This window comes from Sphaeramia orbicularis, chromosome 10 (genome assembly GCF_902148855.1).
Source record: "Sphaeramia orbicularis chromosome 10, fSphaOr1.1, whole genome shotgun sequence".
NCBI classification, from domain to species: Eukaryota; Metazoa; Chordata; class Actinopteri; order Kurtiformes; family Apogonidae; genus Sphaeramia; species Sphaeramia orbicularis.
Genome location: NC_043966.1, coordinates 36,939,956 through 37,084,134, shown reverse-complemented (window position 1 = coordinate 37,084,134; position 144,179 = coordinate 36,939,956). Strand labels below are relative to the sequence as shown.

The following is a 144,179-nucleotide window of genomic DNA, read 5'->3' as shown; positions in this document are numbered from 1 at the left end:
AGTGCACACGATGGTCCACACTCAACCTGTGGGTGATCTGTTGAAGTGAGGGAGAGTTAAATGAAGCTCTGCCAAAAAACAGGTTGGTATTATGTCAGTGGTTTAGATTTTGGATTCCTTGTTTACGAAGTGTAATGTAGGCTCCATGTTTTGAGGTGCCACTTAACCCATAAAGACCCAAACATCCGCTGGCGACCAAAATCATTCACTGATTTAAAATGTTTAATACCTGTTGATCCACTAATCCTATCAATACATGTAAATAATCGGTGTAAAATACAGTTTGTCTTCTTTTCATGCTCATCAGATATGACCTATTTGAATTTTCAGCGGCTCTGTAGTGAATGTGGAAACACCGTCATCTTCTACAACATTGATTCACCAGTAAAACCCATAGAGTTGGATCAATGACATTGGATGGAAACACTTATTTTATGTTCAGTTAACAATATATTTTGCAGAATAAACAATCTTTTGCTTCAGTTTTCTCTGTTTTGGATGAAACAATCCTCAACTTTAATCTGATCTTAAATGAACATCTACATGATCAGTACATTAAATATAGAACAATACCTGATTTTTCTTAAAAATGCAGAACACAGAGCATAATATTAGAGTAAATGGCGATAAATCACTCAAAAAAAAAGTTAAAAATTCAGAAAACTTCATTTGGGAACTGCCACAAAAGCAGCAGTGGGTCTTTATGGGTTAAGCTTCATAGTTTTCTTTTCTTTTTTTTTTCTTCTTCTTTTAAATTCTGACTTTTTAAAACCAGCAGTATCCTACTTCTGTTCAGGTTTTTGAAGCCTTGTTTTTGAAGTGTGTGATGTCGGCATCATTTTCAATGTTTGGACAGCTTGTCTTTTACTTTACCATGTTTTAAAATCCTGGATAAACTTTATAATATTCCAAATTCTGATGCCTTTGGTTGTTATTAACATTTACCTGTACTTTTGCTTTCATTACTTGAGTACATTTAATAGTAGATTACTCTATATACAATATACAGTAAATACTAGGCACTTAAAGACTTTAACTTGAGTAGTATTTCAGTTGGTGACTTGAACTTCTATCAGTCATTTTTTGGTAGAGTACCTGTACTTCTACTCTAGTGGGACTTTCCGGTCCTTTATACAACACTGACTATAATTACTATATTTGTATGACAATTGTGCCTTCAGTTGTCATCACTTATACCAAATGTACAGTCATTTTATCACTATTTGACAATGAGTATTATCAGTTGAGGTTTTGTTTTTCAGTCATTTCACAACAGTAACATATGGATGGCACATCCATAAGCACATCTGATACTGTTACTATGATCATATAATACTGATATTATTACATATTAGTATTATATAGTAATAATATACTGTGATATTACTGTAAAGTTACTGATGATGAACAAGACTCACAAGCATGAATGTGTTTTCCTTACTCATATTGTCTTGATTAATAATACTAAATCTACACAATGCACATTTGGCTCCTACAGATTTACCCTGAACATATTTCGAAAAAGGCTAACGCTTTATTTTTATTGACAGTATCAGTTCAACAGGCCTTGAATAAGCACAGGTTTTTGTTTTTATTTATTTATTTGTTTTTCCATTTCCGTTAAATGACAGCAGGAACCACCAGGTAACATGAGGTCCTGTCAGATACTATTCCAAGCAAACTAAAGCGGAACTGAATGTGACATGAAAACATACAAATCACAGATTGGTGAATTTAGAATCACTGCTGTGTCAATGACTAGATGCAGGACAGGTTCTGATGTTGTGACTCAGTTGAGCCACTCTATTCATATATCTACCACCACTGTGAAGAACATTTCCAAGTTGGATCCATCCATCCATCCATCCATCTTCCTCCGCCTGATAAATAAACCATGGATTTTAAGTCTCTACTGTAATTGTGAGTCATAAGTTACACTAACAAGACCATGTAATGATTTTGTAATGCAAGTGAAGTAGTGAAGTAAATTCCACTCTTTTGTCCAGATTTGGTCACTTCTATCTCTATGACAACAGCAAACAGCCAAAAAAAAGAAAATCTATGGTTCGAAACTAAAAATCTATGGCTCCATCCATGTAAACAGAATTCCAAACAACACACACACGCTACAAAGAAATTGCATGTAACCTCCTGTTCTGAAAGCTGTGTTCCTTCTACTTCTCCACTTTGTAGCCTCCCATGTTTATATTCAACCATGGTACAAGTCCCCGACGGCAGTCGACAACACCAAATATCCAGGTAATTAATGCTGTTGTAGGAGCAGTCGTATGAAAGTCATATCATTGCTGAAACACGTTTTTATTGACAGGATATACTGTATTAATGATGAAATACAAGCTTACTGTGTGATTTGACTAATATTCTACTCAGAATTAAAATACAATACAATCAATATTCAACATACAACACTTTATTTCTAAATGTAAAGTCTTCCAATCCCAGTTCCATTATTACTTAAGGTTTATTTAGAGTTCACTAAAAATAAATTAAGGAGATCATGACACACTGACCACTAAATGAACCCACTGTGTTTTTTGCATGTGATATCGCTGCCGTCAGACGTCCACTAACTACATTGTCTGCAGATCACCTTGACTTCTTTTCTTTGCTTTATGAGCTTGTTAGTGTTAACTCATCACTGGGGTCAAACACTGTGAAAACACACATTACAACACAGCCAAAAGATCACGTTACACAATTTGAATAAATACAAGGCAATTTGTCACTGTCATGTCAGAGTTGCCCCTCTCTGTCTGCCCTCGCTTACCCCACCCCCTCCTCTTCCTCTTCGTCCTCCTCCTCGTCCTCTTCGTCCTCCTCCGCCCCGACACAGCAGCAGGAAGCGGTAATGGTGATTGTATTAACCCCTCGGAGAAAGCACTGACCTTTGCTTCTGTTCAGCTGTGGGAACTGTTCCCCACGCAATCACAAAATTATGCAAGAGCTGAAGTTTTTGGATAAATACTGTGGTTTATCCCATCAGAGGAAATTAAAACTAATCATGGCGTTTACCATAGCAGGACTTTATCTTTATGTTTCTAGATCTTAACCCTACAGACATGGCCAAAAGTTTTGTCAGTGACACAGATGTTACTTCATAAAATTTTCAGATTTTTAATTTGTTTAACCCATATTTAACCAGGGGAAAAAGCTAATTGACATTAATAATCTTATTTTAAAAAGTGTCCTGGCCAAGACAGCAGCAGCAGAAGTTACATAAAATAGACATCACAGCCATACATCCACACTAAAAATATACATAATACACAATAAATGTCAGTTCTAAAACTATACATTAAACCCTTAGGGGACTGAGCCTTCGCTGCTGCAGCCGCCCCCACCCTATGGAACTTACTCCCACAAAACATCAGGAAATCGGACTCAATACAAAACTTAAAATCATTATTCAAAACTCACCTGTTCAAACTTGCATTTCCTTGAGCCCCTTTGTTCTTTTGCTTGTTTTGTTTGTGAAGCGTCTATGAGTGTCCAAAAAGGTGCTATATAAGTGTGATGAGTTATTATTATGTGTTAACCCTAAACTTAGAACATACATATAAAGCACCATCAATACTTTAAAAGGTACTAAAAGTATAACGACAATATTCCTTAAAGGCATCTAAAACCATTAGAAAAACATCTACATCTGGATTTAGTTCCTTTGGATTTTTTTCCCATGTGTGTCCGCAGTGGTCCAAAGAAAAATTACATAAGCATTGGCAGGAAAATGATGAAATTTCAACCAAACATTCACCGCCTATTCATACTAGAGATTTTCAATAAAAGATTCAGACATATTCACATCAGGCTGTTTGACAGAAACAGTAAATAGTAAATAGTTCTGTTCCTCTGGGTCTATATTCAATCTCCATGAAAAAAAGACACACACGATTTAAACTGTGTTAACTGTTACAGAAACTCTTCTCTACCTTGAATATCTAATTGTTTAGCGATGGTTCTCCACACATTGTCCTTGACTTGATAATTACCTTCATCATTTTTGTCTTTCATACGACACTAAATGTGTCTAGAAAACAACAGGGCTGGGTTCAGCATTGGCATTGTCACATGACATGCATTTCATACAAATCCTTGCTTGACGCCTTTTTTTCCCTGCAAAAGCTCATAAAAACTGACCTAATTGCAATTTTTTTTTTTTTTTAATCACTTAGGCCATGTTCAGACTGCAGGCCAATGTGGCCCAAATCTGACTTTTTCTGCCCATATGTGACCTGTATCCAATCTGTTAAAAACAGTTTGAACAGCACAAATCCAATTTTTTCAAATCCCATCCAGGCCACTTTCATATGTGGTCTTAACTCTGACACATATCCAATATTTTGCAATGTGACTTCAGTCTGAACGGCCAGGTTACATTTATCCGATCTTTACATCATTGAAATGCAACAAACGTTAAAATTCTGCGTCCCAGGAGGAGAAGCGGCAGGAAAAACATATCTACTTCCGTAAACACAGTATGTGCCTGCGTGGTCATGTATTACGTTAGGACCTCTTTTGTGCATGCGGGCCACTTCAGCGTTGCTTTCAGTTCATACGCAAAACTGATATAAGACGAATTTAATGTGTAATATGAACGAGCGCACAAAAAAATCTGATTTCACCGAAAACTCTGAATTGTGCATTAAAGGTCCCATATTATGCAAATCTCACTTTGTGACAGTTTTCTTACAGTAGTGTGTGTTGCAGTAGCCTCATTATGAGGTTCGAATTTGAAAACTGTCTGTTTCCTCCCTGCCTTGCTACACCACATGTTAAAATGCTTGCTCAAACGGCCGAGTTTGAGTTGGGTCCGCTTATGACGACATAAGCGGATTTAACTCCTCCCCCTGACTGTGCCCCCACCCTGGCAAAGTACCTCTTGGACAACAAACATGGCGAAGGCGAGACACGCAAGTTGTGGTGTTGTTGGCTGCACACACCAACACGATAGTTTATTTTTGCTCCCCACTTCCGAGCCTCTCCGTAAAAAGTGGCTGGATTCTATCTGTGATGGTCATGGACCAAACAACATTCCCAAACGCTTGTATGTGTGTGCCGGGCATTTCACGGACGAGTGTTTTTTTTAACATGGGCCCATATAGCTCCGGCTTAGCACAAAGACTCCGAATCAAGAAGGACGCAGTACCAACGCTTCGTGACCCAAGTACAAGTGTGGGAGATGTAAGTTCTTCTCATTTTTTTTGTATCTTTACTGCATAACCCTACATTACGGATAAGCTGGTGGTTGTTGAAGTGTACGTCTAACGTTAGCATGGCAGCTAACATAGCTCGGTTACTGCTGCTAACGTTTGCGTCCCCGTTAACATGCAAGAGCTGATAATATGAAGAGACATTCAACAGAACTACTCTGAACACGGGCCTTTTGTGGTTGGCATCAGTAGAGTTAGCATCAAGCTTGTTAGTAGCTGCCTGCATTAGTGGCAGCAGGCGTCTTTCCGTGTCAGGTCCACGAACCCGACACAACACCGCCGTTTTCCGTCGGGGCTCAGTCACGCCTCAAGGCAAAGAAAGCCAGTGTTTGGAAAGACGTTCTGTCTGAGACATGTGTATGATGGCTTCACCGTCAACATTAGCGCTTAGTACCGCTAGCGTAAGCCGCATCCTCTCCCAGAGAGGGGAGGGGGAGTGGGCGTGGACAGATGCGTTCATTTGCATACACGGAAGCAGGCCCAGAAACAGACTGTTCTGAGGAGGGCTGGTGAGAGGGACTTTTTCGACCGCTGAAACTCTGAAAAAAGGATGATTTTGGGGCGAACAAACTTAAATACTATGTTTTTGGGCTTCTGAGACCTATATGACGTGACTGAAAAATAGCATGATACGGGACCTTTAAGACTTGCTGTCTGAACATAGCCTTAGTGAAATTTTTCAGATCATTCATGACTTAAACAGCTGCATGTGGACTAATAATATGAAAAAAAAAAATGCACCTTAACCCTGGGGATGTAGGACTAAGACACTGGAAGAGTTAAAACTGTGAAAAATAAGACTCTGAATTATAGGGATGCATGAATGACTGCTCATAAGGACAGCAAATTTACATGAAAATATGACTGCGTGCAAAATCAGTCTCTCATTCACTCGTAACCATCTCCATTTATAACACATAAGTAGGTTTTTCACTTTGGAACGTCCTAGATGAAAAATGAAAAAAAAAAAAAAAAAAAAAAAAAAAGGCTCATTTCTTTGACAGTTGATCCAAACCAGTGGCACCATATTGCACTGTGAGAAACTGAAAGCTGCTGTCAGGGTCTTCAGACCAAAGACAGAAATACATTTCACCATCTCAGTGTGCTTTTTGCTAATACAACCTATGTCTACTTACAAACCAAAAGGAAAGCAGCAAAGGAAGACACCATGTTCAGGGTGTCTTATTAAGTGTATCATTCCAGTCCAATCCAGTCCAGTCCAGCTGGTCCTGCAGAAACCAGTAGATAAGTGACAGCAGCGGACAGTGATGTAGTAGTTAGCAAAAGCTTTACCAGTTCCTTCTGTTACCTCCAGGTCCTCCAGTTTCCCCATCATTATAAACAGGCTCATATATCGTTAGCCTTATAGCATAATTACCAAAGCCATATTTTTGGGCAAATTGTGATTTACGCAAAAAAAAAAAAAAAAAAAAAAATTAAAAATAAAATTAAAAAAATGAAGCAGCAGTGTTAGAGTAAAATTATGCTGATTTCACAATTTGGCCAAAAATATGACTTGAGGCAATTATGCCATGAACCTAACAGAGGTGATTTCTCAAGAACTGCAAGGGAAGCTCAGCTTCCCCTAAAATTCCGAAAAGTAAATGGTTAAATATGTATGGTTGTGTTGACATTTAATTGACTACAAATGTGTTAGAACACGTTCATCTCAAAGACGAGTTCGTTCAGAATCAGCTTTATCACAAATCAACGGACTCGATGTTGTTCACTTCTCATACATTCCCGTTGTGCTGTTTTCTCATACGATCTATGGTCAGTGCGTTTGCCCATAGACGCTCAGTGTCCATGCACTTCAATGGGACTGAGTGGAACAGTTTTTTTCATTGCCGCAAAGCTGGACAGTAATTGGATAAATGCCACGATGTTGTCCTGCCCCCGGACGCTCAGCGTCTCTGGGAGTGAATGGAGCTGTGGGCGGAGCTCGGCTGGGCTGGACGCCAGGCTTCCATGTGCTGACTGGAGGATCAGTCGAAAGGCTGAATCCCGTTTGATTGACAGCTGTTTGGAGATACACTCCTTCACTTGACAGAGTTTAGTTTAATACTGTCATGCATTCTGCTGTGAAATCGAGAGAGAAACCACTACGAAATTACTTGTTCATTTCTTGCACTGTACATACACAAATACACAAATCACAAGGAATGGAGGGCCAAATTTATATTTAAATAACTTGACAATTTTTTTGATGTAAGCTGACAATGAGCTTCCCCTCTCTGAAAGACGAGCAGCCGTCACTGGAACCTAACGCTATGGGCCCTCATTACTCCAAATGTGTGCTAATGCTAACTGCTAGGTACTGTATGGATTAGGATGGGTACAGTCCACAGCAGCTGATGGTTCATCTGTTTCCCTTTTTTTGTTCAAATGGCAAATCAGAGGTTCCATATATAAAATACTAAACTTTCCTGGTGTTGCTGCTTTAGAACACAACACTTCTTGTGCTTCCTCTAACACACCTCCAGCCTAGATTCTCCTTTCCTCCATTTGACTTCTGATGTTGACCTCCTGCCCTCGGCTTTCAGTGTGTATATTTGTAGAAGGACAGAGCCATACCACCAAATATAACTTACTGCAGATGAAATAAGTTTTTTTCCTATTATTTTTCTTTGGACAAAAGTGGTCTTGACTGAAGTATGTTTGTCCGTGCTAAAAATATTTCCTTCAAGCTGTCTTTATAAGATTGGAATCCCAAGTTGGCCTCTTTCCCTCACTCAGAACAAGGTCCACAATCTCCTCCTCTTTGGTTTTTTTCATTCACATAAATGCCATTATGGTAACAACACAATTCTTATCTACATTGTTTACCTCAGTAGTGGTGCAGATGACCGATGCACGCTGTTTCTGTGCATTCATTGACCATGGCCTATAATTCTATTGGTGTTATCATACAGTCTCCATCCATCCATCTTGATAATACACAAAACTTTATTAGATCCACTGTAGCAATTTCTGGGTAGATTGCCAGGGTGCAGAGCCAAGTCTGACAAAAAACAAATATGGTAATTTACAATTATCACCCAGCTCTGGCCACAGAGAGTTTGGAGCCCTTCCAACCATAAATTATATGCACAAGATAGTTTCCCATCCTACAAAACACATCCAAGAACACACTACAACATCCACAACAGTGCTAAAAGCAATACACACAGCAAGTCAACCCTACACTGTGTCACTCTCTTCCAAAGGGAATTATCTTGCACTAGTACTGTTCGTTGACAGCTGCACTACAACTTCAGTTTCAATTCTTTTTTGTGGTTTTGTAGGGACCGGCTCTGAGGATGACCTCCGGTGCTCTGGAACGACATGTGACAAGAATGATCTAGAGCAGGGGTGTCCAATCCTGGTCCCTGAGAGCAACTATCCTGCATGTTTTAGATGTATCCCTCTTCCAACACACCTGATTCAAATGATAAGCCTATCATCAAGCTCTGCAGAAGCCTGATAATAATCGTCAGGTGTGCTGGAAGAGGGAAACATCTAAAACATGCAGGATAGCAGCTCTCGAGGACCAGGATTGGGCACCCCTGATCTAGAGGAAGGTGGGCATTGGTACTCCAGGTGAACTGAACAAGTGACAGGAATGGATGGCTGAATAAATAAATGAAATAAAATGAAATAAATGATTTAAGAGTGAATAATGTGGTGCCTTGGATTGACAGACTATAAAAGACTGGGATGGATTGGCCTCTTCCATTAGTGTGAACTAAACCAATTACACCAGTGCAAGGTTTGTCCAATAAATATTTGTTGTTCACAGAGGCTCAGAAAGTCCAGATCCAGGACAGGGAGGTGTCTTGAATACTTCCACACATGAGGACTCGGTTTTATGCTACAGCTGTAGAAACTCATTCATTCATTCATTCATTTTCTAAACCTGCTTTATCCTCACTAGGGCTGTGGGGGTTGCTGGAGCCTATCCCAGCTACTTATGGGGAAAGGTGGGGTTCAGCCTGGACAAGTCACCAGTTCATCGCAGGGCTGACATATAGAGACAAACAATCACTCTCACATTCACGCCTGTGGGCAATTAACCAATTAACCTATTGGTGCATGTCTTTGGATGGTGGGAGGAAGCCAGAGTACCCAGAGAGAACCCATGCAGATCCCGGGAAATCATGCAAACTCCACACAGAAAGGTCCCACCCCCCGTCGACTGGTGTTGGAATCAAACCCAGGAGGCGCGAGTGCTATCCACTGCACCACCGTGTCGCCTGCTGTAGGAACTGATAAATCTTATCCATTGTATATTTGTCATGAGTTAGCGTGTTCCCACCTTCATCCATTCCTACCTGATACTGACACTGACAGTCTGGGTGTTTCCGCTGAGCTCTCCGTATCTAGTCATCTGAGATGGGAGGACCCCCCTCCCCCTTTGACTGACAGCAGGGTGGCACAGGCAGGTGGTCTTATCAAGAGCATCATAGGGTGCTCTTGATAAGACATCAGGAGTGATGTTGTTTCCATTTTCTGTACTCCACAGTGAAGGTCGCACAGTGTGAATGACAATATAGGCGCCTTCACTCACCATCATCATTCTGTATCAAAAATGACAGTAATATGTCACTGTTTTCTGCAAGTCATGCACACTTGCCTTCACAATGCTTTGTGGGAATCTTTGAGCCCACTACAGGTATGATAATTCTCACTGTAGATTCAACAACACTACAAAAATGAGGAAAACTGTTCGGTGAATAGTGAATTTAGAGATAGGTTCCTCCTCTTCTTATTTGATCATAAGGGTCCAGTCACATTTGACCATGATGTTTACTGTGAAATTGAATCACCTGGATTTGAAGATTAAATCTCCAATGTGACAGCAGGGGCAGAAAAAAGCCTAACTGGAAATAATCTTATCTGTATTTCAGGACCATACCTCAAACACTCACCTTCCCGAGCCCAGGAGCTGCAACGGACCCCTGAAAAGGTCTTCCCCAAACTACAGCCTGTCAACCATCTCCTACTACAGATTGAGGCTGTGGTCCTTTGCTTGTGAAATTAGGTATAAGATACATGATAGGGCTACATGATGTACTGAAAAGGTCATAGCACAATTACAATGATAATATGTGGATTGTGATTTGTTGAGAAAAATACATAGATTTTTGATAATTTTGCTCACTTTTTTATTTATTTATTTATTTACTTTTTTTCTGCTAAATGTCACAGAATCCAAAATATCACCATGCATACACTGGACCTTTACATTTCATCTTTTGCAGTTATATAAGGCTGACATTGTGGATGCAGATACTGACAACTTTGCCTCAATAAAGGGCATCCCTGCCTCTGCAGGTCTAGTTGTTGGTTGTTCCTTATTTCCGTGCCTGTTTTTTCTCTGAGCTGTAAAAAAAAAGGTGGTGTAATTAGCTTTCATAATTAGCTAGATAAGGGATGTTGTGGGTCCGTGTAGGCTATTTCATATGCAAAAGATAAGAGGGGTGTATGTAAGTTATGTTTTGATACATGTTCGATACTGATGTGAACATAGACCTTTAAATATTACTTGAATACTGGGTGTTTTGAGGTATTTTTTTGCAGCTGAAAGGCTCAACGTGATACCACATTACTACACCAATAGGCTTGGACACCTTCACGAAGAAATCTGAATGATAGAAGATTAAAAAAAACAGGGAGAAAATGCTCAAACTGATGACCAGAGGAGGCAAAATTTCCAGATTCTTTAAGTGTAAGTGAAGATTCTTCTGCAAAAAATGGCGCTACTGAAACTAAGCATATTTATTCAACCTCTTTACTAAAGTAGAAGTTAAAAAGTAGAGGCAGAAATTGACTTTAAAGTGAACATATTCACTGCCAGGCCAAAAAACGTTCATGCAGATCATTTAGAACCGTCTATTGGATAATTACTGCAGTGATTAATATGATCTTTAATCTTTTAACTGATTCAGTGAGAAGCTTCTCATTTCTTAAACAACCATCAGTTTGATAAAGAGCATAAACATTAGACTGTGTTTCAATGGACTAAGGTCATGTGGTCTGATGAGTTCAGACTGACCCTGGTGCAGAGTGATGGACGCATCAGGATGAGAGGAGAAGCAGATGAAGTGATTACCCATCATGCCTAGTGCCTACAGTACAAGCCTGTGAGGGCAGTGTTATGATCTGGGGTAGGTTCAGTTGGTCAGGTCTAGATTCAGCAACGTACAGTATGTGTCCAATATATGAAGGAAATAAATGTTGTGACACTGTATAAGATTGCAGAAACAACACTATGGCAAATGTGTGTTGTGATTTAAGCTAAAGGTGATCCAACAAAATATTAGAATGTGGGAGTTTTTTATGGTCAGATTGTTAATGTGCACTGATGGATAAACAAAGAGGTTGTGTTTTTGTGTTATTGTCCCATCTATTTTGAAATCATGGATGCAGTAATTGCAAAATTCTTAGCTAACAGGATACATTTAAAGGACATTTTGGCTGATAGATAAAGCTGCGGGTTAAAAACATACAAATATATGAGAAAATTATTATAACAATACAGAAAGATATGTTCTGCTGCTGTGGATGGATGGATGGATGGATGACAGGTTTGTGCATCTATACTTAAAATCTCTTTTGATGTTTGTAAAGTGTAATCATGCAAAATAAAAAAGGTTAATAATTCCCCTTAAACTCATTAAAACTAAAATAAATAGCAATGATGTGTCTTTCATACGACTGCTCCTACAACTGCATTAATTACCTGGATATTTGGCATTGTTGACTACCCCTAGACTTGTACAATGGTTGAATATGAATATGGGAAGCTACGCAGTTAGTTTTGTACTCATGGAGAAAGAATACAGCTTTAAGAATGGTAGGTTACATGCAGTTTCTTTGTAATGTGTGTGTGTTGTCATGAATTCTGTTTATAAGACGTGGATGGAGAAATTTGGTTTTTAGTTTTGATCCATAGATTTGCTTTTTTTTTTTTGGCTGTTTGCTGTTGTAGAGATAGAAGTGACTGAATCTGGACAAAAGAGTGGAATTTACTTCACTACTTCACTTGCATTACAAAATCATTACATGGTCTTGTTAGTGTAACCTATGAATCACAATTACAGTAGAGACTTAAAATCTATGGTTTATTTATCAAGTGGATGGATGGATGGATGGATGGATGGATGGATGGATGAGAGGTTTGTGCATCTATACTTAAAATCTGTTTTGATGTTTTTAAAGTGTAATTATGCAAAATAAAAAAGGTTAATAATTCCCCTCAAACTCATTAAAACTCTGTAAAAATGGAAGTAAAAAGAAGTCAGAAAAATAAATAACAGTCAGTGTGATATTTCAGGTAGAGTAACAAAGGAGTGACTATCAGTGGATGATAACAGAACGTTTTGTGTATGTCACTGATGTAGAATCCACCACATGTACCCTTTTTGTCAGCAAAAGACCATCTTATCTGTTTTGCCAGAAAGGAAAGCCTTTAATAAAAGAATCTGAGAGATGTGTGTGGGGAGGAAGTCACACGGGGCACCTCTGAGTGTACGGGGGTTAGCACAACAGCACAGACCTCCTGCACTCTTTCATCTGGCTGTTTCAACATCCCTCCATCCCCTCCACCCCTTCCACTCTTAAACAAATCCTCATCTTTTTGACAACCTACTAACTCTTAAATAAATCCTGCCCAATGTGAGACCCCGGGCCGTTCCCTCCTGACCCAGACAATACCCCTCCAAACTCACACACACACACACACACACACACACACACACACACATACATGCATGCACACACACACACACGAACACACATACACACTCTGAGGGCCCAGGGCAGAACCGTGACCCATCCAGACTCTGACCTGTGTGGGAGAAACAGCCAAACTCCTCGTGGACCCAGATGTCCTCTTGGCTTTAAAAACCACACAGTCTCTTCTTACTTACTTTCTTCTTCTCCTCTTCCACGCTCGCTCTCCTTTTCCTCCAGCCCCTCTGGAGACTCAGTGATAACCAGGGTAGACGGGGAGGAGGAAGGGAGCGGAGGAAAAGGGGGGGATGGAGGGAGGGGAGGAAGGTGGTGAGAGGGAGTTGTGATGTCCCGACTCAGGGATATTTAATCCTCTCTGTGAGGGGCGAGCGTCTCTCTCCCTCTGTTTGGCTTTAGGAGATCAAAGAAGCAGTTCAGATCCTGGTGAGATCGCTCGCTCTCTCCTTCTGAGTGGGCCGACACACACTCTCTCTCTCTCACACACACACACATCAGTTCTGTGGCGAGGGCATCGGCAGTGGTAATGAGGCAGTGATTGATGGGACTTTACGCTGCTTTAGTGCACTGAGTAAAGCCACCATTATACACAAAATAGAGTCAAATCACACACAGCATCCCTCCTTGAGGCACTGAGAAATATTGTGTTATTGCTTTGGGTTGAGTTATATCAGTTTAAGCTATTTTTCAAAGAAACTATGTAATAAACCATCCTCCCGCTATGAATCAAGTTTTCCATGATAAAACTAATGGACTTGCAGTCACAGTGAATATAGATGTGTGGTATTTGTATGCAGGGCCATGAGCAGACACATATTAATGTTCTTTATTTCCTTCTATTTATTTCTAATGGAGGACATTGTGAAAATGATCAAATCCTCATTTTCTTCAGAGATGCATCACTTTATCATGTGTTAAAGTAGAAGCATGATTCCAACTTTAACCTTTAAAGACCCAGTGTTACTTTTGTGACAGTTCCCACATTCATTTTTCTCTAACTTTAACCTTTCTTCAGTGATTTATCACCATTTATTATTTTAAAAAATCCTCCATATTTTGCATTTTTCCAGTGAAAATCAGGCATTTTCCTATATTTGATTTACTGATCATATAAATGCTCATAAAAGCTCAGATAACAGTTAACAGTTATTATATAAAAACAGAGAAAACTGAAGAAAAAGTGACTTTTTTTAAACTAAAATCTATCATTAACTGAACATAAACCAAGTGTTTTCATCCTCTGTCATTGATCAAACTCCATGGGTTTTACTGGTGAATCAATGTTGTAGAAGATGACGGTGTTTCCATAGTAATCACAGAGCCTCTGAATGTCCAAATGGGTCATGTCTGACGATCATGAAAAGATGGCAAACTGTATTTTACACCATTATTTACATGGATTGATAAGATGAGTGGTTTCGATGTTATTTCACATTTTAGATCTGTAGATGCTTTAGGTTGCTGGTGATTGTTTGAGTCTTGATGAATTAAGTTTGATGCTTTTTCCTGTTTTTGCATAGAAACCTCAGACTTAAGGTCTATACACACCAGGGCACTTTGCTTGATTTGTGATTAATTTGGGGATCATTATATTTCTTCAGACCGTAGTTTATGTAAGATAAGATAAACCTTTATTGATCCACAGTCAGGGGGAATTTGGTTTGTCACAGCAGCTGAATAATATAGAAGGTAGCGCAGAAAATCTCTAAAACATGACAAAGGGCAAAAATAAAACTGTATATACAATATACACAAAACTATGAACACAATAAAACACAATAAAAAAATACACCATTGCTCATAAAGTTGGAATAATTTGGTTTTCAGACACATTCCTCTATTATTCCTGTTTATACACATCAGTAATCACCTGAATAATTAAAAACTGAGTAACAGTTACACTTGATCTAAGATAAGATAAGACAAGATAAGACAAGATAAGACAAGATAAGATAAGATAAGAGAGAATTTGAATTAAACTTGCTTAAAAATCTATTAAGAATAAATCAAATTGTCACATTCATTTCATGAGAAGAGGGAAAAATATTTTATTCCAACTTCATGGGCAACAGTGTGTATACAGTCCAAAGTATGGTACAAGTGAGGATATCTAGATACCAAGTGAGAAATATATATACAGTCAGGTGGAAAAGTGGACCAGAACACAACTTTCACACAAATTTCAATTTGATGCAACAGGGTCAAATCACAGTGTGAGAAGAGCATCACCCATTAGTTTATATGAAACAGACATCAGTGATGATGAACAACTATGATGGACCCACTGCTGTTGATTTCTAGCCTCAGTGTTTAGAATAAAACATACAGCTGGAGAATGTGTGGGGCGGCATCAACAAACATCCAGACTCTAATGACATTAAACAACAACGACCTGTCAATCAAACACAGTTTTACTGTGTGTGTCTTTTTGTCTGGACACTGGACATAGACCCAAGACTGCAGACAGGCTCTTAGTAAGATTAAAACATTTCCTGTAAAAGTGCTGTTACTCTGAGATCATTTACAAGCAGAACTCAAATAAATGTGCCACTTTGGTCCTCTTTCACACAGTAGCACTACCAAAACCCAGTGACTCAGACTTTAAACTATGAGCCTGACAGTGGCGGGAGATCCATTCAACTGGCCCATTAAAGCCCATAATACATCTGAGCAGATATTTGTCTTCAAATCCAGAAGTCACTTTTTACATCACTGTCTTTTGCTTAATTCCCACTAAAATATGAAAAGAACTGGTGATGTGAGCGACCACTTCTGTTTGAAGGCTCCCTTCAGCTAAATTTCAGTCAATGTCAGACTCTGCTAATTATAAAACTGTTTGATATAGTGTACATACTAGTATGCTAGTGGAGTACTCATAGGTCTCACATGATGTTAGATAACAGTGAGACCCACTTGGAGGGCAGAACCAGGCTTTCATCCCCTGGTCACCGATGAATTTACCAGGTTTATTTAGCACAAATACGGAAGCCTGAGGGTGTTTTCACACTGGGTATCTGGATCCGTGCTGTACCTGGATACGCTCACACCTCTCCCGCGGATGTTGCGTTCACAAGCACGTACTGTAGCCCGTGCCCGAATTTGAGTGGATGTTTCAGGGCCAAAACAGTAGGTGGCAGTGCGGGAGGAATTCTGCTGCTATCCAACAAACGTAGAAGTCAGAAGAAGCCAAACCCTTACGTCATCAATCAAGCGACTGTTCTGTTCATTTGTCTACAGTGTCGGCAAGACAGGCAGTACTTTTCTATCTGTTAGCCTATTTGAGGCAAAGGGAAGAAGAGCGACCTTTGTTGTCCCTGATATACACTGAGTGGTTCGGTCTATAAGACGAGCCCGTGCTGTGTGGATCCAAGGCTTTTTCAGAAGACAACAAGGGGCACCCTCTAGGGTCATCCATGGTCTATGGCCGTCTATGGTCGTGGTGATTAGGTCATTTCCATTGTCGGAGTGGTGATTAGGTCATTTCCGGTTTCGAGTATGGATTGCTTTCACACGGCATTGTGGAATCCATACAGTCCATACCCTGGACTACCTTCTCAGCTGGACTTAGGTACGAAACTTGTGCACATTTGCATTCACACTGATAAAATTAAGTGGACTTTGGGGTCCAGTGTACTTGGATACGGATTTGAATACCCAGTGTGAAAATGCCCTGAGTTGTGTTTCTATAGAAGCTAATCTGAAAGAGAAGTCTCCTGTCCCCTCCAAACAAATTCATGTAAGTCACCCCAGCAGAGCCGTCGCGATGACGTAGGCAAGGTAGGCAGCTGCCTAGGGCCCCCTCGCTGAAGAGGGTCCCCGATGGCCGCATGGTCATTTATCTGTACACATAATTAAAAACCATCCATTCTAAACAAACTACCACAGTGAGGCAGCGCTGACCCTCTCCTGTACTGTTTTGTGACTGGGGCCCCCCAAACTAGGGGATTCCCCCTATGCAATGACAAACGCTATGAGGGTCATGTAGAAATGTCTGCCCTCGCGCACCCCCATCACACCCCCCACTTGCTGTCAGTGGAGGAACAAACGGTCTGTCCACACTGAGCACGGCGGCGCGAGCATTTAAAAACAGCAATGATGAAGCGCTCCTACCCTTCAGGGTTTGCAAAAAGACAAAAAAGAAAGAAGAAGAGGAAAAACGCCAACGACACAGCGGTAAGTATTAAGTAAACCATTGTTTTCTCCAAATAGGCTACAACTGTGTGATATGTTTGAAAGTGTGCGAACAAAAGTCCTCACATCAGTGACCAAACACACAGACAGATGTTAGCATGAGAGGAAGAGGACTCAGTTCAACAACTAATCACATACACACAACACAACTGTGTTCTGTTGGAAGAATTTAAGGAGAGAATAAACACAACTTCTCCATCGCCCTTTTCTACTGTTGTACAGCGTTCCAAAACTTCTTTGGAGCTAAATAATTCTGATGTGGAGGACCGAAGTACGACAGCATTAACAGTATTTAGTCCTGAAAAGCCAAAGCTAAGCCTACTGAAGTGTTTTCACTTACTCTGGACGGTTGTCTGCCTCCTGCTGCGGTCACCCACACAACTGTATTCCAAACAAAATCGTCTGGTCCTATGAATCCCATCCAGTTTGGACAAAGGATCCATCCAGTTCCATGGACATTTTCGGTTAGCTAGCAATTTCCATTTGCTTTTCCATTGCGTTTGTCCGTCTCATCCATACGTATGTTTCTTGTGTGTCAGCTGGTTTAGGCACAGAAGAGGACTAGAGTAGGCCTGCAGCAAAAATTTGTATTTTCAAGCCAACATTCGTTAAAGTCCCTCACATCAGCTCTGTGCCCTCACTGCGTTTTTTCTTCACGTTCAAGGAAAGCGCACGTAAACAATACATGAGGCGTTCAGGAACAATTAGAATAATTAGGAAATTACCACACTGTTTAAAATCGTCAAATATTCAGAATATTCAAATACAACATCAAAAAAATGAATGGCGGTGTCTGTGAACCATGTCTGTGAACCATGTAATCACAATCCTACATTTTAAACTCTGTAATTATCTATATTTCCCACACTTGCCCATCAACACATCGCAACACTTTGCACCATGTACTCAGGTAGTTTTCCCGGATGAGGTCTGACGTTACATTTTGGTGCATTATGGGAAGTGAAGTTCTTCTCCTGCAAAGTTACTATCAAATCCTCCGCACTTTAATCATATACTTCTAGAATATGGACAAAAGTAAGCCTACTCACCAAATGCCTTTTTTTTTTTCTTTTTCAGGTGCTTTGCTTAAATTTCTGTCTGCGCCAACTGATAGTAACAATTTGTGTCATTCCCATCAATAATGCCTAATTGAAGACACTGTGTCCTTTACTACACTCTGGTGGATACTCTGTGTTGCGTAATACAGAGTAATTCATGACTCATTAAATGCACCAGAAAACAGGAAATTGCATCTGGATTTTATTTTTCTTCTTCGGTGATTCGACCACCACATCTTCGCGTATTAGGGGCCTCACTTTACTTTCTTGCCTAGGGCCCCCAGATATCTTGAAACGGCCCTGCACCCCAGTCTCTCATCCACAGCAGTGTAGATTACATCCATATCATAAAATAACATGTGCTGTAACTTCCACTGAAGCCACTAGCTGTCATTAACACCAGATCACCAGGTAACTAATATTAACCTATCAGTAGCCAGTTCTACACAGTGATCCCAGAAGAAAGGTGAGATGGTGATCCCACCTTTCTTCCACCATTGACTGATTTCCACAGCCAAACCAAAGGAGTAACAGAAGTGAGACAAGCTGGTCTTTTACACAGCGGACGTGCGATTCGGAATCAAAGGGGCATTGACACAGCGCAGTGTGTAGTGTGACGTATAACTTGCGCCTTGGAAATACCCCGAGCACAGCGGTGTTGCTAACCTCTCCAGAGTCTTTCACTGCTCCACAAATGTTAGCATGGATAGCATCCGAAGTGACAACAGCTTGCAGATCTCCCTAATTTTGACATCTTTCTGGTTGCGTTGATATGTTTGTTTACTGTACATGGCCTACTCTCATTTTTAAGTTCCCCCAGCACAGGGGTTGCACACGCAATATGTCATCAAAACGTCACACCTGGGTTGCGGAACAAGAAGTGTTCCTTTTACATAGTGTTCCAGAATCATGATTCCACCTTCATCACAGTTCTGTTAATACCTCCAGAGGCATTATAGAGCTGTGACAGAGGTGGGACAAAAAGATCCCACCAATGCGTTTACACAGACGTCGTGATGGAAAATAAAGAAGTGCGGTGTAAAAGGGGCTTCTGTCACTATTTATAATAAAGATTTTCTTGTCATTCACATCCATAGAAACGGTAATAATCCCTCCACAACTGTCTGTGTTTCTTCCATGTTCATCCTGCTGTAGTGTCGCAGACATAACATACTCTGTATAAACATAGCATCCATCTCTGCCAGGGACTTCACTGTATTTAGGGTTTAAATAAGATTAGATTAGAGACTTTATTGATCCCACAACAGGGAAATTCAACGGTCAAGGTGGCAACAGAATAAAGTGCAAGAAAAAATGTGAATGCAAAAAGATCACACAAAAGACAAACAATAATAATAATAATAATAATAATAATAATAATAATAATAATAATAATAATGATAAGTGATAAAACTCTTCAGACTATATACATGTAGCCCTTGCTAAAGCAGTTGATTTATTTTGATAAATAGATTCATAATTCATAAAAGTTCATTATGTATTGAAGTATATAAAAATTCATTAATATGGTTAAAATACAGAACAATTTAAAAAAGTAAAAGTAGTGATGTGTTAAAATATTAGTTATCATTGCATTATATACATAGATATGTAAAAAAAAAAAAAAAAAAAGAGAAGAGTTAAGATCATGCTGATTTAGGTAGTGTTTGTGAGATGTGAGTCACTCTGTGTTATTTAGGCTGACTGCATTATTACTTGTTTGGTAAATTGTCAATCACTACTTTCTGCGTGAAGCTCCGGTGACTCCGGCCAATCGCAGGCCAGTCTGAGGTCAAGGGGTGGGAGATAGCGAGATGTTGTGGGTCTTGTGAACAGAGCTAGAAGAAGACAGACATGAGGAATCTTGACCGAGTAAATATTGAAGTGATTTGGTGGCCCAAAGTTATTATTTTTATGGTGAGCAACCAGTTACCTGATGTGAAGAACTTTGTGACCAACCGAGAGGTAATTATAAGCATGTGAATGTTTTGAAAATTTTGACTAAGCTGTATAGTGCAAGAACGGACTGTTGTTGCTAACTGCGATTAGCTTTAGCCTAGCCGTTGTATGTGATTAGCTTGCTCTCTGTTCTGCATAAATGTGTTTGGTTCGTTTGAGTTCATGCTAAAATGGCCTGAAACAGCCTGTGGACCTGGAATTTAGCTTGTGTGTTTAATTGAGGAGAGGAAGGCGGACATTTTGACGGCATTAAGGAGGGAAGCGAAGCTCCTGTGAACTACGTAGGATCTGCGTCCTGCCTGCTGCGTGTGAACTGTGGATTGTTCGGACCGCTTGGATTTGAGTGCTGCTGCTACACCCTGTCGGTGACCATTCTCATTCCCCTTTTACCCCACTACTGCCGGTAGCTGTGAGTACATGATTTGCACGTGCATTTTAGTTTTCTGTTTATTAAAGTGAAAGGGTCAGTTTGTTTTAGGCCCCAATGCACACAAGCTACGACACAGGCCTGCAACAAGGGTTTTATGTGACGTGTAGAGGCAGTTGTGAATCAGGTGTGTGTGTGCGTGCGTGTGTGTGGGTCCATCATATACATTTTGTTCCTGTTTCATTTTATTGGCTGATTTACATATTAGAGACTGAATAATAGAAAACTAAATATAATATATTATTAAATATATATTATAAATATATATTATAAATATAGTAATATAAATAAATTATATAAATATTAATACTCTCACTGTACCCAAGTGATCTATTTAATTTTCTTTTATTTATTTTGAACTTAAACATTTCATTCAACTAAAGAAGAGTCTTTACATTTTAAGTTTTGTTGTGTGGTGTTTTTTTCAAGTATTCATAGTTTAATAATAACGGATTGGATTTATATAGCACTTTTCTAGACACCCAAAGCGCTTTACATTATTAACCCATTATTCATTCGCTCTCACATTCTGGTGGTGGTAAACTACATCTGTAGCCACAGCTGCCCTGGGACAGGCTGACAGAAGCGTGGCTGCCAGTTTGCGCCTACGGCCCCTCTGACCACCACCAAACATTCATACACCAGTGTGGGTGGCACTGGAAGCAAGGAGGGTGAAGTGTCTTGCCCAAGGACACAATGGACTGACTAGGACAGAGCGGGATTCGAGCCGCCAACCCTTCGATTACTGGACGACCCGCTCTAACACCTGAGCCACAGCCGCCCCATATTTTATTTAAAAGCATAACAAAAAAGGGAATATCATAAGAGTAACCCAGGCCCCACCCCATAAGCACATGAGACAGGGTTACATACATACATAGATCAGAGTGGAATTCCAATATGTCAGACAGTACAGATGAGACGAACTGATTAGGCTTTGATAGCCAAAGGTCAAGGTCACACTTAACTCACAAATACAAAAGAAATGTGTAGACATTTGGACTTACAGTTCCTGTTTCAGAGCGTGGATGTATGATTGTTATGTCATTTCACATGTCTGATCTTAACCCTAACCCACATATATTTAAGTAATCTGACTATTATGTTGTTGTTGTTTATTTGTATATAAATGGTTGTGGCCTAGTTAGGGTAGAAGAGAAGGGTCATACTAATGTCTCATTTGGATCTAGGATCTGTTGTAAGGTTTTTTGCAAATCAGGTCATTTCTAAGTCTTGACGCATGAAAAATCAATCAATCAATCAATCAGCCTTTATTTATAAAGCGCTTTTCATGCACAGATGCAACACAAAGTGCTTTACAGAATTAAAAACAATTACACAATAAAAACAGAATAACAATTACAAAGAAAACCCCTCCCTCCCACCCTCCATACTAGACACACACACACACACACACACACACACACACACACGCCCACACACTTACACACTTACACACATGCACACGCACACAACAGGGAGACATGGCATGGCACTGTGGATCAAGGAAACGCCACCTTTGGGGCCGTCCACACTGGGAGGAGCCACAGGCCGTGCCATCGGGGGGACCAGCACCCAGGCCCCCCGACTCCGACAGACAGGTGGACCCCCCCACATCGAAGGGAGGACCCCCAGCCAGTCGGGCCAAAGGGACCCAAGGACAGTACCCCCACTAGCAGACCAGACACAGCTCCCAGTGTGGAGGACCCCCCTGAGGAAACACTGGTGTTAAAAGCTAAAGACTAAAAGCATAACATAGGACTAAGAATAAATAAAATAAAATAAATACAGTACCAAGAGTAAAATACGTAAGATTATAAATAAAATAGAATAGATAAAGTATCAGTGATAAATAAAACAAAATAAGAACAAGAAGAGTTTAAAAAATTAGTTAAAAGCCTGATTAAAAAGGTGTGTCTTTAATCTTCTTTTAAAAATAACAACGGTCTCTGCAGTCCTGAGGCTCTCCGGCAGGCTGTTCCACAGGTGGGGCCATAGTGGCTAAATGCTGCCTCACCGTGGGTTTTTGTTCTGGGTTTTGGTATGGTTAAAAGGCCAGTGCTGGAGGACCTCAGGGTCCGCGAGGGTTGATATGGTAAAAGCAGATCAGATAAATAGGAGGGCGCAAGGCCGTTAAGACATTTAAAAACCAGCAAGAGAATCTTAAAATCGATCCTGAAGCGTACGGGGAGCCAATGCAGCGACTCTAAAACCGGTGTAATGTGCTCCCGCCCTCTGGTCCTTGTCAGCACACGTGCGGCTGAGTTTTGTAATAATTGGAGATTTAAAATACTCTTTTTGGGAAGACCAGAGAGCAGGGCATTACAGTAATCTAAGCGACAAGAAATAAAAGCATGCATTAGCACCTCCGTACTGGCCTGAGAGAGAAGGGTCATACTAATGTCTCATTTGGATCTAGGATCTTTTGTAAGTTTTTTTGCAAATCAGGTCATTTCTAAGTCTTGACGCATGAAAAATAATGATCTACTTGTTAAAAAGATAGTATTCATAAATGTGGTTTCATTAGTGAATAATGCAGTGAAAATAGGAACCTCTGTGTTTTTGTTAATTTAGAATGAGTCCTTTTTTTTTTTTTTTTTTTTTTTTTTTTTTTTTAAATGTGTCACAGTGGGTGGTGCAGTGGTTAGCACTTGTCCCTCACAGCAAGAAGGTCCTGGGTTCAATTCCAACACCAGTCGACGGGGGGTGGGACCTTTCTGTGCGGAGTTTGCGTGTTCTCCCCATGTCTGCATGGGTTCTCTCCGGGTACTCCGGCTTCCTCCCACAATCCAAAGACATGCACTAATAGGTTAATTGGTTAATCTAAATTGTCCATAGGTGTGAATGTGAGAGTGATTGTTTGTCTCTATATGTCAGCCCTGAGATGAACTGGCGAAATGTCCAGGGTGTACCCCGCCTTCGCCTGTAAGTAGCTGGGATAGGCTCCAAGCGACTCCCGTGACCCTAGTGAGGATAAAGCGGGTTCAGAAAATGAATGAATGTGTCACAGTGACATCTAGTATTATGGTGCATGACCATTACCTTCTCTGTCCAAGTTCCTACTTCTGTGTGTTTTGCAGCCAGTTCCATTGGTTGGAATCTGCAACCTAATCACAAACTGAACATTTTGAAGCACAGACTAAAACCTTCAACCTGCTGAAGAATAAGTGTCGTACTGTCACCAGAGTTCCTTGTCGGGGGAGATGAATAAGTGCACACACTGTCAAATCAATCACTAGTTTTTCCACAGATTTCACTGAAAATCAGAAGTTGGATCAGAATAGAACATGTCTGAAGGTGCTCTGTATTGTTTGATGCAATAATGTACTTCTAGTCCCACGTCTAAAGTGTGTTTCACCCTTTTTTTTTTGCAGCCAAACTCTTGCCAAGTGTTTATAATATTACTTAAAGATATTCTCTGACTCATGAAGTGAGCACATTTCAGCGCTTTCTGTTTCATCACCCTGGAGGAGTTTGTTAACAGTGGGAGCTGTAAAGCGTATAGCTGGCGATAACAAAAGTGATGATTCCAATGTTTTCTTTCTATTTGTATTTTAATTTTATACCAATCCACTGCACGCACACACACCCGCACACGCGCACGCCAATGTAAACCCACGGCTCCCCTGCCATTTGGCTTCTGAGGTTTGCAGGTCTCTGATAGGAAGCCTCTGAAATGGAAAAGAGATAAGAGTAAATAAACAAATAAATACAATAAAACCGAATTTGTGCTGGTTCAGTGCACACAGAGGGAGAGAGGGAGTGGGGAAAATGAAGGCAGTGCACTCTGCAAAGGCCTGACGACAAGCCCACAAAGATGCATTCTCAATAAACCACAGCGAGGTAAATACCTAAGTGAATTCATGCTAGTTCCATTTATTCAGTGAAATCTGTTGAGACTGTACGGCGATAGACACACACACACACGTACACACAGAGACACCATTTGGCTCTCTAACAATGGAGCTATCAGTTACTGCCTCTGTGTTCCCTCGATATTATCTCCGTGCATTTTAAACAACTGAATTGCATCACAAAAAAAAGCATTTTATTTCCATCACAATAACATTATTTGGTGTTGTCAGCTAATTCTCAATAGCATAACAAGCTTTCTTTCGATACCTCCGCTGTGGAACCGAAGCTAAACCAAATGTTCTACGCAGCCGATCCCCCTTTAAAGCAGTGCCACGGGCTTTGATGTGCGCCCACACCAACACGCCACTCCAGCAGCCTTTCTTCTCAGATGTTGCTTAATTACACTATCATAGTCTGTTAATTACCTTATCAGTGCTGCATAATCCCATGGTCAGTGTCTGAACGCCATGTATCAAAGCAAAGTGGGTCTCTTTCATGTGTTTTTTCTTTTTTTTTTCTTTTAGGGGTGGGGGGGTCTGATTAATGGATGCAGTGGTTTATGAGATTGCAGATGAACTTAGTTATTTATATGTACAATTAAAAGTGAAAAATAAGCAATAGGTGTTTTCTTTATTCATCTGTAGTGCACTTAAGTTTCTAATTGTTGCCCCAGAGACTTCCTTTTGTTGATATAAAGTTAAAGTTAGTTCAACACATTTGTTTCTGAAAATGCAATGTAATGAGGATATAATGTTTGATGTGATGCACCTTGCATCTTCTGGGGACTTGTACAGTGACTACATACAGGAAGTGCTTAGATAAATAAGTTTGTTTTTTTTTGGGGGGGGGGGTTCTGTGGTGTTGCAGAGGGTGGGTGGATTTTCACTTTTGTACGATGGGCTTAGAATGACTCCTGTCCTGTTCTGTCTCTGTTTTCTTTTCTTTTTTTTCTTTTTTTTTAATGCTTCACTCATAAAGACCTAAACAGTCACCTTTAACCTAAACCATCTACTGATGTAAATGTTTAATACCTGTTGATCCATTAATCCTATCCATTCATGTAAACAATTTGTGTAAAATGCAGTTTGTCATCTTTTCATGGTCATCAGATATGACCCATTTGGACGTTCAGAGGCTCCGTAGTCAAGGTGGAAACACTGTCATCTTCTACAACATTGATTCACCAGTAAAACCCATGGAGTTTAATCAGTGACAGTGGATGGAGACATTTGATTTATGATCAGTTAATGATATATTTTGTTGAGAAAAGTCACTATTTCCTCAGTTTTCTCTGTTGTTGATATAATAACCCTTAACTTTAATCTGAGTTTTTATGAATATTTGCATCATGAGTATATTAAATATAATTAAAAAAAAACAACAACAAAAAACTGATTTTCACTCAAACAAAGGCAAAATATAGAGGACAATATTGTAAAGAATGGTAATGAATGAATTAAGAAAGGTTAAATAGAGAAGTTCATATAGGAACTGCCATAAAATTAGTACTGGGTCTTTATGGGATAAACATAGAAAATATACTGCATAGTGCACCAACTAAAATTTTCTGCATTTTTCAGTTATTGATAGATTTTGCTGAAAAAGTCACTTTTTCTTCAGTTTTGTCTGTTGATATAATCGTCAACTTTAATCTGAGCTTTTATGAAGATCTACATGATCAGTGCATTAAATATAGAAACTTACCTAATTTTCACAGAAAAAATGCAAAATAAAGAACATAATATTCTAATAAGTTGGGATAAATTACCTAAGAAAAGTTGAATAGAGAGACAGTCATTTAGGAACTGACACGAAAGTAATGTCTGTATGGGTTAAAGACTTACAGCTATTTTTTTTTTTTTTTTTTGTGACTTCCATATGCATTTTCCTTTACATTTAACCTTTCATGAGTGATTTATCATTATATAGTGTTTAAATTTTTTTTGCATTTTTCAGTGAAAAACTGTTATTTTCTTACATTTAGAGAGTCAGTTTAAAGGTTATTAAAACAGAAAACTGAGGCAAAAAGGATTTTTTTTTTTTTCAGCAAAAAAAAAAGTGTCCACAATCACTGTCATCTGTCAAATCGGTTTCATTGATGAATCAGTGTTGTTGAAGGTGACAGTGTTACCTACGGAGCCTCTGAACCTCTAAATGAGTCATATCTAATGATGATGAATAGCGGAGAAATTGCATTTTACTTCACTTTTTTCAATATATTGACAGGATTAGTGGATCAAAAGTTATGAAATGCAATTATGAAAAGGACAGAGGTTATTTTTTATCTGTATAGTATTTTTTGTGTTTTGTGCTGGCTTGTTTAGAATTTATTTTGACGTGTAAGATTTGTTAAGGTATTATGAGGAACTGACATGGGACTTAGTAGAAAAAGATGGGGTAAAGGGGCAGGAGTATATAAGTTGTACTTCATCCGGCTCCTTTTAGAATTTTTTTTTTTTTTTAATTACTTTTTTCCTTGTTTGTTTGTTTTTTCTTTATGTTCAAAATAAATGAAATAAAAAAAGAAAAAGTTATTGAACATTTTCCATCAGTAGATGCTTTAGGGCTTTGCTTTTCAAGATTCCTTTTCCTCTGAACTCCCTGTGTTTTTCTGGCATTTCATACTTTGGCAACAGACATGATTTTTGGCCACGTTTCTTACTTATTACTCAGAATTATATATTTGTATGGTTATTTCTGTTCATGCTCCTATTGCTTTTTTCATCTCATCCCAATCACATGATAAATAGTGAACTGGACTTTCATCCTGCAGGAATTAAACAGGAATAACTTCAACCAGGATGAATTTTAGTGAGCCTGGTTGTTTTCCAGAAATTAGTTACAACAAAAATACATCCATTCAGCCATAAATTCTCAATTCTACCATTTTTGTTTTTGTTGGGGTTAAACCAAAGTCGTACTGATTGAGCTTTTGTGTTGAGTTGTTTTTTCTGTGACTGTTTCCAACTCTCTCTGTGTATGTTATTTTGCCCTGTTTTGGATCTGAGTGTGTCTGTCCTCTGTCCTGTTGGTCCAGGTCCTCACTCTGAAGGTGTGGGACTCAGATCCTGTTCATTTACAGATCCTGAAAAGCTCCTCTTCATCTCTTTTTATTATATTGTACATATTTATGGCTGTATATAACACATAGCTTTGGAAACAAATTGGTGCAAATTCAGTATAACAGCCCTTTAATGTGACCACTTGATTATTCATCATTTCATTCGTTAATGATTTATCTATCATTTCTAGGTGGTTTTTTTTAGCATCAGATGTCCTTAAATTATATGTCCTATGTCTATAGGGTTTGTTATCATTAAATTAAATGGAGTTTATTTCTTTATTTTAAAGCAGACATTTTGTATGTCTTTAGCCTGATTTTGCTTCACATACGCTCACAAGAAAACCCTGATGGCTTTGTAAGTCACATTTATGACAATACTTCCTTTCCTGTCCTTTGTCACAATCATCCAATAATTCTTTCCAGAGTTTTTCTTTATATAATATAATGTATGTGCAAATCTCTGTACAAATGACACCTATTTAACTGTCTGAATCATGGAAGGGATCTGCCCTCTGTTATTCTTTCATTTGCATTTTTTTTTTTTTTTACCTTTAAAGCTGTTTTTGTGGGAATTCCTCATTCAAACGGGTTGAAAGACAGATGGTGTTTTACATTGTACATATTATAAAGACCCTCAAGGCAATATTGTGATATTGGACTTCATAAAATAATAAAACTGACTCGACTTCTTTGTAGTTTGGATTTCCTATATATGCCTCCAGTATTAATATTCGATGCACTAATCATGTTCTGACTTTATCACCGCACTTGAAAACGCATTTAAAAAAATGGTAAAAGCATTAAAAAATAAAACATGTCTCACAGTTGGAGTTGCAGCGTCATGAGTTTTGGAAGTGCAGTCCTCCTGGTCTCCATATACTAATGTAATGTGACAGAATCAGATACTTTCTCCAGCAAATTAAATTTATTTTCTAAAATTCTATCATCTTAAAAAAAAAAAAAAAAAAGAACTACCTGGGTTGGTGGTCTGAAAACACTGGGTTCATTCATCATTTCTTGACTTATATTTTGTTGTTTACCTTGAGTGTATCTGATGTGTTGCATATGTGTCATTTTAATCTACACACAATTCCTTTTCAGTGCAGAGATGGTAATTAAGAAATAATTGGAGAGGCACGAGAAACGTTTCTCAAGCGTGGAAGAAGCCTAAATGTTAATTCCACTCATAATATGTTAACGTATGCACAGATGTTAATGTAGGCTCTAGGTTGGCTTCCCGTGTTGTGCACCTCAGTGCTTTCCCAGCATGCATGTGTTCTCCCCCTCAGCTCTGCCAGCTCCGCCAGCAGCCTACCGAATCTGTCAACTTGGGGAAAATTTCCATTTTGCAGCTAACTCTGCAGCCTTTTGATGGATATGTCTTGCCGACTTTTATCTCTCAGTGCGTCTGCAAACTAATTAATATTTTTTTCTCTCCCTCTCTCTCGGTCTCTCTCTCTCTTCCCCTTCAGGCAAATATTTGTTTCCTCAGAAGTGAGCGTGGGCAAACCTTCCTCACAGCTCCATATGCTGCCAGCTGCCAATCAAGTGGGCTGGAACCCTGAAACTAATCACACCCCTCCTCCTCCTCCTCTTCGTCTCCTCTCCTCTGTCTCCTCTTCCTCTCCTTCAGCAGAAATGAAAGGAGTTGGGGAGAGGGATAGTGTGTGTATGTGGGGGGGTTGGTTCAAGGAAAAATAAAGACATACAGTAGAGAAGAAGAAAAAGGATGGTTAAGACACGAGCCCCGAGCAGCGTCTCCGTCTGTCCACACTGAGCTCCTCCTGCTCGTCTTCACGCTGAGCTCCAACAGTTTCTATTTCAGTGTATATTTCATTTATTTGCTGTTGTTCAGGTGGATGCTACTGTATCTGGGCTGGATTTAGTTTGTTTGCCCTTAATAACGTGTACAAAATGATGTGTGTGTAGCTCTTGGGCTGTATATGTGTGGCTGTATATGTGTGTCTGTGTGTTTGTCTGTGTGTGTGCCAGAACTAAAACACAAACTGAGCCAAAACATCTTTACACCCCCCTGTAGATCAGCAGCAGGTGAACGCACTGGGCAGCAGCAGAAAAAATAATAATTAAAAAAGATCATTATGATTATATGAGGTGCACTGCTATATTTATATAGCTGCCTCTTTATAATCTGCTGATTCAGTTACATCGACTGACCTTTGACCCCAGACAAATGAAAAAGGTGACATTCTGCTGAGTGTTGGTGTCTCATGAGTGTTGCAAAAAAGGAATTTCGAGAAAGTTAAAAAAGTCAAAAAATCTTGTTAAGTATGTCTTTCATCTTATTTTAAGAAAGATGTACTCAACTATGTCTTAACATGATATTCCCACTGACATTGTGGTATTTAATGGGTAACAAGCAAAAGCAATGGTTTACATAACGTCCCAGAAGAGGAACAAAACTGTATCCTAGATTTTTAGGGGTGAATCCACTTTCACAACTTAAATAAATGTTTGCTGCTAATAAATAAGCACAACTTAATATTCAAATATGACATTTTTTCTTCAATAGGTTCATTTTGGAAAGATGTCCTAAAAATAAGCTCACACACATTCTTCCTCAATCCATGACCATTTGTTTATGTTGAAGAATACCTGGCTTCCTTCTGTTGGGTTTGTTTTTACAGAGATCAGTTGTCAAATGGCAAAAGGGAGCTTTAGGTACTCCAAACCCTGTTCAGTTTCATACAAATGCATTACTAACAAAGAAGTAACTGAATATATGTAACATGTATTTAGAATATGAAGTTGCAATTTAATGAGAGAATAATTACCGTTTCTGAAAAGCAACATTTTAATATAGAAGTTTGGATTATTTACTAATTTGATATAAACCAATTATTCAAAGCACAAAAGCAGTGTCGCCGATCTGTCCACACATGACTGTATATTTAAGTGCTGGAAATTCATGCATCGTTTAACATACAGAAGGCACAGTTTCTGTGTTATAAAAGCCAAGTGGCCTCTGCGCGTGTATGTGTGTCTGGGGATTCACACAAAATCCGGAAAGAGCTAACTGTTGAAGTTTGGTATATTTATGGATTTTTTGTCAAGGAACAGACTAGTGAAAACGGCAAGTTGATAGGACCAATATTTTGGGAGATATCAGTAATTTTGGAATAGAACAGCTTTACCGTCATGTTGCTATACCCAGAATGCTTTGGCGGTGACCCATGGACGAATGCAGTACAGCATGCACAAAGACACAACAGCATGAAAACTACGACATCTAGAGCCCATGGATCCCCACTAGTTATTACCTCCACCAAGAAAGTTATGTTTTTGTCGGCGTTGGTTTGTCTCTGTTTATCTGTGTGCAAGATAACTCAAAAAGTTATGGACGGATTTAGATGAAATTTTTAGGAAATGATACTGGCACAAGGAACAAATGATTCAGTTTTGGTGGTGATTGGGGGGGGGTCTGCCTTGGCGGAGGTCTGTGCTCTCCGAGGGGTTTTCTAGTTGAATAATGCAACGTCTCCCTACTTTATGTGTTTGAAAGTCTCCACTTGTAACTGGTAAGAAGCACCCTGAACTACATTTCATTTTTTTGTTCAGCCAATTATTACATTATCTATGTCCTTCATTTAACCAGTTGAAATCCTCATTGAGATTAAATGTTTTGTCCCAGACAGACCTGGTCATAAGAGTAGCGTAGACATTTTTAGGAGAATAAAAGCAGCACAAATGACTCATACACTATAAAAATAAAAAATATATATAAATAAATAAAAAATTAAACACCAAAGAGCTATTGTACGTATTTGGACGGTAATTAGCTTTCACTAACTTTATGCTGTTGAAAGTAACATGCAGAGAAAAAACTGTCCTCAGACAAAACATCACTCTGCTCTTTTTTCCACATTTATCTCTACAAGTCCTCATATACATTCAGAAAGATGGCACCTTCAGTCACACTGTTACACACAAAAAATAATGTAAGATAATGCTGAAGTACTTAAACTCTAAGTAACTAACAGAATGCATTATACAAATTCCATGTACAGTAAGTAGTGAAATACTGGAGTTGAATATGTTGATTACTTCCAATGTGGTGACACCCAACTGTCACCATGCTTTGCTGAAAACACACAGACACTCATGTTAGCAAACTGGAGACGTTCCCAATCATTAGACATGATCTTATAGAAGTCATATATGTATTCAGTGAGACAGTGTTTATCTATTCAACAGTATATTCCATATGTTTCCCCATTGTCTCAGAAGTCAGAGCATATGTCATGTATCATACCGTATATGTAGTAGAGCCTTTTATGCGCACGCACACACACACACACACACACACACGTCTTTACGGTCTCCTTCCTGCTATTATCATCAGAGCATGTGAGTGTAAATGATCCTGTCTTTGTGAGGTTAATTGAAGGCAGGAGCCCTGACTGTCTGAGACATAATCTATCTGCATATTGTGTTTGGCTATGTATATGTGTGTGTGTCTGTTGATGTGTGTGTGTGTTTTAGGGGAGGGATGTCTTTTATAAGTCCATTCTTATTATTTATACAAAAATCAAAAAAGAAACATGGATAAAAACTGTTTTGTTTTTTTTTATTCGTCCACCTGCTCTCCATTCCTACCTCGACTACCCCCCCAAGTAAAGATTAGCAGTGTGTGCATATGTCAGTGTGTGTGTGTGTGTGTGTGTTTGTCAGGGGGATTTAGAGTGTACAAAAGAAACAAAAAAAGCAATAGTGATGCCATAAGGCTTGCTTTTCTCTCATATCAGATCTTATCGGGCCAGCCATTTTTGACAGGAGAAAAGCCTTTATCTGGAAGAAACTGTGTCTGTCTGGCCTTGTCCACACACACACACACACACACACAGAGCTTGTTCAGGGCCTAGTGGGCTGCAGCACACACAAACACACACACACACATACAGACACACACACTGGGCAGGTAATCGGCTCACCAGTAGAGTTACAGGGTTAGAGAAAAAAAGGAAAGCGCTCTCACCAAGTGTATCCCTTCTTTGACTGGATTACAGCCCACCAGTATTCAGCCCAGGTGCTCCGCAGAACAGAGGGCCAAGCGGGGTCCTCATAGGTTAATTTTCTTTACCTACTGTGAGACCATGTCCTGCTGTTTGCTGTCTGACACATCACATGTATTGAACCTCTAGCAAATACTGGGAAATTAGCAGCAGATCCCATTTTCTATGCATTTATTTCCAGCACACACACATGAATAATGCACGCTCATTACCCCTGAATCATCGAGATGTATGTTCTTTGGGTTCTTCAGGTCCGGTGGGGTTAATTTGCAAAGCATTTATTATTTTATTATCATGTCATGTCTTTATTCACGTGACACTCACTCTGCCATGTGCATAATATTCTAACACCGTAATTGCTGACACTTCAAGTGCAAGATTATTTCTAGCCTTAAATGAAGTGATAGTGTGTGTCCATTGTTGTGGATGACAGGGGAGGAGACACAAGAGTTAATTAACAATGATTAGGAAGAACTACAGTCACTGAACAAGACTGGGTTCTTGCTTAATATGCTGTTCAGTAATTGTTTCCTTTCCTTTCCTTTCCTTTCCTTTCCTTTCCTTTCCTTTCCTTTCCTTTCCTTTCCTTTCTGTTACCTCATCTCTCCTTAATATATGTCCATGCACTTCTTTCATTGAGGGGTGCTAGAGAGCCCTCTGCTGGTAGATTTATGGTAAGTCGTCCACACTGATGATTCAACATGAACATGTGGATCAATTTCCAACTTGTGGATTATTACGTTTGCCAAAGCAGGTTCTGTTTTCATTTCTGCCTGTCTGCAGGATTATACAAACACTATTCTATTGATTTTCATGAAATTGGTGAAAAGGCAGAGCATAGGCCAAGGACTGACAAAACAATTTTCAGGTTTGAGATCCATGAGAAGATGCAAATGCAGGAACATTTTATCGCATGCCAGCTGTCACATCACGAGATATACTGAAGTCATGGACAGGGCCAGAGTTTAATCACTCACTCCACTTTGGAAATGTGGTAAAGAATGGAGTCAGTTGTAAAACTCTGCAGCCTGTTCAATGCCTGTGATGAAATTCTAATCAGATAATTCACATAATCTTTATCACAGGGTCAAACATCACATACAAAATACATCAGAACAAGATGCACCGTAAGTGTATAAGTAAAAAACAACAAAAAATAATGATTCATTCACTCATTTTTAAGGTGTCTTGAAGTTCTCAAGACACCATTTTGACTGTATAAGATATATAAAAATGCTATAGTGAATAAGGAATGAACCATTACCAGTGAACTATCCAACACATCATGTGTACGTCAACGTTTGTAACATCAAGTAAAAGCAAATAGTCACCTATACAATATCCTTGTTGGAGGCTGTGCTGGAATAAGGAGGCTGATCACATTCATGTTTTGGGAAGTGCTGAAGAGTTAGGATGACGTGTGGGAAGAGTCAGGAACACTTTTAGGCTAAGAGTTATTTAAAGTGATATATTTAGTGAGTTTGATACGGAACCAATATCTGAGTAAGCATTAGATATTTGTTGAAGAATGTGTAACCAGTGTCACAGTTGCTTTTCAAGTTATACGCAGACATTAATTAATGGTGATTATACCTTATATTTTTGCAACAAATGGAATAAGACAAACTCATCTGTATGTATACATCCAGCATGTAAAGTATTTTGTTTAATTATTAATGTGTAAAGGAAATGTCTATTTAAGGTGCAGGATTGTTTTTTCTTTACTTTTGTTCAAACATGAAGTATGCTCTTTTTAATTGATCTTCTTTAATCTTTTTTATTTCCCAAGAAACCACTATTTTTACTACAAGTGCTACTACTTCCACTACTACTATTACTACTAATAATAATAACAAAAATAATATTAATTATATCATATTTCATTCGGTGAGACCATGAAATTGTGATATTTTCTGATAGTCATCATCCAATGAAAATCTCATATTATTGCAACCGTATGTGTAACACTGCTAAGAACAAATATAAAAAAACACAGCAACATTGTACTGTGCCAAAAATAGAGAATATTCTCTGTCATCACATGCAGCTAAACTCAGCTGACCTATGGCATTTGATCTCTCTGGAGCTGTGTTACAGCCTTACGCTCTGACATTATATCTCTCACTTGAGTCAGATCCTGGATCAGCTCTGTATATACAGAGTTCTTTAATTAACGCAGCAAACAGTTTGATCTGTGTGTGTGTGTGTGTGTGTGTGTGTGTTTTGTCAGTTCTTTGAAGTTACAACACACCCCCACCCTCGTCCCACCATGCACCACTCCTTCAGATGAAAGCTGATATGTGTGATGGAGTGTCCACACACTTGTTTCTGCCCATTCAGACCAGTGAATAAAAAGAGGATGATCTAATATTGGAGCAGTTACGATACAATCACTTCCTATTTGGATAAGCACTCAGGCAAAGGAGGGACGCCCATAAGGGTTGACTGCATCAACATGTGTGTTGCATTTTTTTTGCAAAAGTAAAAAATAAGAGACCAGTGATAACAGGTCATTCATAGGAGTTTCTTTTATTATTTTTTGAGCAATAATGATAAACTGCAATGTCACAATAATTTGATGATATCTTCCCATTCCTGATGTGAGATGAATGAAGGATGTACATGTAATTGGGGTGAAGGAGGCAGGTGGCCAGCCTGGTATACGTCAGCCCAACCCGCAAACAGCTGTTCATCTGTCCAAGCCCCCTAGTCTGTCCCCTTGTACTCAACCCACCCTTACCACCCCACCCAAATCTACAATTTCTGTCTCCAGTCCATCTATCCATCCAAAAACCAGCCCTGTCCACCCCCCCCTCCTCAGCTCAGTTCAGCTTTGATCACCTGCCAAAATCAGGACAAGGAACACAGCTGGTTCATCTGAGCATTTCTCACCTTCTGCTCTATGGAATCAACATTTGCAGCATTCATGAAATCAGTAAATAAGATAAAAATAAGATAAGACTTTATTTATCCCACCATGGGGGAAATTTCACAGTTAACAGCAGCAACATACAACAAGCAAGTGCAGAGAAGAAGACAGGTAGAAAAAAAACACAAGTGAAAATTGAAAATATTAACAGAAAATTTTGTATTTATATAAATATTTATGTAAATAAAGAACTAGAGAAATGTAATCTTGTTTACATATTTACATCATCATCACTGCATATGTACATGGTGTGATATGGGGAAGGATTCCTGGGAAGTCTGGTGGCTGTGGGGAGGAATGACCTGTGGAATTGCACCTTCTTGCACTGGGGGTGTAAAAGTCTGGTGCTGAAGGAGCCATTCAGGGTCTCTACAGTGTGATGCAGGGAGTGGGAGGGGTTATCCATGATGGATGTCAGCTTTGCCAACATCCATCTGTCTGCCACCACCACCTCGATGGAGTCCAGCGGGCAGCCTAGGACAAATGACATTAGAAAAGGACAGAGTGAAAGAAATATTTAGAACCAGAAAGCGATAATGCATCTCAAATCTCCGAGGCAACTCACATTTCACTTAATTATTTGGCTCACGCAACAAAAGCATGCTTAGATCTTGTTTTGGCAGAGCCTTCGTCAGAGCATTTGAGGAGTTGAATTCAGTAAATATACACAAGGGTAGAGTTAATATGAAGATAAGCATGGAGCAATTATCTGGAAGGCACTTTTCTACACCATACAAGGACAAATAAAAGCATACTTGTACAGCACTATTTCTTTCACCTTTAAGTAAAACCTCTTCATTTTCATACTAGGATGGTCGTAATTATGCTAGGGATTCTTATTGATAAACAATAGATTTCAAACTGTTCTGATTTGAAAGTATTTCAGGCTATTTTAGAGTCATAGTATTATGTGTGTATATGTACATAGAGTACTTGGCCAAAAAAAGTCGGCGCCTGGATTTAACTCAGCAAATAATGTACGATCTTTTGGACATTGACTGTTCCTCATTTCTTATTCAACCATCAGTTTGATAGAGAGCACAAAGATTGGACTATGTTTCATTGGAAGAAGGTCATGTGATCTGATGAGTCCAGATAGACCCTGTTCCAGGGTCAGAAACAGGGGCTCAGGGTGAGAAGAAGGGCAGATGAAAGCATTGCCCATGATGCCTAGTGCCTACAGTACAAGCCAACGGGGGCAGTGTTATGATCTCTGGTTGATTCTGTTGGTCAGGTCTAGGTTTAACAATTTTATTTGTCCATAAAATGTGGTCAGTTGAACCTGAGTATACTCAATGAGCAGGTCTGAACATCAGTGGATTTTTTTCCTCTCTGATAATGTAGACATATTCCACAATAACAACTCCTAGGATTCTTCAGGATCAAATTGTGAAAGAGTGGTTCAGGAGTCCAGATCTGAACCCTATTGAGCACCTTTGAAATGTGAAGGAAAAGACTTTACACAGCAGTTGGACTCCCCCATCATCAATACAAGATCATGGTGAAAAATTAGTACATTTAATTCTACACAATGTAAACTCCCAACTGAAAAAGTTGAGATACTGTGTTCTGGTTATAGATGAAAAAACACAACTGAAACATGATCTTCTCTCCAAATTCACTTAATTTTTGGTATCCAGTTTAGCTGTGACTGAAGGGATATCATTTTTCATTTCAACATTATTTTCTGTTACTGGTAGGCATGGTGGCCACCTGGTAAGGCATTGGTCTTGTAAACCATAAATCATGGGTTCAACTCCCATCCATTCTTTTAGAGCAGGGTGAGCAACTCTGGTCCTCAGAGACTGGTATCCTGCATTTTTCAGATATAACTCTTCCAACACACCTGATTCAGATGATAAACCTATCATCAAGCTCTGCAGAAACCTGATAACGACTGTCAGGTGTGCTGGAAGAAGGAAACATCTAAAACATGCAGGATACTGGCCCTCGAGGACCAGGATTGGACACCCCAGTGATATACCCTAGTTCAAGCTGCAGTGATGGTAAACTACTCAAAACGTTAGTAAATTCACTCAAACGGCTCACCTCTAATGTGTCATCTGATAGTATTGATGAACTGTGCAATAAGATTCTGTGCTTACTGGTGTAAAGCAATACCTCCACTCATTATTTTAGCCATGACTAACTAGGCTTGTCTTTTTTTTTTTTTTTTTTCTCTTATTGTCTAATGGACGGCATGGTGGCCATGTGGCAAAGTGTTGGTCTTGCAAACCAAAGAACATGGGACACATAACATTCATCAATGCAAAGTTTGGTTTCAGGAGTGGTTGTCATCAAAGGTGCTTCTCTGAAGCTGAACACCAAACTCTTATAAGATATATTTTATTGCCCCGGGGGGGGATTCGTTTTCAGCAATAGTGCAAGGATGCTGCAATGCCCTACAGAAAACACAATACAAACAAGAGGACGTCTCAGAGCAGACACATAACAATAAATAACACCTCAGACATTTTTTTAATGACCAGAGCTGAAACAGGATCTTCTCTCCAAATTCAGTTATTCATTGGTGTTTATTTATGACTGAAGGTATATCATATTTTGCTTTCTATTGCTTTACTTGTATTATAGCCATGACTGAATGCTTGTCTTTTTAGTAATTTAAATTTAACTTTTTACTTTTCATGGTAGGCCTGTTGGCTAAGTGATAAGGCATTGGTCTCATAAACCTAATATCATGGGTTCAACCTCCATCCATGCCTTTAGAGCAGGGGAGGGCAACTCTGGTCCTTGAAGGCTGGTATTCTGCATGTTTTAGATGTATCCCTCTTCCAATACACCTGATGTTTGAGTCTTTATGGATTAATCTGTCAATTTAATCTGCTTTACAGGTGTTTCTGTATCATATTTTGCCTGTAATGTAAAGATTACAGATTTACATCCCTTATGCTAAATATATGGATTTTTTGTTTGTTTTTGTTTATCTGTTTAGCTTCTAAATGAGCTCCAAGTGTCACAAAGTCAGCTTGGAAACTTACCAAAAAAGAAACTTCTCACAGACCTGCACCTCTCCATGAATCCAGACATTCTGGTTAGGACCAGAATATGGTAAAAGTCTCCGTCCATGACACTGGAACTAACCTGAAGAAAGGAGGAAGTTGAACGGTGATGTTTGCTGGCTACTGTGGAGAGCATCTTGGCATACTGCACCTCAGTGTGGTGTGGTGGGAGCTGGCAGGAGGTTCTGCAAAGGGTGGTCAACACTGCCCAGAAATCCCTCCCTCAAATATCCCTCAAATATGAATTATGTGCAGTAAGTCATGCAATAATCTTCTGTCCTGCTATAACAATGCAATGTTTATTCAATATAAAAAAAATTAATTGCTTTATTTTTTATATAGACTTGGTTCATAAGTATACATACTGGTTTTTTTTTATAGGCAATACATACTGTTAATACTGTTAATAGATATAAATACTGTTTCATCTATATACATATATACATACTGTTATTTATGGGTAATACATACTGTTAATATTGTTCATAGATATACATACTGTCACATACTAATACTGTATATTTGTGCCTATTCATATTTTGTCCAGTTTTTATTTTTTAATTCTATTAAATTCTATTCTTATGTTACTTTGTTAAATTGGAAATTTTTTCATTAGCCAGTTTCTTACCTACAGAAGCCCTAAAAGGACATGCTTTCAAACTTTTTTGCTATAGTTTTAATGTGATAACCAGATAATTTTAATGAGATAATGAGAAAACAATTATTGTTTTAATGAGATAACTAGATAATTTTAATGAAATAACTAGATAATTTTAATGAAATAACGACAAAACAATTATTGTTTTAATGAGATAACTAGATAATTTTTATGAGATAACAAGAAAACAGTTATTGTTTCAATGAGGTAATGAGATAATTCCATCAAACACTGAGTGATATTGTGCATGCTCATCACAACGGCATCAGCTAACCTGCAGCAGGAGAAGACTGGTGGATATTAGGGCATTAACTGAAAAGTCTGTTTGTCGACGTGTCGATGTCTGTGGCACAAGTCAACGTTACTTTGGAGGAGTTGACTAGTCGTGTTATTCTCTCTCTCCCTTCCATCACCCGACAGCGCGTGAGCCGTCATTCAGCGCATATTGATACACTCATCTTTATACATGAAAACATGGAGCGCAGTGAGCAGTAGTGATGCACAGATCAGTGGACTGGGGTCGGGTTGATGCGGGTCCCCAAAATGTCACTTTATTTGCAGGGTGGGTCAAAAAATTCCACAAAATGGGTTAAAAAAAAACCACCGGTGCATCAATAGCACAAGGCCAAGACTGAAGGAAGAAAACAACTCAGTAGGATTACTAAACTGACTGTGACCTAGAAAAACTATGATCTAAGTAATGTTCTGTGAATCATGTAAGCACCACCAATATTGAATGATAATTTGGACAGCCAGTGTGTTTGGATTATTCTGATCATTTATTTCATGAAGACAATGCGCTCTTTTCTCTAACATCCTATGTGTCTTTTCTGCTGCTGTCTGAACCTTTTCCCACTTTATGTTCATTTAAATTTAAAAGAAAATTCAAGGTGTTAACCTGTGTTTTGTTTTGGTTAAATGTCTGAGGCAGACTGTTGATGCTGGTGTCTTTCCAGTTTTTTATTCTGCTCTTTACTGTACATTGTTAATGTTCCAGTGATCATTAGTACAAATGCTCATTGTTGAACAGCTGTGTGTCTGTGTTGTTCCTCCGCTGTCAATGTGATGATGTCATCATACGACAAGTTGACTCGACTTTGACTTTACTGACAAATAAGTCGATCTGAAAAAATCTGGAGTCACTGATGCCCTAGTGCATATTCATGCAGGTAAGCCATTTTTGTGGCTTTAGGCTTTCAGGCAGTGTCAACTATACCATATCATTTTGAAAATCTAACTTTGTCATAAAAGTTAATCAGGAATTTTTGAGGACAACCAAAACAGTGGCGCTTTTGTGTTTGCGTTTTCTCCTCTGCATTTGTGTTTTCTCTTTCGCGTTTGTGTTTTCTGTGTTTGTTTGTGTTTTCTCTATGGCGTTCCTGATTTGCACCTCAGGGCCACCGTACTAATCGCTCAGAAGTAAGTTGTCAACTTGACCGTACACTGCTAAATAGTTGACACACAGGCCCGGACTGGCTAATTGGGAGGACCGGGACAATTCCCAGTGGGCCGGTATAATATTTGGGCCATGAGGGCCGGAGTTCACTTTAAATATGTATTTAATATTTTATTTATTTATTTATTTTTTGGGGGCCGGTGTTCAGTCATAACACTGAGTTGATCACGTAATCTGCAGCTGCTGTTCCTGGGCCCCACCCCCTCTACTAGTAAACTGTTTGTTTTCTTCCTGTTTTTTTTGCGGACACACCGTGACCTGGCGTAACATGTCCTTGTATACGGTTAGTAGCTCTGTACTGTAGCTGTGGAGCATATACGATCTGTGCTCTGCAGGCTGTGGATGGTCAGCTGTGTTTGCTGTTTGAAACATGAATAATAGAAAGAGCAAAGGTGGTGTGGAGAAGCAAGAATTAAAAAGAGGAAAGCTCTGGAAGCAAACGCAGCCAAATGTGACAAAATCTGCAACTTTTTCACAAAAACGACCTCCCGGTTGGAAACTAATAAGGACGACGAACCGGGTAAACCACCTTTCAAGTTAGTTAATTATCGAGTCAGTGAATTGTGTGGCATTGTGGCGTGTAACATAACGTTATGCAGTTTAAATAATAGCATGATACGACGCCCCATAACTGGGAAACTTTGTCTTGTAGCTCCTCAGAGTCAGAAAGAACATTCAGCAGCAGACACCAGCCATGAGCCCACAAGTCCAGAGTGGGCAGGTAGGACTGCTCAGAGAGGGAAGAGGATTAGAAGAAATAGGCTCCAATGAAGAGTATGGTGTAGGCCTGTTCAATATGAAAGGTGCTCTGAGATGCTCCAGGATTCAGCACTACATGAATGAAACTGACACCAAGGCTTTGCAAAATAGAAGATTTGTGCTGAGAATTAGGACCATTTTTAAACTGTGCTTTAGTGTCAGAAGCAGAGCCAGGAGCCAGTAGTGATGAGGGGATTGCTCCTGTCAGGATGGAAGGAAAAGGTGAGCTGTTGGAACAGACTGTGTGAACAAGCATTAGTTCCAGTAAAACCACTTTCTAGACCCAAATGATAGTCCTGACCTATTTTATTTTTTATTATTAAAAGTGAGACAGTAAATACACAAAGCCCACAACTGAAAGGCAATAGCATAAAGTAATATCAAATAAGCCTGCATATTTTGCCAATGTAAATATCTTAATTAGTTCAGTAAGTCCAAATGTCTGTAGATATTATGTTTTATTGTGATACAGGTGCAGGCGAGTGTAGGGAAACTGGAGGACGTGTGAAAGGGAGAGCAGAGTCTACTGATGACAGAGGAGCAGCTCAGCAGCACAACCCTGAACCACTAGTCAGAAATGACACAGATGAAGATGAGTCTGTTGTTAGCTTTGATTGCTTTGCTCACCCTCAGTCACAGGATACACATATTTTTTTCTTATCATCCTCATCTAACCCCTAATATCACTATACCAAAAGTTTTCAATAGCATCGATGGAACAAACCGCAAGTAAGTTGTGATGGAAATCTTTTGTTGCAGAGGATACAAAAATAATAGTTATTAGAAAGTGCAGCAAGCTTTATTTATTTTTTTAAATTTTTAATATTTTTATACTTTAATTTCATTTCAAACATTTTAAAGGTTTGAAAAATGTTAACACTTATAAGAACAAAAATATAGATTCTGTTATTGTTGTGTTGTGAGGAATAATAATGTTGGAGATGTCGATGTGCACTCACTTTTGAAATAAATCCACATTGTGAAGCAACCTTTACTTGCGCTGAATTGGAAATATTTTACAAAATACACTGAATTAGAAGGCTTTGCAGAACAGTGTGTAGACCTAACATGTAAGGTTAGAATTGCATGATTTTAATAATAATCGGTCGTGATCGAAAGTGGGCCAGTCTGAGGTATGAAACTCCAGGGCTGAAAATGAGTCTCAGTCCGGCCCTGTTGACACAGTACAACTCATGCTTCATTTCATTACTGTATCTTTACTTACCTCTTTTTTTGCTCCTTTTTCCTCCTCTTCTTTTTTTTCTTCCCTGTGCTCCGGACAGTTTAGGTCATTTTGACATATTTACAAAGTTCTCTGGAGTCACATCAATAAACTCCCCCCTCCCCACACAGAGAGTGAGCAGGTACTGATCAGCCTCGGGGGGGGGGGGCTTATTTGGTATTATCATTTGTTGTAATATTAATTGGGCATTGCTTTAGCTTTTAAGAGCTAATAGTAATAACTAGTTTTACAGTTTTACTGAGTCACTTTGATACATTTCTCAGATCAGAATTCTCAAATCTACTTGTTCAGTCTTGACATCATTGTGTCACTTGCGCACATCAAAAAAGCAGTTTCTCATTTCTTTAAACAAGTTGCAAATGCTTTGGTGCATCCATACAAATGATTATGTACAATTCTCTGCTGTTTCCTACATTATCAATTACTTAGGTCATGTTGATCAAAGTGTATTATAATGGGCCTCTGTTGAATTGTCCCACCCCCCAGAACATTTAGGCATTAGTTCATCACGTAAGTCTTTACATGAAAAATGATTGAACAAGTGTCAAAATATGTCAAGCAATAGAAGATGTTCATTGTGATGTGGATACGAATGGAAAACTCTAGTGTTAAAAGTACTGAAATCACAAAAAACATCTGTTAAAAATATTAATAAGGTGGACTTAGCTAAACAAATACAACATGTTTATATGCTCAACTTGAATTGTCCAAAAATGTGACTTCAGTACTTTTAGCACCAGGGTCTTCAATTTGTGGTCCAACAGACAGAAATGGCAAGAGGACTGTTCTGTAACTCCTACAGCACTGCATGGACAGTTTTCCCCAAGGAGATTGTTTTATGTTCACATTTCTACTTTAGTTTTTTTCTTTTTTTCTTTGTGCTATGCAGTGGTGTCTTTTCTTTTCTGTGTCGTAATGACATGGTCTGTCAACAAATGACAGTACAAACAGTCAGGGCGTAAATGTGAATCTTGTCCAGTCTCTTGCATCAATCTCCCATATACAGGGTGGGGAAGCAAAATTTACAATGAACATTTAGTTGTTTTTTCTCAGCAGGCACTATGCCAATTGTTTTGAAACCAAACATATATTGATGTCATAATCATACCTAACACTATTATCCATACCTTTTCAGAAACTTTTGCCCATATGAGTAATCAGGAAAGCAAACGTCAAAGAGTGTGTGATTTGCTGAATGCACTCGTCACACCAAAGGAGATTTCAAAAATAGTTGGAGTGTCCATAAAGACTGTTTATAATGGAAAGAAGAGAATGACTATGAGCAAAACTATTACGAGAAAGTCTGAAAGATAGTATTAAAGAAGAATGGGAGAAGTTGTCACCCGAATATTTTAGGAACACTTGCGCAAGTTTCAGGAAGCGTGTGAAGGCAGTTATTGAGAAAGAAGGAGGACACATAGAATAAAAACATTTTCTATTATGTAAATTTTCTTGTGGCAAATAAATTCTCATGACTTTCAATAAACTAATTGGTCATACACTGTCTTTCAATCCCTGCCTCAAAATATTGTAAATTTTGCTTCCCCACCCTGTACATAAAGGTGTAACTTACAATTTACAATTATTGTCATCAAAACTTTAGCCATAGTTTATATCAGAACAAAGCAATAGGACTGTTTTATCCGTACACAATGACACAAGGACTTTCTTTCTGATGGCACTGACATGTTCATTCATTCATTTTCTGAACCCACTTTATCCTCACTAGGGTCATGGGGATCGCTGGAGCCTCTCTTAAATGAAAAGGAGATCAGGTGCTTGCACAAGTCCTTCATAGATGGATCTGCTTGGTAAAATTGCAAATGTTTCCTAATTATTTCTACAGTTCACCAGTGAAGCACAATATAGATATTCAGTCGAAAAATTACATCAGCTGGCATTTGTTCTTGTGTGTTTGATAAAAGATGCAGTGAGTGGTAATGTCTGCCTGTGTGGCTGACAGAATAGAGTTGGGGGTTTAAACCCTTTCATTGAAACAAGTAGTAGTCATGTTTTTTGTTTTTTAAACTGAAATCTTAAAGAACGGAATAAGATGTCTTTTAGATACTGCACAGTTTGGTCACTTCTTGCCACTGTATGGATAAAAACAGCAACAGAGAGAAGGCATTGGTAGACATATGATGTTAAATATGGACTATCTTTAGAAGGAGGTGGCTGTGGACATATGGTGGAATAGTAAACTCTATGGACTCTCCCAGGAGACCAGTGTTCATGTCTCATTTCAATCAAACTGATGTTAAATGTGTTTATTTTTGTCAGTAGTCATTCTGTAACTTAATATTTTTATCCCCTTCCTTTTCTGTTTTTCTAACTCTAACCAAGTTGTTACTTTAGCAATGATGTTGGCAAGATGTAAATGCATTTTTATTGTTGTCAATGATATTTTGAGTCAATTTCGTGTAAACTTTTTGGGAGTGATTGGAAGTGAACTGTCATTTATCCGTTGGACTTGTTTAGTGTGATCTGAGCCAAAAAAAAAAAAAAATAAATTGAGAGATGTGAGCTGTACTACCTTTCTTTCATTTTTTATAATACTGGAGGGTGGATCTAACACATTAACCCATAAAGACCCAAATATACACCAATGTCCAAAAGCATCTACGGATCTAAAATGTTTAATAACTTCAAAGCCGCAAATCCTATTAATACATGTCAATAATTGGTGTAAAATACAGTTTTTCATCTTTTCATGGTCATCAGATATGGCTCATTTGGACGTTCAGAGGCTCTGTAGTGAATGTGGAAACACCATTATCTTCAACAACATTAATTCTCCAGTAAAACCCATGGAGTTGAATCAATGACAGTGGATGGAGACACTTGGTTTATGTTCAGTTAATGATAGATTTTACTCATAAAGTCACTTTTTCTCAAGTTTTCTCTGTTTTTGGTATGATAAGCCTCAAATGTAACCTCAGCATGATGATTAAAGTACATGATCAGTAAAATAAATATAGGAAAATACCTGATTTTCACTGAAATAAATGCAAAATGGAAAGGATAACAGTAGGATAAATGGTGATAAATCATATAAATAAAAAGAATATAAATAGAAAGAAAAATTAATAAATGAAGTCTCACAAAAGTAGCACTGGGTCTTTATGGGTTAATTATGATTTTCTGTTGAAGTGTAATCTATACTAATAAAATAAAGGAATCACACAGTATTGTTTAGAAAAACATTCTTAATTGTCCTTACTCCAGAATCAAACCATATTAAACCATTACATTGTAAAACTAACAAACTGTAGACTTAATATTGTTTCTATAGAAATGAGGCATACATGTGAAAGTAACTCATGTCATGAAGTCATTTTGTGTTACTTGGCATTCAAAGGGTGTTCAAAGGGTTGCATAATAATGTTGGTCATATCCCGTAGCCAGTATTTACATCAGAGTCCAGGGCAGGTCTTTTCTCCTGCCAGCTCTCACTTGCTGTTGATCAGCGCCCTGGCTATGAGCATGAAGATCATCCCAGATATGAGCTCCAGAGGCACACCAGCTGCAGCCACCATGAACGAAAGGCCATAGAACACAGAAACCTGGCCGTTGGCACACGTCTCTCCTCTCTCCTGGAGGATGTAGCGCTTCACATCCACCAGCTCTATCCACATGACATAGAGCAGCAGCACCAGCAGGAACAGACAGGCTGTGGAGTGACGGACACAGTGTCAGACAGACAGACGGACACAGATAGAGGCCATCACTGCTCTGAATAGCTCCAGAGGAATGTGGGCGCTCATCTCAGCCGTTAGCACGATAGCAGTGTTTACACCTGCTGTTGTCATAGCATGTGATGGCTGTGTTTGTCATGTGACACATCTGAACAGCTGACTGCCCAGTGTGTGTGTGTGTGTGTGTGTGTGTGTGTGTGTGTACATTCACATTTTCCCCTGACACTAAGTGCAGACACTATAGATATGATCTCCACACATGTAGGTTGATATTTTTACCAGCGGTGATGAGGAAGGCCCCACCCAGCTTGTACAGTTTGTGGCTGTAGAATGGGACTCCACAGACCAAGAGGAAGCCTCCGACCAGAGCCGAGACCAGGCCGAGGATTATTAACACAGTCCAGAAACCCCGAAACACTGCAAGAGGCAAAACCAAGACCAGTCAGAGAAGTGGTCCACTCTCTGGGTGTCAGAGAAACAAACAATTCTGGATCTTTGATGCCAGTACATAATTAACATGATAATGTACAATTATAGTTTTATAATTTTCATTAGTATTATTCATGCACAAGTTTCAGATTACTTTGTATTTATTTTTATGTTAGTGTTAGTCTTGAGCTCCTTTTTCAGAGGCTGACAAAGGTTCCCATATTGTGCAAAGTTTTTTTTTACTCTTGTACAACATGTTTCATCTTCATTCTGGATCCTTTTACCTAAGACACAGTGTTCTACCTGCAGTTCTTTGTTTTACTGCTTGTATTGCTTTACTCATTGGTGTATGAGAGTGTGCGTGAATGGGTGAATGTGAGGCTTTGTAAAGCACTTTGGGCACCATGAAGGTGTGGAAAAGCACTATATAAGTGCAGTCCATTTACCATTTTACTCATAATTGTTCATTTGTGTTTGTGTTTTTGTCATTATAATGACTTTAAAGGTCCAGTATATATGTAAATGAGAATTGCACATCGTCAGATGCTTATGTGTAGTTTGTGTTGAGTCTGTATTGTGCTGGAAGCTGATCACTTGCTAGAGTTATTATTAGAGTATTAGAGTTAGCTAAGTCCATTTCTAAGCTAATAGTAGCTAGTGCGGCATACTACAAAACATATTTAGCAAAAAACAAACTAGCTTACAGTGAAATATATTTAAATGTATTTTTCCAACGATTTAAATGTTCATATGTGATGCTGTCAAATATAAGTTTATAAAACAATTAGCAAGTGTTAGCAAATATTAGCAACACCAAGCTACTCATCACAGTCAGTGTAGCATTAAGGGTGCATTTTGTTCATATAAATTTAACTTTCATGAATAATAGAAAAGGTGTGTTATCTCCTCCTCAGTTGGTAAAATTTGCATGTACATGGATGCCCCTCAGATTTTGTGTTGGATTCTGTTTTGTGCTGGGAAATGGTTATTTGTTGTTAGCTAACTCAACCTCTAAGGTAACAGTACAGTAGGTGGTGTACACTGTTGCCACTATAGAGGAGGAACTCAAAGCAAACAACAGGGGTTTCGTGTTAAATTCCCAGCCCACTGCCACAAAGAACAGGTACATAGAGGTAAATTCTGTCTGTGCTTCTGATTACAGTGCTGATGTAGATCTGGATTTGGTCCCTGAGTACTTTCAATGGAATGTCACTGCTCCTAATGCGCTAATGCTAATGCTAGGAACTGTGTGCATATGAGGATGGGTAAAATGAAGAGACTGAACTTCCCTATGGGCATAGGCTACTAAAGTGAATTAAAGGTAACATTTAATCTTTTATTACCTCTGCCAAGGAGGTTACGTTTTTGCCGGCACTGGTTTGTCTGTCTGTTTGTCCGTGTGCAAGATAACTCAAAAAGTTATGGACAGATTTGGATGAAAATTTCAGGAAATGTTGATACTGGCACAAGGAACAAATGATTAAATTTTGGTGGTGATTGGCGGTGGGGGGGCCACTGATCTGCCTTGGTGGAGGTCTGCGCTCTCCGAGTGCTTCTAGTTATGGATGTTAATAATGGCAACAATCAACCGGCTCCTAAGACAACACAGACACCAACATAAACTTCATGCAAGTGCAAACAAATCTTGCAAATTGAACCTTTAAAAAGGTAAAAGACATGCATTTAGAAGTTGAGATCTCTGTCTTTTTAGTGTAAAGGTGGGCATCTGTGCTTTACCTGCTGTAGCATCATAACTTGGATGAGGCACCTGTCCAAGTGCAACAGGCAGAGGGAATAGGTAGCCATGGATACACACCTTGGCCTGTGGCTGGTTCGCTACAGTTAAGAAGAAAGACAGGAAAATACTGAAAGTCTTTTAATGTAGACCTTTGAAAAAAAAAAAAAGAAGAGAAAAAACAAAACAAACTATGTGGTCCTCCAAAAGCAAAACCTCGTCCTCCATATGTGATTAAGTACAAGGGAAAATAAGAAGCACCACAGGAGTGCAAGATTTATAGAAACGCCAGAAACACCTCATAAATTTAACTAAATGTCTTCATATTTCTGTGATTCAACTCCTGAGGATCTACTGTCACATATCCAAATTATAGGCATTTTTCTTTCCTAAACCACACTGCTGAGCATGAGACTTGCAACCACACTGGACAAGCCCCAAGGAAAACTTTGCACTGCCCTGGAGGAGGGTTTTCTGGTTGTGTGCCTACGTACTGAACAGAGTGGCCAGGACTGCGTGAGCTGTGGGCTCCACCTGAAACCCACAGCGCCAGAAAAAGCCCTCATGGTGGAGTGTCACAGATGGAGAAGTTATCGTTTCCACAAACTGGATCTGAGGAAAAAAGAAGAGAGAACATCAGGGAAGAATAAGAAAGATAACGGCTTATGTATGTGAAGACGGATCAACAATAATTCCTGTCATCTTTGTCAACACTTGGCTGCGTTAGCCGTTCAGTTTGAGCCGTTCTAAAGTTCAGTGGAGCCGCGGCATCGAATGTGGTTCTGATTATGGCCTGTTGGTCTGTGAGGTCTTCAAGGGAAACTTGTGAAACACACATGAATGATACGTTCCACTTACTTGTCAAAAAATATGATTGATGGTGCTGACTAACACACAGCAACTTTAATTATCCTCTTTTATTGAAAATGAATGACTTTGTTGTGCAGTGTTAGGGTGGAGTTCACAGACGGATTAGCTTTTATAAATATATCCCTTACTTTGCTTTTAAAGAAGTTTCTCTCAAATGCGCCATCAAAGTTGAATAAAGATGAAGGTTTAAGAGGCAAGTTTTATATGTGCAAATACTCCAGGAATCCAGGATCTGGAAGGCGGTTTATTCACTGTTGGGACGTAAGCACGTACCTGTACTTAAGTATACATTTAATACCTTATAATTCTACTCCACTACATCTAAAAGCCAAATATTGTTCTTTTTCTGCACTACATTTGTCTACAACAGCTGTAATTATTACTCAGAAACACAAACCTCCAAATGGGTCAATCAACATTTATGATAAACTTCAAGATTAAGTGTGTCTTCAAGAGTTAGCAATATTCTCCTTTGTCTCAAGCCAAATAAACTCTAAAAACACTCTTGGATTTGTTGAAAAATGCATCGTCCCAAAGCATGAAAAGCACTTTTATTGAAAAAAGATTACTTCAACGCAGATGTGGCACAACTAAAACTACTGCTGCAATGAACAGTTATTTTCAGTGTTGAATTGAACTGGAAATAATGGTTTGGTCCATAAAATGACAGAAAAAGGAGGAACAAAGTGTTTCTTCAAACCCAACATGACGACAATTGACGTCCTCAGATGTGTTGTTTGGTCACAACCATGGGATCTGAGTACTGTGGTCCTTGACTCAGCAAAATCTAATAATTTCTCTTTCCTTCCTCAAAACATGCAAACAAGCAATAGATCATCCAAAAGGGATCTTAAAAGTGGATCATTCTTCTACTCCATTACATCTTATATGCAATTATGGTAATTTTTTACAGAGGAAAACGTTTACTTCTGGTCAAATATTTTCTGTCTGAACACTGGTCTTGTTTCTATGGTGTTAATACAGTGCACGAAACAACAATCAAACTGTTTTTTCTGAATCTTTTGTTGAATCCATTTAAATATATATCAATTTTTCCATGTATTGTTGTCCTGGCCACCTCATGTAAAATGTTTTAGACCCTCAGGAGATGAAAGAAACCATAAAATGTTCACATTTAAGAAAAAAGAATATGGAAATTATTTGTTTTTTGTCTTTAAAAGTTAAAAATTATCAGAACTCTATCGATTATCAAACACTTGTCAATTTGTTTAGTAACCGACAAGTAAATCGACTAATCAGTGCAGGTCTAAAAGTAACATATACATTAATAATATGAAGAATTTAAAAACATAGAAACACACTGAAAGAGACTGGTTTACTGCACATTTTTCATATTCGACTAACACTTAACTACTGTAATAAAAATGGTTTTACATAATAATAATAATTATAATAAATATTATTTATATAGTGCTTTTCATCAAAGTGCATTACATCACAGCAACAATAAATAAGTAAGAACACAGTAAAAACAGATTAAATTAAATTAAACTAAATTAAAACAGTTCTAAATAAATACAATTCTAGTAAAAGCAAAATAACAATTTAAGATCAGAGTAACACATTATAGCATATATTATAGTACTAATCTGTATTTTTAAGGCTTTTATTGTTGTTTACATCCAGTAAATATAGGCTTAAAAGTGTTCTGTATTTTTTTTTTTTTTTATCATTATAAAGTATTACATTGTTTGATAACTGGTTAAACTTTTGTTAGTTAACCTGGTCTGAACAGTTAAAAGTTCATATTTCTCCTCCTTGAAAAGCTGTTGGACAAATTAATAGAGCAAGACACAGACTGACATCAGCTATTTTATCCATGTTAACCATGTTTGACAGATACTTGAATCAACCTGGTCATCTTCACAACATCCATAACGTGATGGAAATCCAGTCCATGAGTTGAGTGTCTGTTAGCTTTCTTGGATTATTTTACCATCTAAATGCAGCCATTTTAAAAATATCTAAAAACACAGCTTAAACATGTAGAAGCTAGTGAAAGACAATCCTACTCTTGAGTTGTGTTCATCCTCACAAAAAGCATGAATGATGTAATGTGTTAGATCCATTTAGTACAAACCTGATTGTGTTGGAAATACATTAAAATAACTAAATCAAAATGGAAGTGTCACAAAATCATCAAATGATCATAAATCGGGCAACAATGAACCTCCATAGATTCAATCTTAGAATAGAATAGAATAGAATAGAATAGAATAGAATAGAATAGAATAGAATAGAATAGAATAGAATAGAATAGAATAGAATAGAATGTGAGGTTTAACCTATTTTCTTTTTTTCATTTTAAGCTGGTTTTAAAGGTTTTTTTTTAAACATGTAAATTGCTTGTTCTAAATTTTTTTTTTTAACATTAAACCATGATTTAATCAGTTGAATATTTAATCCCCGTTATCTGCCAGGATAAAAGCAATGATATCTGTTCCTCTGCTGCTATGGTTCTGACCACTATCTACCTCTCCAAAGTCCAATAAATCATTTCAAGTGTGACACAGAACAACCGTAGTGTCTTTAAATACTGTAAAGCATAACATGCACACCTCTGACCACTGAGCAGATGATCAGGTTTCATCAGGACACTCACTGTTTTTTTTGTATTTATAGCATGTGATGTTTCAGAAATGGAAAAACAGTCTTTTTGGACATTTTCACAGACCGGTTTCAACAGTTACCAGTAAAGGTTGTATTTACCTCAGTCCCGTTGGCATCTTTGTCCACTCTCAGCACCGTCTCAGTGTGTCCACAGTTGTCACTGGCCACCAGCCAGTAGTCTGTTCCAAAAGCCAGGAAGAAACACAAGGTCCCCACTGACCCAAATATCCCCCCAGCCAAGGCTGCTGCACCCACCCTCATAACTCCAGCCCAAAATCTGCCTTCACTTCCTTCTCCTCAGACTCGGGTCCTTAGGTATGTCAGTCCTACTGGTCTTCACTGGTGTCCACTCTGTAGTGCTCTGCCCAATCCTGGTCCTAAAGAAAACAGTCTGGCTCCCCCAGACCACTCCCAGGCATGCTGGGAGCTGTGGGCAAATGCAGCTACAGTAACTGAGGAGGTCAGGCAGGGGGACAGGAGTTATTTTAGGAAGCTGTAAGCCGGTCCTCGTCAAATTACCACGGCTGTGTTGCACATTTATGCAGGGCCCAGGGAGGGGCAGGACTCCTGTTAGTGTGTGTGTGTTTATAACTTGGACGACACCTTTTAGCATTTATGACTGCGAGGTATTTGGAAGGTAGGCGCTACTCTTGGAGCGACTCTTTGAAAATGAATTAGACTGAAGATGCAAATGACCCTCAAACCTCCAGTGGAGCTCAGGGAAGTTTTATTGGTGCTGGCAAACATTCAGAAACATAAAAGCAGAAGGTGAGTTATTTGACCCGTTTGAGCAGATTTAATTTATGTTCATGAAATTACCTTTTATCACCCTCACTTTGTCCTCACAACTGCACAACTAATAGAAGCACTTTATGGAGTCATTTTATCACCGTGGCGACTTCACTTTACATTTCCCTCTGTCTGCATTCACTTCTTCTCGCTCTCCAAATCAAAGCTGAGCTGTTTCTTTGGACCTCGTCCCCCTGGGGTTTGGTGCTGTGGTGAGACCTGGTCCGCTGTAGCCGATGAGGATCTCGGATCAGCCGGTGCCGTCTGAGCTGTGGACACTGGGGCAGAGGTGTCTTGGAGGACATGTCTTGGACTTATTGAGCACACTGTGCAGAGAAGGAGGATGAAAATGAGTGTGGAAATAACACAGTGGTAGAGGACCAGTAGTCTTGGACTGTACCTGTGTGAGACCTGCTCAGTCCAGCTCTCAGTTTGTGTGATCCATTGAACTCCACATCCTCCACCTGTAGAAACATTAAATACACAGGATGGAGACAATGCATACTCTGTTGTTTTTGTGATAAAACATATGGCGTCTTTACATCCTAAACAATGGCCTCATGAACAGAACTTGTATGCCTTTCTTTTTTAATGCCCATTAAGGACCCCATAAACATCTGTGCTGCTCTGGTTTGATCTGGTGGTAATTATGGAATGAGATATACATCATAAATGTGGGCAACCCATTATAAATTAGAAAAAAGAAAATAAAAATGGTATAAAATCCTGTAATAATAGTCATTTAATACTGTGTGTTTTCTGCCAATAAAGTAGGGCAGGGTGATAAAACAATCATGATAATTATAAATTAATAATTACAGTTATATAATAATTCTATAAATAGAATGCATGGTATGTTGCAAAATAAATTTCAGATCATATTATGATACAAAAATGCAAAAATTTTAAGTAAGTAAGTAAGTAGGTAAATTTTATTTATAGAGCACTTTTCACAGACAGAGTCACAAAGTGCATTACCAATTCAAATCAGAATCAAAAGTTAGGTGGTGCACTATGCAGTATATTTTCTGTCTTCTCCCATAAAGACCAAGTACTAATGTTATGGAAGTTCCTAAATGAACTTCTCTATTTAACCTTTCTTAAGTCATTTATCACCATTCTTTACAATATTGTCCTCTATATTTTGCCTTTGTTTGAGTGAAAATCAGTTTATCTTTTTTTAAAATTATATTTAATATACTGATCATGCAAATATTCATAAACACTCAGATTAAAGTTAAGGGTTATTATATCAACAACAGAAAACTGAGGAAATAGTGACTTTTCTCAACAAAATATATCATTAACTGATCATAAATCAAGTGTCTCCATCCACTGTCATTGATCCAACTCCATGGGTTTTACTGGTGAATCAATATTGTAGAAGATGACGGTGTCTCCACGTTCACTACGGAGCCTCTGAACATCCAAATGGGTTATATCTGATGACCATGAAAAGATGACAAACTGTATTTTACACCAATTATTTACATGAATTGATAGGATTAGTGGATCAACAGGTATTAAACAGTTTCTGTTGATGGTTTTGGTCAACAGTGGATGTTTTGGATGTTTGCTACATAATACACAAGATTTTTCAATATATTCAAAATGCAAAAATACAAGAGAAGTATCACAAAAAGACTTTCACTCTTTGTCTTTTCATTTATTCTGCCCCTATCCTTGATAAGCACCTGGTTTCTTCATAACTATCTACATAATTTGTGTTCGTTTTTGACTGAGTGCACCCATTACTCTTTGTTTCAGTGTTTTTTTTAATGTAATACAAATTATATGTGCATTTTGAAAAGAAAAAAGATTTTTCATTTCACTCAATAATTGTGCCATTATCTCTTCGCATAACTTTTTTTTTTTTTTAACCTGTAAGAATCATTGTAAATCAAACATCCTGTTGAATTTCAAGTGGCCTTTTTTTCCCCTTTAAATACTTAAGTTGTGTGAATAATTAGTGTGGTCAGATGTGCTTGTGAGTGTACATGGCTTTCGTACCTGTGGCCAGTGTGTTATTGTGTTATATGTGTATCTGTCCCCCAGACTCTGGTGTCTGTGAAGGGGTTTCCTGGTCCTGTCCATGGTGGCGTCCTGGTGGAGTGTGTGTCTGCTGTACGCCGGTGTCTGCTGCAGAGAGAAGCTGAAAACTTAACCCTCAGCAAAAAAAATACATTAAAAAAAAAGCATTGTGCATAAAACGAGTGAGTGAATTTACCCTTTTGTTGAAGTTGTGAAGGTTTCTAGAGAGGATCCGCCTGATGCTGTCCATCTCCTCGGGCAGGAGTGGACGACTGTTTGAGCGAGGGTCAACTCTAGAAGAAAAGGTGCAATGTTTACACCGTATGACCTAAAATTAGAATATTTGTCCAGTTTTCTGTGCAACAGGTAGAAAATAAGTGGGAAAAACAGGGGTACTTTGCAAGTTCTAACCATATCTTTGCCAAAAACAAAGCAGGTCATGAGGGTTTTTTAGCTCCTCAAACAAAAGTTAAGTTGTGCTTTAGGAAATACAGACATAAGGTATAAATAAAAATGTTTCCTCACAGCGGTGGCGCCTCCTCGTCTCCTCTCTGCTCTCTCCTTTCCAGCTCCTGGTAGACTCTGAGGATGCTGGACCGGGCCTGGCGCTCCTCTCGGATCAGGAAACGACGCAGGTACTTCTTATTAAACTGTTCAAACCTCACACACAAGCACAGATTGAACACATTACAGCTACAAGTACAAGCCAGACTTTAAGTGTGCAATATACACAGATACCAACCATTTGTAGGTGAAATGTATTTTCAGAAAAAATGCAAGCAGGAAAACGATTTGTAAACATACATGTGGAGGAACAAAGTAGAAAACTATAAGGAAGGAAACTGAAACATCAGATTCAGTGGAGAGTTCAAGTGCTGAGTTTTTCATGTAAATTCCTGCGTTATTCTCACAGGTCTTAACAAAACCACTTATATTTTCTGTGTTTTCAACTATTTATAATACACATCTTTTCTGCATATACAGAAACTCAATATAATCACGCATATTGTGTTGACTTTTTTTTTTTGCTTTTAGCCATTTAGTTTTTTAATACATGTCCACATATATACTGCATCTGTTTCTTTACACTCTGGTACAACATGTAAAACTGTATTATCTGTTTTTGTATATATACTGCTAATAACTACTCTTTTAAAAAATATATATATCACTGTAAATACGATAAATAAATTCTCTTTCAGCACTATTAAGGTGTGTTTTGTGCCTTTGTAGCTTGTAACTTGTCATCTTCCTGCTATGCTGCCTCTCGGCCAGGTCGTCATTGTAAATGCGAACTGCTTCTCAATTGACCTACCTGGTAAAATAAAGGTTAAATAAAATAAACAAGTGGTGCCAGGCACAACAAACCCCTCACACCTATTGTAGCTTATTTTGGCATTGATTCAGCTGATGTCATCATGTCTATGTGTGTGCTGATGCCAGTATATCCCTGGCTTCTACATATGTGGAAAGATTGAAGTAAATGGAAACAAAATTGATGTTTTTATAGACATTTGAAATTTTGGTCATCATAAGTAAATGGGGGGAAAAAAAGATTTAAAAAATGCATACAAATTTGAAACTTTGACCTACTTTTCCAAAAATGTAATGACATCTATTCTGGATCACTGGCAATCTAAAAACCCAATTTGGCATGAATTCACCCAATAGTTTTGCTGCTAGAGTGTTAACAAACACAAAGTATTTTTGAGCTCATATCCTCCTGAGACCCAGTAAATAAAAGGTGTTTTTGCATTAAATAATTGCCTTGATTGGAAACAGAATGATGCAACAGTTTTGTCAGATAGATTTTTTTTTTTTATGTAAAGCTGTGAAACTCTTGTCCACTACAGAGGACAAAATGTTTTGCTGGGTCTCAGGAGGATATGACCAGTCACAGAAGTCAAAGTGGCTCTGAACCTCTACATGTGGTAGTTGCTGCCATCTACTGGTGAATTTGGGTTCTTTTTTTGACGTGCAGATGATATTTTAGAGCAGGGGTGTCAAACTCATGTTAGTTCAGGGGCCACATAAAGCCCAATATGACCTGCAGTGGGCCAGATCATTAAAATAACATAATAATACATAAATAATATCATTTCCAAAATTTGTATGTCTAATTTCTAAGTTTTAGTGTGAAAAAAGTAAGATTATATTATCAAAATGTTTACATCTACAAACTATCCTTTAAAAAAATGTGGAAAAACATGAACAACCATGACCAAAATGAAATTTATTAAGAAAAAAAGTGCAATTTTAACAATTTAAGCCATTATTAAGCCTCAGCTTCTCATTTTCACATGTTCATTACAACATACAGATGACAGTGGATCTACAAATGCACAACACATTTAATAATAGACAGAATATTGGTACAATTACTCTTAAATCTCTTAAGACATTTCAGGTTGTTCATATTTGTTCAGGTTTTTCACATTTTTTGTAAAAGGCTAGTCTGTAAATGTTAACATTTTGGTGTAATTTTACTTTTTTTTACACTAAAACAAAGGAAAAAAATTGTGGTTTTCGTTATTTATAGTTTATTATGATAATATTTTACTGGTCTGACTCACTTTAGATGGAACTGAACTAAATTTATTTTAACATCCTTGATTGTTAATATTAGTGTAATTTTTGTATTTCTCTAATTCATCCCATGGGCCGGATTGGACCCTTTGGCGGGGCGGTTTTGGCCCCTGGGCTGTATGTTTGACACCCTTGTTTTAGAGGGATTTGGTGGGAAACACAGACTCAAAACTAACTTGTCTTTCCAGTAGTGCTGTCCCCAGTAGCCAACCACGTCCTCAATCCCTGCCAGCAGGTGATCTATGAGCTGAGAACAAACACAATGTCAACACATGACTCATACATTGGTTTTATATTCACAATTTCCTCTTATATGACCTCTCACCACATTTAACCCATAAAGACCCAGAACATGTTTTTTGTGGTGATGTCCAAATGATTTTCTCTCTACATATAATCATTGTGAAGTGACTTATCACCATTTATTATAACATTTTCCCCTGCATTAAGCTTTTTTTCAGTGAAAAATGGAGTATTTTCCTATATTTAATTTATTGGCCATGTTGGTGCTAATAAAACCTCAGTAAATTTAAAGACTATTATATCAAAACAGAGAAAACTGAAGAAAACATGACTTTTTCATTTAAATATCTTAATTCTACATAATAACAAGTGTCTACAACCATTTTCATTTGTCAAACTACATGGGTTTTACTGGTGAATAAATGTTGTAGAAGATAATAATTTTACCTGCGTTATCTAAATGTATTGACAGGATTAGTGGTTTAATAGTTATTAAATATTTTACATCAGTAGATACTTCTGGGTCTTTAAGGGTTAATGTATGAACTGTGTGTTGTCTTTACTTGCATATCTATATTCAGCTATAAAATATGTAAACTATTATAATTTTCATTTTTATTTATGAACGTTATAGAGGCAGAAGCTTTCACATTAAAGCAAGGTGAAAGGATAATTAAAAACAAAATCACCTGGAAAATTAAGGGCAGAAATTTGCATCCTCTCAGATACTTAAATGCAATGAACTGTAATAAAGCATCTATATACATTATTCTAAAGCAAATCAGATTAAATATACAGTACAACTTCTGAGTAAACTGGTCTGTTGTGTAACCCCTGACTGGCCACTAAATGTAAAAAAAAAAAAAAAAAAAAAAAAGAACTGCCCCACTAGTCACTACTGAAAAAGACTCCAGTCTGTGTTTCTGCCTAGAATTGATTAACTGGTCTCTAAAAGGTGATGTCTATTTTTGTCTTTCTGCATATTTTGCTTCATGCTCCTGCAGTTTGTCCGTCAGTTGGAGACCATTGTGTTCATACATGTGCCAGGTTGAAATATGTGACAAAAACTGCCTTTGTGATTTTTACACAGAGGCACCCAGGGTGTTTATTCAGACATGAATCTCTTGTTCATTCATTCATATATAATAAACGGTCATGTTTCACTTGTCTATTTGTGGCAGAAGTGAGAGCCGTGATGTCCTGCAATGTTAAAATTCACACCTGTACAATGCAAAAGTGCACGTGCCACAGTTACTACATTTCAAGGTTCATTGGTGGATATACTGAGTAAACTGTATAGAGCCGTGGTTCTTAACCTTTTTTGGCTCATGACCCCATTTTAATATCACAATTTTCTGGTGACCCCAGACATTCAAAATGGAGACTTTTTTTTTTTTTTTTGCTAAAATTAATTTGTTTTTGATCATGTAATAGCTTGCTATACCACTATATTTCTTGAAATAGATTTTCAAGATCTGTTGTCTTAAAATAAGTTGTTAAATCTCACTTACAAGAGTAACTCTTTAGGTGATTATGTCTTATTTTAAGTGTGATGAGATATTTTGACTAGAAATGAGAAAAATACACTTGGTAAGATTTAGATTTTTGCAGTGCATGACTTGATTGATTGATTGTTTGATTGTATGATTGATTAAGCTGACAAATTAATTTACTGATGGATTAATGAAAATAAGCTCATGTCTGACAAACTCAATTTGAACCTCTGCCTTTTTATTTATTTTGGAGCATTAAGTGCATATAAAATGCAGTTATGTAAAACTAAATCTCCACCCTATCAGTAATTTTAGTTTCTACATTCCTGTCAGAGAATAAGCTGAGTAATAGGAAAAAGGATAAACAATAACGTTTACGTCCATAAAGGCCATAAAGGCTGTGATTTCCAGGATTTCTCACCCTACTGTGGATCTCCTCACTGACTGTAGGCAGCGCCCTCTTCTTCCTCTTCACATCCAGCAGCTCCACCAGGGGCTTTATGGTCATCCCCTGGAAACCAGACAAGATGGGTGAGAGCGTTACCCTAAAAACCTCAAACTTATGTGGATAAAGGCCTCTGCTGTACCTGCACAAAGACGGTGAAGAGGATGACCACGATGGTTGTTGTAATGAAGAGTCTTTTTTTGGGGAAGTCATCTATCAGGAACACCAGAGAGAAGCAGATTGCCCCTCTGAGGCCACCATAGGCGATGATGAACTGATCTCTGAAGGTCACGGCGTTCCTCCTGAGTTTGTTCACCACAGCAGTGAGAAGGAGAACACCTGGAGAACCACAGAGCTGTGAACTAACAAGTAGTTTAATGGTGGAAGTAAAGTGCAGGACATGTTTTTGAAGCTACCTGTGGCCCTCCAGACCAGGCAGAGCAGCAGGGTGGAGCAAACGAAGGGCCAACTCCACATATGGACGTCCTGGATGGTGGATACACCCAGGAAGATGAAGATTAAGGTCTCACTGACGCTGCTCCACATCTTCAGGAAGTACTGGATGCTGGTGTTGCTGCGCTCCGACACATTAGCTTCAACATACTGTTTCATGGTTACAGCGCACGTTACAATTCTGCAAGAAGAGAAGTGAATAATGACAATGACAGCAGATGGAGACACTTGGTTAATGTTCAGTTATTCACTAAAAAAGTCACTTTTTCTTCAGTTTTCTCTGTTTTTGATAGGCTATAACAACCTTTGAATTTACTCTGACCTTTAATGACATCTACACAGAGGTGTCAAGTAATGAAGTACAAATACTTCATTACCTTACTTAAGTAGAAATTTTCATTATCAATATTTTACTGGAGTCATTATTTTTCAGCTGACTTTTTACTTCTACTCCTTACATTTTAAAAATAGCCTCATTACTCCTATTTCATTTCGGCTTGTTCTCATTCTGGCTTATCATCGTTCAAATAAAAAATAAAAAAAAAACTATCCAGATAAATCACACCATCCAGATGGAGTGAATTTGATTGTGGTTGGATTAGAAGTATAAACATATACCATTCTGACTCCCTATTGGTTTGTATACAATCCGTCACACCTGACTTTTTGCACCATTCCAATACTCATATTTAACTAGTCATCATATCTTCTGCTCCATGAAACACATGTTAATGCTCAGTGGTACACATATATGGTTCTGTAATACATTTGCATTGGACTAAAATGTGTTCATTTTCAATGATGCATATATGCAGCTGAAACAGGTAGACTAGTGCATCCCAAAGTTTCAACATTAACATTTTAATATAACATTATAGTCATTATGGCCTTTAGATAAATGTTTTTGGGGAGGTGGGATAGTGCACTATAGGCCACTGTGGCACCACCTAAGCTTTTGTTTGTCTAATGGCATTTTTTCCCCTTACATTTACTTTTATACTTTAAGTAGTTTTGAAACCAGTACTTTTACACTTTTACTTGAGTAAACAGCTTGAGTTGATACTTCAACTTCTACAGAAGTCTGTTTAAACCTTAGTATCTATAGTTCTACCTGAGGAATGAATGAGAATACTTTTGACACCTCTGCATCTACATGATCAGTGAATTAAATATAGGAAAATACCAGAGTTTTCACTTAAAAACACAGATAATAAATGGTGGTAAATTACTCAATAAAGGTTAAATAGAGGGAAAAATTCATTTAGGAACTGCCACAAAAATAGCACTGGGACTTTATGGGTTAACTCTGAGGGTGTCAAAATTGTTATTTCAAATGTAGCATAATTAGAGACATTAGTACTTTCTGTTTTTATGTGCTGACCGGGGTTATATGTTCTATATTTATTAGTGAAGGAGGTTTCTAGGTTCATACTCACGCCATGATGCCAGAGAGGTGAAGCATCTCTGAAGTCAGGTAGGACAAGTAGGAGTAAAGGAAGACAAACAGAGGGGCAATAACCTGGGCTCTGGAGGTGAACCGTGAGGTGAGGGCCGCCACCAACCCAAAGAACAGACCCACAAACAAGCCCCCCAAGCCCACTACCACCACCCTGCATCCACCCAACAGCACATCCAGCCCTGACACCGAAGGCAGGCGAAGGAAGGACTCAAACAACTTGTAAAGCACCTGAGAGAAAGACAAATGTTTTAATGTGAAGGGTTTGTCAGTATGGGATCAGATCTGCACACACACACACACACACACACACACACACACACACACACACACACACACACACACACACACACACACACACACTGTCTCCATCCTTACCACAGTCACGGCATCATTGAGCAGTGACTCTCCAAACACTAAGATATGCAGCTGTTCGTTGACGTGCATCTCCTGGAAGACAGAAAGCACAGCCACGGGGTCGACGGCCGCGATCAGAGAGCCGAAGAGCAGGCAGTGGAGCAGAGACACATCCCCCAGGGAGCTGTGGGCCAGAAGACACACCCCGTACAGAGACACACCGATGCCCAGAACATTCCATAAGGTCCCCAGCACCGCGTACCTGGACAGAGGCAGCTGGATCAGCAATGCCCTGAAGGAGCACCATCTTCCCCTGGAAGACCTACAGCTAGGTTTATGATTTTTTCTACATCTGACCTTCCATAACTCAGCCATCAGTATTTATTACCCTGCCCCCCAAAGGGGAGGATAGGGGTATTGTTTTTGGTTTGTTTTTTTTTGTTTCTTTGTTTGTTAACACTCTAGCACAAAACTACTGGTTGAATTCATACCATATTACGTTTACAGATTGCCAGTGACCCAAAACAGATCTGATTACATTTTGGGAAAAGTAGGTCAAAGTTCAAATTTTTTAAATCTTTTTTTCTCCCATTTACTCATAATGAGCAACATTTCATTTATTCATTTTCTGAAACTCGCTTTATCCACAGGGGTCGCTTGGAGCCTATCCCAGCTACATAGGGGCGAAGGCGGGGTACACCCTGGACGAGTCGCCAGTTCATTGCAGGGCTGACATGTAGAGACAAAAAATCACTCTCACCTACACCCCTATGGGCAATTTAGATGAATCAATTAACCGAGTGCGTGTCTTTGGATGGTGGGAGGAAAAACATGCAAACCAGAAAGGTCCCACCCACACCCTGACTGGTGTTGGAATTGAACCCAGGACCTTCTTGTTGTGAGGCATGAGTACTAACCACTGCAACTGCACCACTGCACCACCCGGCAGCATTTCAATTGTCTATAAAAGCATCCATTTTGTTTCAATTTACTTCAAACTTGGCCCATATATAGAGGTAATAGATATTCTGACATCACCACACGCGTAGACATGATGACATCAGCTGGATCGATACCAAAATAAGCTACAATACGTGTGAGGGGCGGGGTTTGTTGGGCCTGGCACCACTTGTTATTTTATTCTCTTCCTTTTTCAGTGAAAAGCAGGTGTTTTCCTATATTTACGTAGATGTTCACAGTAAATTATTATGTTGAAACAGACGAAAGTAAAGCAAAACTGATTTTTTTTTAATGTTGCAGAAGGTGACAGTGTTTCCACATTCACTACAAAGCCTCTGAATGTCCAAATGGGTCGTATCTGATGACCATGAAAAGATGACAAACTGTATTTCAAATGAATTATAGTTTGGTTTGTGTGGTTTAATATCAAGATAGCAACGTAACACAGCAAGTTACAGCCAAAAAAATCTAAAGTTGCAGCTAGGGCTGCACAATATGTTGAATTACCCCTGATTTCTGTAAATTGTGAAAAACATCTTAAGCGCAAAAATAACAGATTTTTCGCCATTAAAAAAAAATCTAAACGCATCTGTTCGCTTCTTGTAATATATTAGTTGTGAATAGGTTGTTGAGTGCATTTGAATGAAGTTTTGTCTTTAGTTTTTATAACCAGAAAACAATTGATTAAAATCAGAAATTACCTGTAACATTGAAAAAAGACTTTTATTTAGTCTACTTCTTTGGTCATATTGCCCAGCTCCAGTTAGAAATGACAAAACAAACTCCTGCTCTGTTACATTCTCATTGGTTTGATATGGTCAGTGTCTTATGTTGGGAGCTAGGGCTGTTTTGTTATAAAATCAGCCTCTCTGTTTTGAATGATCCAATAATTGCTAAGAATTAGCTCATTGACAGACATTTTTGATAGTAGTTGTAAAGATACATGGTCAGTTGGCTTTGAAATAACAAATGAAAATACAGAGGTTAATAAATTATTGTCATGTACAATGTTATGTATTGTTATTCATGAATTTTCCAAAACAAAAGAGAAAAAAAAATCAAAGCACATTATTATTTCCTGATTAAAATGTGAAATTATAATTATTTACTTCCACTTCTAAGCCGAGAAATTAGTTTTAGTGGTTTAATTTTATGCTTTGTTCATTAGCGACTTGTCAGAGAAGCCCAGTGAACTCAAATGTGGAAAAAAAAAAGGTGAATTCAGTGTGAAATTCCTTATTCCTGTTCGAAAGAGTAAAACATCGAGAGCTAATTGAAAATGAAAGAGTCTGCATTAAAACACTGAATGGTCTCTGAGACAAACAGGGAAAGGTGTTTAACAAATTTGTTAAGCACTGTATTTTCCAACTTTTGACTTTGTGACTTCAATCATTATTTGGCACAAGAAAAGTTAGTATTTGAGAAAATGTCACTTCTTGATATTTTTGGAAACTTGTTCTCAGAGTCATAGTGTTTGTTTTTTTCACTTGTGCACACAAAGTATTCATACAAAGTAATCATCTTGTTTGTATTTGCAATTCTCAAGGCTCTTTTCAAACTAAATGAAAATAGTAAATAATACAAAAACCTGTGTCTTAAAACTCTGTGAATAGATGACACCTGGACTGACCAGAGGATGGTACCCAGGTTTTCAAAGAACAGCCTCCCTGGCAGGAAGTACCCGGCGTCCAACACGATGGGAGGGAGCAGGAAGAGGAAAAAGGCCTCAGCGCTGAGTGTTGGGGGGGCAGAGTGGCGGACTCCATAGATGACCCCCCCGACCAGGAGCCCCACCATGATGAGGAGGCAGCTCTCTGGAACCACGGCCGGGACTCGACCTGACCAGTGGAAACCTGAACATGACATTCACACACAACAGACTTAGGACGTTTACAGCCTCCAGAACGTTTAGTGGAGTTTTAAACCAAAAAAAGGGACACATTATGCTGTAAAAGTCAACATCTGCATCAGGTTTTTATTGGGTTTATTTTGTGCAACTGACATCGAACTCCATGGTCTACTACTGATGGTCTCGTTGGTCCACATCCCTAATAACAGCCTTAAGACCACTGAATGATATTCAGAGGACTAGAGACTAAACTAGATTAAAATATCTACTGTGACCCTGTAGTGCAGGGGTGTCAAACATATGGCCCCTGGTCCAAAACTGGCCCACTGAGGGTCCAATCCAGCCCATGAGATGAGTTTGTAAATTAAAGAAATTACACTAAAGACATTAACAGTCAAGGATGTCAAACTCATTTTAGTTCAGGGGTCACCTAAGCCACTATGTGGTACCGGCACGACTCGACTCGGGTACCAGGTACTATTCCTGGAGGCCGTTTCCATTACAGGATACTACTGAGCTGCTGATAAACACATTCCGTTCCATACCATACCATACCATACCATACCATACCATACCATACCATACCATACCATACCATACCATACCATACCATACCAGGTTTATTTATAAAGCACTTTAAGAATTTTACCGCTGGCCAAAGTGCTGTACACGAATCATAAAACAAGGAAATAAATAAGTGAAAACAGTGAGTGAATCGATTCATATAACCTCAAAACAGATAGTAACTGATACAAATACATATTTACAAATATTAAATTATTTAACTCATTGTTGTATGTGACTGCCTCCGGCGCTACCGCCACCTCAATAATACTGGCAAATTAGGCTACTGGTATTATTATTATTATTATTATTGTTATTATATATTTTTGTATTATTACAACAGTTATTATTTTCCCCCTCACTCCCCCCTCTCTCTTTCTCACTTTCATTCACACCCCCTTCTTCCCCTTTTCCCTATCACCCCTAACCAAGCTATATTGTTTCATTGCTATTTACATTTATGATCTTTTTCATTGTAATATGACATTGTCATTGTTGTTTGTCAGTACTCTGTCATTGTTGTTGTTGTTGTTGTTGTTTTTGGTTTGTTTGTTTATTTGTTTGATTTTCCCTTTGTTTATGTGTTGTTGTTTTTCTGTCCACATTGTCTTGTTAACTAGCACTAATAATAATAATAAAAAAAAAGTAAAACCAGTGATAACACAGGGTGCAAAGCGGGCTAAGAACAACAAAATACAACCATCATAAAAACAAAGACATTAAAATGTGGTAAAAACAGCATAAGAAATATAAAAACTATCTCACTCATTGATTAAAAGCCAACGAGAAAAAGTTTGTTGCGTGTTGCCCCGTCAAGCTCACACTGAATCTTTTCATCTGCCACCAAGGACAGAAATGTCTGAACCTCCTTGACTGACCACGGCTGTTATCATGGATGTATTTAACCTGCCTGTAATTAACTGTCAACTTTTGAATTTGGTTTGTTAAAAATGCTGTGTTGCTCATTGATGACGCAATGATGCAGAGACAACTCTCTAACCAATCAGTGGTCTGCAGTATTTACATGTCACATTTTAGTATCTCTTCACTCATTTTGGAACCTCAGCTGAGCAGATACTAAAAGAATAGCACTGGGTACCAGATTCCAGGTACTTTTACATAATGGAAACACAAAAAGGCCAAATTGAGTTAAGTCGAGCCGGTGCCACGTAGTGGAAACGTGGCTATACAGACCAATTCACTTTCAAGTGGGTTGGACCAGGAAAATGCAATCATAATCATCTGTAAAAAAAAAAAATCAGAACTCCAAATTTTTGTCTTTGTTTTAGTGTAAAGCAAGTAAAATTACATGAAAATGTTGACATTTACAAACTATCTTTTCTGCAAAAATGTAAATACAGATATGAACAACCTGAAATGTCTAAGAGAAGTAAGTGTAATTTTAACAATATTCTGCCTGTTACTAAATGTTTTGTGTATTTGTAGATCCACTGTGATCTGTAAGTTGTAATGCACATGTGTAAATGATTAGATGAGGCATAATATTGTTAAAAATTGCCCTTATTTTTCCAAAGAAATTTTAGGTTCATGTTATTCACATTTTTAAGGCTAGCTGTAAACATTTTCATGATGTAATTTTACTTTGTCGCTCTAAAATATAGAGAAAAGTTGGAAATTGTTATTATTTATAAATTATTGTGTTATTCTCTTTCTGGTGTGGACCACTCTTGGCCCCTGAACTAAAATGAGTTTGACATCGCTGTTCTAGTGGAAGAAAATGTATTTGAAAATCACCGCTGAAATACATTACATTACATGAAATAAAAAAAAAATAAAAAAAATAAAAACTGCCAAAATCTAGTCATTTGGAAGGAACTGAACTTGCATAAATGTGAGATACCATCAAGTTATGTTTAGTTTCAGCAGAACCATGAATGAATGTCTGGTGTGTTTCTCTATTCAACTCTACTGACGAATGAATCCACTGAATATTAAAGTAGGGTTTAAACAGCAACTATTCAATGTGAGTAACTACAATTTTTTTAAAAAAAGAGTATGTTTAAAGGTATGTAGCTTCTGCAACTATAGGTCTGAGTCATAATACTAAACATAGTTTGATGGCATGATGAAGAAGCATGGGATCATGGGAGTGGTTGACTGACTCAAACACAAATGTAGACAGACATGATGTTTTATTCACATTTATTTGTCTGTAATCTAATTATATAAATTCATTGTGACAAAATTCAGATAAGTCATGTTAATGTTGGTAATGATGTGATGCTACTGACAGGAGACCAAACACAACAGTGCTGTTTTACTGAGAAACAATGTTGTGGTCATTTGATAGAATGATATACAAAATATAAAGTAGTTTTAGTTGATATTGTGTTGTAGAAATCTACAGTACTGTGCAAAAGTCCTTGACTAACATTAGGTTTGTTGATTTAGTAAAATTCTAATGACCACATATATGCATTTCTCAGTCTCTGGATATTTGTGAAGTATGTGCAGCAGGAAAAACAAAGGTTTGAAGAAAAAAAACAGCTTCTATAAACCCAAGTTGGTAGTATTTAGTGTCACCTTCCGTTGGCTTTAATATGTCTTTAACACTTTCCTTTAGACAATTTGAGATGTAATGAATTATGTGTACAAACAACAAACTTAGAGGTGGCCTAAGACATTTGCACAGTATTGTATATTATAGAGCTTTTAACTAGAAGTCATAGTCAGAGGTTAGGAAATGCAAAAGTTGTGTTTAATTGTGGATGTGAATTGATTTTTCGTCCTGTTTCTGCTTTATTTTGAAACTTGAGGGGCACTACAAAACTGTGTACCTCTGCCAAGGCCTCACTGTGCTGTTCAAATGAACATCAGTTTATATAATTTAGAAGAAAACATATAAAATTTCAAGCTTTTTTTTATGGAACTACTCCTAAATTTACAACCATCATCAACATGTGTCAAAAACTCTGTGCAGAATTATAGTAGATATGGTCAAATAACCTCAAATACAATTGCCATGACTCAATTTATTCCATAGCATCAACTTTTAAACAGCTTTTAAATGTGTTGTCATTTTACCTGAGGCGTTCAGTTCCACCTCTTTTGACCTGTAACACTGAATCCAATGGTTACTTATCTGTGGGGGCTCCAGGACCACCTAGGCTTACCCAGCTTGGCCAGTGAGGCCAGCATGATCCACAGGACGATCTCAAAGGGAGCCTGCACGTGGTGGTAGTCCACACTGAAGACCCTCAGAGCCATGGGCAGATCCACAGACAGGCTGCGGTGGCTGCCGTTGGAGCCCGGCGCGGGGGGCAGGTTGTGGGGCTGAGGGAGCTGGGCCGGGGGGGTCAGGCCGGGGCATCCCAGCGGGTAGGCGGAGAGGAGCAGACAGAGAACCAGAGCGTCCATCCTGCTGCCATACTGGGACAGCAGGACACAGAGAAAGAGAGAATAGGACAGAGGCTGTGGAGATAAAGGGAGGGAGGAGAGAACACACACAAAAACAACCTGACCACAACTCAGCCAGCGCTAATGTGCACAGGAATCCCTGAGCTAGCACTGATACCCACCCAGCAGCACAGGACACACACACACACACACACACACACACACACACACACACACACACACTGAACACACACATACACACACACACACACTGAACACACACATACACACACACACACACACTGAACACACACACCTATATACGCATATACACACACAAACACACACACACACACCTACACACACACTGAACACACACTGAACACACACATACATATACGCATATACACACACACACAAACACACACACACCTACACACATACAGACACACACATACACACATATATATATATACACACACACGTACACACATCACATACACACACACATAGATATATATACACATACACACATACAGACACACACATACACACATACTGTACATATACACACATATATATACACACGTAGATATACATACATTGAATACACACATACATATACGCATATACACACACAAACACATACACACACACACACATACTGTACATATACACACACATATACACGTCACATACATATATACACACATACATATACACACACATATACAGACACATATATACAAACATATACACACATCTATACATATACACAGACACATACATATACACACACACATATACATATATACACACAAAAATATACACACACATATAACCTACACGCACACACCTATACATACACACACACACATACACACACACACATTTACACGTACACATATATACACACACATGCACACTCTCTGTTCCTGTGCCACTGCAAACATTAGTTTGACAACATATAGTCTCCAGTTATTATAAATATGCTACATGTGCAAACTTGTGTGACTCTTTCTTGTTCTTATGAAAAGCAGATGGTGTGTGAACATTTATTCTCTTATTTTACTGTAAAATCTGTTGTTGCTTTTAAAAAGTAGCTGCATACTGTGTGGCTACTCTAAAATGAAATTGGCTTGTGGTATCCCACTCTAGAAAAACTGTGGATGGAGACATGGAGACAGTTACCAAATAAATTTAAATTGTAATCATATGTACCCATGAAAATTCACCCACAGATATTTTACACTGCAGCCTTTTTGGACCATTTAACATTATATTAAATGTATTTATGTAGTTGTGTCTCATCTGAGTGTGGTTGTTATATCCTCCCTCTCTCTCTCTCTCTCTCTCTCTCTCTCTCTCTCTCTCTCTCTCTCTCTCTCTCTCTCTCTCTCTCTCTCTCACTAATCTCATCAGAAAACAGATGGAATAAGTGGAACAAAGTGTTTTTGTCAAAGCTTAGGTCAGAGACAAAGCAGGAACTGGTGTTTTTAATTATATTCAGTTGGCGTGGGACAGTAACAGGATCCAACATGATATGAAAAACCAACAGATAAAAGCCTGGACAACTCAAAATATCTGTCATAAACAGGTCAAGTGCTGAATTTAGATGAACCGTGAACTATTTAATTTAACCCATAAAGACCCAAACAGCCACTGGTGACCAAAATCATCTACTGATCTAAAATGTTTAATATCTGTTGATCCACTAATTCTATTAATACATATAAATAATTGGTGTAAAATGCAGTTTATCATCTTCCCATGGTCATCAGATATGACCCATTTGGATGTTCAGAGGCTCTGTTGTTACCGTGGAAATACCATCATCTTCTACAACATCGATTCACCAGTAAAACCCATGGAGTTTGATAAGTGACAGTGGATGAAGCCACTTAGTTTATGTTCAGTTAATGATATATTTACTGAAAAAGTCACTTTTTCTTCAGTTTTCTCTGTTTCTGATACAATAACCATCAACTTTAATCTGAGCTTTTATGAACATCTACATAATCAGTGAATTAAATGAAAGGAAAATTTCTGATTTTTACTGGAAAAAAAAAAAAAATTAAACTAAATGCAAAATACACAGGATAATATTATAATAAATGGTGATAAATCACCAGAGAAAATGTCATTTTGGAACTGACACGGGTCAGTAATTAAATAGAATACACTGAAAACGGACAGGCACATTTCTAGGTAACAGAGCTTCAACACAGGTCCCACATGCTGCAGTGGGACAAGCGTTGGAAAAAAAAAGAAAATCTGGTAAAGTCTTTTTTTTTTTACCTTTATTTACAGAGTCTCATTTTTAAGAAGAAGCATATGTTTTGCAGTTCAAGCCATGCCCGTGGTGTAAAAACAGAAAAGGCTGTTTCACTGAACTCAGAGCTCAGTAAAACTACTTCTACTATTTACTGTGCATTGTACCCATGGTGCCATTGTATGATAGCATGAGAGGCTAAAATCACCCAGCATACCTCACAACATTTGAATAAGGACATAAAATTGTGCCTAGTAGATAGTCAGGTAATGTTTCTGTTCATGTGGCGAGTTTGGTGGCGATCAGGCCTGTGAAGGCTGAGGAAAATCCATACAAACACCCCCCTGTGCGGCAACATCAATTGGACGGACACAGAATGTGCATTATATAGTAGGAGGATGCACAACTGGGCCTGGAATGAACAGCAAAATACAATCTGTTATGAATAAAAAGTGTTACTGCTCTACATAACCTCCACAGGGAATTTGGCCTGTTTTATCTATATGCTTTACTTTTTTTTTTTTTTTTTTTTTTTTAACTTCTTTTTTATTATTCTTTTATTGTCTTTTTTCTGTTTCTGTTGTGTATTAACTCTTTAAACCCTGAGCCTAAAATGGTCCGCCTGCACTTTTTTTCTTATTTTGACTTTAAAAAGGTTAGAAAATATGCTGAGTGAGTCCATTTGCCCATTTTTCCAGAGCATTTTTTTTTTCCAGATCTTTCAAAATCTAGCATTTACAATTTACTGTATGTTATAATACTGCTTAAACGGCTTCTTCTTCAGCTTCTAGTACCGGTGTGAGTAAAATTACTGCATTGACCCAGTAAAACCTATAAAGTGCAACATCTCAGGTTTCAGAACCTGTTAGAATGTTTCCAATGGCACAAATAGTGAAAGAGTTACAGCCATCCAAACTGCATATGCACAGGATGTGTCAGCGATGACACATCAGGTTTTAAAGAGTTAAATGTGTCTTTAAATGAGCTATTGTTTTATGTTAAACTGTTGATTGCTGCTACTTTAATCAGAACTCCCCGTAAAAACGGAAGTTACATCTCAATGGCTTTGTAACTAAAATTTAGAGTTTTTTTTTACCATTCAGGTCTGACAGTTTGACAGTCTGCTTGTCATACGTTGGTTTTGAATGTTCTGTTTTGTCCAAAGCTACAGATGAATACATTGACACTGAATTTATCATCTGTGTTGCTATCTTGTTTACTTCATGTTTTAAAAGAGTGTGGGCTGGTACAGACTTTATAAACTCCAGATTGTATTCTTACTACCTGCACCAACGGTCTTTCCTTCATTGGAGAAAAGTTATTTTAATTTTCTGCTGATTGAAACTAACTGTAAAAGTCCTCAGACACACAGCGCTGGTCCTGTGAGATGCTTTCTGAGTCATTTTAACACAACTGGAAGCAGAAACATCTGGCTGCGCATGTTTCATGTGATTAATTTCATGATGGACATGGTTTATTATTTCGTGTCTTTTTTACTTATTTTATTATGGTTTGTGTGTTTGTATGGATGTGTGGCTGCAGTATGAAACACTGTTAACTGCTGCTGCCTGTCTTGGATATTAAGGATATGAAGTGAGTGTTCTCTGGTTATTTTACAGTTCTGTTTTCATACATTACAATTTTTATCCAGATTCTACCCAGATCTTTTTATATTCATTCATTTATTCATTATCTGAACCTGCTTTATCCTCAGTAGAGTCACAGGAGTCACTGGAGCCTATCCCAGCTGTTTATGGGCGAGTAAGTAGCTGGGATAGTATCTGTGGATACTTCTAATCTATTATGTATAGTGTATAGCGTTTGCTCTTGTATTGTATTTCATTTTTACTCCTGTTTGCCGTGGTACTATTTTTATTGTATGTGTCATCCTTCTGCTACAACGTAATGAAGTGCAAACTCAAAATCCACGTTTCTCCAAGTGTTCTAACTTTAGTAGATTAAGGGTTGTTATATGACCATCATGTTTATTTCAGTTTATACATTTTTGTGATCGTATTTGTATCTGTGTTATCCATTTGTATTTTAATGTTCTTTTGTGAAGCACTTTGTGACTATGAAAGGAGCTATATAAATAAACTTATAAATATAAATAAATATATAAATAATCTATCTATCTATCTATCTATCTATCTATCTATCTATCTATCTATCTATCTATCTATCTATCTATCTATCTATCTATCTATCTATCTATCTATCTATCTATCTATCTATCTATCTATCTATCTATCTATCTATCTATCTATCTATCTATCTATCTATCTATCTATCTATCTATCTATCTTCTTTATTTGTCATATTAGTGAGTCTTATTAGTACATGGGCTGTGGTGACCTCACTGACTAAACCTTTTTGTTTTGTTTTTTTTTACTACAGGTTTGTCAGATCAGGTATTGGACAGGTGTTACTAACAGTATTAATATAATAATGACTCTGTTCTGTTGGAAAATCACAGCAACATGACAGTCACAACACTGAACCAGTAGAATAAAATGTCCCAACCCTCGATGAGAAAATATTCAAGTGTAGTTGTCCAGTAGCTCATAAGAAATTTAACAGAATTCTGTGTTTAGATATGATGAAAGAAAAACTGATTAGTCATCAGTTAATATGCAAAAAATATTCTAACCTCCCTTGTCCATTTTTAATAAAGATGAGCGCATCACATCAGGTTTCCAACAGGCCAGATATGTGAGTAGGCATTAATGGACCACCATTTGCCTCTCTGTGGGGGCTTCAGGAAACCCAGCTGTGAGGATCTTTGTTCAATAATTTACAAATCAACCTTAAATATGCAAATGCACCATTAATCTTCCAGTTATTGCTCCGCAAGTTCATGCCGGACCTCACTGTGATTTGCAAAAGGCTCCAAAAAGAACTGCTGACTCTGTTAACAGGAGTCAGTACGGTAAAAAAAAAAAAAAAAAAAAAAAGACAAAAAAGTGGAACTGTTTAATTTTTTAGTACTTTCACAAAACTTCATTGAATTAGACTTTTCTTTTTTTATTGTTTGTCTTGTGTTGATATGCCAAATATACGAAATGAAGTTCAGCTTCTGTCGACGTCATTGAAGTTGCTTAACAAAGCATTTCGTATTTCAACACAAAACAAAAAATCACATTCATTCTGTGAACTCCAGTATTGGCTAAATCCACCTCAGATCATCATTACAAAATATCATCATCTCAGATTAGGTTTGTATTTATGGAAAATAATGCTATTAGTCATAGTAACAAAACTAACAACACCCAATTTAAAAAAAAAAAAAAATCTGCATTGGAAAATTAGGTATGATGTTGATTTTACTGTAAAAATGAATCAGTTTTATAAGTCAATACTTTTGATATTTTGAATGTTTGTAATAGAACATCCATAGTTACATATTTGCTAAATTATGGCTCAGTGAAAAATGCTAAAACAATCTGTTGTTTGCACACTGAGGCACATCAGATCGTTCAGATTCTGGTATTTGTATCTCATGTAATACTACTACTGTAATGATGAAGTCATTTTACACTGTTTTCCAATCCATACTGCTCATGTATGAGAAGATCTACTATAAAAACAATATCACTAGAGAGAGCATCTGATCATTGTGATTAAGTAACATGTTCCCTAAAGATTATTGATGTCCCACTTAACCCATAAAGACCCATGCTACTTTTGTGTCACACCCCAAATGAATTTTATTCTATATTTAACCTTTCTTAAGTGATTTATCATCACTGATTGCAATATTATCCTGCTTGTTTTGCATTTTTTCCAGCATAAATCATGTATTTTCTTATATTTAATTCACTGATCATATAGATGTTCATAAAAGCTCAGATTAAAGTTGAGGGTTGTTATATCAGAAACAGAGAAAACTGAAGAAAAAGTGACTTTTTCAGCAAAGATATCAATAACTGAACGTAAAAACAACTGTGCCCATCCTCTGTCATTGATCCAACTCCATGGGTTTTACTGGTGAATCAGTGTTGTACAAGATGACGGCGTTTCCATGTTCACTACGCAGCCCCTGAATGTCCAAATGGGTCATATCTGATGACCATGAAAAGATGACAAACTGCATTTTACACCAATTGTTTACATGTATTGATAGGATTAGTGGATCAATAGGTGTTAAATATTTTAGATCAGTAGATGATTTTAGTTGCCAGTGGCTGTTTGGGTCTTTATTGGTTAAATCAACTAACAGGCAGTATGTAAAAAGTATTAAAACTCCCAATATTCCAAAAACTAAGGAAGATATCAGGCTGAAATTTTGTATGGTGTTTACTTTGATTAATACCATTTTTTTCTGAAACTATGAAGCAAATGAGAGACGGTCAGTCACCTGGACTGACCCTGTAGTTAGTTTTTTTACAGTGTTTAATACTTTTTGCATTACACAGTTGGAATATTTTAGTGTAATACTTCTGACATAATCTAAAGTATAAAAATTAAGCTTTGAACTTGTATTTTTTTAAGTAATGTGTGTTTACCCATGGCCACTATAGATTTATTTCTTTGTATGACGTCAGTACGTTGCCTATATAAGACAAAGAAACGGTTTATTTCAATGGTTGAAGATGGCCACTGAAAAGTTAGTTAAATCTACATGTCACATCAAATTAATAATTTTATCAAGTATAAATACCTAAGCTTCAACCACAAATTCTGAAAATTCTGACCTCAGAAGCAGATGGAGAATGAATTTACTGAGTTTGACCTTATATCAGTGAACAACAGAAGGAAAAAAATATATAACTGATCCTCATTAAATCAGGTCTGCTGATGTCAAATCTGAAAACAAAATCCCATCATCACCACAACCTTTCTTTAGGGATTTATTGCCATTTATCATATTATCATCCTCTCCTTTTGCATTTTTTATTAGTAGAAATAAGGCATTTACCTATATTTATTTTACTGATCATGTACTTTAATCATCATGCTGAGGTTACATTTGAGGCTTATCAAACCAAAAACAGGGAAAACTTGAGAAAAAGTGACTTTTTCAGGAAAATATATAATTAACTGAACATAAACCAACTGTCTCCATCCACTGTCATTGATCCAACTCCATGGGTTTTACTGGTGAATCAATGTTGTAGAAGATGATGGTGTTTCCATGGTAACTACGGAGCCTCTGAACATCCAAATGGGTCATATCTGATGACCATGAAAAGTTAACAAACTGTATTTTACACCAATTATTTGCATGTATTGATAGAATTAGTGGTTCTAAAGTTATTAAACATTTTTGATCAGTAGACGCTTTTGGTCACTGGTGTATATTTGGGTCTTTATGAGCTAATAATGAAGTGAAGTCCATCAACTTGGAGCAAAAATGTTCAAAAATAATGCTTTTCAGACCACTTGCACAAATTAATCTGAAGCTTTAAGGGAAATACAAGAACACCAATGAGGTCTCCAGTCTGGGGTCCAAGGAAAACACCAGCTTTTAGCTTTGCATCACTTTGGGCTGCACTTAATCTTTCCTTCATGTATTGAAAACATCTGAATTTCAATCACTTAGAATTAACATGACTGAAACAGTGGCATGATATTCAGGTAAAAATTACATCTTGACTTGTTAATTACTCAAAGCACTGCCATGCTGGATAAATGCTGAATCCACATTTGGATCATCTCACCTGATTCCAGTAATATCAAGTATTTTTCTTCATGCTGCCAATAATTTTTGTCCAGTGTTTTGGTTTTTCACCACTTAATGTTAATATTGTGCATTTGTTTCCAGTAGAGGAAATAAAAAAAAGTATAGATTAGTGAGAACAACAGGTTTAACTTATTAAATATAGGTGCAGGGAACTGTAATGTTGTGTCCTCATATATGTAACCATAAGGTCTCAGAAACTTAAGGGAATGAAATAAAACAACTATAATAATAATGATAATCCAATGCTTCCAAATTAAGGGAACAACAATCCATAAATCAAAGTGTCAATAGATATAAAGTTATCACAAAATTATACAACTTTATTGAACCATTCACTCTATCATATCACATATATACTTGTATATATCCACTTAGATTTTTTTTTAACTGCATCTTCTCGACATGGATTAATTCACAGTATGTCACATCTTTGTATATAAATGTACTTTGCTTCATAACATAAACAGTAGCTGTAGTATTTTAACTACATACCTGATGTATCATTATGATGTAGTACTTCATTCTAACAGCAGGTGGCATGTGAGAGCATCATTTCATCAAGCAGGTAAACAAAGACTGTGTAAATATGGGTGATCAGAGGTAAAAGCCTGCTTTAACTGTGTGATTTGTGTTCATGTTCAGATGATAATTAGACTCTGTTTCACATGATGCTTTCAGTCATTGCTTTTGGGCGTCCTCAGTTCCTGAGATGCGTAACATGGGGGAGCTGAAGTGAGTGGAGCAGCGAGCAGAACTGTGCGTGTTCAGGTAGCTGATGGTTTTGGCTGGTCCCTCTTCCAGACTGGCCTCCAGGGAGTCTGGACCCTGGGGCTGTCTGCTGGGCTTGGGGGGCGGCACCAGACCATGCAAGAGGCTGTTCCCAAAGTGAGAGTTACAGCGGGCCAAGTTGTCCGTCAGATGCTGCAGGTACACCTCCTCCAGCTGCTTCTCCAGCATCCCGTTCAGCACCGAGTTAGACATGGGCTCCAACCCTGACCCCGGCAGATCCAGGCTGATGTTCACACTGGGCCCCATCACTAAATAACCCTGATCAGGGACCGGTGACTGCAGTTGACCTGTACTGTCTTGGTGATGGAAATCGTCAGAGATAAGGGGTTGAGCAGAAAAACTGTTGTCCTGGGTGATAATGGGCCTTAGTGGGTTGTGTGTGATCCGGCCTGAGTCCGCCACCTGCAGGTCTGGATAATGCTCCAGGAGACTACAGTTATCTAAGCAACCTGACAGACCCGGGTCTAAGGTCAGGGCAGGTGGACATCCAGGGATCAGGAGACCAGCAGTGTCCTGGTTGGAGTGAAGCACGTCCTGGTTTGAACCTGATTTAACAAAATAAACCATTTGATGAAACAGTTTAATTAAGCTGGGATTGTGAACCAGGGCAGAACCTTTATTCCACATCGGTGCTGCACATTATTACAAACTCTGAGCCTTGAACACTCTACTCCTCTATTCACGCCACGGCATCTACATGTTACTGAATCTCCCTCTTCCCTGGAGTCTCTGTGTTTTATGTCCTCTCAGGTTTTCCTTGGATCATCTCTGGACCTGCTGCTGTGGTCCTGCTTCTCTCATGCCTCCATCGTCATTATTCATTTATTCATATAGTTATAGAAGTGATTATCATATAGTTATATGGATGGCAGAGGTTTCTATTATTGGTACTAGCAGTTACAGTAGTAGTATATCCACTGTTAGTACTTGTATTTGGAGTAGTAGTGATAGCAGTTATGGGTATTTGTACTAGTTATTGGTAGTTATACTAGTAACAGCAGGTCTAGTTTTTAACAGTTATAGTTCAGTTTGCTGTGCATCCATGCGTCTAGACCAGCTCGAAATGTAAAGTGTCATGAGATAACTTTTGTTATAATGTGATGCTATATAAACAAAATTTGATTGATTGATTGATTAATTCAGTTGATGGTGGAGATGTCATTATTTATGAGATGGAAAACCCCAAACACAGGTGCCAGATGACTGTTGGGAATAGAATATGAGACATAGAAGCAATACAAGGTTAAAGACACTCACTATTGCTTTTACAGAGCTTCAGGAGGGACAAATGTACACATTCCATAAACTGATCAGCTGACATCTACCCAACATCTGCCTTGAAATCTACAGCACTATGCAAAAGTCCAAGGCCAACAGTAGGTTTGTTGGTTTAATAAAGCTCTAATGACTACACATATGCATTTCTGAGTCTCTGTATTAAGATCCAGTTGGGATTTATGTGAAGTATGTAGAGCAGTGAAAGCCAAAGTTTCAGGGAACACAAGGAACATCCAGTGTTATATAAAAGACTGAAAAGTCCTACTTGAGTAAAAGAAAAATGACTTTGGTAGACGTTGAAGTCACCAACTGAAATGCTCTTCAAGTTAAAGTACGCAGTATTTACTGTACTTAAGTATAACAAGTAATCTACAATTAAATGTACTCAAGTAATGAAAGCAAAAGTACAAGTAAATGTTAATAACAACCAAAGGCAGTCAGAATTTGGAATATATTACGCTGTGTGGACCATCGTTTGCCCATGCAATTAGGCCTAATTAAAAATTAGCCTCCTGACTTTGTTGCAGTCACTCTAAATCTCAGTAGTGAAAACACCAAATTTTCTTTATTTTCTGCAACAAGTAATGATACTGTGCATTCAAATGTATCAGAGTAGAAGTATGCAATTGAATTAGGAAATGTAGTGAAGTGAAAGGGAAAGTAAACACAATAAAAAATACTCAGTGACGTATAAATTCTCCCAAAACATACTTGAGTACAGTAGTGAAGTATTATTACTTCATTACTATACATCATTGGGAACAGCTTCCATAAACCACAGTACTAGTGTGTATTGTGATCTCCCTTTGAATTTAACATGCCTTTAACTCTTTTGTTCAGAAAATATGATATTTATTGCATTACCTTTCTGATGTTTTATGCCAGGTTTCATTCAACACATGTCAGATGTTTCCAACTGTTTGTGCTGCTTCTTGTCATGGGGTCAGAGGTCACATTAAATAGTGACTTTAACCTTTACAACACATTTAGTTCAGGGTTTTTTGTGTCTTTTAAGGCTTTGCACATATTCCCTGTATTTTCTTGTTGTATGTGAAGAAAAGAGAATGAATAATAAATATATATGCTCTTTTCAAACCTTGAAAAACTACAAACCTAGAGGTGGCCTAAGAATTTTACATACTACCATACATACATGATTGAGGGAAATCACTGGTAGGGTCCAACCTAGAGATGTGAATCTTCATTGGACTCATGATACAATTCACTTACTAACAATTTTTCATGCACTTCAAAGTAGAGCATAGTCATTTTTTTTGTATTCTTGCACATGGAAAGTTTTCCATCTGTTACAGTCAGTCAAGTTGAGTCTGAACTCCCCTTTAGCTTGAGTCAGATGACTGCAGTCTGTATCAGGATCTGCATGACCACATCATGTTGCAAAATGGAGAAATTCCAACACGTCGAGTCATGGCTGATAGAAGAACATTTCACTAAGAAGGAACCAAGTGGTTAGACGCTGTGAATTAATGAATATTGATAGATAAAACTCACTGAGCACCAAACTGTGCACCACTGCAGAATAGATGTCAACTGAGCGTGGACTTCTATAACATTATTTAATCACATTAGTTTGGAAAAAGCAGAATAACTGGCCAATATCACCACACATAAAAGAAAAATAAAACAACACTGTTGGTAATGAATTAAGTTTAACTTTGGTAGAAATTTTTTTAACTGAAAAATTAGGTCCAAGTAATAAAAATCTAAATAAATACATAAATCTGGTTCACTGAACACCAAACTGAGTATAATGCATCAATAAATCTGGAACATAAAATTAAATTAACTGTAATTATTGGCCACTATTGGAGGCAAATTCCTATTTCAATATTTGGATATATACTGTGCAAATGTCATAGGCCTTTTTGCACTGTTGTAATAAGCAGAAATATTTGTTTCTCCTTCTTTTTCTTCAGATAAAGCCTAAAGCCAGATAAAAGCCTTAAAAGACACAAAAAACTGAACTAAATGGGTAAAAAAAAAACCAAAAAAACAGTTGAAGTGATTATTTAATCCATAAAGACCCAGTGCTACTTTTGTGGCAGCTCCCAATGAATTTTTCTCTATTTCTACCTTTCTTAACCTCCTAAGACCCAGGACATGTCAGCAGAGTACAAGCTTTTTTGTTTTTTATTAAATAAGTGCCAAAATTAGAAACATCATAATGCAACAATTTTTTCAGATGCAGTTTTTCAAATTTTTATGGAATGTCCTTTGTGGCGGACAGTTTTCTTTTCTTTTTTTTTTGTACAAAGTTGTGAAACTCCTGTCCACAAATGTAGACAGTGGGTCCTAGGAGGTTAACTAATTTATGCCAATTTTTTAAAATAATATTATCCTCTGTTTGTTTATTGTTTTGTTTTTTTGCATTTTTTTGGTGTAAATCATGTATTTTCCTATATTTAATTCACAGATCTTGTAGATGTTCATAAAAACTCCAAGTAAATTCAAAGTTAATTATATTAAAATTAAAAAAAAATTTAGAAAAATATTACTCTTTCATCAAAGATGTTGCTAACTGAATGTAAAAACAAATGTGTCCATCAACTGTCATTTATCAAACTCCATGGGTTTTACTGGTGAATCAGTGTTGTAGATGATGACAGTGTTTCCACGTTCACTACAAAGCCTCTGAACGTCCAAATGGGTCAAATCTGATGACCATGAAAAGATGATGAACTGTATTTTACACCAATTATTTACATTTCTTGATAGGATTAATGGTTCAGAAGTTATGAAATATGTTAGAACAGTGGATGGTTTGTGTCACTGGTGGCTGTTTGAGTCTTCATGGGTTAATGTGATCCTGATTCCATAACAAGACGCGACAGGAACAAGAATTAAAACTTAGAATCATCTGATGTGTTGAATGCAGTGTCAGGGCCTGAACATCATCAGAAACACTGACCTACATTTACAACCTAAATTCTAATATTTGTTCCATGAAATTGTGTTAGTTTATTCCCAACAGACTGTTCTCTTCATTTCTTAGTGTTTCTCTCAGCTGCACTGCTTTGGTCTCAGACATACTTAAAAATACTTTTTCAAGTCAAACTTTTCCAGAAAAGCCAGACATCGTGAGGAGAGGTCAGCCAACCCCGACGCTAGCTTAGCTGGTCAAGTCCACGTTCTCTGCCCTCAATGAATAGAAACTTATGTCAGGAACATGACTGGACACAGGAAACTCTCAGCCTTGTCCTCCATGGACATAAAAAAGGACTTATTGATGGAACTGAAACACACAGATGAACTCTATGACAGAGACACTGAAGTTTTACTCAAAGAAAGGGAGTTAGATTTTATATATAAATAATGAACATCTCTAGTGAGTAGGACATGATGTTTTTAATTTAGATGTTGTATGTTCTTGTCATGTTATTAGATGAATATTGATTGTGAACTGCTCCAGATGATGTTCATGGTACAGTTGTGATTGTAGTGTAAAGGTTTGGACAGTGGTGGAATGTAACAAAGTAAAAGTACTTTGTTACTGTACTTAAGTAAAATTTTTTATGTATCTGTACTTTACTTAAGTAAATGAATGGAGATGTACTTTTTACTTTTACTTCACTAAATTTTAGAGCAAGCATCTGTACTTTTTACTCCACTAGTCTTCAGATTGTGTTTGTGTTACATGCTACTTTTGTTGTCTTCTTCTTTTTGTAAATTAATTGTTTTACCATGTGCACTAAGCGCTGTGCAGCTGTATGCATCACCAGCTGTAGAAGTACAGCTAGATTGACCTTCTCTTCCAAGAGAGCATGACTCAATCAAAAAAACTGTGAAAATCAACTCCTTTGGAAGTTGAATCATAAGTACCGGTAATATTCAGATTTGGAAATGTCTGGCCTGCTGGGTTGATTACTGTGCCAGAAGATTCTGTTTACTGTGGGTCCTCTTCACAGTTTCAGACCAGAGCTTGTTGAGCAGTCAGTTATAAGGCTGATTCTTTATATTTACCAACTGTCCAATTCCGTCACTTTTAATCAATGTTTACTTTATTAAGTATAATGGTTCAATCTGGAACAAATACTTTTACTTTTCAAGTACATTTTAAAATGAGTACTTTTGTACTTTTACTTAAGTAGATTTTTTTTCCCTGGATACCTTTAGTTTTACTTGAGTCAATTTTTTGCCCCTCTATCTGTACTTTTACTAAAGTAAAAAAGTTGTCTTAACTGGGTTTCTCTCTTTAGTAATAATATTCACCCTCAATAAGGGAAATCTCTCTCTCTCTCTCTGTAATGCCACAACTTGTTATTTTGCGTTTCTTTGTATAATATTGATGGTTTCCATAATTGTGATGTCATAGTGGTGATATTTAGAGGTGAATTAAGTTGAGTAAGTCCCCACTGAAGGCCCAGGTACCAAATGCACAGCCCACCACTGGTTGAATGAAACCTGGTTTAAAACATCAGAAAATTTATGCAAAAAAATCTCAGTTATTATTATTATTTTTTAACAAAAGGCTTAAAGACATGTTAACTGCAAATGGAGGTCACACTAAATAGAACCTATTTGGTTTATAGAAGTATTTTTTTTCCCCTGAAACTTTTGTTTTCAAAGCTGCACATACTTCCCATATATCCAGACTGAAACAGAAACTGAAAAATACTTATTGTTAGCCTTAGGCATAACTGCCTAAGTCATACACAGTATGGGCAGAAGTATTGGAATACATTGAATTCAAGTGTTTCTTTGCTAACAGGGGTCAAAACAATAATGACAAATGTCATAATATAGTTTTATATTGAGATAAATATCATATTGATTATCAGTGTTGATGTTTATATCTCAAATCAGTATGAACATGATGTCTTATGACTTGTAGCCATGATGTGTCCCAATATTTTTGTCCATATAGTATATAAACCTCAATCATTTCCTTTTTAAGTTTGATGGAAGGGTTTTTTTTCCCTAAGTGAGATGTGCAGGAAGTAGATGGTTAATTGTGGTAGATTATTATTTACAGTCACACCATGAAAAATATTTTAGAAATTTAGATGCAGAACATTTAAAATCATAGTCATGGATGAAAAAAACAAAACAAAGTCAGTGTTGAGAGAAATTACGTAAAAACCATCTCTGAGGCATTTTGGAAGCAAAGATAACAATTTAAACCAAACAAACCAATACAATGCAATAATATTTATCACAATATAAAACTATATTATGACATTTGTCATTATTGGTTTGTATCCCAGACCTCTGTTAGAAAAGAAACACCTGAATTCAACGTCCCAATACTTTTGTCCATTTATGTATGAGGCTAACGATATGTGTGGTCATTAGAACTTTACTAAACCATGAAACCTAATGTCAGCCTTGGACTTTTACACAGTTCTTTAGATTCTACATCTACTTCTACCTCTTACCACTGTAGTGAGATAGGAAACAGATTTACCTTCTTCAAACAAATCTGTCTGAACATCTGCAGAGTTTGAGATGGAGTGGTTGCACTGATCCGCACAGTGAGTGTTTATCTGTGATCTGTCCAGTCTGGAGGCAGATGCAAACCTCTTCTCCTCCCTGTAAGGCAGCACTTGGAGAAACCCTTCAGCCAGCATGGCAGTGAGGTCCAGTCTCTTTTAAAGGTGTTTCAGTGTCTACTTGTGGCTTGTCGTTGTCAGCTGTGAGTGCTACTGGGACTGTTGAGTCTACACTTGTAAATATAGAGACGCACAGTTCTGTTTCACTTCTGCATCAGTGAGCAGGCCCCTCCACCCTCACCACACACTTCCTTAATTCAACTATAACTGAAAATCACTGAGTACAGTCCAGTTACAGTCAGTGTCTTCATATACCACAGCATCACAGGAAATATCTGTGGATTTTTCTTAAGTAGAAGCAGTCGCACGGCATATTTCATCATGTGTATTAAAAGATTATACATCCTCCTCTGTCTTTCACAGTGTTTCTATTTTAATACTAAGTCACAAGTCACACAAGCCAAATAAGCGTGTCAATCACAGAGCACACAGAAAGACAAGACATATTCAGTGGAAGAACAGCCATTCTCTGTAAAGTTACAATCATTTATTGAACATGAACATCAGCACAAGACACAACGGACTTGTTTTGGAGAACTAAGTCGGTTTTACAGTTCTATTTGCAGTCTTACTGTCATATTTTTTAAAAAGGGAAATTATCAATTTGTGTAAAACAGGAATTACCAACACAATATGAAACAGAGCACAACAGTTATCCAATTTAAAAAAAAAAAAAAACAACTCCTTTTCACATGCCTCTATGTTTATCAGGTGAGTAAATTTTGGCATTATTATCAATTCATAATATATATCAGCTGTTATAAAAGTTCTGCCGTTCAAGCAGAATTAAGACCATATATAAAGTAAATAAAACATTCAAATAGGAGGATAATAAAACATCTACAGAAGGTGCTACACTTTTGGTGGTGACGTGACTGGGAGGGTTGGAGTACATAACAATAACAGAATAAATATTTGTGAAATGTTTCCAGAGCTCAACAGATTAATTTAACAATGCTTTTATTGAACCGTACAATTTATAGAAATGGTAATGTGATCTGATGTTAACATGGATGTTTTGTTTTTTATGAGTGCGTGTGTTGTTGGGTGACAATGCACTTTCAAACAGGAAGCTGCACGGAACATCTTGTAGTTCATTCACATTGGTGCGTATGTTGATTTGACATATTAGGCCAAAAGGTTTAGCAGGCTGAGGTTAATGGGAAGAGGCAGAGCGGATTCTTTGTTACCCATGATGCTCTGCTTTACTACCTCCCTTCACTACAGCTGACAAGGCACAGCTGAACACAGAATAATAAAAAAAACACATAGACATACTGAGAAGCTAAGTGAAATTTTGCTTTTTTTTGTTTGTTTGTTTTTTTCTGGATCAACTCTAGGTCTGAGTCTGGGTCCAGGACTAGGTCCGGGTGTCAGGTAGAAACTGTAGTAAAGCTGCTGCTACTGCTGGGCTTTTTTCGCTAGAGCCTCGGCCTCCTGGAGAGAAGAAGAAGAAGAGACAGAAGGGGAGGAGAAGAGGAGGAGGAGGAGGATGAAGAAGAGGGACAGTGTGTTATATTAAAATGGAGGATATTGGTTTATATATCCCCTGCCACAGCACATAGGAAACCCCCCTCTGTTTCTATGGTAACTGGCACACCTCCTAGCACTTCCTGTTATGGCAGAGAGGAGGCGCCAGTGTGCAGGTGTGGGAAGGGAAAGGAGACGCTTTGGCCTGCTTTGGAGTCAGAATATCATGAAAAGATGTGTTATGTAATTCTGTATGTGTGTGTCCTGTGTGAATTAACAAACACTGGGAAACTTCATTTGTAGAAGTGGAGTGGGTGTGTGTTGTGTTCATAAGCCAACCTTTGAGCCTGGGGGAGCAGTCAGACCCAGAAATGCATACACAGCGTTGTCCTCTCTGGCATCGAAGAAGGCCTCATAGTTCTGAAAAAGAGGAGGACACAGAAGGAACTTTTTTATCTGCTTTTAAGCTCAGATGAACCGGAGCATCAGCCTAAGTAAATCTGAACTACAACCTGAGGAATGATAATGTGAAACACATTTCAGATCAGTGCCCGAGGGCCCCAAATCTGAGACAAGAACGTCACACGGAGAAGTCTTTGTGAGACGTTGTGTTATTTGTCCAAGGATAGGCCTCAGTCGTCAATCTGATATGGGGGGGAGGGGCACTGTTAAAAAAAACAAACAAAAAAAACCCCAGAGAGTAAACAAGGTTATGCATTCACCTATTTCCTGTCTAACTGTCTATAGTCCGTTGTTCTCACATTCCTTGTCATTCCTTTGTTTTCCCACCTCACTCCCCCTCACACATACCAGGGGACGCACAAACAGATAAAAACGCTACAGCTGCTCGTATCTGGGGGATTGCAGTTCTCTTTGTCTGTGACATTCAATACAGCCAATCCTAGATGTGCAGCTTTTCCTTCCAGCCGTCCATTAGCAGCTCTGCAGGATGCTTCAGTGCACTCAGGCTAAAGGCCGTGGCTCTAATAGCTGTACATTTGCATGGCCTCACCCCAGACAGATGGACAGGGTACACAGTGGGAGAGTATTTAGAATGGGAGGTAGCCAAGATGGCAGGAATATATCCAAATTTCAACACAGCCCTATTCCTATGGGGCTGTATCCTGAAGTACTTGCATTCTCTACTCAACTGCAGATATTTGTGTGTGCAAAATACTCAGCTAAAAGTACTGATTCAACTTCTACACATAAATAACAGTACATAAATACAAGCTCTGAAGGCAGTAAAAGTATCTACTTGCTATTTTAGTGCTTTGCTAACTGAACTTCTAATGTCAGAATTAACTCTCCCAGTTCTGGACATCTCATTAAAACACACGCCTCCTTCTCTCCACTGTCAAGTCTGCCTGTCTGGTCTGTTTCGTCTTGTTATGTCTGTTACATTGCTACATCTGTCATGTGTGAAATGAGGTGCTCTGTTCGCTGAGGGATCATCTTTTCTATGTGATACTGTTCTGCCCAAGTAGGGTGAGATCAGTCTTCGTTGTTGTGATGGTGATGATGCAAATGCAATGGTTTAGAAAGTATGTGTTTTTGTGTTAAAATATCATATATCATTTTATATAGTAGAATAATATATTATTTTGGGAATGTGCTGTTACATGTTTTGTTCTGGGAGCCAGTCTTTGCTAATAACTCAGTTGCCTGCATCCATGATGACAGCCCATACATTTTTTTTTCTAAGTAAAGGACTCTCCTATTTTCCTGTGTTAATCCTAACACTCACTTGAGTTCTTTATTTCCACTCCTCTGCTCCTCTACAACAGCTACATTATACAAGACTAGCTTCTGTTATCTTAGAAACAGAGATAACTAAGGTCAACAACAGTACAACAGATTACAATAAGAACTCATGTAAGCAAACATATGTATGTTGCCTATTTTTAGTGGTAAAAACTGCAAAAAGAAGAAATGTAAATATTCAAGACGCAGATGTACACAAGAGGAAAATTCTCCACTACGCTGACCACCTAAATGCCAACTTTGCAATCTGGTGCTAGTAATGGGAACTGAGACCTGGTTCCATTTGATGAATAATTCCCATTTCTCTGAGTGTATCACTTCCCTCTATTGAAATTGGCATTTTTTTCCCAGACATTTAGATCAGGGGTTCCCAAAGGGGAGTTTGTGTACCCCCAGGGGTACTTGGAAGAATTCCACGGGGAACTTGAAATTTTTTGGGGGAAAAATACATAAAATAAGTCATCATGTACCAAACACAAAATAAATCATGAGAATGAATGCTGAAATACAAAACACAATAAATACATTCATATAATAGCTCTTTTTTTTTTGTGTGTGTCAATCATCTTGTTTAAGCTTTGGTAACATTTTAAGAACATTTCTATTTTATATTATTAAAAAGTACTTATTTTTTGTTGATGAAAGATTAATTTATCAATTAATGACCAATTTATTTTTCTATTCAATGAAAGAGGGTACATTTTAGTTTTTTGGACAGACATTTACTTTATATATATATAAAGTAAATGGTAAATGTTTTAGTGTTTTTACTTGCTTCGTGTATCCTGCTGTTGTGCCCTCTGTCAAAGCACTTTGTAAACTTTGTTTTTAAAGGTGCTATACAAATAAAGTTATTATTATTATTATTATTTATTTATTTGTTTTTTTAATACATTACAGTTAAATATATGTTGTTTGTTTACAAAGTTTTGAAAACATAAACATCTTTGGTACAGGAACAAATTTTGCCTAATGTTTTTCAGTCAAAAATGTTGAAGCGAGTGTTAAGGGTACTTGGCTAAAAAAGTATATTTCAGGGGGTACTCCACTGTAAAAAGTTTGAGAACCACTGATTTAGATGGAACAAAGACCTCAAACTCATGTCTCTACACTAAAGGAAAGCTAGAACAAGAAGTCCTGATGTACTGAAGGAAACACAGAGGTCCGGCCCCCTCTGGTTGGGCCCCACGGGACCTTATGTTGCTTTTTCACTGATAGTATCAGCTTGACTCACCTCGACTCTGCTCAGCTTTTTTGGCATTTCCACAGCATTGACCATCAGATACTATTTTTAGTATGACCTCCGCTAAGGTTCCAAGCACGCCCAAGCAACACTAAATGTGGCGTAAAATCATGCAATCACTGATTGGTCATTTCAGAATCATCACTGCATCAGTAAATATATGTGTCATCATGTTCTAAAGTGGACACTGAGCCAAGCTGAAGGAAGATCTCAAAGTCAGCTCCATCTGGATAAATCGACCACAGATCTGAAGAGTAATAAACTATATTCTCAACTGAAATCATGTTTTATTGCAGAAAATATAAATTAAAGCTATTAGTTTCAGCCACCTCTACGGTTTTCTTGCTTGTAGCTTCAGTCACACTAAAGATGTAATAACAATTTATGTTGCACTATAACTGCTGCAAAAATGTTGTTTGGGTAGCCAAACCGTAATTTTTTTTTATCCCATTTTAATTTTGCTGTAATTTACATAATTGATGTTTGTTTTAAGATGGTTTAACAAATCAAGAATTTCACTGTTTGTGGCAAAACTATTGAAGTATGAGACTGAAAAGACATGAATAGATAGATTACATCCCCTAAAGTCATGGAAGGGACACAGTCGAAACTTTCCTCTCTCCAATCAGTTCACAGTTGTTGATGCTTCTGTAACTTGAAAATAATCTGACTTGTGGTGATTTTCATTTTGTTTGGTGCTTTTTCACCTCATTCTCAAACATCATTAAAATGGTTTTGGCATCGGTGACATCACATCATATCACAGATGCAGTCCATTGAACCATTTAACACAAAACTAGACTTTAATATCTTTTCCACAAACTGCAACTTTCTTCACTTGTACAATTCTATTCCAAAAAGACAAACACCATATATGTAGCTGATGGGACTTTGTATGGTTCAGATTGTGGCTTCATTTCACAAATAAAGATGACAGTGTTGGTTGTAACATCTCTAAAATGATACTTTCAAGTAAGGCTGGAACACTGACAATATGCTAAGACATCTGTTTACGCTACATGGGCATAAATTCTGGGAATGGCATGTATTTGACACTCTACGCATTAGTGGCACTGCTATCCAACTGAGCAATATGCCTGTTTCTGAGGATAAATGTGTTAAATTATAATAACATTAGTTCTATGCACACAGGCTCAGGAGATTTATACTGTGGTTTGACAGAGAAAACCTTAATGACAACAAATGCGGTGCAGATTTCATCCAGTGTAAGACCTGTTTAAGAGAAAAATACTCAGAATCACAAACACTGCCAGCCAAAATAAATTATGCGCTGGGGTTAGTTTATCAGAACGTCTCCGTAAAACAGCTGCCTAGTAATCCTAATAACGATGAGTAGTAGTAGGTATGTGTATTGAAAAGAGTATAGGCCCATTTATGCTCACTTATGTAAATAGGTATGTGATTTGAAGCGTCAAGTGTCACTGCTGTTATACTTCCATGCGTCCATTGCATTGGAATGAACATTTGTTGGCCAATCCACCAGAGGGCGCTGCTCTGAACTAACATACTGGCCATACTGGAGTATTTTGAGAGAAGAAGAAGAAAGTCAATAATTACAAACATGGCAAGAGACAGAGGTTTTACTAATGCTGATATTAAGAATATTTGTTGAAAATATGTCGATAGTTTTTCACCAACTCACACAGTTACTTTTTGAAAAGTTCCACCATTTCTGGAAATGATTGTCTTCAAATCTCAACACTGCCCCCACTAGCCTTCCCACTGGTACTGCACTGGTTCTTCCATTTGGGATCGCATCTATAAGCTCCCAGAAGACGGACAGAAATACACATGTAATGAAACGCTCCATTCGTATACATATAGTCAACGTTGAGCATAAATGAGCCTTAAAGTGTTGGCTTAAGATCCAAACTATAAGCTAAAAGAGGCTAAATCACTTCAAAGAGCTCAGAGATGGGAGTTGGACAGTGATTATTTGCAGTTTTGTTATTGTGAAGGGACATTTTTGTGACTGTCTTGACTTTTTCCCCAGAGTCTCTGTGCTTTATGTCCTCTCTGGTTTTCCCTGGATCATCTCTGACCTGCTACTGTGGTCCTGCTTCTCTCCTGCCTTCATCATCATTATTCATTTATCCATATAGTTGTGATAGTGTTTGTTATATAGTTACATGGATGGTAGAAGTTTTTATTGTTGGTTATTAACAACTGCAGTAGTAGAATACCCACTGTTAGTATTTGGAGTAGTAGTATTAACAATTAGCAGTTAACAGCTATGGGCATTTGTACTTCTACTAGTAATACCAGTTGAAGTTTTTACCCTTGGCCACACTGGCCACAGGGTATTGTCATCAGTTGGTCATCCATCTGTCTGTCTGTCCATGTACGTGCAAAAACTTTGGCACGCACCAGTGGTTCTCAGTTACACTTTAGTTTGCTGTGCATCCATGTGTCTCCCCCCCTCCCCCAATCTCTCTCTCTCTTCCTTTACCCTCTCTCTTTAACCCAACTGGTCATGTCAGATTTCCATCCTCCAGAGTTAGGGTCTGCTCCATGTTTCTGCCTGTTAAAAGGAAGTTTTTCCTTCCACTGTCATCATGTGTTTACTCCTGGAGGATTTTGTTGGTGTCTGTGAATTGGTTTAAGAGTCTGGTTCAGACCAGCTCTAAATGTAAAGGGTCATGAGATAACGTTTGTTATGATTTGGCACTATATAAATAAAACTTGATTTGTTTTAATATTTTATTCCTCACATACACTACCAGTCAAAAATTTTGTCTCACCTGGATTTTATTTAGCTTACCAGCTGTGAGGCCGTAAGCTATTGTCGTTATGCGGTGTTAGTCGTCGTCTGTCATCCGTTCCAAAACTTTCAATCGTCTTCTTCTCTGAAACTACAATTCCGATTGACTTCAAATTTGGTATACAGCTTCTTTATGATGATGTCAACAAAAGTTAGTGAAATTATTTGGATCCGGATCTGATTATGAATTTGGTGCGACTTTGAAAAATTTCCCCATTATAAGAGATAGGAAGTGGATCGATGCAATAACTCAGTAAATATAAATGATATCAAGTGGAAATTTCTGCAGTACACCCCTGATGGGGAGATGACCAAAATATAATGGCCACATGCTGATCAGGATCTTCTTCTGGATCCGGGAACTTACGGAAAATTTAACATGGGCTCTTATGGGGAAAAAATTTCAATCGTCTTCTTCTCCGCAACTACGGTTCTGATTGACTTCAAACTTGGTATACAGCTTCTTTGTGATGATGTCAGCACAAGGTATTGAAATTATTTCGATCTGGATCTGATTCTGAATTTGGTGCGACTTTGAAAAATTTTCCCATTGTAAGAGATAGGAAGTGAATTGATCCAATAAATCAGTATCAATGATGTCAAGTTGGAATTTGAATCTTTTACAGATCTGATTGGAATATGACCAAAACATGGGCTATTTCTGTAATATAATAAATACACAGAACTGGGTGATAATAAATGGCATCTGGATACATTTCCCAAAGCTTTTAATTTGGCCGGTAAGCTACAGGGCCATTGGTCCTATTTGTCTTTATTTTCATGACTATTTACATTGTAGTTTCTCACTGAAGGCTTCAAAACTATGAATGAACACATATGGGATTATGTAGTTTAAAAAAGTGATGTAACTCAAAGCATGTTTTATATTTTAGATTCTTCAAAATAGCCACATTTTACTTTTATTACTGCTTTGCACATTCTTGGCATTCTCTTGATGAGCTTCATGAGGTAGTCACCTGAAATGTTTTCCAACAGTCTTGAAGGAGTTCCCAGTGATGCTGAGCACTGGCTGGCCATCTGTGGTCCATCTCATGCCATTTAAATGAGAAGGTGAGTCCAAACTTTTGACTGGTAGTGTAGTAGATCCATAAGTATTAATTTATCTACAAAGTTAAATTAAATTGTGAGTTGTGAAGATGTGACTTTAGTGTTAGCCCAGTCCTGAATGTGGGCTATGAGTGTAGTAAGAGCAGGAACTATCATGAGCCAAATACTCAGAGCATCTGTGTGCATATGTCTCTCACCCCGCAATATTTGCTTTCATTAAATATCTGTGGGGGCAGAGGATTCCCCGTTGTCGGCCTGGACTCCTCCGGAATGTTCTCTCTCATCCATTTCCTGTTGGCCTCATTGGCGGCAATATCACACTCCTCGAACTCGATCTTATTGGCCGTCAGGAAGCCCATCACATCCTGCTGCTGCTTTTTAATCTGTACATGGAGGGAGATGAGAGAAGAGGAGGAGGGTGACAGAGGGGAAGTTATCAGTCAGACATGAGGAAGCATAAGGCCTTGAGCTCACCATACTGTCATCAGTCTGTTGAAAAATAAAAAATAAGTAAGGACACTTCTTCACTGCTGTGAGAATTCACTGGGCGCTCTGTCACTAAGTTACCACAATGCTGACATGTGAATGAAGTGATAAAACAGCATTCAACACAGTCAACTCAGGCAAGGCTGAGCAGGAATAGATGCTTGGAAGTTTTATCTGCATGAAAAACTGCAGATACGGACGAATACACCAGAGACTGGACTCCCGTCATGGTTTCACATCATCATCACTGGCTCAAAATGGAAGCACATCAAAAAAATGCACAATAAAGTAAGACTATTTTTGCCAAAGTAAAATTCTCATGTCCTGCAATTTCTTTTTAAAAGGCACCTTTATCTCACAAACATCTCAGATTTAATGTGTCACAGCCAGATGTTTGGTCTGTAAAATGTCACAAAATGGTGGAAAGTGTTTATCAAAGCCTATGGTGATGCACTCAGATGTCTTTGTTTGACTCCACAAGCCAAAAATAATCACTTTACGGTCATAGAGCTGTAAAAAAAAAAACCAGACAATATTCACATTTAACAAGCAGGAATCGGAAAATTTAGACTTTTTTTTTTTTTTTACTTAAGACATGACTCAAACTAAAGCCCTAGTCACATGGGAGTGGTATACCCTGTGGTGATTTGGAGATGAACCCCCTGCATCTATGTTTAATGCAATTTAATTTAAAGGTACTAAAATCAAGAGTGGGTTCACCACTTTAAGACAGAATATAATCTAGCCTTTTGTTGTCATTGCATAAGGTTTTACAATGAATTGAAAACACAAAAACATAAATCAAGCAAACAATTATGAGTAAATAACAACATTAAAAGACGTTACAGTAATAAATAGTAACAGAAGCAGATTAACATCTAAATCTTTGCACTTCAAGATGTGGATAAAGTTAAAATTGCTGGTTTGTCAACCAATGTCCATCTGATATTCCTCTTCTGAGGGATTTTTGCAAATGTCCAAGCTACATTGTCACATGAGCATCCTGAATTTGCACCTAAGCCAGTTTTAAAATTTTAATTTACAATAATAACCAATGCAACCTCCATAATCCTTGACCGGGTAATAAACTAATAAATGTGTAGAACGAACAAAAAAATGCTGCAAATCCAACCAAATCACAGAGCTGTCAGTTCATACAGGACTAATATTACTGCAGGACCTCTGCGTCTGCTGAAAGAGGGTTGGTCAATTGTGATTGACTTTTACTTTACACATAAAAGACAAGGCAGATTCATATGGGATTAAGATCAGAGACAACCTCTGCAGTTATGAGAAACTACCAGAGGGAAAAAGCTTATATCTGATTAATTCACCCTAAAAAAGAATGATGTACTATTATCGACTACTAGAAATTATGCAACTGTTGAACTGAGCATTTAGGTCAAAGCAATAACACCTGAATCAATAAATCAAATATATCTGGATTATGACATTACCTGTCCAAAATCCAAGCAATTCTAAGTGCAAGATGTATTCTTTTTTATTATATTGTCTCAAAGTCAGCGAGAGCCTGATATTACCCATGAGCTACTGGTGCAGCCAACTTCTACCAGTTCTGATAGTTTGCAAAAAGCCCTATCACTCTTTTATTTAACCCATAAAGACCCAGTGCTACTTTTGTGGCAGTTCCCAAATGATTTTTTTCTCTGTATTGAACCTTTCTTCAGCGATTTATCACCATTTGTCCCTGATCATGTAAATGTTAATTAAAACTCAGGTTAAAGTTGATGGTTATTACATCAGAAACAGACAAAAATGAAGAAAAAGTGAGTTTTTTTGTAAAATATATCATTAACTGAACATAAAACAAATGTGTCCATCCACTGTCATTGATCCAACTCCATGGGTTTTACTGGTGAATTAATGTTGTAGAAGATGCTGGTGTTTCCACATTCACTACGGAGCCCCTGAACGTCCAAATGGGTCATATCTGATGACCATGAAAAGATGACAAACTGTATTTTACACCAATTATTTGCATGTATCGATAGGATAGGTGGATCAACAGGTATTAAACATTTGACATGAATAAATAGTTTTGGTCACCAGTGGATATTTGGGTCTTAATGGGTTAATAGTTGACAGTTGGTTGTTGAATCGTTGTTGCAGCTCTAAAATTCAGCAAAACTACAGTCATGAAGCTCTGTTGAATGTGATGTTGGATTCTGTCAGGTGTGGTATTTTGGCATCACAAAGAAAAAGCCTTTCCCAGTAACACAAGACAAGAAGCTCTGGTATGGACAGATGGATGTGAGCGCTCGTCTGTTCCTGCTTCTGCCTCTGTCTATATGGATATATGTGTGTGTGATCATGAGCATCTGGTCCAATGAGGTCTGGGTGGGCGTATGTGCAGGATTAGGATGGCCCTACAAGGCCAGACGGAAACAAGAGCTCCTCTGGGACTTGAGAGGAGGTAACTGGTCAAACACAAGCCAAATAAGGCCTGCTGTGAGGAGACACACACATTCAGCCTCAGCGACACTCACACATATATTCACACACCTAAAAATCAGACAGAGCCAGCTTCATGGTGAAAAACACAATCTATAATGAGGAGCTGAGAAGGGCTCCTCCCAGTTTTATGGCGTGCAGTCCAGACAGGTAGATTATTTAACAGCCGTCTGCCTGGGTGACATCGAGGTATGGAAATGAGGGATGCTGCTGGCAGAGCGGCCGTTGTACAGTTTGAATCATTTAATGGCGGTCACACTCCCTAGGCCAAAGTCCTCAAAGCAGCTCTGTCCGTCCACCTGCTCTGGAAAGTAGTGTGAGACGAAGAGCAACCGAGTGGAACACCATCGACTTGGACTCACACACTGCGTCTTTCTAAACACATTCACTGGCAGTCGTCTGTGTGAATCTGCACAGCCTTCTGTTCACTCTGTCTTTTTTGTTTTGTCTTTTCACACACTAAAGACAAAAGACTAACTTTACTCCAAATAGCTAAAAAATGTGTTAGACACATGAATCTGAACAGCTCTCTCCCCTTTTCTCCTTCCCTTTGGTACAATCTGACCATTCCCTCAACAAGCCTGCATTGTACTGTTGCCAAGCAAAATTAATTTGTAGGGGAAACTGGCCACGTGCCATCTGTCCCTAACTCTTAATTACACAGTGACAACTCCCAACTCTGCCCCCTCAGCTCTGTGCACCACCCGCTGCTGTTTCGACTGGAGCTGCAGGTCATTTTCATACAGTTGAAACGAGGTCAGACCGCGGTCTGGGTGTGGTACGGATGTATGATTTTAATCCTTAGCCTTATTTGAATGAATGAATGTGATACCAGAAAAGATACCACTGAGGCAGAAGCGCATAAAATCATGTTTCGTCTCATTTTGGTCCCAATTTGGCTGCATTCATGCAAACATTGCTTGAAACAAATGTGCTGTTTGCACAGTGATAGCAATTATCAGCAGTGACCTGGCAATCTGTTTCTGTGTAATCACATTTCCAAGACAGCCCACACACACACACACACACACACACACCCACACCCACACACCCACCCCTACAGAAGAACTTTAATATGAATGTGTTCCAGGTGATATGGATATGGATATATACAGGTACATTTGCTAATTCAATGTGCTCGTTTGCACAAAAACACATTTTATTCAGTCACTATAGTCAACCGTCATAGTCAAATGAACATTATGGCAACAAAACATGGTTAGTTTCAGTATTTACATCACTGCATTGTGCAGGGCTGTGTAATGTGACAATGTTACATTTTATATGATACTCATTTGTCTTTATCAGTGAATTAAATTTGGATGCATTATGTTCTTCTTCATGACAACTACAGGAAGGCCATTTGCATTATGGCAACGCAAATAAACATGGAAAGTGAACGTGACATAGAACAAGGTCATTCTCTACAGGAACTGTTTGAATGGATGAAACAAATACATGAAGAGTATAATCAGATGTACTGAGGTACAATGTGGTTTAATTGCTCTTTTACATTACTGCAATATATACTGTTACCCAGATATGAAATGATAATGGTCATTATTGTGATATACAGTAACTGTGTATTAAATTGTGATAACATTTTTCTATAACATCACTAGCTATGATAATCATGGTGTCAGAAAAAAGGTTTTCTTTGTTTACACTGTCAAATGAATCACAAAATACTTAAGTGTTTTGTTTCTTAATTTTACTCCTGCATATTCTGATGCTGAAAGAATGATTTTCCCATTACCACTGGTGCTTTACCTCAGTTGTTTGTCATTGACCATAAAAAAAGTTTAAAGCCACAAATAAACACCTGGTTTCTTTCATTTTTTTTTACAGGCCATACTGCCATTTAAAGCAATAACACAAGATACAATATAAGGATTACAATTCAATATATTGCAATACTTTGTGATACTGTGAGCACAGAGATACACTGTTTTTGTTAAATCCAATTTTTATGAAAAAGGTAGTATAAAGAATGCCCAATCATATGTAAAATCTTAATAAAAAATGTGTGGAGAAAGATTAAAAGGTGATCAACACTGTCAGTTGTGGACGATTCTGCACGAAATCTTTACATATAAACTTTTAGTGCGATTCCAAATCAACAGCCCTTTTGAGAATTGAACCAGTATCACAAAACAAAAGCTGCTGCAGTAGAACGTTTCTATTGTACACAGTATTATTTTGGCCCTGTATCAAACAGTGGAAAAAGAATCTGCACCATATGCTGTTTGGTTTACATTCCACATCAGCATCATCATGTGAGAGATGGGATGGCAGGGGGATGAGATCCAGACCTGATCAGTGCTTGAAAAGGTCAGACATCAGACATTAACATCTGACAGACAATGGCACACATTGATCTGATGCACTGTATCTACAGCACACTCTGCAATCAATACAGCACATAGTGACTCAATCAGCTGTTGACTCACGCTTTGGGGTCAAATCACTTTTATTCTTACATGAAAAGAAACATGTATAATCTGAAAATAAAATAAAAAAAACAATAGTAGACTCAGGTCTTAGTGTTCTTAGACTTACTGTTTTGTATTTAATGACAGGAAAACACACTCTCTGGACAAACGGAAACATGAATGAATGCCAGCCCTTTGTGTTTATAAGCAATAAAGGTCCAGACTTGATTAGATCCAGTCTGAATTCAGCTGAAAACAGGCACTTACTGGAATTCAGGCAGAAACAGTAGCCTCCACCCAGCCCTGAGCTCAGTCAGCATTACAACAGTGTTACAAAAGAACCTCATGCTGCTGCTCAGGCCAGCTTCAGGCCAGATCTGACCTGTTACACACACCAAACGTCACCACCATCCAACTAAATCCTGACCTATAGACTCTAATGCCAGGGGCAGAGTGGAAGAAGAGCTGTAAATGTGATATTCTGAGGCAGAGAAGCACAAGACTTTGACAAACACAGATAAACCACATGCACACCAACACACTGTTGCAGGTTCTTTGTGCATTTATTGTGGCAATAAGGAAGATATGCACCATTATGGCTGCTGCACAAAAATGAAAATGAAGCAGTAAATGTGTGTTGACCTGCCAGCCATTGTTTCACCTGTTTCAACTGACAGCTTTACATTGGCTTTGAGGTTTTGCTTACACAGGTGCATGTATTTACATATGTCTTATTAAAAGGAAAATCTTTGCTATTCAAATGATTCTTTGGACTGCATGTAACCTAAAAAAAAAGTGGCACTACTCTCTAGAGGATAAAATATGGAGAGAAATATCACAGAATTTATTGTTCCTTTAATGTGTCTGTTTAAGCCTCAGCACAGTTTTACATAAAATGTTCTTGACTTCGTAGTATGAGGTAATCTTTACAAACAGCCATGACTGTAACACTAGACGTCTCTCTGGAGAATTCACAGCCAGTCACCAACACCATTTCTTCAGGTGACTCAAACACTTTGCTTCTCATTACTAGAGCAGTGGAAATATAATGATGTCAGCTGTTATGCACTTTGCAGGAATATCAGGCGCCCTCCACCAGGGGCTGCTCGCTACAGGAGGTCAGGAGGTCAGTGCACAACTAAGCTGCCAATCAGCGCTTTACTCAGGGATACTTCAGCAGGAATCACACACTGACTGTGGCTGGAAGCAGATCCTACACCTTTGTGAGGCTTACACTGTTGATTTCATCTCCGTACAAACTTACACATTTAGTCATTGTTTTCTTCACACTAAGGCCTCCAACCATCATAGATGTAACAATTAGTCAATCATTATTATCTTAGACTGAAACAACTGTCCCAGTGTTCATTTTACCTTGTTCAGTTCCTGCAGGTTTGGTGACAGAGCCAATGAAAACACACTGGTTTTAATCTGCTGCAAAAGGGAAACTGAACCGTGCCTTTCACTATCACTGACTTACAGACCTTTTGAATATCAGTTACACCTGTCATGATATGGAAATGACAGGTTTTATCTCCTATAACTTCAAAATATCCTCATGTTTCTTTTCTTTTTTCTTTCATATGACTTCCTGTTGCCCTCATATCAGTCTCTACCACTGACTCTACATAGAAAGTGAACCTCTGTGACATTGGTTTGCGAACTGTCACTCTGAAGTGGGTGGCTGTGGCTCAGGAGGTAGAGCGGGTCATCCAATAACCAAAGGGTTGGTGCTCTGTCCTAGTCATGTGCTGTTGTGTCCTTGAGCAAGACACTTTGCCTCCAGTGTCACCCCAACTGGTGTATGAATGTGTATGAATGTTCGGTGGCACGGAATGGCAACCACCCTTCCGTCAGCCTGCCCCAGGGCAGCTGTGGTTACAGATGTAGTTTACCACCACCAGAGTGTGAATATGAGAATGATTGAATTATAGATCAATAATGTGAAGTGCTTTGGGTACCTTGAGAAGCGCTATAGAAATCTAACCCATTATTACCTCCGCCAAGGAGGTTATGTTTTTGCCAGGGTTTGTTTGTCTGTCTGTTTGTTTGTCTGTCCGTTAGTGTGCAACATAACTCAAAAAGTTATGGACAGATTTTGATGAAATTTTCAGGGTTTGTTGGAAATGGGATAAGGAAGAAATGATTAAATTTTGGTGGTGATCGGGGGTGGGGGGGCCCATGGGGGGGGGGGGGGGGCACTGATCAGCCTTGGCGGAGGTCTGCGCTCTCCGAGTGCTTCTAGTTAATTTTGGCATTGCCATCTTATTTTTTTTTTTTTGGAAAAGTGAGTGCCCATATTTGGGCAGGTTGGTGGAGTTAGAGAAGAATGAGCAGCTAAACTCACCAAGCTAATGCTAACTTGTTACAACACCAACCACACTCACTAATTGTTATGATAAAGGAGACTGAATTTTTGTTTTGTCGTTCACTTTATTGTCCCTGAAGTTAAATCTGATCGTCTATGTTTGACCCATACTATCACACTCAGAGCAGTAGGTTGCAACTGAAAGCACCTGCAGACTAACTCAAGATCTAAACCAGTCTCATTGTCAATGGGAGAAATATACTAACATAGGTTAACTGTTTCTCATACAGTCAAAAAATTGAGTAAACCTCACACAAGACCTAGAGTTTTCTAGCTGTGAGGTGATGGTGCTTACCCCTGAGGCACTGTGAAGACTGAAGAGTTTCTTGATAGATGTTAACAGATAAAGTTGTGTGTGATAATAATACCATCACCTTTGCATAATATACTAATTAGTGCTGGCCTTATTAGCAATGGACTAATTAGCACGCTAACTGGAAGACCATATAATCCAATAAGAATGAATGCTAGTATCAGTTAAAGAAGGTAAATTAGTAACAGTCCAAGTATCACAATAAAGTAGTGTGTGTAAAGTTGCTGGAATTACTCAGCTGGAATAAGGGTGAGTATTTCAGTTAGAAGAGGAAGTGGTGTCACGATTTTATCATTTGTCTTCCTTCCTCTGTCTGTGTGTGAAAGAACAACCCCCAAGCTCAAACTATACCCTGAAAATGGCAGGTTTTGACTAAGACACACTTCTTTTCATGCATTGTTTTCTTTTGTGCAGATTTTGTCATTTTAATACTATAAGGCACTTCCTCATTTGCACGTTACACCAAAACTTGTCACCTGACATGGTTTTGCAAATGCACTGCTGCAGGAACTGACGCTCACCCTGTTCCAGAATGATGGCTGAGGGTACCAGACCTACGCACAGCACTGACACAGAGCTAATGAAGCATGGAGATAAGTGTGGATATGCAAGACTAGTCATGAAGTAATATTAGACTATGTCCACACCAAACCACATCTTTTCCTATCTGATCTTTTTTTGTTGTTTTCAAAAATGTGCTCTTTAAACACAGTCTCGTTTCAGGAAATATCTGTGTCCACACAAAACTACTGAAAACCACTGAAAACTATGTAGTACAAGTGCCAGGCCTGTATGTGGTGTTGTAATGCTCTCACAAAAAACGGAGAAGAAGACATGGAGCATGCACATAAAGCTTGCTTGGTTCTACCGGGTCTGATCCAATATTTCCTCCTGGTTGCCCCTCTCCATGGTACATCCAAGAGCATGTAGTGAATATTGTTAGCTTTGGTTGTTTGTTGCTCATTGTAATGAAAGAGTAGCTGAAGATTCAGATTCCATATTTCCAATAAGCTCAATAGCTATGGTAGCACGGACACTACTCTGTAGTCCATCATTGTTTTTGTTGTTATGAAATAGCATCTTGGTTCCGGGGTGAAAGGTTAGAGAGGTGGGGCTATGACGTCATCGTTTTAGAAAAGTTGCAGTTTGGTCGTACAGATGAAGATGCGAAACCAGCGTTTTCAAATTTATCCACTCTTGGACCTGTTTCAAAAAGTTGCAGTTTCAGTGACTGAAAACGCTGGTTTTGTGTGGATGAAAGGCCTATCCGATACAAAAGTTTTGCGGATATGACCAAAACCATCTTCATATGGACAGGGCCTTAAACTTCAAGTTAGAATCATCTGAAAGTCCTAATAGTGTAACTTTTCAGCTACTGTTGAGTACCCTGTCAAAAAATGCTTTATTCAATAAAAAAGCTGATTTAGCAACAGCTCTAGCATTACATAACTTTAAGTCTTAGTATTTTAAAATAATTGAAAAGGTTGAGTTGTATGGAAATGAACTTACTTCTGCTATTAAAATGGGCCATTTTTACACTGGAGGTTGAAGAGGATTGACTCATACTTGAATCCAGTCTAAACTTAAGGTTTAGACACTACCGTATTGGCTTCACTTTTCAGCTCCAGATGATACCACTTGACTTCCACATGAAAATCAATGCACACAATAGGCCTATCTGTGACGGCGAAGAACTTTTTGTCTTAAATACTGCTGAGTGCTGCTGCTTGTCAAGTGATGTGAATGTGATACCTGCAGTGTCTCTCTCATGGGCCGGCAGTCATTTCCTCACTGGATCTGTCTTTGAGGTTCTACTAGTGTCCCTGCTTTGGCCAGTGTTCTATTTACATGCTCAGCTAAATTGCAGTGATTAATGTAGCTGCATACACTGCTGGACAGTGCAATGCAGTCACTTGATGCAACCCAACTGAAAGCTTGGTGAAAGCTATGAGTTTTGACCACAGTATCATTCTGTTGTTTATGAACGTCCTGACCTCAAACACATAGTATTTGGCCTGATCACAATCAAGGTGTACAAGTATATTTGCATCAGTTATTAATCACTATTGCAAAAAGATACCCCCAAAACCATTCCCAAAATGTTTCTTTGGCCATCTTATTACTAGATCTTGCAGTCCTCCAAATTTGAAGAAAATCGGATAAAAAAAAGATAAAATGGCGACCCAATGAGCGTGAAAACGTGCACAATTTTATTATTATAAGAGAGCAAAATTATTGTACATAATGTTTTGTAACGCAGTAAATAATTACTACTCAACTCCTGTGTCTTTTTTATTAAAAAAAACACACATCACATTGCTTTTCATTTATTGATCATTTTTGTTGAACAGCTGTTTGATTATCAATTCTTATTTTCAGTAATAAGACAATCAACCATTTTGTTCTGAAAACCCTTCTTTTACAGCCCTTCAATTGTAATAATAGAATGGGAACCTGTTATTTAAGTATTATTATGACTAAATATGCACAACTAGACAGATTTTGGTATGCTCCCTGGCTGCAGAAAATTTGGTAACAATGTGGCAAACGGATGTTTACGTCGAACCGCATGTTTTCAATGGCGCGTTGTTCACCAAAATTCAATATACTTCCATCAATAATATGGCGTATATGCATTATAGACATATTGTTATAGCTTGTTCACAAATGTGTATTTCCTCCTGTACCAGGAAGACCTAGTTAAACATCTAACAGAGATGCGACCATGTGGTAAGCCAGATTTCCATTCAAATCTTGTAGTGTCCGTACACCATATCAAAATATGTGGGTCTAATTTTATTGTTTCTGTCAATATATGGAATTTTTCAGCACGCATGCTTTGGACACGACATCTATGCAATAAACAATGCATGATTATCCTGAGTGCTGAAACATTTGTATATCATTGTAGGCATTAAATATGGAGGCTATCAGGCTGTAGTGTCTGTACATCCAATAATTTCTGATTTGACAGGGGTACAAGCCTGCGAAAGTTTTAGCAGACACCATAATACAGAAATATTTTGGACTTTAGAATAGAAATATCAGACAAATAAAATGGCCTGTCTGATTTTTTGATAGAGCATTACTGTTTTGTATCTATATGTGCACCCTTTCTGTTACCCTTGATTGTGATCAGGCCATATTACATAAAGATGTCTGCATTGCACAGATGCATTACAAAATACATCTTTTGCAAAGTGGCATTCAACATATAAATCAATCCAAATGTACTGTGGTTGAAGATATAAAGTCTTTAGGCCGCTGCTGTGCCGTCTGCCAACACTAAACTAGGATGCAAAATAGACATAGCAATGTGAGTATAAACCATCACACAGTGAGTGAACATAGCCCTTCCCAGGAAGTATGCGTTGATATCACAAACACATGCACTCGCTGTCTCCTGAAGACAAATCAATGAGAGGTAATGCATTTTCCCAGACAGGCTCAGTATGGCCATGGCATCGGTTGACTCTAAACTCTTAACAACTCTTACGTGAAAGGAATATTCCCTTTGTGTGAACTGCCTCTATGAGTATCATTTATGGTAACAGTCTGCTCTGTCAGACTGCAAAGAGCTGCTGTACTCGATCACTTCCTGTTAAAATGTGGAAAAAAACCTTGACACAAGTGATGATAACAAAATAGAAAGCACTGAGGCTGCTTTTCTATCAGTTTCCACGACCACACTGACATTTTACTATGACCCAACACCACGAGGAGCACTAAGTGGATACTACAGCTATTTTATTGGGTAATTTAAGTTCCGTGCTCTTCTATGCAGAATGCTCCATGTTGATCTAAACCTCCAACAAGTTTTTACCAGAGCCCATGTGTTCCGAGGCTGCAGCTGCATTTCTAAAAAGGGGCCCTGGAGAATTGCATCACCTTCATTCCTCTCTACTCTGGAAGAAACTGGCAAAGGACTTCATGGAAGCATAAGCAACAGTCAAGATTAAACTTTCCAGTCCGGATCCTCTCATCCTCTTCTATTAAACTATAACATAAACTATGAGTGAAGTGGTGTGTCCTGGCGTCAGGTGACACAGCAGAGAGAACTTTAAGCTCATGTATTGATCTGAACAGCTCAGTGTTGTTCCTGTTCTTCAGTCTGGTGTCAGTTGCACAAAACTGTCACCCCAGGAAACAGTGACAAACCACAGCTGAGACACAAAGGTGCTCCACACTTCCTCCGTACAAAAGTTTTGTGTTTTAGAAAAAGACAGAGTGATGGAAGCTCTATCTGTGTCCAAAGTCTAGAGGAGGACAGAGTTGCATACTTGGTGATGAGTCAGACCACTCTGCACTGAAAAGATGACAATGATGACAACCATGGCCATCACTTAGTGAGTTCAGTAAAAGTTCAGATGCCCTCGTCCCTCGGCTGCAGAAACACACACACACACACACACACACACACACTGAACCCCGTGCTTACATCAGTCTTACACCTAAAACCTTGCAGAGTGTATAAGCAGTATTACTCCTGTACCCCTTACCGAAGTGGATCCGGAGGACGTTGCTATGTACACTTTGATCACCATGTTAAATCCCTGATGCCTGATGCTGGGTCCGGGTGTGCAGCGGTGGTCGCCCTGCTCCTTTGAAGACACTTTGCAGACGCGCTGGATGGGCGGCGAGACGTGGAAAAACAACAACAACAAACTTCTCCGGCTGGAATGCTGTCTGTCTGTGGTAGGCAGCGCAGGCTATCTGCGCAAATGCTCCTGTTCTCAGCCCTGGATGGAGTTTTGCATTCCTCCTCCGCCTCTAATCCGCCTCCCCGCCCCTTCTAGCCCTCTCTCCCCTGTGTCGAGCACACACTCCGAGACACGTACACGCACGCACCGAGAGGCGGTAGACCCACGGTGATGGCAGCACAACGGGGTTATATTGTCTGAATATTCCACCACCGACCCTTTGTCTGCAGCCACAGACTACTGTTGTTGTTGTTGTTGTTTACCACATGTGCACATATCCCCGTGTGCTGTATTCGAGCCTATATTCTGTTTTTTGTTTTTTTCTCACGGTGGCTCAATAAAAACCTACATTCTACTGTGATTTTCAACACTTGTGCGCGCTTTTGTGTAACAGCACAGCCTGTGGAAGCAACGGCCGGAGCAGCCTCATTCATTCCACGGGCTCTGTGGGCCCCCTGCAGGCGTCTGGGGCAGACGACGCAAGGCTTTTCCCTGAAACGAATTTAGGAAAGCCGACTGACAAACAAAAAAATGTGTCGGAGGGGAGTGGGCGCCATATTGGACTCCAACATGATGTGAATTTGTGGTGAATTCCCCCCTTGCCGGCCGCTGCAGATGTGATCCCTTGTCTTTACTCGAGCCTGCGGGGATGCGTGGCTCCTCTCAGGCGCATGTTGCCTGACACCGGGGCCTGTAAAATGGTGCATTCAGGTGAGCCCCACGGCCCCGCACTGGGACCGAACACACTTGGCATATGGGCAACATGTCCTCGAATGCAATCCTTTAATTGTTGCAGGCTTCCTCCCATCTCGCCCTGCAAGAAGCCATTCGCACAGACCCCAGAACATCACCGGCTCCAAAATTCCAAGTGTTCTGCAGCCCCGAATGGCGTCACCTGATTGGCTGAGGGCCTATCAATCATGCCTTTAGCCGCACCCCTCCCCCCATTCAACCACTCTCCTCTCTGTTCCAGTGTGTTTACTACACTGCCGAGCATAAGGGAGACACTCGTCTTCACATGCACTGAACCCACTAAGAAAACCAGTTTTTAGTTGTATTTGTAAGAAAACCTCCAAGAGATCAACATGCCCAAGAGAAAGGTACGTATTCTCAAAATAATAAAAATTATTTGAGGGGGATATCAGCTATTAATGCAGTGCAAACGATTGTGAAGACATCCCTCTGAGACATTACTTAATTATAACGCAGTGAATGTCCGTTATTTATCGCTGGTAATTTTTGCCTATTTTCTAGATATAATGTCCATTTTTTGTGTGTTAGAATGAATATTTTCCTGCTGGGACACGGCCTTTAAAAGCCGTTTGAGTGTAGGAGCCGCTGTCCTTTGGGGAGTCAGAAGTCTCTTTCGGTCTCCATGCAGTTAAAGCACAAGCAGCAGCCATGCTTTGCAGCTCTTGTCCACCTTCGTCGCCGACCTACCGAGAACAAACGCTTCACTTATCGCCATTCGACCTCCAAACCGGCCGAAAGTGGCACCAGAAAATGCTTTAGTGCTTCTACTTTGCATTTTGACCGCGAAAACAAACATTGGCCGTCACGTTTGGATAAAATTATATATTTTCTCTCTTTGTTCATAGTCCCAAATGGCTGCGATGGCGTGGCTCCGCCGCTTGGTGGAGCCCGTGAGTCCTCGCAGGTCCCTCCCCCCTTCTCAGAGACTCCCGCGCCAGCTTTCAAATCCGAGCCTCATGCATTGAATGAGAGAAAGACATGGGGGAGTGAAAGGGAACAGCAGGGCCCGGGCCCCTAAAATATGGCTCCAGAGGCCCACATGGCTGAGCCCTCATACCTTCAGCCTCCAGTCTGCACATCACCCTGCATTTCTGGGCTGCAGTCCCTTAAAACCACATATATGACAAATAAAAATGAATTTTTGCACAAAACTAAAAAGTGTTCTCAGCAGCTCTGTAATAATTCTCTATGTGCAGTAGAGGCATTTAACATCGGCTTCTTCTTAATATAAACACCTGGTGAACTGATAAACTGGTATTTAGTGTTTTCTTGGTCTCACTCTGCTTTTTTTGTGTTTTGCAGCAGCATGGAGGTGAAGGAGGCGAAAAGGAGGAGGTAAGAGGAGGCGTGCCACTGAACACCTCTCACATACCATCAAAATATACTTTTTAATCATTATTTAGGCCATGTGAGAGCTTTATCGGTGTTTTTATATTGTTCTCAAATGTGTGTTTCTATGATCAAAATAAAAACCTGGCGTTAACTCTGTTTTTTTTGTGTTTTAGCCCCAGAGGAGATCAGCTCGGTTATCAGCGGTAAGAAACAGGATGCACATGCCTATTTAGATTAAGAGATGAAGTTAACGGACATGGACAAGTGCTTTAAAGCAGTCACACTCACATAATTTGTTAAAGAAAGTGACATGTGACTTTAAGAGACACAAAATCAAGAAAAAAATAAAGTTTTTCTACTTTAAAATATATAAATTTGATTTCTAACAGCATAAAATGCAAAACAGGTCATTTCTACCATTTTAGATCAATAATCAGATATGAAAATTATAATAGTACTTTATGTTTTATCAAAAACAACACAAAGTAGACATAAAAACTTATTACATACTTATAACTTAGTTTAGAGATGTATGTGAAACAAATATTAGCCAAATACAGATCAGTGGTTTAAAACAGGCTCTCAGTTTCATCAGGTTAGTATTTCAGAAGTTGAAATTGTATAAATTTCCCTTTTTTTACATGTAAATTCTTCTTGTCCTTTTAAAAGCACATTGTAGGAATATGTCCCCTAGTGCTGTTAGAATTACAAGAGAGGCTGTAAAATGGCGCGTAAAGTCGTGTTGTGTTTAAGTGTCACTGTTTCTTAATCCGATCTCATCTCTGTCCACAGAAACCGGCCCCACCCAAGCCGGAACCAAAGGTCAAGAAGGCAGCAAAGGTAAGAGCTGCACTTCTGAACAGGAACACATAGGAGTTTGTGTTTTTTCTATGTACGTTTTGTCTGATAACAGCATATCCTGTCTCTGTTACAGAAAGAGAAGGCTGTGAACGATAAGAAGGAGGACAAGAAGACCAAGAAGGCAAAGGAGAACGCCGAGGCAGAGGCCAACGAGGAGAACCACTCTGAGAACGGAGAGGCCAAGACCAACGAGGTGAGTCGGAAGAAGTCCGCATTCGCCACGAAAGCAGGTGAAAACAGAAAGTCGCAGTTTGTGACTTTTTCCCGTCTGTTTTGCGCCCACAGGTGGAGGCGGCTCCCGAGGAGGCCAAGGAGGAGGCCAAGTCCGAGTAGCACCACTGCCCAAGCTTTCTCCTCCTCTACAGTCCCTCCCCCCTTCAAATCCCCCAGCCAGCCAGCCAGCCCCCCCAAGTCTCTCACATGGTTTCCCTCCAAGGCGTATTGTTAACAGAGGAATATTTTTATCAATGATTTTATAAGTATCCGTACAGATTTTTAGCACAAAAAGCAAAGCTGATTATGGAGCGCCTTGCAGATTTGCAGTGGTCATATCAAGTGTCTGCAAGCAAGATGAAAACACTAAAATCTTTTTTAAATGGCATTTCATGATCGTTGAAGGCTTGTTTGGTGTAGAAAGTGCGTCCCTGCCGGATTGGCTATGTTGTGAGTTGTGTATTCCTGTGTTTTTCTCCCCTCCCCATCCCCTGATCTAACCCTCCCCTTCATCCTCCACAGATTTAGACCCTCCTCCCCCTACAGTTCAGCCTTTATCCATGTTTTATTAACGGTTCAGCCATGTTAATGTGGGTGATTTCTTCTTTTAGACTCTAAATGTGCAGTGAGTTCCCTTTGCTTCTGTCATGTTTTTTTTTTTTTTTTTTTTTTTTTTTTTTTCATTGAAATTGTGTTTTAAAAAATTTAAAAAGCGTGTTGAAGCGTGTTGTCCATAAGAAAGAGGAAGATGAACATGTGAAACATTCCTGGAACAGCGATGCCTCCGACCTGTCTCCTAGACGACCCTGCGTGTACAAAACAGCTCCTATCCATCCACGCTGTCATGTCGGCTTTTCTAAACACTATGGTTTTTTTAAAATGATTGAATTTGGAAACCTCTGACAAATGCAGGTGTCTGGTCCCTCTCTTATGTTCTGAAATTCTCTTAATAAAAAGAAGTCCTGGGAATTTTCCTCGAAATAATGTCTGTCTGTCTTTTTTTCCAACATCAATGTAATCATTCCATATTAACGCCATAACATTTGGTCATCCAAGTGAAAAATAAAAGAAATGAAGATCTGTAAGCATGCATGAGTTATCCTTATGAATAGATGAGTATGCAGCTTTAAATTGCAGTATTTTGTTGGCAAAGGCATCAACATGTTGTCTTAAAATGAATATTTCAGGTTACAATGTAGTCGATGAACCTGTGCTTAACCAAGTCTCATGTAGTGTCTATTATTAAGCACATGTGAAAGCCTTTTAGTGCTTATCTGAACAGGGACCTGTAAAATCAGACTATTAATGCACTTGGTTGCATTCATTTTGACAGATGTAGGGTATAGAACAATATTAAAGCAATTTCCTGACTAAATGAAACATGCCCATAATAATGTAAATCAGACAAAGCCAAGATTTATTTTAACAATTTATCTCCATCTTCCTTAAACAGGGCTATTCAGTCTATTTAGTTATCTTTGTAGTTACTCAGTGTGTTGTTCACCCTAGCGTAGTCATCTAAGGATTTTAAGGCAGTGTGATTGACTGCAGATTAGTTTTGTGCAGATTCTCAAGGAGGTCGGGTCAACCCAGGGTCAGCCACAGCTGGGATGCTCCTCCACTGTGTGCTGATCACAAAACGGTGTGTCACATGAAGCCTTTGCTCTTTAATTCTTCCTCCTGCTGATTCACCTCTGTTGCAAGTCACTAAAATGTAGAAAATGGAGCAGAAGCAGCTGGACATGTGAGCCGGGGCCCTGGTGAAGCCTGTGTGCTCCTGCTCTGCTCACATCCCAGGACAGATGTGTCGATGGAGGGTCTAGACCCCACTGACAGCACTCACACACTGTTGGTGTTTCCAGCAGACGTCCTCATCCCCCCTTTAGGCTTCTCCTCAAACACAGATTTAACTCTGCATGAACTCAAGCGTGCTCGCCATGACCCACATTTACCTCAGCCGCTCTCCAGTTTGTTAGGTTCCATGGCATAAAAGGAAGCTCCATATTGAGTTTTACATACAAAGCTGTGAGGCTCTTGCCTGGCAGGAACAGTCATGAGAGAATGCATGCACTCTTCTATACAGACACACTATGAATAGGCTACTTTCTCTGGGTTTTCTGTGTGTGAGTTTTGCCTCCAGCTTGGACTTTGTGCATGGTTTATACATTAGTGCATTCATTGTCAGATTACCAGGAAACATTTTTATATCATTATCAGTGAGTGACAGTAAAACGCTCTGCAGTCATCTCTGTAATAAGAGATTTATGTAAAAGGTTGGACCAGCTGCAGCTGCACACATCAGGCCTGTTTTTCACAGACTGCAGCAGCTGCATGCCTTCATTTATCTCTAAATCTCTATCTGCATTTTCAACAGATAATCCAGCTACGCTCGATTTGGACTTCTTCCCCCTGCAGCGGTTGCAGCCCCTCTGACCTGCATTGTCATGGCCGAGCGACGGGCTCCATTTTGTCGATATTTTATTGTATTGAGAGCGTTATGACGTCACGCCGCCACTAGATGGCAGCCTTGCCTTATTTTTATTTCAGCCCACAGCTCGTGGCATATTCTCTAGCTTTGATTAAGCTTACATTTTATTTACTGATATATTAAAAGTGTCATTACTTTTTCCCCCCCTAGAGTATGTCAGTGCATAACAGGAGACAGATCATAAATGTCAGGATGAAATATGACTTCAAAGGCCGTGCTCTGAAAAGCAGATCCCTGCAGGCTTTCACAAAATCTCCCATTTCCTCTTTTATTCACATTTCCATTGATCCCCACCTCGTACTTTCTATTAATCCGCTGTTTGATGCATTTACTTTCCTATTTAACCTGCATACAACCAGATGGTTCAATTAAAAGCAAAATACTTGGCTCAGGATATGAAGGCTGCAGTGATGGTGTGATGGATATGAAAGGAAGTGCATTATTGATTAGACTGAAAAGTTTGTGATCTCAGTATAGGTGGTCCCTTTCCTTTCTTTCTCCCCCCCATCCCCAACCCCCCCCTGGTCTTGTGATAGTCCTCCTCGGCCCCCACACCTTCATTGATCTGTCCTGTCTCCTGTGATCATGGCTTTGATACTGAGATGCAGACACACATAGACACACAGCTCCTCTCCTAAGGCGCTCTGACATCAAACAGCTAATTACTGTGGATATTATTGTATCTTCATCTGTGGTTCCTTTGCACTGCCTCTGCCTGAACCCAATGTTTGTCTGCCTGCTTATAACTGTCTGTCTGACCATCTGCCAGTCTGCCTGCTCGTCTGCTACTGCTCATCCTCTTCTTTTTCATCGTCTAGTCTGAGTAATCACAAGGGAGTTGTGGCCCAGCCTTGTACTCCCCCCCCCCCCCCCCCCCCCCAACTGCACTCTCATTCTGTCCTCTTCAACTCTCTGGTACGTCGACTAAAATAACATTATTTCTGTCTCTTTTTAAACATGTGCATATCCTATTTTGTCATCCCACGCATTTCCAGTCACTGTCTCCTCCCCGCTCTCGACCATTCATATCTTCTGTCCACACAATTCTGGTCAAGGTCCTGCACCCAGGAAGGAGTGTGTGTTTGTGTGAGTGTGTGTAGTACAAATAGAGAGAGTGGGGGAGGGAGGGATATTCTCTGCGTAATGGATAAGGATGACCTTTTCTGAGGAAGTGATTTAAATGATGTCCTTTTGTCACCAGGGATACCAGCGTGTGAATGTGCATGAGCGTTTGTTGTGGATCAAACATCAGACCTTTGCACATGCTTACACACATACACACAGTTATACTGCAGGCACAAACACACACAAATACAAGCTGTTATCAGTTACACATTCACATGTTGTTTGGTGAAAAAAAAGAAAGAAAGCCTGAGCTGGACCTTAGTGATGTTTGAAATGAACAGATGTTTAGTGGCAAGGTTCTCTGAAAAGCTACTCCAAGAGGATGTTACTGTCTAGCTGTCTTAAACTGTTTGTGTTCCACTGTTTTGTTTATCTGCGAGGCTGGATGCACTCTACAAGGGTGGGATGTAAGAGCAAGTGAATGGCAAGAGACAGGGTGAGGAGAAGAAGAAGAAGAAGAAGAAGAAGAAGAAGAAGAAGAAGAAGAAGAAGAAAGCAAAAGAGGGGAGGAAGTGTGCAGGGAGAAGAGCTGGATGCAGATGGGGATCTATTCTCTCTGCACATGCAGACAAGATGGAAATGAGTGGGCGTCTGTGACGTCAATCAGTGCACACACACACACACACACACACACACACACACACACACATACACACACACACTGAGACACTCCCCTCCTCCTCCAGTCCCATGCTAATGCATGCTTCACTGCAAACAGCAGCAGTGCCATGGATCACAGTCATAAACATCAGGACACACAAGCAGCGTCCCACAACACACATACTCAAACGCACACACCCCAGACACAAACATGAGCATACGTACACTGACATGTAAGGTTTATGATGATGTCAGTATTACAGAAAGTGGAAACCCATACCTGGTCATAGCTTGAAATAGTTACTAAAAGGAGTGAGATTATTGATAACACTATAGTATTGTTTATTCCACTCTGTGAACTCTAGAGTACTTTGTGAGGAAGGAATCTCAAGAACATATTATTTTTTCCTGAAGTCGAAAAATAATCTTGTCTGGCATGTTTTTGACCAGAAAAATGATCTGATTTTAAGAAAATATATCTAATGTTCTGACATTCAGTATACAATTATTACGTAAAAAAGTGACAACCTATTGTTTTAAAGTTTGAATTAGTAACCATATTATTTAAGGTTAGTAAAAATTATTTTCAGATCTAAAAGCCCACTGCTAAAACAGCCCAACTAAGAAGAACCCAAATATTCTTAAATATAACCAAATTGTCTTATATTAAACATTTGCTAGAATTCAAGAATAGAAGTCTGGCCCTAAAAGTCCTCTGCCCATCACAGAGGGCCCAGAAAAACACCATCATTTAAGACAGTCATGCTTATTACAAACAACAAAAACACAGAAATTTAAGACATAGAATATTCTTTACCTTAGAAGTGAGTAAGTAGTATCACTCCTAAAGTATTGATAACAGCCTTGGGCCTTTAGTGAGATATTACTGGTTACATTTTTCTTGATGTTGGCTGCAAAATCTTTTGAAGAAAAACTTAAAGTGACTTTACTGTTCTTGTGAAAAATGTGGTTGACAAAATTACGTTGACTTTTAGAAAGACAAATTCCCAGAAACAGGGCTTTTTGCGTTCTTGAAAATCCGATTTTAGCACTGAACAATGAGCACATTAACTACCATTTAATATGAAGTCTTTAAAATGTGTATCACAGCTACAGATGAGTCATGTCTGAGGTAGAATCACTGGTAAACTTGTCTACCAGTCTACAGCTGCATGTACAGCTCATTCACTCCACTGGAAATGTGCCTTTGTGTACGCCTGATTGATCACTTGTTATGTAAGCGCTTTGTCACATGGATAACATTATGAGGCCATTATGTTGCTTTTAGTTGGATTAATTAACTCTTAAGGTCTTGGTGACCCACGGATGAATTCATGAATAAATTAGATTTTTGAGATGAGCAGGCAGATGTGCAATAAATATAACCCTCCCTTTGTTTACTATATTAGCAGACGTATATAGAGTTAAAGACATGATGTGCCATTATAATCAGAAAATATAACAGATGGTTAAAGTTGGAAGCAGTGGTGCAAAGTGACATGATCGACAGGTTTGATTCCTCAAGGTTTTCTGATTCAGGCTCCGCATGTATGACATGTATTTGGCAGGTTCGCCTTTAAGAAATCATTCATCCATGTCACAGAGTCGTGACGACACAGACTTCTATCTAGAGAAATGAAAAACTATTTTTAAAACACCCCTCACTGCCTACCCAATTTTGCTTTTAAGGATGAATTAGCACATAAAGTGCATCAGTTTCAATGTGGGGGTGGTGTGTGCATATGTGTGTCCTTCTGATGAGGGGGAATTGGAGGTGTGTGTCTGAAACTAAAGATGCGGCACCCACTTGTCTTGCCAATTGCTCTATTTCTTTGAGTAAAATGGTTTTCTTGGCTGTTTTTCATGAAAGGTTTTTTTATCCCCTTGTACCCTCAGCTGGGAGAGGACTGAGTCATAGCTGTCAGGGAAGCAGGTGGGTGGGAGGCACACCAGTGGGTTGTGGGGGGTGGTAGTGAGAAGAAAGGTATAGCAGACGTAGGAGGTTCAGTTTAAAGGGAGCCATGGGGAGATTATTGTGAATGAAAGAAAGAATTATGAATGATGAGTACTATGCATCCATTTTATTACAGAACATTCAAGCAGGGAAAGTTATAATGCTCCACACACACACACAAGCATGCACACACGCACGTACACACGCACGCATGCACACACAGGTTTTAAACAACCAGGTTTATTCAGAGACAACTGATATTAAAATCAAAGGCTGCTCTCACATGAGTCTTAAAATCATTTAGGAGACATTAGGATAATAGCATGAATGGAGATCACAAAAGCTGGCTGGCAGCTATAATTACTTTGAGTCATGCATTGGAAAGAGCAACATGCTTCTGTCTTTTTAAACCTCATTGTAAAGCTTTTGTTTAATGCTTTGAGATGCTTTTAAGAAACATTGTCATATACCTTTAGTACCTTTTAAATTATTGATGCCGTTTTATATGTATGTGATTTTTGTATGGTTTTAGAATGGACTTTTCTTGTGTTTTATGTATATTTTTAGTGTGGATGTATGGCTGTCATTTCTATTTTGTGTAACTTCTGCTGCTGCTGTCTTAGCCAGGACACTCTTGAAACAGAGATCTTTAGCCTCAATGAGCTTTTTTCCTGTTTAAATAAAGGTTCAAAAAATAATAATAACAATCCTGCAGAGTTCACAGGCGCCCACAGCCGTTAAATCAAGATTTTTTTCTCCAGACCTTTTCAACTTGACTCAGATGACTAAAAGAGAAATTCAGCATCCTCTACCTCATATAATGTATGTACTAGAGTTTCCAAATAATGCATCAGACCAGGATGAGTCCTGGAAAAACAAAATACTGATTTAGTATATTTACAGAGAAGTTTAGTCTATGGGAATTGGTGCTTTTTGGGGGCTCCCCTAGTGGCTGTCAGTGGTATTACAACAATGCTTCTGCAATGGCTTCATTTTGGAGCTGAGGTCCTTGCCCCTTCTCTACTCAAGACTAAACGTACAACCAAACAGAATAAACTGCCACTTTATCTACAGGGTTTTTTTTTGTTTTTTTTGTTTTTTTTAACTGATTCTTGCACCATAAAGTAGTTGAATACATGTGTTTGTCAGTAACCAGTCACATGTTTTGTAATCTGTGTATGGAATACTTATACTATTGAATACTGTAACTTATTGGGATTTGAAGAAAATTAATTTACAATAAACTTTGCTAAAGCTGTTAAGAAATGTAATGTTTATTTTTAAAAATGAAATACATACATTTTTCACTCAGATATTGTTAGCTAACCGCAGGTAGTGTTGGCTAGTGAGCCAGCAGCTTTCCAGTTCAGTCAATCTGAGGGAAAAGTACAACAAAGTTTGTTGTTAAAAAACATAAAAAATGTGGTACTTTGGAAGACCTTCATGTCTAAAAGTCAGATTTGTGTCATTAATAAAGTAAATGTAACTAATCTTCTGTTTTATTAGTGCCAAAGACACTATTTATTATAGACATTATTTCAGTTCTCTATTTCATCACCACTAAAACCAAATATAACATTAAATTCAAACAAGAATGAATTTTGAAATGAATAGCTTTTTCACATTTGTGTCTGGTACTGATCAGCTACTAACAACGGTAGCATTGTGGTTGTACTACAGTGATGTTAGCTAGACAGCGACACACTACGCACCAACTAACAGACAGAAAAAACAAACAATCAAATCATTATATACACACAAACTCATGACCATCACATTTGTAATTATTATGTATTGTTCGAAACAGAAATAGATCCACAACCCATTCTGGTCCCTGACCTTAGGACTGGGAAAGGCAGCATCAGATGTTTGTGAAACCTTTCAGGTGTGTCTAAACGGGTACACAATTGCACAAAAATGAGTAAAATGTATCTGCTGGGGAGACAGAATGAGAGAAAAGACACCAGTGGGTGATGTTCTCTTTTTGTCTCGGTGAGTTTGAAAATGTTTATTGAGGGTGGACCGGTGGGCAGGCCATTAGGAAAATTGATGTGCATGCAGCTGTGTGTGTGTGTGTGTGTATATATGTGTGTGCTCACGTACATATGTGTGTGTGTTCATGCTCCCGCTCTGACATCACTGCTGCCGTCACTGCAGCCACCTCACAGTGACTCCCTTGTGACTGAAGGCCTGACAACCTCCCACGCTCTCTCTCCCCATCAACTCCCCTGGTCCTGCTCCTCACGCCTCAATTTATCTATAACCCTCTCCCCCCACCTCGCTCTGTCTGTCTGTCCGTCTGTCTGTCCTCTGTTTTCCCTCTGCCTCTCAACTCTTATTTTCTCCTGCATCTATCTCTAGCCACTATCGTTTTTGTTTCATGCCGCCTCCTTTTTTCCTCTTTTTTTGCTTGTTTTTCATCTCTCTCCCCCTCATTTGGTGTGTGTGGGTCTTCCCTGTCTTCCGTCATGCTCTCTGCACCCACCGTGCTGCCTGTCTCTTGTCTCTATGGAAACCCTGAGTGGACAAGAGTGGCTCAGAGGTCTGCGAGACACTGATACAGACCCCATTAGATCACAAGCTCTCTTTCTCTACCAGAAAGCCCCATGTGCACACACAGCCGAAAGCCTATAGTGTGTAAATAGATGGTGTGACCATGCCAATACCTGCCATCACATATAAACCCCCCTGTGGGATAGAAACACCCCTTTCCTCCTGTGTGTCCGTGACCTAATCAGTGGTGTGAAGCTGGAGGAAATGATGGAGGCAGGGAGAGAATAAGGAGGAAGGCCAATTGTTTCATTATACAGTAGCTCTCTCACTTAACAGGTGAAGAGTGTGAAACCACCTGATGCTGCCTCTGCACACACACACACTCACACACACACACACACACACACATATATGTATATATGTATGTATATATATATATATATATATATATATATATATATATATATATATATATATATATATATATATATATATATATTCTCATTTGAAGAACACATTCACAAAAAGACACATCTACACACACACATGCACAAATATATATCTGTGTATATCTCCCCTTTCAAGCTCACACCTCACGAACCATATTCACCTCACATTTACACATTGTTGAGCCTACTGTGTTGCGTAGACTGTGCGTCATTCGGGTCCAAACACATCTGAAGGACAGGTGATTTGCGATAAGAGGCCTCACAGACTGAATTTCTCTCCTGGGCACTGTCGTGATTTGACAGTCATGCTTAAGTGAATCATCGCAGGGGAGCATGCATGTGCTACATGCATAACATTCCATTTATTTTTGTTTAGCGGGGGTAAAAGTGGAGGGAGGCTGAATGTATGAAAACAATGAAAAGAAGGGAAAGGAAGAGGTGAAAATGGAATTCTTTCACACATTCACATCAAGGTGAAAGATGCTGTAATAGTATTGAATTTATCACATTTGGTTTGTTGAGTTTCCCTTTTATTTTATCAAAATGTACATGAATAAAATACAACAAAGGACTACATTAAAGAAGACATCAAAACAAGCAGCAATAACAGGGGTCAACAACTGAACACATACCCAACCCATTTCCCACCCCCACCCCATTAACACCCCCCCAGTGCAGTGAGATAAAGACATGCCAATGATGTCTCACATTTAGGCACTTGATTTCCCTACCGAACCATCTTTGGTCATAAGTTGCTGTTGCACGGCTTTAGATTGATCAGGTTTGAGGTGGATTTTTAGATTATGTGTCATGCTGATTCTGTGAATTAGAGGATGCCAAGAAGAGTTTAATATATGTAAACCATTAGGTGCTTGACAGATCAACATCTGCCACGTTTCGAGATGACCCAAAGATGGTTATAACCTGACCACCTCCAATGAGTAAACTTCAGCATGAAATAAATCAGAACACTAGATCATACAGTACTTCACATGATTACAGAGAGGACTCCACAAGGAAACGGAATCAAGCACTACATCTTAACACAAGTTTACCTGAAAACAATGCAGTGTATTTCCACACAATATACTGTAATCGATACGCTGTACAGTCTATTGCAAAGGCATTGTTGTTGGCATTTTACTGTAGGAACAAACCAGTTTGTTTACCACTGAGTATTATCTTGGAAATTCTTGCAAAAATAGATATTTTTTATTAAGTTAAAAGCCTTTGCGTTTCGGGATGTGATCTATATATCAAGCTACTCATGCATTGTTTAACTTTGTGTGCATACAGTATCCTGTTTGTGTGTTTGGCTGTATGTGCATGTGTGTGTATTCTGATGCAAGTATACTGTACACACTGGTAGACTAATCCCTCAATTATTTTTATTTTCTTTTTTTTAAAATAGACCCCTCAGTAAAGAAATAACAAAGATACATTGAAACTGTTTAAGAAGCATAGTAGTCACACAGTATTTGGCAGTGAGAGAACAGTCCTAATTTATCCATGCACAATATCAACCACAGGCAAAGTCCACATTCTGAACAAACCCATTAAGAACAACACAGTAAGAACATGAAAAAGTTTACAAGAATTCAAGGACCTGGAAGTGGGTGAAATGTGTGTGTCTATGTACATACAGAATGTGTGTGTGTGTGTGTGTGTGTGTGTATGTGTGTGTGTGTGTGTGTGAGTGCGTGTGTGTGTGTGTGTGTGTGTGTGTGAATGTCAACAGCTCCGTTGGTTTCCCAGGGAGACCAAAGAGCTATGACTCATGCAGTGCATACGGCATTTTCTGGAATTTTTCACAATATCGGAAGAATTATTATTTTCCCACAAAGCCCAGATAATTATATATAATCATATTAGAACCTTACAGAGTTCTCAGCGAGTTTACTGTAAAAACCCACTCAATCCCGCCCCCATAGGTCTATTATAGACCAAACAGTTTATCCCTGGATTATGTTTCTGTTCTCCAGCTCTTACTTCATGGCGAGCACCTCCCCTTGCTCGACTGTATTTCTTTTGTGTGTGTGTAATTACATGTGAATCTGCACGTGTGTTAGACTAGTCCGGTCTGTGTGTGCAGGTGTAAAGGGTAAGGTTGGTAAAGCAGAGTCGATCCCCCTTGGGGTATGTAGTAGCTGCAGTAGCTAGGTTCTGTTAGGTAGGGTGCACTGTGCTCAGCGATGTACGGGGCAGGTTGGTAGAAGCAGGTGACGTGGTCTGTGTTGGGGATAATGTTCTGCTCTCCTAGAACCTTCAGGGCCAGCACTGTGATCATGTTCAGTGTCTGACGCCTCTCATGTCCCATCAGACACACTGTGCTGTCGTCCACCACACGACGCAGCGTCATCAGATACTGGTACTTGCTTCTCTCCTCGCCGATGAAGTGGTTCTTCAAGTAGGACAGGATCTTCCTCTGCTGTTCCTGCACATCAGGGAAATCTATGAAAAAACGTGAGCACATGTAGCGCTCCAGTGTTTTTATTTGAGTCTCACTGGCTGGTCGATAGTCCCTGACCAACAGGTTGCTGTATTTCAATAGGCCGCCACCTCGGATTTCCTCAGGATTCCTGGTGGCGATCAAACGATAGCGGAGGTGGTCCATTGCCGCCTCAAAGTCCCCATACATGCTCTCTGCCAGGACCTCAACAGCAGGGACTGAGTCAGATGCCCGAGGAGTGTTGCTCTGTTCAGGCATGTCTGCGATTACCTCAGGGGACTCCTTGTTCTCCTGCACGGAGCCGGATGCCTCATCAGCCTTTGGAGAAGTTGATTCCCCCGGGTCTCCAGACTGAGAGTGAGACAGCACATGTGAGGCGGAGTTCGGAATTGTGATTGGAAAAGAGACGGGCTCAGCAACCTGAGGCAATGATGAGATAAAATCTTGGTCCTTTTTATCCTCCACCTGTAAAACAGGAACTCCTGGCTGAGGAGAGGACTCTGTAATCTGTTCCTCGCTGTCTGTGTTCAGAATCAAAGACTCCATGTCTGCAGATACCTGAGGTACAAGGTCCTCTGACTCTACTGGTGGAGTGAGACAGAGGAGGGGAGGGCTGAGGCAAGGGGAGGGTGGGCTGAGACAAAGTGGAGGAGGGCTGAGGCTAAGCATAGGAGGCGTGAGGTAAGGAGGTGAGCTGAGGCAGGACGAGGTAGGGCTGAAACTCAGAGGTGGGGAGCTGAAGCTGGGGGTGGGGCTGACGGTGCTCAGCATCGGAGATGAGAGGCAGTGAGATGGGGGGGTGAGGCACGGGGGAGGGCTAAGGCTGGGGGGTGACGGGGTGAAGCAGGGAGGGGAGAAACTGAGGACAGGAGGGGTGAGGCAGGAAACAGGAGGGGTGACACATTGGGAGGAGGGAGGTGAACTGAGAGTGGTCTTTTGAGTGCTGCTGTTTGGCTGATCCAGGTCCAACATTTTGGTCTGTACTTTCCTGTTCTCATCCTCATCACTCAGCTCAACTTCTGAGGTATGTCCAGATTCATGGGTGTTTGTGTTGGACCTTTCAGAAACTAATATGTCCACTGAGTCAACAGGTTCTGATTGTTCTGGTGCGGAGACAGTTTCTCCATGGGCGGACTGACTGACTTCATCAAAAGCCACATGAGTAGCTAGTGAATTTTCCAATACCTGAACATCTGCTTCACATGAACCCTCTGCAGCGCAATGAGATGATGATGGCTCTGGCGTTAACTCAGACACAGGATCCACATCGCAACTGGAGATTAAAGGGGCTGAGGTAAGGTCTGAGTTTGAAACTAGGCTGCTGGAAGTGTTGGGATCAAGCTCAGGGTGAGTTTCTGTCGTAATAACGGTGGTTGGGGTCAATATAGAGTCTGAAGTGGGAGATGTAATGGGGTTTGTGTGGACACTTGGATTAAAGGCTATATCAGGTTCAGGGCTTGGGCAAGGGATCGGATCTGAACAGGGAGCAGCGACAGGTTCACTTTCAGAGACTGAACTCGGGGAAGAACTGGGGGTCACTTTCCTACACATCCTCCGTGGGGGTTTTGGAGAGGAGTGTTTGAGCACCACCATATGAGACAGTCTCTCTGAGGCTTTAGAAGAGGGTGAAGAGGAGGTTTTTTTGTCAGAAAGAAGGCTGGGTGGTGCAGGTAAAATATCCTGAGTATCTGGAGTATCGATGGCATCAGGTGTGCTCTGTGTTTCATCTCTGTGTAGTGTGCTGGGACTCTCCAGTGCTTCCTGTAAGCCGGCAGGCTGCGTGTTGTGTACTTGAAGTGTAAGACATGTCGACGAGGTGGAGCAGGAACAATCTAAGCTCTGTGTGTCATTTTTATGTTTTGTTTCTGATGTTAAACTGTCTTCTGTCATTTGATTTATGTCTGTGTCATTTTCCTTCTCTGCTCGTAGCTGCTCCCCTGTCTTGGTTTCTATTTTTCTTTCATCTGCTATCGGTGTGTGTGTGTCTGCTGTTGCATGGTGGGCTGTGTTAGTGTCTGCTGCAGACACTTGTGGCATTTTATCTCTCTCACTGCTTTCCATTTCCTCACCGACATACTTTGAGGAGTCTGTTTTAACAGAGTGTCCTTTACTGTGTGACTCTTCTGCCAGGTTGGTCTGGGTTTTGTTTGAGGTTTCTGGCGGCTCAAATGGTCCCATCTGCTCTGTGAGTTCTTTCTGTTCATCAGGGGGTTTCGAGTGGTTAGATGGTTCTTTCAGAACAGAGAGTTCCTGATTTGACTGTGCTGGTTGCCTACCATCACATGGCCAGGTTTGCACTGAGTGTTCTGCCATTTTCAGGCATTTGGTCTTGTCCAAGAGTTCTGGCTCATGTCTGAATTCGATCTGAGTTGGTGGTTCTGCTTCCTCAGAGGTTTGTTTATTTTCAGAAAGTAAGTTTAGAGATTCCTCGCCAGAGATGTCCATTTCACTGAAGTGTTCTATAGTTTCTTTCAGCTCTGCAGGTGTTTTCTCATAGTTGTTTTCTTCTTCTGAGTTTTTTGCCTGGTCTGAATGTCCAATTTGCAGTGAGAGTTCTGTCTGAGATTCCTTCTCATGCACCTTATCTGTCTGTGCCGTTGGGCTGATCTGAACCCCCAGGTCTCTACTGGTGGACTTCTCTGTTTCTGTAGCAGTGGTCTGTTTAGGTAATGAGGGAGGGTGCTTATTCTGATTATCTGCAGAATGGTTCTTCAGATCAACATTGTTATTTTTGTGCTGTGACTCCTGTTGCATGTAGGACTCCAGGAGACGGTCCAGAATGATCTGGAACGAGTCGACACTGAACTCAAATTGCCTCCTAAGCGCACTTACAAATTTGAGTTCCAGGTTTTTCCCGCTGTTATTCGAGAGTGAGATGAGGCTCCAGCGATCGTGCTCATTGAAGACTTTGACCATCTTCTGGACATAGGCTTCCTTCATCGTGGCGCCACTGATCCTCTCTCTGTTGACCCCAGCTGGTAGGCAGTCCAGCAGGCAGCCCAGCACAGACTCCTTTATCACCTGTGAAGAGAAAACTGTCAACAATAAGACAGGTATGACTGATGCCTGCAACCACACAGCAATAATGATTGTTTTTATTGAATTTGATATCACAACGCTCTTACGTTTCACTGCAGATAAAACAATAAGCAGTACTATTGATTCAGCTGTTTCACAAGGTAATTATTGTTAGGATTAGAATGATCTTATTATTAATGGCACAAAAATCAATATCACAACACTGCAGAGAAAGCATCGATTCGATGCTGTGCTTAAGATAAGGCAGCTGTGTGAGCAGGTTAAGACAGGGCCTTAACCCAGGTGCTTAGGTGTCTTTACACTGAGCTGCTTCCTTTCTTCGTCAAACATCAGAGTAATAGTCAGTGCACAATACCTGGAATTCTTCCTGACTGGGTAACTCCACTCCAAAGATGATATCCAGGTCTTTGTAGCTTGTTCCGTTGTCTCGCACTAGGACGTGGCTGGCTGTCGAGCCATTCAGACGAACATCTCTTACTGTGATGCCCTGTTTCTGCAGCCGGGCTCTTACAGCTATGATGATGTCTCTAGGTCGCAACTCCAGTGTGGGAAAGTTTCCCCGGCCGTGGATTGGAACCACGTCTGATAGAACCTGATGGAGAACCTCCACCTGTTCAGCATTCAGGCTGTGGAATCGCTGACTGGATTTGGTTTCAGACATTCTGCTGCCCTGAAGGGAAGGAGAACAACAACAGTAAGAGTTTATTAAAAACTCCCCACCATAATGTGCAATGTGCTTAACTGTCTGTGTTTGTGTGTTTGTCTCATGCACACACTTAGCGCTCGCTCACACTCATGTGCACACTCCCTGCCAGTCTGCTGTCTGCAAGTCACAGCTTGGCTGACAGCTTTTCCACAATGCTAATGTAACTGCATGTGTTGACAAGCTGACACATGGAACCGTCCACATAGATCTGCTTTGCATAAATATTCCTTCACTGCTCATTGAGATCAAAACAAATTAAGATGAAGCATATTTTTGTTCAATAGCAGTCAGAAATGCATAACCATTTTTAATGTAAGAGAACTGTACCACACCAGTTAGTATTTTTATTTACAGTCATCTCATTGTTTTATAATATGGGGATTGGAATCTACTTCACTGTTTCAGCACACTTTAGATAAAACACGCACATAAAAAATATATAACAGGGTAAACATAAAATTAAGGACAGATTTAATCTTTGTTTATTGATTGTTTCCATCAGGGTAGCAAGGGTTAAGCTGAATGAGTCATCACCAGCAGACTGCATTAATCACACAAACGTCACTAATTAAAGACACACATCTGTTTTTGTGTGCAGCAGCACATGATGTGTACAAACAATAACTCCCACACGCAGTTGTGTTCTGCACACGCAAGCTTTTATACAGCAAATTGTAACAAATAGAAACAAAGGGAAATTAATATTAATATAAGCCAATTATTTTTGTTTTGCTTTCACATGTGTAATCCTACTGGCATTTCTGTACAAAGCCTTTGCCTCTAGACTCTATCAATCTTTCTTTACAAACTAGACAGATTTTTCAATAAGCCACACAGCATTTGCCTAATCAAGTCAGCCAGAGGACTGTTATGTGTTATTAGTGTGTAGTTGCTGGTGCATGTCAAAGTGTTTGAGTGGAGTGAGTGCTTGTATCTGAGAGTGGAACTGTGGTTCATAGCAGTCCATTATTATCTGTTGTTTGCTTTAATCAATAGTTGTCACTCAGTGCTACAGATGAATGCCACTGATTGCTATGATTGTCGATACCAAGAGGGTAAACATCAGGATACTAATGAGCAATAATGGGAGGCTTTCTGGTCGTAGTTTGTCAAACATCAGCGGGCTTTACTCTGCAACAACCACAAACAATTTATTTGAAGTGATGTTCAGAAATATAGTAATCCCTGTAATCCAGACTATTTACTGTATTTCAACACACACAGCTTCTGTAAATCCAAAAAGGTACAAATACTAAGGCTAAATCTTTGCTTGTTTTAAAGAAAAGTGAGTGTGCTTACCAGAAGACAAAGAAGCTCAGTCTGAAAACACCAAACTCCCAAAAAACTGGATAAAACATCTGTCTGCACCTGACTTCAGCAAAACTGAAGAAAACACTCTTCATCCATCCAGAGTTAAAACATCTCCATCCAGATGTTGACAATGATCACACACACACACACACACACACACACACACACACACACACACACACACACACACACACACACACACAGTAAAAACAGGAGACAGAGTGGCACTGCAGGACTGTTTTCCAGCCTGCCCCCCCGTATCTCCCCTCCCCTTTCGCACATTTCTGCAAACTTGCAGCCTGAGTGACTCATCCAGGCGTATCGGCTCAGCTTGCACATAATCTATGGCCACTGAAAACCCAACAAATCTGAGGGCGTCATGCACACACTGGAGGACAACTAAAACAAACAAACAAAAAGGACAAAAATACTGTCTCTGGAATTGGCAGGCTTATGTCAGACAGAAACACAAACACACAAGTCTAATGTGTGACCCTGACTTTTTAGAGTGAAATTTCTCTCCAATAATAAAGGACTTTCATCACTTTCATGCACTTTCATACATGGCAAAGTACTTATGTTCAATTTTAGTTTGATATTACACAGTCTACTCTAGATATTTAACTTTTTTCTTTTCATTAAGATGTGTGGCTGTAGTGCTTGTGCAGTTTCCCAGATCATCATCCATAAATTTCCTGGAAATGACCCAGGGCTCTGCTGAGTTTCCCTCTGCCCTGCTGCTCTTCACTCTAATCGCCTAATCACGCACTTACTTACACCTGAGATACCACATGAACCAAAGTAGCTGACATACTAAAGGGCAGCGGTGGTCTTCTGAGGACAGGGATTAGAAGTACATTAGGCAGATGATCCATTCTGCCTCACCAGAGTGAATGGACAAACTTAGCAGATCTGACGGCTCGTCTTACCTGTTGCTGCGGCTTCTGAAGGAGCGGCTGCCCCCGGATTGGACTGCGGAATGGAGCTTTGGGTGTTCGGCGTGTCGGCGGCGTCTCTTGTCCGTGGGTTTGTTTTCCTCTCCCAGTCCCTACCCACTGTGCTCAGACTCGGTGCAGCTGATGCGGCTCTGTCCCTTATAAGGCAAACGAGGCTGGAATCTGTGAGCGGGTTCATTCGGGCGCTGTCCAGGAGGCGCGTGGTGCTGAAATGAAGACTGGAATCAGTCCTCGCGCTCTTGTTTTCTCTCCTCCGGCCGCCCGGAGCGTAACGCAGTTTCCATAGCGACCTGCCGTCATTCAGTTATGACTAGGGTGTGCGTGCGTGCGGCTGTGTGTGTGCGGCAGTCGACGGTCACAACAATGATGGTAGAGTTGTGTGTGTGTGTGTGTGTGTGTGTGTGTGTGTGTGTGTGTGTGTGTGTGTGTGCGCGCGCATGTGGTAGTGATGGTGGGATGGGGGGGGGCATTAACAGGTGTCAGGGATAATTCCAGTATGTGTGGCAGATCCAGAGCTAAATCCAGCACCTATATGAACTATAATTGTCAACTTTAAGATGTTCAGGTAGCCCATCACCTGATCCCACTGACAGGGCTGGAAGTGACGTGAATGGATGGAGAATGTATGCATTTTGTGGGGTGTGAATTAAAGTTTGATTTCACCTCAGATGGCTGTGCTAAGGTGGAGGCAAGGGATATTAAATCCTTCTGGTCTAGACCTCAAGGAGACCACTTCAGAGAAACCATCAGTTAAACAGCCAAGTTGCAGTGTTAGGGAATATTTTCACTTCTTCACTCTCCCTCACACACCATTATATTTAGGGCTGTGTCCATATCAGAAAATACAGTATGAGTCATCCATGCTGCTCCCTCCCCTTGACCCAGCCGTTAATCCCCCCCACCTCCACTACCGATACCACCACCACAATCTCAGCCCCCATTCGGCCGGCTGCTGCGCGCTCGCGCGCGCGCACACACACACACACACACACACACACACACACACACACACACACACACACACACACACACACACGAACCCCATTCCCCCCAATTTGTCTTTTTTGACCATCGGTGCTCATTTTCTCCCCTCGTTCTGCTATGTGTCGCTTGTTTCATCTCTTCTGCACCAATGAGCCCAAATCTCTCGCTCCTCGTCAATGTTCCCATCACAGCCCGGTCCAAACATCCCCCCCCCCCATGCAGACCCAGAGAGAGCACTAAAAACAGTAGACCTGCAATTATACTCGCTGATGCATCAAAAAATAAAGTTGAAAGCATGATTTAAAGCGTGTGAGGCAAACTGCGAGTGCCTGTGTGGAAAAGGTCAATTTACTCCTTCACGAAAAAAAGGATCATGACGTCACTAGACGTGTTCCACAACGTACCGACACCGGGAACAAACTATTTATAGCAAAGGATGGAACTTGTCTGCTGTGGACACGCGCAGCAGACTACTTCTCCTACGGCTGTGACGTATGATGCGCGTGCACGACATGCAAAATCGTGACCGTGTGACGACGGTGAAAGATACTGGCAAGTCCTATCAGCGATGGCCCTCAAAGACAACGACACACCAAGATAATTATGACATCTGGGACAAACTCACAGAACAGGAGGCCGAGATGAAAATAGAGTTTTATGTGTCGTGGTAAATGATCTATTAATAGTGTATACAAAGATAGATATGTAAGGAAAAACAGAAAAATGTGTGGAGAAATGTGTCAATAATTTATGCTTCTTTGGGTTCGCTATCTGCGCATGTGTTGTTTTCTTCCCCCACCGATTTGTGAATTTAAGTGTTTTCACGCATGGGTAAACAACAAAATAAAAAATCCTGAACAAACCAAAACCACGAACATATTTAAATCAAACAATTTAAAATACATTTGAATAAAAAAAGCCAGTTATTGTTCCGCCGAAGTCCAGTTAAAAACCAAAGCGGAAGTGCGTACACGTGAATCATCTCGCCTCACTGTCGCGGCGCCTCTGGGAAAAATCAAAACAAACAGCTGTGGTGGGACACGTTAGCACGACACTGTTGCTACCCTGTACCTGTACATCACCAGAGTCACCACCTGAGAGCTTCATCATGTCGAATATGGAGAGTATCCTTTCCTCTTGTCTAACAGACTACAGTGCATACAGTCACTAGCATTAGCAGTAGTTAGCCAGATGTACACTGGGACTGTTAGCTCATTGAGTAGCTTTTGCAATGTCACTTCAAGCTCGAAGGAGTACATGATAGGTTAGCTGCCTGACTTTATATTAAACAAATAATTGTTTATTATTTCGTAAAAATAATGTTTTGTCTTGTCTAGCCCTGTCTAATTAAGCTGTATGTCTTTTGAAGTATTTCTTTTTCTTTTCTTTTTTTTTTTTTTACCTGAATATACAAGTCGTTCCTACAGTCACTTTTCTGTCCCTATAATTTACTGATACATATTCTGTCCAAAATGAGCCACATCTTTAGAAGAAATTGCTTACATTTATATATACATTTATGTGTATGTTTGTCTTGTTCATCACTTAAGTACAGATAATAGTAATAGTAATAATACTGATGTACTGTATGTATTTAATGCCATAATGTCCCCCGCTCATAGTAATCACTACTAAGAAAAATAAACCATGAAATGACAAAAACCTCCAAAGATTATTTTATATATTGTTACAGACGAAGCTAAACTGCCTCTATTCTCTGTTGTAACATTTCACCATATTCTTTGTTTATTGATCTCCCTCTGTTATTATGTGGAGTATTGCATTCCAAAAAAGACTTCATACAATTCTACTGAGACCATTTTCAAGTGTGACATATCCCCCCCTTCATCTGAAAACTAGAGGCAGACCAATCACTACTACCTTTTATAAAGTTCTAAAGACTTAAACTTATGCCTTATTAGTTTATTTTATCTAGATTGTTTTTCTGGCAGAGTAAAAAACAGAAATTTCTCAAGCTAAAATGCTGGTCACTGAAAAGACCTTCTTTCTAACCTGTGTTTAATGAATCACTACTCTTAATAGTTATCATTGAATTAATTCAGAACTTGTCCAATATGTATTACCAGAACACAGATTGATAATAACATGCAACATATTTCATTTTTCCAATAGTTATGAAGCCAAAATCTTACTGTATACAATCAATGACCCATATATTACTACCATCCCTTGACTCATAATTAAGAACATTTATTCAACCTGAAGTTTGCTGCCAAAGAGCTACAGCGCAATTCCAAAAAATGTGACAAAGAAGAGAGGGCAGAGAAGTCTAAAGTGAAGCAGGTGGGTCTGCTGAAGCATGAAGTTACTACAAACTGAAATGTGAGGAAATTTTGTATGAAGTCCTTCTTTCTCCTGTTGCTCTTCAGGCAATCCAGAAGGGTAACATGGAGGCAGCCCGGATCCACGCAGAGAACGCCATCCGCCAGAAGCATCAGTCCATTAACTTCTTGAGGATGAGTGCTCGTGTGGATGCTGTAGCGTCCAGGGTCCAGACAGCCGTAACTATGAACCAGGTTGGGATTTCAGCTCAGTGGTTTGTTGCAGACAGAGTGTGAAGATCCATCTCGGTTATGCTCTGTGTAACAAATAATCGAGTAGACATAAAGTTATCACTGTGCACAACAATGCTTATTCATCTCTACAGAAGCATCATGTACAAATGATCAGGAGGTCTTTTTTAATATCTAAATATCTAAACATACAGTACTGTGTAAAAGTCCAAGTCCAATATTAGGTTTGTTGGTTTAGTAAAGTTCAAATGTATTTAATATATATTTTATATCATGTAACAGTAATTATATTGGGCGATATAAATTACAAACTAGTCAATATCAGTATAAAAGCAATACGATTACAAAAATACACCACCAGGTAAGTTATGTATATTTCTCATCTCAGCTGACGTCTCATTTTGCTTGTAGTTTGAAAAATTATTTTAACAAAATGTTTTTATTTCAGGATGGTAAGAGTTCCACTTCAAACACATTTTAGGTGTTCTCTAAGAGCACATTCATACATTGGACCATAACTTACAACATTAAAAAAGGGATAACAAAAAAGGTCCAGTGTCCATGATTTTTTATGGATTTGCTCTAAAATGTAATGTGTCTGTCCTTAGTTCATGGACCATCACCACGCCAAGGTTTATGAAAATCAGTGGTTTTGGGTAATCCTGCTGACAGATTCATAGATGCGAGTGATCACATAACCTCCTTGGAGGAGATAAAAATAGTGAGGATATTGAAGCATCTTACACAGATGAGGCAGAGACAGTTAAGAATAAGTAAAAAGGAGCATCAGACAAGAAAACAAAAACGGCATTTACATAATGTCACAAAATGTACAGTAGTATTAGCTATTCACTTGGTGGTGTTTGTGTCTTCTGAATTACTTTAATTAAAAAACTTTGTAAGAAAGGCCTAATCTCATGAAATCGGATTTATAGAATCCAAGATGGTATCACTGAAAACATATTCTTAAATCACCATCTCATCCTTTGTGAGACACGTGAACCCCAGTGAAAACCACTGGAACGTAATAGTGTTCCATAGCTAGTGTCAAATATGTTAACAGGAGCTTCTGACTTTGAGAGAAATAACAAAGCAAACAGGAAAATTCACATCTGTAATTGCCTAGACCTTGACAATAATTTTTTCTTTTAGTTCAAGATTTGCGGATTCCTTAGTATTCATTACTTTCATTTTGATGTTCTATTCAACAATTTTCTAGTCTCTAATGGAGTCAAAGATAGATGATTCTCTTTACATTTAGTTTAGTTTATTAGTTTTGATCCCCATTAGCTGTTGCACCTGCAGCAGCTACACTTCCTGTGGTCATTAAAAGCACAAAAACAAAGCACCACAGTTCCCCACAACTTGCTCAACAAACAGGATGTATATTCATGCAACACAACGACACAAAAACCAAAATTCAGCAGCAAGCACACAATGCAAAACAATTACAATAACAATAATAGCACCAACAACAAAAAATGAATTAATAAATAAAATAAAACACAAAAAACAAAAACATCAACAGGTGTGAGGTTTTTCCAGTTATTATACCTTTAAAAAAATCTCAATCATTTGGAGGAAAATGAGTTAAGGCTTATCATTTAAATCACACAAATAAGGCATCTGACTTAAGATGCCCCAAAAAATAATTATATGGGAAAACTGAAGAAAACAGTAATGATAAGACAGGATGAAGAGCAAGGACATCAATGCAACATCAAAACATTATGTATATAACATTAATATCATAACACTTCCCTGTGGACATGAGGTTTATTACTTAATATCAGTAGAACAAGATTAATATTTAATCAGGAATATTCTTTTGGAATATTTGCTGCTCGGATGGAGACAAGTGGTAATGACAGTATCTGGTTAAAGAGGTAAAAGTGACACCTAGTGGAAACATTAGGACACGACATGTTGGGCTTTGTCTTTGATCAGTCTGCTCCCTCTCTTATTGTAAACACCCTCCTCAAGTGTCAAATCAGCACACACAGGTGTAGTTATGAGCATGAGCAGTTACAGAGTTTTAAAGACTTTATTTCATTCTCTGTGTTATCATCCAGGTGTCTAAATCCATGTCTGGAGTGGTCAAGTCCATGGACGCTACACTGAAGAGCATGAACCTGGAGAAGGTGAAATCAATCACCCCAACACATGAGGACAGACAGAAACATGCACAAGCAACTTAAATTAGAAAATAATCCTCTTTTAATTACTTTGGATTGCTACTGTAACAGATCTCAGCATTAATGGACAAGTTTGAAAACCAGTTTGAGACTCTTGATGTGCAAACAGCTCAGATGGAAGAGACGATGGGGAACACGACCACTCTGACCACACCTCAGGTAACACTTCTCACATCCAGGATACAGTGTTCTGTCTGTGTTGCAGGCCCACCACGTTAGGTTTTGTTTAAAATTCTTATTTGCTTGGAATATTTAGAATGAAGTGGACATGCTGTTACATGAGATGGCTGATGAAGCAGGGTGAGTACAGCACGTATCTACAAACAAGTCAAAAACTGAATGAGCACCCAATGGAAACACATGCTTTTAGACAGAAATACACAGAATTAACAGGAATGAATGACTCGCATGAAAATTTGTAAACATAAATCTTTACCGTCTAGAAGACTCTCCTGTGATATAAAAAAACCATTATCAACACTGAATTTTAAAATAAACTGTTGTCAGATGCACTTTGTTTGCAACATTATCAACAGAAGGACAATTATCTAAATGTCATTTATGTATATTTCTTGCTTCAGCTTGGATCTGAACCTGGAGCTCCCTCCAGGCCAGACGACCTCACTGGCTTCATCTGTGGCATCAGTAGAGCAGGTAACACTTATACACATATTTCTGTCCTATTTTATTCACTGCTTTTCACACCAGAATTCACACTTCATTTTAAACATGTTAACAGTTAGTTGCAGTTGCAGGTGGCTTTGTGTCTCACAATTTCAGTTTAATGAATTTCCAGTTTTATTTATATAGTGGCAAATCACAATACGTATGTATCTAAAGACACTTTGCAAAGTAGGGTCAATAATAATAACTTCTGTGGGATTAATGATGATGATAATAATAATAATAATAATAATAATAATAATAATGATAATAATAATAATAATAATAATAATAATAATAATAATAATAATAATAATAATAATAATTACACAAAAGTGAAATAGAATACAACATTTAGTGATAAACATCACATTGTGATAATCAAACTCTTAAAAGTGTGTTTTTGCAGTGGTATTGTACATATGTGGATCATCTGACTGAGTGTTTCAAAGCAGCAACAACACACTTATGTAATTTACATTGAAATAAATCTGCTGTTTTGATTTACCTTTTGACTTTCTCATCAAGGCTTCTATGAGAGATTGTAAATCTACTCGTGATTCAGTAACACAAGCATTTTCCATAGTTATTCTGATGTTCAGTTCTAAATTTACAGATTAATTACTTTAATTTAGTTGTTCAACAGTTTTACAGCTTCTGATGGCGTGAAGAGTAATTTGAGACATAAAAATGCATTTTCTGTGTCAAAATTTTTTAGGAATACAGATGAAGATGATATCAACCGTTTAATTGTCTATCAGCTTTTCCCTCCAAACTATCATTTAGGTTAGATTAGATTACATTAGATAACAGTAGGTGAGACTTTATCGATCCCACAACAGGGAAATTCTCTTGTCAAGGCAGAAACAGATTAAAGTGCAAGAAAAACATGTGCATGCGTAAAGATAGAGCAATAGACGAACTATATCTATATATGTGTATATGTGTGTGTGTGTATATATATATATATATATATATATATATATATATATACACACACACACACATATATAGTAGTAGTAGTTATAAGTAATAAAACTCTATAAGTTATATACACATTTACATGAGAGTAGATTGTTATTAATTATATTGGCTTTAAAAAATGAGTATCTGTCAACTGCCAGAATTTTGTACTCATCTAGTGTCATCTTTATGAATCAAAATGATTTGTTTTTATAAAGCAGCTGATTTTTTTTTTTTTTTTTTTTTTTTTTTGCGCACTAACGCCCATGTGTGTTGTTGTCAGGATGAGCTCTCGCAGAGACTGTCCAGACTGCGTGACCAGGTGCGATAACGCTGTTAAAATGAGCAGGAGGTTGAAGAATCCTACCTCAGCCTCGGCACATGTAGCCCCTCCAGAATAATATTTATTTTGCATATCAATGGTTAATATTTATTCAGAATATGGGACTCTTGTCTAATACTTAATACCTCATTGCAACTGGTTGTGTGCGTTTTGTGGATTTTTATTTATTTGTATCATTTTTTGACTGGCTGACTGGATATCGCTAAAAGCAGCTGCATGACTGAGGATATATGAACTATTATTGTTGCCTTGTATCAGTATTGCTCCCAGTTCTGGCTGCATGGCTGAAACCCAAATATGTACATATGTGATATATTTTGCTGTAAAAGAGGTTCAATTAGGGCTGGGTGATCTGAACAAAAACCATGATTAAAATATTTAAGTGACTACCAGTCATTATCATGATGAATATCATTCATTCATTCATTTATTTGTTTCGAGCATAAGAAAAACCCCCCAAAACATTTTAGGTGTACAAGGAGCCAATAGCAAAGCAAATACATTTATAAGTAAAGGTGATCAAGACAATATAGCAATTCCCATGTACACTATTAATAACAAAATAAATTCAGTGTGTACTGCTCAACTTTAAGCTTTAACGGCTGATTTTTGATTAAGCTTTGTGTTTGTTGTGTGTTTACTATTTGTGAAGGACACAACAAGATAAAGACAGTGCAACTACGTCAAAGCAACGTAAAAGTCAGAACAAAACAAAAAAAGACACAAGACAAAAGCCTAAAAAATGCAACAGGAAGAAAATGGGACAAAAACATGTAACCAATAAAAAAATAACATAAAAGATGTAACAAGATGGAAATGATGTAAAGGACACAACAATGCAAAAGATAAGGACAAAAGATGCAACACGTGCAAAGCACCATAATGTAATAAGATGAAAATGATGCAACAACGTATATAATAAATATCCAACAACATAAAAACGACACAAAAAGATTAAAACAATTGTAAAGACAGAGCAAGACAACAGTGATGCAAAAAGCAAAACCATCATAAGGATGCAACGAGATGAGGCAATAAGATCAAAAGGATATAAAAAGTAAAAAAAAAACAACACAAGAATTCAACATGACAAAAATGATGCAATGATTCAAAAATTAAAAAGACAAAAGATGAAAACAAAGCACAACAAAACACAAACACACATGTAATGTCATCATTTAATGCTTATGTTTATTTTATTTATTAGTGGGAAAGGAAAATGTTGAATAATAATCATAAAAGATAATGATATTTAGGATTTAATCAAATTAAAACCTAAAGTCCAAAGAAAAATCTCCTTAACAAAATTTATTGCAAAAATAGAATTCTATCATGACGTTACTGTTTTATCACCCAGCCCTCAGCTCAGTGTTAATGTTGATATGTAATACACACTTATATGCAAGGAGAGTCTGTCATTAAAAGAGTTTCTAACATGTTTGGCATGCCTTCGAGTTTTTCCATTGTGCCCCTCCTCTGTCTCATTTCCAACAGAGAACAGATGAGAGGTCAAAGGTGTCACCTGTAGAGGAAGCGGGCTTCTGCCGCTCGCATGCCAGGGCCTCATTACATACATACACACACACACACACACACACACACACACACACACACACCCTCACACACACAGACACACATGGTTGGACGTATCCCAGGGGGCAGGTGAGACTCAGCTGGGAGCCATTACAGGTGTACAAGCACACACACACACACACACACACACACACACACACACACACACACAACACACACAGATATGTACATGAACACACTGTAGCCGGTGGGAGCTGAACACAGTGACACTAGGCCACCTCTGACCCATTTTGCGTCCCTCTTAATCATCATCAGCGTACACTCAGCCACTTTAACTACATTCACCATCATCATCAGTGGCCCCAGACTGACACATGACTCTATTTTGTCTATTGCTAGGCACTTTGATGAGGGACTCGTCTGAGCGCAACACACACACACACACACACACACACACTTCTTTCAAGTCCTCAGTCCTTCCCGTTTGCCCCCAGTGATCTACCAGCTGTCAGTCATTTCTGCCTGGAGTTAGATCACGTTTAATTAAAATTCCATATTCTCTTTGTGCTGTCAGAACTCCAAAAATCTATTTGGTGAGTTTTGGTTTAAATTTATTTTTAACCTCCAGCGGTCATCTCTCATCTTTAAGTATGATTAAAGCTGGAGGAGTCTGTTTTTCTCTCAGCCGTGTTCATCTCATGCTTGGTGCAGATGTGCTGGAAACGCGTCTGGATGAGCTCTGCGCAGTTTGTATATGTGCATGTGTGTCAGGTGATAATATGTAGTGGCTCTGTCCTCCAGCGCCGTCAGCACCTCCTTACCCTGGTTCTTAGCCGAGTGGTACTTGCTGACAGGCGGGGATCCGGTGGGCCGGTGGTCCCGTCCCCGTGGCCCCGTGGTCTTTGTCTGCACAGTGGGGAGAGGTGCTGAGAGCCACCCACACTCAGGCTTAAGGGAAAAAAGCTGCTCTAATTGCAACAAAGGGAACTGGTTAAAACCCTATGATTCACACACAGGATATGAAACAGTCCAGACAGGCAGGAATATACACAGCTAAAGCTCCTGCTGCAAAGTTGTATATCAAAATTTAGTCCCCTGTAACAAGGTTTTTCCTATCATTATGTGACTTAGGAGCAGCTAAGTGTTTTTGCACAACACATAAGTTGGAGAGAAAGTCCACAGATTGTCCACCACCCAAAGAGGGAAAAGATACTGTACTATACAAATAGAGGGTGTTTTGTTTCTGGAAATAAGCTTGGGGCCATCTATTACTCACAAAATTGAAATTGTGTGTTGACTTTATCAATGAGTAGATTCATTCTGTGTTTCTTTGAACTGTTTTATAAATATTATAATAATACAGCCCCAAAATTGGGGAAATAGTCAAATGATGCCCAGTAAAAACCATAACAGCATGTCAATAAATACCAGAGGTGAAGCCATAGTGCAGCATAATTAAGAAACATCAGTGATAAAACTGAGAAAGAATCTAATTTAATTTATCTTGAGAAAAACAAATCTGGAAACAAAGTACGTGCTGTAGTGTCAGGAAGGTTAATAATGATATGTAACAGATTGCAGATTTCTACTGTTTTAAGAAATGTAGTTTATTGCATTTGACAAGATAAGACTTTCCCACTGTGCAGTGTTTGCAGCAGCAAAATACAGAAAAAAAAAAACAAAAACATGAAGCATAAAAGATAATCTGTTATTTATGTTATATTATTATTCTATATTATATTATTTATATTACTTGTTCAGTACATTTATTATTACTATTACTCTTACTACTACGATTACTCTTTATTATCATTGGAATTATGACCTAAATACATGAATCTAATCCAGGCTGTACAGACCTCACACCAGTATCAACACTGTTTAGTACCATGTATGTGGAATGCAAGCTATTTTCCTGAATTCCTCCTGTATTTCAGCCACAAACTACACCTTTATTATAACATGTTCCACTCTAACATAAGAGTACCATTATAAAAGTGGATTATAATTATGTTATTAATGTGATGTGTCGTTATAAGATGTTCATCTTCACCCCAAAAGGAGTCTTTTTTTTTTTTTTTTTTAGCTTTCATCATGAATAAACTGCTAAATATGTGTCACTGCAGTTATAGGAAAAACAGCTCTGTGTTTAGCTTAAAGCAATGCTAGTAAAGGTTGGCAGAAACAGGTTAGTGAGAAACATTTTTTTTAAATTACATATACATTAAACACATTCAATTACATATATGAAATATTGTCTTAGCTCTAAATATAAGGCATATTTCTTGTCAAAACACAAATTATAATAGCAATTTAACTGGTGGTATGTGACCAGAAACATGTCTGTTTAGCTAGCATGCCAACTGCTACTGCATGTCACTATTATCTTTATTTGCTTAAGTGTCATAACCTTTTTAACCTTTATTAATCATTCATAATGTGTTAACAACCTACTTATTATAAGGGTACTGGTACTATAAAATGCTACCAAATGGTATCAAAGTGCCTCAGAGATTTTTCTAGGTTTTGTATTTTTATACTCTTTATTATTGAGTCTACATACTTTTTACCACCATAAATATTTTTACATGTAGCCCCTTTGTAATAAAAGTGTAATGGGTTGAAATTATATCTGTAATCACATATCACTGTTTTATGGTTTAAATATGTGTAGGATTGTGGGAAACCTGTTAAAGTATTTTTATGGTCACATTTCATCCTTTTTTTAAAATATCGTATTGTCACTCTAGTGCGTAGATGTAAAAGATGGTATTTCAAATATACAAGTGTTCTAAATCTGGTCACTTCTCCTCTTTTCTTGTCGCCCACATCCTTCGCAGCCCCTCAGTTGAAATATTCAATTACCATGTGTGAAGGGTCAGGTCAAACACAGGAAGCTGAGCTGATTGGTTCTACTCAGATATCGATGGGCATGTGTGACCAATCGCTGACGCACAGGGCTTCCCCAGTCTCCATCTGCTGCCACTGCTGTGTGTCTAATCGCTGCAGGCCGAGGCTTCCCCCCAGTTTCCACTCACCTCTTGACCATCGTTTCCTGTCAGATGTGTTAACGCTGCTTTTAATCAGTTTTACTGTCTCATGCACACACAGACACACACACACACGCACACACACACACGCACACACCTATACACACACACACGGTGGTACAGCTGGCCCTGTCCATCGCTGCTCTCCAGAACATGCTTCATTAAGATTTAACCAGTCTCCTCCTGCTCACACCCTCTGAACCTCAGTCAGACACACCTGATCCTCCCCTCACCCCTCCCCTCACCCTGTTAACCTCCCTCCACTTGACCTTCACCTCACCCCATCACCCACCCTGATATCTCTTACAGTGAAACAACCCGTGAACACGGACGTGTAGCCTTGTCTTTTCCTCTTTATTGAGGCTGTCTGCCAGTCTTTGTGTCGACATGTTATCAGAATATGAGAGCAGCGCAGCATGTGTGCCACATTTCCTTTATCCATATTACATTAAAGTTCGTCACCTCGCGCTGGGAAGTGTTGCCTCGGGCTGAATCAAATAAATTAAAGCTGTCATTGCTTCCATGTGCAGCAAAATTGCAAAAACACTTCATGGCTTGTCTCCTTTTCCTCTGTTTGGCTTTCTGCAGTGCTGTTTTTAATGTAGCTTGGAAGTTATTGTGCATGCCTTGCTGCAAACCAAATATCCTGATTACTGTTTAAATGGGCTTTAAATGGCACAGTATATTAAAATGCATCATAAAATTGGACATTTTTTGGTATAAACACACACCGCTGTATTTGTTGTGAAAACCTAAAGTTGCAGGGTATTTCCAGGTATATCAGACAATTTAATGCAAGAATCTTTAAGGTTGTTTTTAACCAAATTCAACACTGAATTTTGAAAATAAATGTTAGAAGCATTGCAGTGGTTATGTGATCTTGTGCAGAGATATGATTTATGGAGGAAGAGGATCATTAGGGTCATGCTATTTTACACTTAATGAATAGTAAAGTACAAGTATTAAGTTCAGTGTATGGGGATTTTCATGCAGAAGAGCTTGACTCACATTGACAAAAAGAAATCAAAAGATGCATAAATGAAGTTAGATTTAAAAACTTGCCAAAGTATTGGATTACCTCTGCAGCCTAATATTTCTGTAATTGTCATATTGAGGGTTTTTAAGGACCTGCAGACACACTGTTAGGCATTTCTCATTTAACAGGATGTAGAAGGAAGAAAATAGATCTATTAATAGGATTTGTACCTCTGGAATTACATTATCATTACACCAATGGAAATGACAGAGCCGTGTGTGCGCAGTAATCTGCCCTTACGTGTGTCTGTCTGAGTGTGTGTGGTGCATATGGTAAAACACTCTGCAAGTCTGCAGTTAGTCACAGTCCCGCGTCTCAAATTGAATTAGCGTTGACAGCGCACAGCGCCAGCCGCGTGTATGTGTGTGTGCACCGGGGGCACTAGCTGTTGGCAAGCTGTCTGCATGTGTGTGTGGAAAAGAAAAGAGAGAGAGAGGGCCTTTCCCCCCTGAAATCAATTAAGGCCAGTATAGGTCTGTGGTTGTGGGGGTGAGAGGGACACATCCTGTAGAGGGCAGCCCAGACAGACAGCACCATCTGGGGCAGCGGGCAGGTCGACCCTGGGTTGAGACATGAAAGAACCAGGGCAGGGATAAGAGGAGAGGAGAGTACAGGCCGGCGGTAAATCATTCTTTTTCCCTGCACCATGTACCTTCACCCCAGCCCCTCATCTGCCATCCGATACATCAGCCACGGAGCATCACTCTCACTCAATCACTCCCCATCCCCTTTTTTATTCTCTGCTCTTTCTGTATCAGTCCCAGGAGTGATAACCTGTCATACACAGGAAGCAAAAAGAGGTAAAAACGATCTATCCCTCTGTCAGAGATAGGGGCAAAGAGAAAAAGAATATCTCACATCTCTTGTTCCAAAAGGTTTGATTTATGGGATTGTATTAAACAAAACCAACGCCAGAGAGGAGCTCATTCACTTTCCCCTCTCACACACACAAACTCAGATCCATGTTCACATTTACACACATCCATACACCTGTAGGTAGAATCCCCTTAGGTCAGTCCAACTGGGGAAGGAAATAGCACACATACTCTGTTTACGTGGAGGAGGGGGGGACGCCCACATGATGGACAGCCGGGGTCAGAGTGTGCGTTGTGTTTGTTGATTATAAGCTGAGTGCTGACAGGCCGCTCCCAGCCACCCTGCACTCAGAAACACAGATGACAAAACACTCCACCCAACATAAACCAACACAAATACTGTACATTAAGAATCCAGAAAACACAACCACAGTGATGGTGTGATAGTGGGATAGGCTGGGAACAGATTATAATACACCTGGATATATTAAAAGTGGGCCAAAAACATTCTGCACTCAAGAGGAAGCATGGATATTCATGTAAAAAAAGAGAAGTAGAACTAGTAGAAGTACTGCTGAAGTGTACACTAAACAGTAACCTTGATGAATATTACTTTTTTCTCCACCTTCCAGGCTTCTTGGATTTCTGTTTCTTGTTACAGCTTTTATGTTGTTTTCGTCTTGTTACGTATGTAGTGCGTGATATGGAAGGACAGCTCAGGGGATCATCTTTCTAAGTCTTGATGTTTGTTCAGTTTAGATCAAAGATGATTAAACTGGCCCTCATATATAAAATCTAAAATTCAGGGAGTAGGTAGATGATACAATATCATTTAAAGCTGCTATGGAAAAGTGACGCCAACATATTACAGTTATGAGACCCTGCTACTCGAAGAATGCAAACATGGAAACCCACAGCCGACCTATTTGACCACTAGTCATATTCGACGTAGCTGAAATGCCAAGTGGTGTTTGGCCTCACACTCTGTTAAACTAAAGTCCCTTTGTAAAAGCCAGAGGTGGAGGAGACCAAACAGAAGTGTAACAGGACTAAACTTTACTACCTGTGACCACTGATGACAACTTAGTACCTTTGTTGCTAGGTTTAGCAACTTTTCAGACTACCCCAGCAACTTTTGTCTTCAAAAAGTACCTTGCAACAAATTTAGCTACTTCTAAAATGTGTTAATATTTTTAGCAACTTTTGAAAAGTGAGTCAAAGCCTAAAACACATGTAATTTTCCTCTAAATGACACAAAATGATTTTCTGTGTCACAGTCAGAAAAACACCATCTGTCTGCATAGCTGCAAAAGTGCATAGTGAGTCATGCAGTGTTGCCAATTTAATGACTTTGTTGTTATATTTAGCAACTTTTCAGACCCTCTAGCAACTTTTTTATCAAAAAAACGACAAGTGACGATACTGTAAACTTTTTCTGGTGTTATTGGAGACTCTGATGTGAAAGAACGTATCATACTTTGTCTAAAACAACTCACTGCACTGAATGTAAATCTGTCCCACTGACATTGATAGTTTTCTCTGTTGTCTTTTTTTGGTCCATTTAGATTATTATGTAGACTTAAAATCAAAAACATTATGGTTAAAAATGTTCATGTTTTACCATGACTTTTTTTAGGCTCCTAAGTGGACCGTAAGGTTAAAAACCAAACCAAACTGAAGAAAAATAAGCTAAAACTACACATATAAATAAATAAATAACCAGAGTGTCTCATTTTGGTCACTTTAGCCTGAATAAAGGAGGAGGGTTAGTCTAGTTTTAAACATATTTAGGCTGTTTTTGTAGTCTTTTTGTCTCTTCCACAGTGTTATTCCTCTCTCCTACATCATTGATTACAATTAGATGCACATTTCCAATTATGCTAGTTAGGTGATGATGTCATTTATCAATTTGTTCATCTTTATTAGAAGCCCTGAAAGTATCTGTATTTCACTCAAGGCCACTTAGAAACTCAGTGAAAATCATCTAATCTCACATAGACAAGAAAATTACATCAATTCTGATTGACTAGAGTGCTCAAATTCCACCATGAATGCAGCCTCATGTCACCTGTTCTACAAAGGTTGTCAGAGCTACATACACACAATATTGTACCAGCACCCATGAAGTAAAAATATTCACACAGATTTACAAAATACAGTAAAAACACCTTCAATATACGCTGACATGAACTACAGAACACAGGATAAGAACTATACCATGATAATTTAAACTTATTTTTTCTTCTTCTAATGTAACTTTAAGTTCATGGACCACATTTAACTCCCCCCTTCTCTGCCTCAAATCACCGGTGACCAGACAATACTTTCCCCAGATCTTCCGTCATGTAGTGGATTTTCTACAGCCTGTAAACAAAGTCGAGAGGAGGTGCAGAAGTCTTGTGTCCTGGTAGACCGCTGCTGAAAGGTAATGAGGAATTTTTCACACTAATGAAGCTAGAACACTGTTTCAGACTGAATTTGAAGTATTTGTACTTTGCTACCGCCCGCCTCCGTCAACATCCATGATGATGGCCTGTTGACGGATTTCTATTTACAGGACCCTGGCTCAGTTTCCCACAAAAATCCAAAGGACAATATTTCTGTTAGTCCTTCAGAACCTCAGTACCTCTCAACTGCTTCTCTAGAGTGGCACTATTTTGCAACACTACCTACTGTTAGTTTACAGTAGATACAGAGTTTGTGCTTATGTATAATAACCACCTCCAAGCAGAACACACACTCCAACACAAACGTCATGTAAGTACATAAACATGCACAAATGTCACATATTAAACCTTTAAAAGCATCAGTTCTACAGTGTGTTTTTGGATTACATTTACTGTTAATGTCAGCATTTTACTGTCAGTTTGTCACATTATTCTGTAATCTGGACCTACTGCTGCCAAATAAATTTAAGGTTCAAAGAAGTTTCACTAGACCCCCCCCCCCCCCCCCCCCCCCCCCCCCTTTTTTTTTTTTTTTTTTTTTGAAGGCATATCATTGCTTAACCAAACAAGCAGCATTTTGTTTTGAGGTACAATTAAAGATGTAAATTGGAAGAGCTGCTTGGGTCATTGACACCCTCTAGAAGGCATGAGTGTAAGACTCAGTTGGAGAACGCAGAGGAAAAATCCAAACACACACACACACATAGACACACACACACACACAGGCCAGGTGCCAGGCCACATGTTAAAGCTGTTTGTCGTACGCTCATCTAACCTCTGCTCCTGTAAGACAGCGGGCTGTCGAGGAGCACATGCCTATGTAATGCCCCAGTGACCTCTCTCTAAACACACTCATGGATGTTCTGCAAAGACGTACACACAGACACACACGTACATACAAAGCAACATGCAAACCCATGGAGGCTCCTGGCGCTGTCATCGCTCTTGTGATCTACCACTGCGAGACTCCTCATCACAACACGGGAGTCTCGGCCTGGGTTTGAAATTTAGTTTTCAGTGACAAGCAAAAGGAAAAGAAAGGAGAGGACTCGCAGGATCTTGGAGGCAAAATATCATTTAGCGCCGTACGCCTGCTTGATAGGGCAGTAGAAGGCTGTTTAATAACTGTTAAACTGCCCTCGCTTTTCACATTACTCACTCAATGTAATTCAATTTCATCCACAGCTGGTTTCACTTTCAACTTTACAGCTGAGCTCAGTCACGTCCCATAATCTAACCTGATAAATAACCAGTTTTTATTGAGTTTGCAGAGAAAATAGCATCCAATATAAACCTTTGCGAGGGACTCACAGAGCCAAATACGAGCAAAGCTGGAGGGCATAGGGATGAATGAGTGCAGGACTGTGTGTGTGTGTGTGTGTGTGTGTGTGTGTGCAACTTGTGAGTGAGTATATGGCAACTATTATTAGGAGATAAGTGACGTATATGTGTTTGTGTGGTGTGTGTGCCGTGTATGTTAATCTAATGAAGGCAGAGTATATTTACACGTCCTGACTCTTTGCCGAGCTTCTCTCCTGTTTCAGGATGCGATTTCACATGATTGGAAACAAATGACTTCAGGGTCAGATTTCTCTCCCTTTACTGCCTGTCAATCACTGCCGAACACCCCAGAAACTTCCCCT

General features: G+C 38.9%; 7 protein-coding genes across 9 annotated transcripts; 2 read left to right on the top strand and 5 right to left on the bottom strand.

Annotated features, from left to right (window-relative positions):
* Nucleotides 1-45,745: 45,745 nt before the first annotated feature.
* On the bottom strand, nucleotides 45,746-52,332 carry LOC115426623 (transmembrane protein 182-like). Its single transcript, XM_030144738.1, has 5 exons — nucleotides 52,071-52,332; nucleotides 48,965-49,082; nucleotides 48,473-48,571; nucleotides 46,586-46,723; nucleotides 45,746-46,281 (listed from the first exon to the last, which is right to left on the bottom strand). Exons 1-5 carry the CDS (start codon nucleotides 52,230-52,232, stop codon nucleotides 46,061-46,063), a joined length of 738 nt encoding a protein of 245 aa, XP_030000598.1. The 5' UTR covers nucleotides 52,233-52,332; the 3' UTR covers nucleotides 45,746-46,060.
* Nucleotides 52,333-52,697: 365 nt separating this feature from the next.
* On the bottom strand, nucleotides 52,698-68,658 carry LOC115426621 (sodium/hydrogen exchanger 2-like). Its single transcript, XM_030144736.1, has 13 exons — nucleotides 68,332-68,658; nucleotides 64,415-64,637; nucleotides 61,846-62,086; nucleotides 61,448-61,698; nucleotides 59,975-60,192; nucleotides 59,701-59,897; nucleotides 59,535-59,624; nucleotides 57,554-57,624; nucleotides 55,317-55,451; nucleotides 54,988-55,084; nucleotides 54,771-54,899; nucleotides 53,161-53,224; nucleotides 52,698-53,086 (listed from the first exon to the last, which is right to left on the bottom strand). The coding sequence occupies exons 1-13, from the start codon at nucleotides 68,573-68,575 to the stop codon at nucleotides 52,899-52,901; spliced, it is 2,148 nt and encodes a 715-aa protein (XP_030000596.1). The 5' UTR covers nucleotides 68,576-68,658; the 3' UTR covers nucleotides 52,698-52,898.
* Nucleotides 68,659-76,056: 7,398 nt separating this feature from the next.
* Nucleotides 76,057-84,504, bottom strand: LOC115426622 (uncharacterized). The gene is made up of 2 exons (XM_030144737.1): nucleotides 84,002-84,504; nucleotides 76,057-77,843 (listed from the first exon to the last, which is right to left on the bottom strand). Exons 1-2 carry the CDS (start codon nucleotides 84,162-84,164, stop codon nucleotides 77,188-77,190), a joined length of 819 nt encoding a protein of 272 aa, XP_030000597.1. The 5' UTR covers nucleotides 84,165-84,504; the 3' UTR covers nucleotides 76,057-77,187.
* A 221-nt stretch (nucleotides 84,505-84,725) lies between these two features.
* Nucleotides 84,726-105,320, bottom strand: sh3bgrl (SH3 domain binding glutamate-rich protein like). The gene is made up of 4 exons (XM_030144740.1): nucleotides 105,044-105,320; nucleotides 92,671-92,856; nucleotides 85,956-86,036; nucleotides 84,726-85,583 (listed from the first exon to the last, which is right to left on the bottom strand). The coding sequence occupies exons 1-4, from the start codon at nucleotides 105,086-105,088 to the stop codon at nucleotides 85,548-85,550; spliced, it is 348 nt and encodes a 115-aa protein (XP_030000600.1). The 5' UTR covers nucleotides 105,089-105,320; the 3' UTR covers nucleotides 84,726-85,547.
* An 867-nt stretch (nucleotides 105,321-106,187) lies between these two features.
* Nucleotides 106,188-109,384, top strand: LOC115426626 (non-histone chromosomal protein HMG-14A-like). Of its 2 annotated transcripts, none has more exons than XM_030144741.1 (6): nucleotides 106,188-106,344; nucleotides 107,300-107,332; nucleotides 107,503-107,532; nucleotides 108,122-108,169; nucleotides 108,264-108,383; nucleotides 108,476-109,384. In XM_030144741.1, the coding sequence occupies exons 1-6, from the start codon at nucleotides 106,330-106,332 to the stop codon at nucleotides 108,521-108,523; spliced, it is 294 nt and encodes a 97-aa protein (XP_030000601.1). In that variant the 5' UTR covers nucleotides 106,188-106,329; the 3' UTR covers nucleotides 108,524-109,384. The 2 variants fall into 2 exon arrangements, with proteins under 2 accessions (XP_030000601.1, XP_030000602.1); XM_030144742.1 differs by having other exon boundaries at nucleotides 106,202-106,344; nucleotides 107,303-107,332.
* Nucleotides 109,385-118,802: 9,418 nt separating this feature from the next.
* tent5d (terminal nucleotidyltransferase 5D) lies at nucleotides 118,803-126,282 on the bottom strand. Of its 2 annotated transcripts, none has more exons than XM_030144733.1 (3): nucleotides 125,947-126,282; nucleotides 123,356-123,670; nucleotides 118,803-122,982 (listed from the first exon to the last, which is right to left on the bottom strand). In XM_030144733.1, exons 2-3 carry the CDS (start codon nucleotides 123,659-123,661, stop codon nucleotides 119,578-119,580), a joined length of 3,711 nt encoding a protein of 1,236 aa, XP_030000593.1. In that variant the 5' UTR covers nucleotides 123,662-123,670; nucleotides 125,947-126,282; the 3' UTR covers nucleotides 118,803-119,577. The 2 variants fall into 2 exon arrangements, with proteins under 2 accessions (XP_030000593.1, XP_030000594.1); XM_030144734.1 differs by lacking the exon at nucleotides 125,947-126,282 and adding an exon at nucleotides 125,006-125,134.
* A 1,670-nt stretch (nucleotides 126,283-127,952) lies between these two features.
* LOC115426624 (charged multivesicular body protein 1b-like) lies at nucleotides 127,953-134,732 on the top strand. Its single transcript, XM_030144739.1, has 8 exons — nucleotides 127,953-128,081; nucleotides 129,164-129,261; nucleotides 129,348-129,494; nucleotides 131,564-131,632; nucleotides 131,738-131,845; nucleotides 131,943-131,986; nucleotides 132,268-132,340; nucleotides 133,596-134,732. Exons 1-8 carry the CDS (start codon nucleotides 128,066-128,068, stop codon nucleotides 133,641-133,643), a joined length of 603 nt encoding a protein of 200 aa, XP_030000599.1. The 5' UTR covers nucleotides 127,953-128,065; the 3' UTR covers nucleotides 133,644-134,732.
* The last annotated feature ends 9,447 nt before the right edge of the window (nucleotides 134,733-144,179 follow it).

Excerpts from the sequence above, each read along its gene's own strand:
- LOC115426622 (XM_030144737.1), bottom strand. The coding sequence starts at position 84,164 with ATGCTGGCTGAAGGGTTTCTCCAAGTGCTGCCTTACAGGGAGGAGAAG. Across the intron at positions 77,844-84,001 it reads GACAGATTTGTTTGAAGAAG|GTTCAAACCAGGACGTGCTT; the intron begins GTAAATCTGTTT and ends TTGTTAAATCAG.
- tent5d (XM_030144733.1), bottom strand. The coding sequence starts at position 123,661 with ATGTCTGAAACCAAATCCAGTCAGCGATTCCACAGCCTGAATGCTGAA. Across the intron at positions 122,983-123,355 it reads CCAGTCAGGAAGAATTCCAG|GTGATAAAGGAGTCTGTGCT; the intron begins GTATTGTGCACT and ends TTCTCTTCACAG.
- LOC115426623 (XM_030144738.1), bottom strand. The coding sequence starts at position 52,232 with ATGAGGGTGGGTGCAGCAGCCTTGGCTGGGGGGATATTTGGGTCAGTG. Across the intron at positions 49,083-52,070 it reads AAGATGCCAACGGGACTGAG|ATCCAGTTTGTGGAAACGAT; the intron begins GTAAATACAACC and ends TTTTTTCCTCAG. Across the intron at positions 48,572-48,964 it reads AGTCCTGGCCACTCTGTTCA|CGAACCAGCCACAGGCCAAG; the intron begins GTACGTAGGCAC and ends TCTTAACTGTAG.
- LOC115426626 (XM_030144741.1), top strand. Across the intron at positions 107,333-107,502 it reads AAGGAGGCGAAAAGGAGGAG|CCCCAGAGGAGATCAGCTCG; the intron begins GTAAGAGGAGGC and ends TTTGTGTTTTAG. Across the intron at positions 108,384-108,475 it reads GAGAGGCCAAGACCAACGAG|GTGGAGGCGGCTCCCGAGGA; the intron begins GTGAGTCGGAAG and ends TTGCGCCCACAG.
- sh3bgrl (XM_030144740.1), bottom strand. The coding sequence starts at position 105,088 with ATGGTGATCAAAGTGTACATAGCAACGTCCTCCGGATCCACTTCG. Across the intron at positions 92,857-105,043 it reads CGTCCTCCGGATCCACTTCG|ATTAAAAAGCAGCAGCAGGA; the intron begins GTAAGGGGTACA and ends CTCCATGTACAG. Across the intron at positions 86,037-92,670 it reads ATGAAAGCAAATATTGCGGG|AACTATGAGGCCTTCTTCGA; the intron begins GTGAGAGACATA and ends CCTCTTTTTCAG.
- LOC115426624 (XM_030144739.1), top strand. Across the intron at positions 131,846-131,942 it reads CCACTCTGACCACACCTCAG|AATGAAGTGGACATGCTGTT; the intron begins GTAACACTTCTC and ends TGGAATATTTAG. Across the intron at positions 132,341-133,595 it reads CTGTGGCATCAGTAGAGCAG|GATGAGCTCTCGCAGAGACT; the intron begins GTAACACTTATA and ends TGTTGTTGTCAG.
- LOC115426621 (XM_030144736.1), bottom strand. The coding sequence starts at position 68,575 with ATGGACGCTCTGGTTCTCTGTCTGCTCCTCTCCGCCTACCCGCTGGGA. Across the intron at positions 60,193-61,447 it reads CACCTCTCTGGCATCATGGC|AATTGTAACGTGCGCTGTAA; the intron begins GTGAGTATGAAC and ends CTCTTCTTGCAG. Across the intron at positions 59,625-59,700 it reads TCTTCACCGTCTTTGTGCAG|GGGATGACCATAAAGCCCCT; the intron begins GTACAGCAGAGG and ends TCTGGTTTCCAG.